Source organism: Oryx dammah, unplaced genomic scaffold (assembly GCF_014754425.2).
Source record: "Oryx dammah isolate SB20612 unplaced genomic scaffold, SCBI_Odam_1.1 HiC_scaffold_20, whole genome shotgun sequence".
Taxonomy (NCBI): Eukaryota; Metazoa; Chordata; class Mammalia; order Artiodactyla; family Bovidae; genus Oryx; species Oryx dammah.
This window is the reverse complement of record NW_024070204.1, coordinates 37,683,547-37,816,364: the sequence shown is the minus strand read 5'-3', so window position 1 is coordinate 37,816,364 and position 132,818 is coordinate 37,683,547. Positions and strand designations below refer to the sequence as shown.

At 39.6% G+C, this 132,818-nt stretch overlaps 4 protein-coding genes and 1 non-coding gene across 18 annotated transcripts; 4 read left to right on the top strand and 1 right to left on the bottom strand.

Annotated features, from left to right (window-relative positions):
* Positions 1-23,476: 23,476 nt before the first annotated feature.
* CARD6 (caspase recruitment domain family member 6) lies at positions 23,477-37,676 on the bottom strand. Of its 2 annotated transcripts, none has more exons than XM_040262417.1 (3): positions 37,053-37,676; positions 34,902-35,450; positions 23,477-26,607 (listed from the first exon to the last, which is right to left on the bottom strand). In XM_040262417.1, the coding sequence occupies exons 1-3, from the start codon at positions 37,333-37,335 to the stop codon at positions 24,332-24,334; spliced, it is 3,108 nt and encodes a 1,035-aa protein (XP_040118351.1). In that variant the 5' UTR covers positions 37,336-37,676; the 3' UTR covers positions 23,477-24,331. The 2 variants fall into 2 exon arrangements, with proteins under 2 accessions (XP_040118351.1, XP_040118352.1); XM_040262418.1 differs by having other exon boundaries at positions 34,902-35,447.
* Positions 37,677-47,699: 10,023 nt separating this feature from the next.
* Positions 47,700-50,411, top strand: RPL37 (ribosomal protein L37). 3 transcript variants are annotated; one of them, XM_040262416.1, is made up of 4 exons: positions 47,700-47,835; positions 48,447-48,582; positions 49,110-49,194; positions 50,293-50,411. In XM_040262416.1, the coding sequence occupies exons 1-4, from the start codon at positions 47,833-47,835 to the stop codon at positions 50,360-50,362; spliced, it is 294 nt and encodes a 97-aa protein (XP_040118350.1). In that variant the 5' UTR covers positions 47,700-47,832; the 3' UTR covers positions 50,363-50,411. The 3 variants fall into 3 exon arrangements, 1 of the variants encoding a protein (XP_040118350.1); XR_005724788.1 differs by having other exon boundaries at positions 47,782-47,941; positions 50,293-50,404; XR_005724789.1 differs by having other exon boundaries at positions 47,811-48,197.
* On the top strand, positions 50,131-50,210 carry LOC120879750. Its single transcript, XR_005724893.1, has one exon. It is a non-coding gene; the product is annotated as a small nucleolar RNA SNORD72 (small nucleolar RNA).
* A 17,649-nt stretch (positions 50,412-68,060) lies between the features above and the next one.
* PRKAA1 (protein kinase AMP-activated catalytic subunit alpha 1) lies at positions 68,061-95,930 on the top strand. Of its 7 annotated transcripts, none has more exons than XM_040262410.1 (10): positions 68,061-68,187; positions 78,355-78,496; positions 80,173-80,266; positions 80,713-80,757; positions 84,103-84,247; positions 86,435-86,522; positions 88,514-88,738; positions 90,679-91,165; positions 91,276-91,402; positions 92,934-95,930. In XM_040262410.1, exons 1-10 carry the CDS (start codon positions 68,061-68,063, stop codon positions 93,176-93,178), a joined length of 1,725 nt encoding a protein of 574 aa, XP_040118344.1. In that variant the 3' UTR covers positions 93,179-95,930. The 7 variants fall into 7 exon arrangements, with proteins under 7 accessions (XP_040118344.1, XP_040118338.1, XP_040118340.1 ...); XM_040262406.1 differs by lacking the exon at positions 80,713-80,757 and adding an exon at positions 69,389-69,520 and having other exon boundaries at positions 68,067-68,187; XM_040262405.1 differs by lacking the exon at positions 80,713-80,757 and adding an exon at positions 69,389-69,512 and having other exon boundaries at positions 68,073-68,187.
* Positions 95,931-100,224: 4,294 nt separating this feature from the next.
* TTC33 (tetratricopeptide repeat domain 33) lies at positions 100,225-129,609 on the top strand. 5 transcript variants are annotated; one of them, XM_040262415.1, is made up of 5 exons: positions 100,225-100,365; positions 103,522-103,752; positions 119,838-119,919; positions 121,571-121,702; positions 124,655-129,606. In XM_040262415.1, the coding sequence occupies exons 2-5, from the start codon at positions 103,532-103,534 to the stop codon at positions 125,006-125,008; spliced, it is 789 nt and encodes a 262-aa protein (XP_040118349.1). In that variant the 5' UTR covers positions 100,225-100,365; positions 103,522-103,531; the 3' UTR covers positions 125,009-129,606. The 5 variants fall into 5 exon arrangements, 4 of the variants coding, with proteins under 4 accessions (XP_040118349.1, XP_040118346.1, XP_040118348.1 ...); XM_040262412.1 differs by lacking the exon at positions 100,225-100,365 and adding an exon at positions 100,378-100,587 and having other exon boundaries at positions 124,655-129,609; XM_040262414.1 differs by lacking the exon at positions 100,225-100,365 and adding an exon at positions 100,390-100,587 and having other exon boundaries at positions 103,531-103,752; positions 124,655-129,609.
* Positions 129,610-132,818: the final 3,209 nt, after the last annotated feature.

The following is a 132,818-nucleotide window of genomic DNA, read 5'->3' as shown; positions in this document are numbered from 1 at the left end:
TGTCTTCAGCTGTCTTGTCTTATTGCGCCAGATCCTCACTTTCCATGGCTTTGCATTGATTCTAGCAGTTCTCCAACATCATTTTCACAGATTTCACGAAAGGCTACACTTTCGCAAGATTTCAGATTTTCTATTGAAGTTGAGCTACAGTTTTATTTGTATGATTTAGCCAAATATTCTGATACTTGCTGTTAGGACATTATGGGGAGGAGAGACAGAAGCATGAAGTGGGAAAGGAAATTTGAATTTAGAGTAATTTTATAATTAAACGTTCCATTAGTGACTATTTTTGTTTTAATATTTTTTTCTTTTTATATCTAAAATGTCTGAATAATAAAGAATGACCCCACACACACTCTCCCTTTATAAATTAATGGTGATCTTCCAGAGACAAAACTTTCCCATCTTTTGTTCAAGCCATTAGTGATTTGTGTGGAAACAAATTTTTGCCACAGAGAACAGGATGCTGATTCCTGAAAGATCTTTTTTAAATTCAGCTCCAAGTGCATGAATTCCAAATGTGGACTCTCCTTAAGCACGCAGTGTGCATTTCCACATTCAGTGGCTGTCTTAGTTTGAGTTTTCCCAGAAGCAGATTCTGAGACAAGAATTCAATTGCAAGGGACTTGGGGATTTTTCTGCTTTGGGGGTTTTGTTGTGTTTTGGGAGGTTGTTTTGCTTTATGAAGTGAAGTGATCCTAGAAAGCACTGCTGAAGGATGAGAAAGTGAGAGTGAGAAGGAAAGAAGTCAATAAAAGGTATTTTAGCATGCAAGATGCACGTGTGTGCCAAGTTGCGTCAGTCATGTCCAACTCTGTGTGACCCTATGAACTATAGCCGCCAAGTTCTTCTGTCCATGGGATGGATTCTCCAGGCAAGTGTACTGGAGTGGGTTGCCATGCAGGGGATCGTCCCACCCCAGGGATTGAATCCACATCTCTTCTGTCCCCCACATTGGCAGGTGGGTTTTTTTTATCACTAGTGCCACCTGGGAAGCCCAGCATGCAAGATCCTGAGACAATTATAGCTCAGTCCCAGTGAGGAAATCTCAAGAGCACGTTTCAGTTATTCCAACGAAGGGGTTAGGCTATATATACCAACACTCTGTTCATCACTGGTTAAGGGTGGCTCCTGGACTCACTGAATCTCTGACACTTCCAGTTTGAACTAAGTGTAGGTTGAACATACATCTATAGCCAGGGGGAAAAAAAGACTTCCAATAGAAAGTTTCAGGTATTTTCAGTATTTTCAGGTATTTGCAGAATATCAACAGCACCTGCCAAAGTAGTTTTTCCATTCATTCGCACACGCATTTATTCATTTATTCTAAATTCAACAAATACTTACAAAGCGTGCATAATATGATAGGCTAGGGGCTTTGACAGATGGAAGCCTTGAGTAACATCCTTCTTTATCTTCATAACGTATCCTCAGTACAGAGGATGAGTCATAAGTACAAATGCAACTGCAATAATTTAGAATTTGCATTGTTCAGCTTCCAGAGACTGTATTGCAGAAATTAAATCTAAAAACTTTACAAAAACTTCCATTCACCAAGGGCTTTGCACTCACCCATTTCCACAGCTTTGCTGTCATATGAACAGTGTTTTTTCTTTCTAGAATTTCAGTGGAGAGCCACTGGAACAAAAGTTTCAAGTATAGGTGGAAGCCACACTGTGGGAAATTTGATTACCAGCAAAAGTTGTGTGGACTTTATTCAAAGGATAATGGGAACTCACCCTTTGCAAGTTTTAAGGAAAGAATCAAAGTGATGTTTTAGGATGATTTAAACACTGGTAGTGTGCAGGCTACATGGAAAGGATATGGAGGGGAAGCAGAAAATGTGATTTGGAATTTATTTCAGTAATCAGACAAGGGGCAATCGAGGCCTCTTTTGAGAAGAGAAAGACAAAGGACCAGAGGTTTCATAGGGTTTAGTGACTGAAAGTAATCTCATGTCTGATTGACTAAAAAAATTGGAAGAATTTAAGAACAAATTAATGAAGGAGGGAAATAGGAAACTGAAGAGAAAAAAAGTGGTTTTAGAAAAGGGACATTTTTTATTTTGGAGAAAATATCCAACACCGAACTGAAAATGTAGACGTCTTTGGGAAAAAAGTATCTTGGCAGAGGGTACATAACTAAAGTCATAGGAAACTCATCACAGCGAAGACTAAAACCACAAGAAATGCCCCTAGTCTGGAGCAGGAAGAAGGAGAAAAGCCAAAAACGGAGGGAGAGAGGTTACAGAAGGAGAAGGAAAACCAAACAATTCATGGTCAAGCCAGCTGAAGGAGATTTCAAGGCCAGGCTAGCCAATGAAGACAAGTGCCATATGGAGGCGAAAGAGAAGGAATATTAAGGGAAGATCACACTGCTCAGCAATTAAAACATAATGTAAACATTGTGGATAAGCTGAAGGCAGAGTTTCCCCACACATTTTCCACTCTAGCGCTACAAAACACATTCAGAAAAAATAATTTTGCCGCTGAATGTAACAAGCTGTGTGTATGATGAGCTTCCCAGGTGGCGCTAGTGGTAAAGAAACCACGTGGCAATGCAGGTTAGATGTAAGAGCCGTGGCTTCCACCCCTGGGTGGGGAAGATCCCCTGGCGTAAGGAACGGCAAGCCGCTCCGGTGTTCTCGCCTGGAGAATTCCATGGGCAGAGGATCCTGGCAGTCTGCAGGCCATAGAGTCCCACAGAGTCAGACACGACAAAGCAACTTGTCACTCACATGTCTATCATAGAGCGTGGCTTCTCAGTCTCTGAATCGCTGACCTTTGGAGCTTGATCATTCTTTGTTGGTGGAGGGAGGTGAGGGATCTGTCTTGTGCATTGGAAGACAGCAGCTCACCTGGTCTCTTCCCACTCAGTGGTCATAACACCCTTCCCCAGTCATGACAATCAAAAATGCCTCCAGACAATGTCAGATGTCCCCAGGAGGCAAAACCACGACCCTCCACTGAGAACCACTGTTAGTGTCTCCCCCTAGCGAATGCTCAGCCCTAGATCCACAAAGCGCCGTGCACGGGGCAATGTCAGTTCAGTGTTCTGAAAGTCTGACACCAAGAAAAACTTTTTCAAACTTTTTCAAACTAGAATTTCCCAAACTCATGTGACCACAGAACATGTATTTCTAACAACGCTCAAAGTTGGTAAATGTGACAGGCTTTGGCAAAAGTGTGTCTGAGCCAACACTGAATTGATTGATAGAAGGGAAAGCAGATTTTTGCCCGTCTGTGGAAGAGCCTGAAAGCCACGCTCGCAGACTTCTCTCCCCTTCTCCCGCTGGACACAAGAGTTAGCTTGTGTTCTGTTCCCCACTAGCCCCCCGTTTCTGAGGTGGCATTTTAAAATCTGTTACTATCCCCAAACCCTCATGAAACTATTAATATTAGACCACTGATGATATCAAGAAGCGGTTCTGCTCCATCACAGAGAGATACTGGAAAACATTTTAACAAGCGTGTTTCATTTACTAGCCATTTTGTTTTGTTCTGAATTGTTCCAACAGATTCCACTTACTCTGGGGAACAAACTCACTGGGGAAGAATAAAGCCTCCTTTTTTCTGTTAAGCCTGATAAGGTCAAAATGGAAACTGCCAGAGGTGGGCATAAAGAAGCAACAGCACCCCCTAGTGGCAAGCATGCTCCAGTCTCTGGAGTTGAACAATAACATTAGGTTCCGGAGTTAAACCATTCACAGGGAATGAGAAACTGAATCTTCTTAGGCTCTAAGTCAGTGGCTTGTGAAGCCTAATAAGTACTCCTAATAGGAGCTTAATAAAATCTAATAAAGCCTAATAAAATCTCTTTCTCCATTACAATTTTACTATGTGAATACTTTGAGAATGGAAAATGATTGCTAGCCAATGCCTTAGCTAGAGGAGGATTTCAGCAAAATATTTACTGTTAAATGCTTTATCATTACATCTAAATACTGTGATTTGTTCATAAAGGTGAGGTCACTAGATAATATCCTCTGTTGGTATCAAGTCCTTCATAAGGATGTTAGGGTTTAAGTAGATTAAGAGTATGAACAGGGCTTCACACCTCCCCTTTGGAAGAGAGGTTCTGACCCTACAACTGGACATATCTTTGCTCTGCTGGCCCCAATGACTGCAGGAGGTGATGAGACATTTTGTCATGATGGCTTTCAGCGCTTGCTGAATTTAGAAGAGGACCTGTATCTCTCTGACTTCTAGTAGTCATCTGGGGTTTTCAGTTCTCCGCAGTACGTGGCAGGAGCCTGTAAGTCTAGAAAACATTACATTCAGTTTCAATTTGAATTAAATCAAACAGTGCTAAGAAAGATGATATGAAATGCAAAGATCTCCGTAAGCAACAGGTAATCAACAGCTGCTAATATCACAAAAGACAAATTAGGCATGAGGTGCCTCCGAAAGAAGGAACATACTACCACCATCCATGTTCCTGCCAGAGGGACCAAACCTGAATCTGATCAAGCCTCTCAATGAGTTTGCAGAAAGCTCTGAGGACAGAGAAGCAGGCAAAACAGCACCACAATATGCAAATAGCAAAACACAGACTAGGAGAAACTACAAGTCAAACACCCAGGACCCAGAGACTGTTAGAGTTTCCTGAGCCATACAGCAACTGTATCAACCTAGAGAGGTGTATCAACCTAGGCTGTATCAGCCTAGAGAAGGGAGATGGAAAGGAGTTTCAATCATGTTGAGGTTTGAAGAAAACAGCAAAATTCTGTAAAGCAATTATCCTTCAATAAAAAATAAATTAATAAAAAAAAAAAAACCACCCAGGACCTTTAGTAGATTGTGAATCGTACAATGCAGGAAGAATGAGACTAAAACATAATGTCCAGGGATGCCCTTTAAGTGATAAAGCTATAGAGAAATGCAGGTGAGATTGTCCTGAAATCAGTTGGAGGTTGCATTGGTGGATGAGGCAGGTATGACTGAGATGGACACATGGAGTGGCTACTGGATGACTGAGTTTTTTTGCCTGGATGGAGGTTGCTGCTGCTGCTGCTGCTGCTGCTAAGTCGCTTCAGTCGTGTCCAACTCTGTGCGACTCCACAGACGGCAGCCCACCAGGCTCCCCCATCCCTGGGATTCTCCAGGCAAGAACACTGCCGTGGGTTGCCATTTAGGGTAACAATTCATAAAATGTATTATGTCATATGTTGATTTTCTGTACATGCATTTCATTTAACAATAAAAGTAATTTCAAAAAAATTTTTTAAAAGAAAAGAAAAAGAGTTCCGTGGCTCTACTGTGTAAAATCCTGCAGAGGAAGGGTGAATATCAAAGGGCAAGGTCATTTTTTGATCTTCACTTTAAACTTGTGGTGCCCAAGTAAAAAAAGTGATTTTTTTGTTTAGACCAAGAGTTCAGCATATTATGCCTTAAAGTGAAAGTCAATCACTTTCAGAAAATGTCAGTTTATCCCATAATTTTAAACAATACGTCTTTAAACTGTCTTTATTTTCTTAATATTTATTCATTTATCTGGATAGAATGAGTCTTAGTTGTGGCCTGCTGGATATGGGATCTAGTTCCCTGACCAGGGATCAAACATTGGAAGCATGGAGTCTTAACCACTGGACCATCAGGCAAGTCCTTTAAACGCTCTTTAGACAGTCTTTAAAAAGATATAATTTTATATCAGAGTCATCATTACATACTCCACAGGTTAAGAAAGAATAAAAGGATGAGTGATGAAAAGGAATAAAATCCTGAATTGTACAAATTTTTCAAATGTTTATAGTAAAATCTTAGAAACCAATGGAAAACAGTTATATAACTAGAGACTCAAAAAGTAGGAATTTTCCTGAAAGCAATAAAAGGTACTAATTTGTGTTTCACTAGTACAAGTATAGGAGAAGGCAATGGCACCCCACTCCAGTACTCTTGCCTGGAAAATCCCATGGACGGAGGAGCCTGGTGGGCTGCAGTCCATGGGGTCGCTAGGAGTCGGACACAACTGAGCGACTTCACTTTTACTTTTCACTTTCACGCATTGGAGAAGGAAATGGCAACCCACTCCAGTGTTCTTGCCTGGAGAATCCCAGGGACGGGGGAGCCTGGTGGGCTGCTGTCTCTGGGGTCGCACAGAGTTGGACACGACTGAGGCAACTTAGCAGTAGCAGCAGTAATACAAGTATGTGCTCTAAAGGCTGACGGTCTATGTTCAAATCTTGAGCAAGTTGTTTAGCCTCCTTGATCCTCTTTCTTCCTTATCCAAAAAAGTGGAAACAATATCATCTAACTCAAAGGGTTGCTATATTAAATGAATCCAAGTAAACCAATCAGCACTGCATCTGGAATATAGTAAACTGAGTCCATATAAATGTAAGCTGGTATACAAAAGATTAGAAACAAGCCAAATATTCATCAGCAGTGGATTTGTTAAATAACTCATAGCATACATAATAAATGAAATATTTTGTAGCTATTGCAGTTTCCTATGCAACTATATGGAAAGATCTACAAAACGCACAAGAAGAAAAAGAAAGGTACAGAATAATAAGTTACTTTGGGGTTAAAAGGAGGAAGGAGAATAAGAATATATTGGGGAGGGCGGGGTCTCTGCACATTCCCAGGGCAATGCTGTTCTCTGGGTGTATGAGGCTCACTGAGTGCCCAGGAGAAGAGCTCTGCACCACTGTGGAAGTTGGCTGTGCTTCAGTTTAGTCTGTGTACCCAGATGATTTCCATCCACCTTGGGTTGTTACCCCCTTCAATCATCAACACTACTGCTTGCGATATATGAAAGTTGTTAAGAAAGTAAATCCTAAGAGTTCTCATCACTAGAGAAAGAATATATTTTCTACTTCTTTACTTTTTATCTATATGAGATGAGGGATGTTCACTAAATTTATTGTGATAATCATTTCATGATGTATGCAAATCAAGCCATGTGCTATATTCCTTAAACCTGTACGGTGTGTGTGTGCTCAGTCGCTCAGTCCTGTCCAACTCTCTGCAACCCCATGGACTGGAGCCCACCAGGCTCCTCTGTCCATGGCATTCTCCAGGCAAGAACACTGGAGTGGATTGCCATTTCCTCCTCCAGAGGATCTTCTCCACCCAGAGATGGTACCTGTGTCTCCTTGCATTGGCAGGCAGATTCTTTATCCCTGAGCATTCTTAACCACCTGGGAAGCCCTAAACTTATGCAGTGCTTTATATCAATTATATCTTAATAAAAGACAGAAGAAAAAAGACATTTTAAACAACTAATTAATTTTAAAAGAATATTTTTTTTAAAAAGGAATATATTTACATACATGTTTGTTTTTGCATGAAGAAACTGAAAGGATATACAAGAAACTAATAAAAATTATGATCTGACCGGGGATGCATAGAAACAGGGACTGAGTTGTCAACTGAAAAAAAAATACAAAACCTAAAATTTGAGAATTATGTTCTATTTAGAGGATTTTCTACGGACTTAAGCCTGGAAGGCAGCCTCTCAGATGGCTCTGGGGAACTGCCCCAAAGAGGTTGGGGAGGATATATAGGAATTCTGCAACATAAACCAGGTAGCTAGATCATAAAAGATTACTATTAAAGAAAACCAGACATCTCATTATTGAATTTAGCACTGTTCTGTGTATGGAAAGATTCAAGAGTCTGGGCTCATTGAAATCATTCCTTTGATATACACCTAGCTATCTAGAGCCAGCATTTTGCTTTTTTCCATCCTGAATCCCTCAGGGTGCACAGCTGGGGGTGACTGCAGGGGCTGCTGGCTTCTAGCTGCAGAATCCTGTTTTACTGATACAGCAGGCAACGTTTTTCATCCACAAAATGAGAAGATGGAAACAGGTTACACTGAAAAAGAGATGGGACTAAGACTTTATACCTTACATTAGTATATATTTTTAATATGTTGATGAATGTATTACCTATTCACAAAAGAAATTTTAAATTATTTAATTTTATTTTGTTAGCTTCTATTACTTTTTCATTCATGGGTTCATGCTAAGTCACTTCAGTTTTGTCCAACTCTTTGCAACCACATAGGTTATAGCTCACCAGTTCCTTTGTCCATGGGATTCTTCAGGCAAGAATACAGAAGTGGGTTGCCATGCCTTCATTCAGGGGATCTTTCTGGCCCAGGGACTGAAGCCGTGTCTCTTAAGTCTCCTGCATTGGTAGGCAAGTTCTTTACCACCAGTGCCACACTTGTTTGTTCATTCATTTGGTTGAAGGAACTGGGGTATGTGGTGGGGATACACACAGCCATGATAGAAACAGGAATCTTACTGAAATGCTTCACCGGCACCGGGGCCAAAAGGATGATCTGGATCCAAGGCAGATCTAGTGATTTCTAGATCTTCACTTTAGTGCACTGCTGGTATATTTCCTTAATATTGATGTGGCCATGTTTCCAGTTTATGCTCTTTAACAGGGAGCACATGCATAAACAACAATGACTGTATGTTAAATTTACATATGGGGACTTTCCTGGTGATCCAATGGCTAAGACTCTGAGCTCGCAATGCAGGGGCTCCAGATTCAATCCTTGCTCTGGGAACTAGAGCCACAACCAAGAATTTGCAGGTCACAACTAAAACCCAACACAGCCAAATAAACAAATACACTTACACACACACACACACATATATAATAAGTTACTCATATTCATAAAGAAATCAGTTACACTCTCTTCCTGCTCTTTTTTCAGCTTCTACTGGTATGGGCCTGCTTCTTGGGGGAAAATGTGGCTCACCAGAAAATCAGTCAAATTTTGTCTCAAATGTAGGCTTTATCTTTGCTATCTGTGTTATTCTGTTAAGCCTCAATTTTCTTACTTAAAGGATAGTGAAAACTTCTTTACAGGGTCGATGAAATTCAGGATGTATAAAATACACACTGCAGCATCTTGAACACACATAGGCAATGGGCAATAAGTGAGTTTTTTTAAATATACGTGGGGCTTCCCTGGTGGCTCAGATAGTAACGAATCCGTCTGCAGTGCAGGAGGCCCGGGTTTGATCCCTGGATAGGGAAGATCCCCTGGAGAAGGAAATGGCAACCTACTCCAGAATTCTTGCCTGGAGAATTCCATGGACAGAGGAGCCTGGTGGACTGCAGTTGATGGGGTCACAAAGAGTTGAACACGACTGCAGGACTAACACTTTCTTTTCTTAAATATATGCATAAGCAAATGTGAGCCAAAGAAATTTAGCAAAACAGTTGATCCAAAGATATTCCTCCAATAATATCAAGTTTGGGTGCCAAACTTCCCGAGAACAATCAGATCAACTCAGTTCAATAGGAATCTGATTAACAATTTCCAGGGAGATTACCAGCTATCTGACATTAGATTCTTATGGGTCTGTGAAAATAGTCATTGGGGAACCTACTGCTACTTTACAGGTCTAAGTTGATATGATTTAAAATAAGAATGTATAAGCTTAACCAAGTATCGAGATCCTTTCCTTTAGATTCAAATTAAAGCAACAAGCATTGTGATAGTGATGGTACAGCTCACCCAATGAGAAAGTCCAGTTGACAGTTGCATTATTATAACTTTGATGAGACAAAAAGTGAAACCAATTATGTTAGTAAGTGCTTTTATTGTCCAAAAGAATTTTCAAAACATGTGGCTCAATGCAGGGTGAAATGAAGAGGGCACCTCATATGTAAAACATCAGGAAGAACTGGGCAGAACATTTAGTACTTAAAGTCAATAAAGGTTAGTGGTTTTCCCATCAAGCCTATAAAGTGTGTGTGTGTGTGTGTGTTAGTTACTCAGTCATGTCCGACTCTTTGAAACCCCATGGACTATAGCCTGCTCCTTTGTACAAGGGATCCTCCAGGTAAGAATGGTGGAGAAGGTAGCAATTCCCTCCTCCAGAGGATCTTACCAACCCATGGAACAAACCCAGGTCTCCTGCATTTCAGGCAGATTCTTTACCATCTGTGCTACCAGGGAAGCCCAAAGACTAACATGGGGAAACCTCAAATTGAGAAGTAGCCTTTCAACACTGTGCCAACACAGAAAGTAACCTCTCAGTTCACTGGGGAAATTGTGTAACACTCTTCAACTGTAAAAAACAGACTCATGAAAATGGGCATACAGTTGATTTTTATCTAAAGTGTGTCCCTTACTTCTCCTTCCCCAGAATAGACCTTGTGTTTTTGGCCAGAGTAGTTTGAGAAACACATATTTTAATGGGTGCCAGAGTAGTTTGAGAAATACATATCAGTGTAATTCAAGGTGATAAGGCACCCCTAAATCATTCTAGACTTTCTCTTCCTTCTCACTCTCTCCCACATCCAATTAGTCAACAAGTTCTATAGAATGTACTTCTGGATTATACATTCCTTCATTCCTTTCTACTGTTAATGTATAGCTAAGCCCTCCATTTCTCTTACTCCATATTCTTGTCTGGTATTCTTACTTGAAAGTGTTAGTCACTTAGTCATGTCTGACTCTGTGTGACCCCGTGGACTGCAGCCCATCAGGCTCCTCTGTACATGGGATTCTCCAGGCAAAAATACTGGAGTGGGTAGCCATTCCCTTCTCCAGGGGATCTTCCCGGACCCAAGGATCAAACTCGAGTCTCCACATTGCAGGCAGATTCTTTACCATCTGAACTACAACTCACCCTTTCAAAGTGTATAATTTAGTGGTTTAAAAATATTCACTTGCGTGTGAAACCATCACCACTGTTTTAGAAGTTCTGTAACCATTAGCATTCACTTCCCATTTTCCACAACCTCTAGCTCCTGGAAACCACTAATATATTTTCTGCCTCCATGGATTTGCTTTTCTGATATTTTATATAAATAGAATCATACAATATGTGGCTTTTTTGTCTCACTTTTTCACTTAGCATAATGTTTTTAATATTCACCCATGTTATGGTATGTATCAGTACTTTATTCCTTTTTATGGATGAATAATATTCTATGGCTCTGATGTATTTTGTTTATCCATTCATCAGTTGATGGACATTTGAGTTGTTTTACTTTCAGGCTATTCTAAATAATGCTGCTGTGAACACTCCTATAGAAGTTTTTATATGGACACATGTCTCTAAGTCTTTTGAGACTACTCCAAAGTATAGAATTACTGGGTCATATGGTAACTCTTTGCTTAACATTTTGAAGAACTACCAAACTGTTTTTAAAAACAGCTGCATCATTTTACATTCCCACCAACAATGTTTGAAAGTTTTCATTTCTCCACATCCTCAAAAGCTTTTTATGCATCTGTTGAGAAGATTGTGGGTTATCCTTTATTCATTTAATATGATCTATTACCTTGATTGATGTTCATATGTTGAACTAACCTTGCATTCCTGAATAAACTCTCAGTTGGCCATGGTATGTAATCCTTTTTATGTTTGGTAGATTCAGTATACTAGTATTTTCTTGAGGAAGCTTGTGTCTATACTGATAAGGGATACAGCTCTGTAGCTTTCTTTTCTTGTTATATCTTTTCTCTGCTTTTCATATCAGAGTAATACTGGCCTCCTAGAGAGAGGAACATGTTCCCTCCTTTTCTATTTTTGGGAAAAGTTTGTGAAGGATTGGAAAGACTCCATCTCTGTCTCCTTACCCTCCTATTAGTAAGCATTTGTATAAGTAAATTCCTATTTGCTTGGGCTGTCCTTTCAATGTTTCTTTTATGCAACTATAAGAAAGACAAATATATGTTCTTATGATTGGACAGAAGGAACAGTTATCCACATGTCTTTCACTGTAAGAATTCTTGGATTCCTACAATCAAAACTACCCTTGCCAATTCTCCTCCACTCCACCGCATCAGTTATCCCTGAAATATATGTCAAAATCACAACCCTTGTTAAACTCCCCCTGCCTGTTTGCCCCTGTACCCTGCGATTGGTCTTACTTTACCTGATGACCATGACCCTCAGGGCTAAGTGGTGGTCACACTGGTTTGCCTAGTCCTAGTCTCCCAATTTCACACTTCTTTTTCTAAACTTTTTTTCACAAACTCAGTGAGTGTCTGGTAATATCTTTCTTCTTTACCTCACTGAGACAATGAAACTTCTACATACCCTCACTGAACCAAAGTACTCTGCTTTCTCCCTGGTTATACTATATTGCTTCTTTATAATCCTAATTCAGTACCTAGAAATTCTACCTCACATTTCTCTACTAGAAGCCCTGAAGAGAAAGAAAATAACTTTGGACCCAGACTGAGTCTTTTTGATCTCCAGAATCCCTGGATGCCTATCACAGAAAATTAGTTCAGAATACTCTCAGGCCAGCATTCTAGACAAGAACAGAGCCTCTGTCTCAACCCTCAGCCCTGAAACTGCGGGCACTGGGATGGATGTAAAGATTGGTGAGATGATGCTAACAAGATTTTAAGTGGCAGAAACAGAGCTCTCTCTTAGCTTCATAGAGCTTAGCAGAATCAACACTGAGCTTAACCAGCGTTTGTCTTGCATGTCAGTCCCCTATGACATTCGTCTCTTGTTCATCTTGTCTTGAATCTTTCTATACTGGTTTCTATCTAATATTGATCTTTGGGATGCTAGAGGTAGATACGAGGTACAGTGGGGAAAACTGATAAGTGTAATTAAGGCTGAAAGAATCCAAGAATTCCTCCACTGAAAGACTTATGGATAACTATTTCATCTTTACTTTCCCCCTCATGCTTTCAACATCTACTGTTTCACATCTGTTTTAATCAATGGCCTCCTTATTTCATTGAAAAAAAATCCATTTAAAAGGACTTCTACACACTCCCACTGTGCATCCACGCACTTACCAGCATCCATGCCCAAATAGCCTCGCTATCCTTTGTTACCACAGGTGAGCTCTGCAAGCTTCTAACCGAGCCACCTCCACCAACTGTCAACCAACTCTAACTTGTTCACTCACAGCTAGAACCTGAGGAGCCAGCCTTCATTAATCTTAAAAACTCTGCTTAGAAAAAATCCTGCACTCCGTGAGAGCGCATCCCCAATAAAGCGCTGCGTAGTGGAGTGATTATGCGGCCCTTGTTCCAGCAGAGGTATTTACATGGGCCCCAAACAAGTAAATTTTCAGGACCCAGCAGCGCTTTGCATTTGAGCCCATGGAAGGTGCTCAGAGCATTTGCAGAATAAATGGCATTCATAGACACAACCCTAGATCCCAGGGTTCAGCTCCAACCAGAGAGTTTCTAACTCTCTCAGGAAAAGTTTTGCCTAGTGTTTGATTCATTATTAATGAATGAACCCAATAAAGTAAAATAAAGTAAATTGGTAAGGCCTATTTCAAGAAGAAAGCTTACTATCCTTTCTAATGCAACAAGTTCCCCACACCTCATGCTGGAGAAACTTTTTTTAACTCTCATAACAACTAACCACTCTGCTGGGTGATGTGCACTTTTGATTAAAAAAAAAAAAATGATGAACTTGACCCTCCATTTACCCTGTTTCTTCAGCAAGAGTATAGAAAATATGATGCTGCTCATAAATAAAATTGAATTTCTAAACCATTTTATATTTCATATGAGAACATCTTTCAAAAATATATGGAAAAAAATGCCACTGATGATGTAAGCTCCCAGGCATTGAAAGGAGCTATTGAGCCTGATTCTTCAAAGATAGATTCAATGCATTAAAGCAGTGTTTTTGTGAATTAGTGGCAACATCAGGTCACTGCCTAGACTTTTCCATGTGCCCCAGCCTCTGTCATTGGCCTTTTTGTTTTTCACTTCTCTTTCAATCAAAAAGAATTCCCCCATGTCAATTTTCAGGCATATTTTCCATATACCCTTAATCCCAATATTCATCTCTCATGACACCTGAAATTATGGCTTTAACAATCTATTCTTTGCTTCAAACCATCCACCCCTAATCTGGGCAATTTAAAAGTCCTACTTGAAAGGAATACTGACTATATGAAAGGCAAGAGAAAAGAAGGGAAAGAAAAAGATATGGAAAAGAAATGAAGCAGCATATTAGCTTTTCAGTTTGTGCCACGATTGAGCCAGTGATACCAACAATCCTGGGTCTCGAAGCTCCCACTATGGCCTTACCTCCTCCTCCATCCCACCATGATGCCATGATTAAACAGGTCATTCACTATCTTCGTATAGTGACAGTTGGACAGATGGGAATTAAACTTGTAGTGGTATTGATTTTGAAATGTATAAAATATCAAATCACGTGCTGTACACTAGGAAGTAACAAAGGTAAATTATACTTCAAGAACAAACGACAAGAGAACTCATAGAAAAAGAGATCAAATTTGTAGTTACCAGAGTTAGGGGGTGGGGGGAGGAAGAATTAGATAAAGGTTGTAAAAAGGTACAAACTTCCAGTTATAAGATAAATAAGTATCAGAGATATGATATACAATATGATTAATATAATTAGCACAGCTGTATATTATATATGAAGGTTGTTAAAAGAGTAAATTTCAAGAGTTTGGTTACAAGAAGAAAATGTTTTTTCTTACTCTTTTATTTTGTATCTGTAGGATATGATGAGTGTTCACTATATATTTTTTGATAATCGTTTCATAATGGGTATAAGTCAAACAATTATGATTTACATCTTAAATTTATACAGTAACTTATATCAGTTATGTCTGAATAATAAAGGTTAAAAATTGGAACTTCCCTGGCAGTCCAGTGGTTAAGACTTCAAGCTTCCACTGCAGGGGGTGTGGGTTCAATCCCTGGTGGGGGAAATAAGATCATGCATGATGTGTGGTGTGGCAAAAAAAAAAAAAGATTAAGACTCCATGCTTCCAATGCAGGGGGCCCGGGTCGAATCCCTAGTCAGGGAACTAGACCTCACATGCTCAAAATAAAGATCCTGCATGCCCTAACAGAGATCTAAGATCCCACATGCCACTAACTAAGACCTGGTGCAGCCAAATAAATGAATAAATATTTTAAAACAAACAAACTGTAACTTTCTTGACTGCAGCATCACCATTGGTCTTCAAGACTGCAGTGTGGTTTAGTCAACTGAACGAAGCTACAACACATGAGCAGACAGATTACTGCCGACTCCTTGTACAAAGGCAGAGGGGATTGTATATTCTATCTTCTCAAAGAACAGAAGATACGTTCCTTCTGCAAGGACAGCATGACAAGTGTCAACAGATATTTCCATGCTTGAGCCCTTCACCTTGCCTAAAGGGTAACTGCAAGCAGGGGTTTTCTTAGCAGGAACACAAGTACACACAGCACCAAAGTGGTCCTTGGTGAAACAGCTGTAGCCACTTGACTCGTCTTCATCCACTCATCAGGTTTTCCCAGAGCACACTGCAGCCCAACTGAGAATATTTGGACTCAATTCCTGATTTGGCCAAGTGCTTAACTTAACTCGCTTAACTTTCTTCACTCTGGATTTCATTAAATAGAGATATTATCTGTATACTGTCTTTCCAGAGTCATGAAGAAAATAAACTGACTTCTCACATGGTAACATTTAGGACACTTAGCACATAGAAAAGACTTGATAAATCCCAGTCATGAGTACTATGCTTAGTCAATATCTTATTATTAACTAATAAAGGTAAGTAAAAAGACATTACCCTGTAAACTTAGTTTCATGGTATGGACTTCACAGAGCACTAAGTTTTCCTTTCTGTTGCTTTAAATTTGGGGGTAGAAACCACAAAATATAACTTATACTCAAATTATCTTTATCTTATTTATTATACCCTAGATTATAAAACTAATATTGAGGACTTTATTGCTTCATGTTCCATTTTCTAAAAGGTGAGTGTATCACTCTTCTAGGGTCAGAAATCCAAATGTAATTTTTGGTTTGGTTTGCTACATAAACATCTGTTAAAAAAACATATGAAAGAGTACTTAATTTGCATTGAATCTTCCAGTTCTAGGCCAAAATATTTTCTACAAACCTCTTATAATATCAGTTATTATAACTGGTATATTTAGAACTACACTATTGTTTATTCTTTAGTTTTTACTTTTTCGCCATACCACTCAGCACATGGGAACTTAGCTCCCTGATCAGGGATCAAACTCACATCCCCTGCATTGGAAACGAGGAGTCTTAATCACTGAACCACCAGGAAAGTCCTGCTACCCCATTATTTTTAAACACTTTCATAGAAGCACATTGCCTAGGTGTAGTAGAATCATTTAAAGACTCTGAGTTATTTTAGTACTTTATAAACAAGATTTTATACATCTGATGTATACATCTTTGCATATATTAATAAGAATATGCGTAGGATGAATTCCCAAAGTAAATTTACCGGTTCAAAAGTTACAGATAGAGGGAGGTGGGAGAGATGTTCAAGTGGGAGGGGATGTGGGTAAACCTATGGCTGATTCATGTTGATGTTTGGTAGAAACCCACACAACACTGTAAAGCAATTGTCCTTCAATTAAAAAATAAATAAAATCAAAGTCAAAGTCAATGAATAAATTTAAGTTATGGAGATTTTTACATACGCAATCAAATTGCCTTCCTGAAAGCCTGATAATTTATACAGTCACCAGCAACGGAATTGCTTTTCTATCCAATACCTCTATTAATGTTAATTTTAAAAACTGTTATTGGAAAACGTTGAAATTAATGCCCAAAGGTGGAGGTTGAGTAACTTGTAAATTTTAACTATGTCCATTTGCCTCCATCCTCTACAAGCAAAAACAACTTACCTTTACTACATCTACTTTTTAGCTTCTATATTCACTGTGTATGAAGTTTTTTAAAAAAGTTTCCAATTAGCCAAAGAAATAATTTTAATTATACAAAGTTTAATACATCAGCCCTAAAATACAAAGAGTTGGGCAGACCTGGTTTTAAGTATCTGTATTGTCGTAGATGTGTTAGCATTCAAAAGATCCAGAAGATGGCAGTATAATGATGTTTTTCTTAAATTCCTGAGAAAAATTTAAGCGGGTAAAATCTGAAACTGCAGATTGTTTGCATTTTTATTTTCTTTTTTCTTAAAATGGTGCAAGATTATGAGATATAACCCTTAGGAAAGAGAAGTCATGGTGGATGTGGGCCAGTATACTCTAAATCTACATTTATCTGTAGGTGGATTTCTTTGGAAGGAATGATGCTAAAGCTGAAACTCCAGCTTTGGCCACCTCATGCGAAGAATTGACTCATTGGAAAAGACACTGATGCTGGGAAGGATTGGGGGCAGGAGGAGAAGGGGACGACAGAGGATGAGATGGCTGGATGGCATCATTGACTCGATGGACATGAATCTGAGTGAACTCTGGGAGTTGGTGATGGACAGGGAGGCCTGGCGTGCTGCGATTCCTGGGGTCGCAAAGAGTCGGACACGACTGACTGAACTGAAATCATGAGTAATGCCCTCCCTGCAAGACTATTATTAAGATTAAATTTAAAAAATGTATAAATGTGTGCAGCCCTGAGAATATCAGGAGCATTCTGGTTTTAGTTTTTAAGATCCTCCTCTGTTAGAGATACCTAGTGAAATATACATGCCTAAAATAATGTGGCATCTTACATTTACTTTTAAATGCTTCATTTAAAACAGAAAAACTGAGGCAGAGAGAGAGACAAAGCAAAATTGACAAGGTATTGCTAATTCTTGGAGCTGCTGTAAGATTAAGGGGATTGGTGATGCTCCTCCATTTGTGCATATGTTTTAAATTGTCGTGTATATGCACACATGCATCACTCTGGATGAAATGCACAGACTGGGTTGCAGGGCAGCAGCAGTAGAAGCAGAGAGGGCAGGCAGAATGATACTGCAGTAGTCCACGGAGCGGTGATGGTGGCTTAGATAGGACTGGTGGGAGTGGAGATCTTAGAAAACCAATGGGCTCAGAATGCTATGGTGATGATTTGGGAGGAGAGGGGTGATTTGGGGTGGAGGGAAGATGGAGTACCACAAGTTCTAGGTTTTGGCATTATTACAATTGGGGAATGGGACTGTGGGGGCTGCAAATTTGGGAAGAGTTCTAAGGTTGAGATTTCTATCAGGAAATGTTGAATAAACGACTGGACGTAGTTCACAATACAGGTTGGGACTAGAAATGTAGATGGGGGTGGGTGTGCAGACAGAGTCGTTAGATATCATCTGCTGTCAGGGAACTAAGTGACATCAACAAAGGAGTGAAGAAACAGAGAGGTAGCCTCAGGATAGATGTATAGAGACTGAACAAAGGAGAAGCCTGCAGAGTGTGATGTCCCCTCTATAGAACAGGACTGGCATAGGGCGGACTAAATATGCTCTGGTATGTAAGCCACTTAGCGACTAAACCACAACAACCCCTTGTGGCACATAGCAGAGCTTCAACAGTCATTATCCCTTTTTGCCCCCTTTGTTTCTCACAGATGGCCACTCCTCTCACTTCCCTGGGGAAAGCATGAAACAAAGGTGGTCAGGAGCCAGCACATTAACAACTTCCTGCTTCCCTCCCAACTCAAACCTACGGCTACCATCCACTCCCTCTTCCTTCCAATCCCAAGAAGACAAACTCCCTTTTCAAAGTTCATTGTTCACCCACAGCCTGCCAATTCTATCTCTCTGCTTCTGGGACATTGCTTTACCAATTATGACATTTTGTCTTGCACTTTCTATTCTTTCCCTTGTGTAAATTCTTCCTCTCAGTCTGTAAGCATGAGTTCATACCAACATTTTTTTAAAAAAAGTCTTCCTTTAGTGATTTTTCTCTATAAAAGTGCTGCTCAGTTCTTATTGTGCATATGAAATACAAATAAATGTATTTATAGAACAGAAATAGATATGCAGGCATAGAAAACAAACTTATGGCTACCAAAGGGGAAAGGGGAGGAAGAGATAAATTAGGTTGGGATTAACACACTGCTATATATAAAACAGATAAGCAACAGGGACCTTCTTATAGTACAGGGAACTATACTCAATATTCTGTAATAACTTATAATGGAAAAGAATATATATATATATATGAATCACTTTGCTGTATACCAGAAACTTGACACAACATTGTAAATCAACTATACTTCAATTTTTAAAAATTAACTATATTTTTTACATTTACCATAAATGTCAAAAAAAATATTGTGCATGTGAAATATAAAGGGATATTGCTAGCATGTAGATCAGCATTCAGTAGGTAGGCTGCAGAGCTGAGGTTCTCCTGAATGCTGAGGCTGATGCCACAAGTTCACAGACCACACCTGTAGCAGTGGTTCTCAACCTTAACTGTGTGTTACCTAGAGAGCTTTAAAGAATGCTAGTATCTAGGTGCCACTCCCAGAAATCTTGGTACCCTTGACACAGAATATGGGCTCAACACTGGGCTTCCCTGGTGGCTCAATCGGTAAAGAATCCCCCGGCAATGCATGGAAAAAGGAGCCTGGCAGGCTGTAGTCCACGGGATCACAAAGAGTCAGACTTGACTGAGCGACTAAGCACACACACGTACATGGGCTCAGCATTAGAATTTGTTAAAACCTTCCCTGGTGATTCTAATGTGCAGACAATATTGAGAACTCTTACTATCCAGGGGGTGGAATTACAAGGGACTTTCTACATCATACATTTCTATAGTGTTTGAACTTTTACATTGCTGCTGTTGTTTAGTAACTAAGTCTTTTGCAACCCCATGGACTGTATGTAGCCTGCCAGACTCCTCTGTTCATGGGATTTCCCAGGCAAGAATACTGGGGTGGGCTGCCACTTCCTTCTCCAGGGGATCTTCCCGACCCAGGGATCAAACCCACATTTCCTACACTGGCAGACAGGTTTATTTTGAGCCATCAGGGAAGCCCAAATATTATATTACCTTGGACTTAAAAAAAAAAAGTGAATTAGAAGAAGAATGAGGAGGAGAAGGAAAAAGAAGGGAGAAGAGAAGAAAGTGGAGAGGGGAGAAAGAATAGAGGGAGAAAACATTTTCTTGACCTAGTAGATATAGCACTTTCCTTTTCAATCAAGTTCTTGAAGTGTCCACTTCCTCGCTTTCCATTCTGACCCTCCCCAGCCTGGCTTCTGTGCCTTTTTCTTCCTAACGCTGTACTGACAATAACCACACGATGCAAGGGGCCGTGTCTCAGTTCTTACCTTACTGATCTTTGACAGATGTTGCAAGAGGTCTTGGGAAACCAAAGCAATTTTCCAGCATGCAACATATCTTTAATTATTTTTTTTTTCTTCTTTCTTGTTGACTACAAAGGAGAATAGTAAATTATGAACCATTCTGTTTTGTCATCAAGCTAGGAAGAGTGTTTATTGACACCTAGCAACAGATAAAACATATATGCATGCAAAGTTCTTGTTTTAAAAAATCTCTCAAAAAAATAAATAAAAATTTTAAAATCCCTCCATATCCAAAATTAATGTCCATTAAAGTCTGTGTCTGCCTGGAATGCAGGAGACCAGGGTTCGATCCTTGGGTCAGGAAGATCCCCTGGAGAAGGAAATGACAACCCACTCCAGTACTCTTGCCTGGAGAATCCCATGAAGGGAGGAGCCTGGTAAGCTACAGTCCATGGGGTCGCAAAGAGTTGGACACAACTGAGCGACTTCACTTTCACTTTCACTTTCAAAGTCCTAAAGGAGATAAAAGAGTCAAAACATTTTTCCCTTTTGAAGCCGACTCTCAAGCACCAACTCTCAAGCACCGTAGAGAAGTTTCCCTGGGTCTGCTCTCTCACAAAAGGAGACAGGGAAGTAGGAGTGTCCAAGAGAGCTTGAACATTGGATAAAAAAAAAAGGAAATATATTTTTACAAATATTTCATAGCTTGTGTCAGTTCAGGTCCAGGAAGCAGATGCTAAGATGAAATTCAAGTCCATGAGAAGTCTGTGACACAGAAAGGGAGAAGGGAGCAGGAGGGGGCAGGGAGAGCCTCACACTGCAAGGAAAGAGAGAAGGAAGGGGGACCGAGGATGAAGAGCATCAGATGAGAGTGCAACTGGGAGAAAGTCTCAGCCAGGCCAATTGCCCCGCAGAGGCTCCCACACGTGGGAAGGACTGGCCCAGCTCTGAGCCCCTACCATGCTGAGTCCCTGGCTCCAAGCAGCCTGTCCAGAGTGGGGTTTCTGGACCACTACAATGGGTCCCCATAGAGGGCTGCTGGCCCTTGACTTTACACATATTAACAAATGGTTCTGAATTTTTGCATTTGACTGAAAATAATCAGACTTGTGCATTATACAATAATACCCTTCAACTATATGTCCTGAATGCAGACTTTCTTAAGACATCTGGTAAACCAGTAATTCATGCTGTTTATATTGCCTGCCCCTAACACTGTGTTTGACTTTGCCACCTCAACCCTGGTGCAGACTCAAAAATGAAATAGAATGCTGCCTGTAAATACACAGACATAGGAAAAGTACATGAAAATATTATTAGTGAGTTAGAGGACTATTCTACTGGTTATTCTGAGTCATGAAGTTACAGGTTACTTTTATGTTCCTTTCTTCTTTGTCTGTTTTTGAAGTTTCAAAATCATGTATAATGAGCTTACCGTTTCACAATAGGGAGGAAACACAGATTTATAGGATTTCACAACTATAGTAGAAGTCTCATTCTGTTTTCATGTCTTCTCAGCTCTGAGTCCAGTGACTCACAGATAATAGATTCTTGATAAATAAATATCAGAGAAGAATGTAAACAAGAGGAAAAAAGGAAGAATGGAACGGGAAAGGTATCTTTTGAGTACCTTCTATTTGCCCCTCTGTATCCACCCTCCACCCTGCTCTGAACCCTAAAAGACTGACCTAAATGAATAGCCTAGGTGAGCTCCTTGTTCTGTTTTCTGGTTAGGCTGGTCAAGGAGGAGAACAGTGGCACATCAGAAGTAGGAATAGATATTCATCACCTCAGATACTTCCCCTAGGGATCTCTGCAACCCCTAGACCCAAGACCCTTCCCACACAGCTCTTCTGCTGTGGAAAGCACACCCTCCCATTCCCCTTCAGACCTTGGAGTAATGACGTGTCATGCTTTTACTAGATCCAGTCCTTTGTGCTGTTTTTACATCTGGCCTACCCCTTTATAAATAGTCCCTTTATTAAACTCTCCTCAGATTGTCCAGTTTGAATGTACCCTATACATATCATTAACCCCAGATAGATACACAGTCTGTTGGTGACAATTACCCAACAAGTTCTATTCTACAGGAACTAATCTTGAAGAAGGACATGGAGAAAAGTTTTTAAAAACAGTACTTTTCTGCTCATTTTAGATGTTTAAACAACAAAAAATTTATTTTCAGTGAGAAACTTCACTTTTACACCAAATATGTTGTAGTTATGAACTAGTTACATTTGTTTGCCTTCCAAAAGACAAAAACTCATATGCACTGTCCACTATTTCTTTCTTCACTTTTGCAGAAATCTTGAGAGAGGTTGAACACACTCTAAATACACCATGTTGATTATTTAATACATGCACAAACAAATGAAGGATACCTACTGCAGTATGAGAATATTCTCAGAGATTATTTCTTTTAAAAGATCATTTCTCATCTGTTTGTTAGTAGGATTTCTTTGTAGGTGTCTTTGAAGACAATTTTGTTTTTTTTTCCCCAGAAAAGACAACAAGAGGCTATTTTAATACTTAATATTAATTTATTAATACTAATATTAATTTTATAAAAGTTACAAATTCAAAAATCAGGGCTCTTAATTCAACTTATAAAACTCATTATTTTATTTCTAAGTTTGAGTAGATTTTAAAATACTCAATTTAAAATTTAAGTAGATTTAAAATTAATCTACTGAATTTTAACCTTTTCCTTTAAAGTGGCCTTTTATTAATATTTAGTGTCACTCATAAACTTAATTAAACTTCACCTAGATTTTATTTTTAATTATATAGTTAATCCACAGTGCTGTGTTAGTTTCAGGCATGCAGCAAAGTGAATCAGTTGCACATATACATTTATTCACTCTTTTTTTAGATTATTTTCCCATATAGGCTATTACAGAGTATTGAGAGTTCCTTGTACTATACAACAGGTTCTTGTTATTTATTTATTTTATACATAGTAATATGTATATGTCAATCCCAATTTCCCAATTTATTCCCCCCTCATCCCCTGATAACTGTAACTTTGTTTTCTACATCTGTGACTCTTACTGTTTTGTAACTAAGTTCACTTGTACTCATTTTTTTAGGTTTCACATATAACAGGAATCATATATTTGTCTTTCTGTGCCCTTACTTCACTCAGTATGACAATCTCTAGGTCAACCCATGGCACTGCAATTAAATATTTTAAATTTAATATCCCTTCTACTTAATGCTTCTAACTAGTAGAACTTAACCTAATGTTTAGACAATGATGAATCTAATAAATTAAAATTGAAAATTCTGCAACTCTTAAGTTCTCTTATACATTTCAGTGCTTTTTACAAACTTTGTAAACCTATCTTAAGCTTTTCAATTTAATAAAATTACAACTCTAAAATTAAAAATTCAGTTTTACATTCTAAGCTGGAGTCATGAGGTTAATATATCAGATCTTCAAATTAGTCAAATTATCTTAACTATGACAAATATTAAATATTTAAAATATGAAACATACACAATCACTCCAAAAGTTTAGGCAAAATAATTAACTTTATTGGTTGTTAGTTCATTATTTCTATATGTAAGGGGCAAATAAGCTTTATCATCCAAGCAATTTGGGGCTATTATTGCAAGCAAGTTGATTTAAAAATTCCAAACAAACAGGGTTATCTGCTTAGTGAGTGATATCAAACATAAGATTTTTGACCAAAACATCCCTAGAGCAGCCGACATCTAGGACAATTTTTCTTGCAACGCTGAGGGTATTTGTGCTCTATTTTATGATCGCCTTGAAATTAAAGACTTCATCCTTACTTTCCTCCAAGTGAAAGAGTTTTATAGCCTCTATCCCCTAGGTTCAAGTTGTGTATGCTTAATCGCTTAGTTATGTCTGACTCTTTACGGTTGCCATGCCATCCTCCAGGGGGTCCTCCCAACCCAGGGATCGAACACAGGTCTCCTGCATTGCATGCAGATTCTTTACCGTCTGAGCCACCAGGGAAGCCCAAGAATACTGGAGTAGCTAGCCTATCCCTTCTCCAGGGGCTCTTCCCGACCCAGAAATTAAGCCAGGGTCTGAATTCTTTACCAGCTAAGCTACCAGGGGTTCAAGTTATATATTGCCAAATATTCAAGGTTGTATTCAATTTATTATTTACTGCTTGATTCTATTTTTTATTCTTTTCATATTTTTCCCTTTTCTTTAAGGACATAATTCTCATAGATATTTTTATAATATCCAGTTATGCTGTGTATATCTTGTTTCCTGTGTCATGCTAATGACAGTACATTTTTACCATCACTGCCACTCTCCTCCAGGTTACCCTATATATGATAGCAAAGGCCTGGGCAAAGAATACATTTCATAGGTCCCTAGAGTAAACATTTTATTGCTTCCCTCCCTTCTTGGGCCCTGCTCTTGGGTGATACGCCTTAGCCTGTGAAGGACCAGTATGAGATGACTTGGGTTGAGTGGGTTTGGGCTGAAAAGGTTTAGATTGGGAGGACTGGGGCTGGCATGGCTTGGGCTGAGTGGGTTTGGATGGAGAACTTTCAGCTCGGGGGGTCTGGTGCTGAGTGGGTTTGGGTTGAGTGGAATTGAGTTGAAAGGGCACAGGTTGGGAGGGTTTGTGCTGGGACTGTTTGACCTGGGGTGACTTGGGCTGATTAGATTTGAATTGCGAGCTGGGCAAATACATGCTGTAGGACATAGGATGGAACCCTGTTTGGAAAGATGGACTTGAAGGCCCACCTTGTGTCTTCAGCTTGGCTCCTCGCTGAGAGGCAGTCCTTCTTGGGCTTTGTGTGGCTCTTGCTGCTTGAAAGGCCTGATGGTGAGGATTTTCAGTATGGGGTTTCGTTCTCATGCATGTTCTAATTGTCTCTGTTGGCCCTGTTCCCCAGGCACTGACTTGCCCGGGCTTCCCAACTGCTCCTCCTGGCCGTGAACCCAGGGAATGGAGGTGACCTCCCTGGGAGTCCTCCTTCCCAGACCTTTCAAGGGTTCCCACTGTCTGTGGTCTCTGAGGCCAGGGCAGTACAGGCTGAGAAATGGGTCTTGGTGGTCTCCTAAAAGTTCTGCCCATGTGATGTCTCCAAGGAGTTCCTGAAAATCTCATAAATGTTTCACCTGAATAAAATCTCTGGGGCTGGAAATATTGAATTCCAAAACGTTTGCCTGGACTATGTGCCCTTGTATTCTGAAAGGGCAAAGGATGGAACCTCTTAGGCCTCTGCTGTAACCAAAAGCGAGAGCCCATAGCCCAAGGGGCTTTCAAAGAAACATGGTTAAAGTTACCTCCAACTCTGGCTGGTAAAGGACAGAAGTTTCTCAGAGGAGGCATGAATCCTGGGGTGAGATGGAAATTCTGACGATTTTGGCTGAACTGACAACTAATCTCAGACATTTTAGTGGGGCTTTCAGATGAGATTTTTGGCTGACTGTGTCTTTGTGACCCCTCTTCTTCAGCTGTTTCAGCCAAGTTTTCACTAGGGGAAACTTGAATCCCCTGAATGTTCTCAAAGTCTTGGTCTACCTGTATCCCCAGCTCTCTGGCCAGGGGGGCCATGTCTTCCACAGACACACATCTGAGTGAAGAGGACATCACTTCTTGGAGGGCAGTTTGAAGACCCTCCATGTTCCTTCCTCTCTGCCCCACTTCCTCCTCCTCCCAAAACAGTAGCTGTGATGGCTTCAACTTCAGGACCCTCTGGAAAACCTGAGCCTCTTCACTCTCCCTGGCCTGGGGACTGAGGACAAAGTAGCATCTTTCAATGGCAGCTTCTCCTAAAAACATTAGCAAGTCCCATTCCTTCTCACCTAGGCAGTCAGTGAATAAAAACACAGCTGAGGAAACCTCCATCAGGAAACCAAACTGTGTCCAAAAACTTTCTAGATTTCCACGAAGGTTGGCCACAGCAACCGGCTTCTGGGGGAAACTGGGGTTTTCACTTAAACCGCGGCTATCAGGAAAACACCATGTTATCTCAACCAGGCCATCAGAGATCTGCCGGGGAAGCACCTGAACAGGCAAGTCCTGATGAAGAAAAATTTTGTGTGATTTCAGATGGGCAGGGCTGAGCAGGGCATTGAGGATTCTGGACTTGGAAAAGCTACAGTAACCTAGACGCACAAAAGAGATGACAGGCATCTTCATGAGAGTCAAAAACTTTTCTGTATCCCCTGTAGGTCCTCCTGAAGACTGTGTTGACTGCTCCTTCACAATGTCCTTCATGGCCCCTAGCATTAAAATGCTTCGGTTGTTTTCTGCATCTGGCAGTAGCAGGGGAAGAGCAAACCGGCAATGATACATGTTTGACATGACTTCACGTTGTAAAGAGCTGTCTGAAGACAGCAAGGAGGCGCAAAGGACATCCAGGGGGTTAATGGTTTTTGTTTCTCTAATTTCCAAGTTCTCTACCCCAGTCAGCAATTCCCCTTTGCTCTCTTCACCCAGAACCTTGGGTCTGAGGACTGAATCTCTGGCTGTCACATCCAGTGCTTGAACTTTCATCAGGAAGTTCCAAGCCAAGTCACTCGGAGTCTCAGGCACCCATGTACATCCTCGATCTAAGGAGAATTGTTTCACGAAGTCTGGCAGAAGCTTTCTGCTTGTGTCCAGGTTTAAACAGGACAGGACATCTTTAAACACATTTTTTCTTTCTGTAGGAAAAAAAGATATAGTCAGTGAATGTCATGCTCAGCATCTAAGCTTCCTTCACTGACTTTTAAAATTAAGTAATTGATATATTCTTTGGAAAAAAGATGATCCACCATCTGTCTGTTCTTCTTGTGGTTGAGTAATATTCCATTGTATATATGTTCCACAACTTCTTTACTCATTAGTCTGTGGATGGAGGAGGGATGGAAGGGTGTAGGAGATGGGAGGGTGGTTCAGAAGGGAGGGGACATATGTACGTGTGGCTCATTCCTGTAGATGTATGGTAGAAACCAGCACAATATGGTAAAGCAATATGCTCCAACTTAAAATAAATTTTTCAAAAGATGAAACAAGTAAAGTGAAAGTACTGTCTCATCACCCTGCCAAGTCTACTTTCCTTCTAAGAGATATGTCAACATGGTATATGGCACGTTTCCTTCTCTTCCTTTTTCAGTACCTATGTAGAAGTACATATGTAGAAGTAGATATGTATATGTGCTTGCATATGCAGAAGTACATAGTTTGGTATAATGGATGCTATTTTATTCTATAAATGATATTATACCAAATGATTTTCCAACTTCTTTTCACTCAGTGGTATTCGTTACAAATTCTTCCAAGTAAGTATATACAGAGAACTACTTAATTCATTTTATGAATCCATTGTACTTAATGGTTTGGAAGAACCACTATTTACTTAACCATTGTCTACTGATGGTCATTCAGGTTTTTGAATTTTTTGGCTATGTTCATATGCAGTAATGAAAAAGCCTGTTAATGCTTCTTTATATGTATGTATAAGGAACTCTCTAGGCAGATACTGATTTATTTATTAAATGTTAACTCTTGCTAAAGTTTGGAGAAATGAAAGATGTTGTCTTCTCAGAATTTACATGTTGTATATAATTTCTCCTGATGTCATTTTCTAATTTATCTTCTAGCCACTGATTGAGAAGACAGAGATAGTGCTAGGTAGAGAAAGAAAATCAGAGAGCATCTTCTGCTCCCGATGGATACTAACATAGCATAAGCTTCTTGGATCCCTTGTAAAAATAGCCTAGAAGAAACAGTAGACATGAGAGAAAGTGTAGGTTTCAAGAATTAACAAAAGGAACTCTAAGAAATCCTTCCAAAGTCTGAAAGTTGCTTGAACTGGTGTATCTGATGGGTAAGAAGGTGAGGGAGGAGTTGAGGCCAGCATGAAGGATCCCCAAAGGAGGAAGAGAGAAGTGAGGAAGTGAGAAGAGGGATTGCAGAAAACATATAAGTTCTGCTCCGGCCTCTCCCCTGCCTATCCCTTGCTTTTTCTTAGGACAACCATCCTCTGTTTCTTCAGCACAGAAATTGGTACCCACATAGCCCAAGCCAGATGCCAAATGTTGACAAAGTAATATTAGGTTACAGTGAAATAGTACAGTGATATGTCTAACAAGCACAGAGATGAATGAAAAATTAAGAAGCAATAATTTCTAGAACCCAGTACCATTTTGTAAATTAAAAATTCATGAAAATAGCCCAGGTAAGGCAGAAAGAAATGATTGGGGATTTTAGCTGCCACCCACTGAAACAAGACAGAGTTTTTCATTTGAATCCCACAGTTGATCAATGGAGACCCACTCCAAGATGACCCAGATTTTGGACATAGAAAATAAGAATTTTAAAGTAGCTATCTTAACTATTTTCAAGAATGTACAATAATATAAACTCATAATGAATAATTTAATAGATATTATCAGGAAAAAAGAAGAAAGCGTTTAAAAATGTAAATTCTTGAACTGAAAAGCATAATATCTGAATTTTTTCAAAAATTAGTAGATGGAATTTAAAAAGGACTGGAAATGACAGAAGAAAAATTCAGTGTACTTAGAGATATAGTAATTGAAGTGATCCAATTTAAAGAATAAGAATAAAAAATACTTAAAAAGAAAATGTACAGAGCCTCAGGGACCTTGGGGAAAACGTCAGAAACTCTAACGTACATGTACTTGGAGTCTCAAAAAGAGAAAGGGGAGCAAGTGGGACAAAAAACATTGGGATAAATAACAGCTGAAAATTTTCCAAATTTGGCAGGGGGGAGGAGATTCCAAATTTAGAGATTCATAAACCCTACATAAGATGAAAACAAGAGAATCATACCTAGATACACCAGAGTTAATCACAGAAAACATTTTAAGGAAAACATCTTGAAATCAACCAGAAGAAAAATAGCACAACATAAGAGGGGAACAATGATAAAATGACAAGAATTGCACTCATCTCACACGCTAGTAAAGTAATGCTCAAAATTCTCCAAGCCAGGCTTCAGCAATATGAATCGTGAACTTCTAGATGTTCAAGCTGGTTTTAGAAAAGGCAGAGGAACCAGAGATCAAATTCCCAATATCCGCTGGATCATCGAAAAGGCAAGAGAGTTCCAGAAAAACATCTATTTCTGCTTTATTGACTATGCCAAAGCCTTTGACTGTGTGGATCACAAGAAACTGTGGAAAATTCTGAAAGAGAGGGGAATACCAGACCACCTGACCTGCCTCTTGAGAAACCTGTATGCAGGTCATGAGGTAGACCTGGACATGGAACAACAGACTGGTTCCAAATAGGAAAAGGAGTATGTCAAGGCTGGATATTGTCACCCTGCTTATTTAACTTATATGCAGAGTACATCATGAGGAACGCTGGGCTGGAAGAAGCACAAGCTGGAATCAAGATTGCCAGGAGAAATATGAATAACCTCAGATATGCAGATGACACCACCTTTATGGCAGAAAGTGAAGAAGAACTAAAGAGTCTCTTGATGAAAATGAAAGAGGAGAGTGAAAATGTTGGCTTAAAGCTCAACATTCAGAAAACTAAGATCATGGCATCTGGTCCCATCACTTCATGGGAAACAGATGGGGAAACAATGGAAACAGTGTCAGACTTTATTTTTCTGGGCTCCAAAATCACTGTGGATGGTGATTGCAGCCATGAAATTAAAAGACATTTGATCCGTGGAAGGAAAGTTATGACCAACCTAGACAGCATATTAAAAAGCAGAGCCATTACTCTGCCAACAAAGGTCCGTCTAGTCAAGGCTATGGTTTTCCCAGTAGTCATGTATGGATGTGACAGTTGGACTATAAAGAAAGCTAAGCACAGAAGAATTGATGTTTTTGAACTGTAGTGTTAGAGAAGACTCTTCAGAGTCCCTTGGACTGCAAGGAGATCCAACCAGTCCATCCTGAAGGAAATCAGTCCTGGGTGTTCACTGGAGGGACTGATTTTGAAGCTGAAACTCCAATACTTTGGCCACCTAATGTGGAGAGCTGACTCATTTGAAAAGACCCTAATGCTGGGAAAGACTGAGGGCAGGAGGAGAAGGGGACGGCAGAGGATGAGATGGTTGGGTGGCATCACCGACACAATGGACATGGGTTTGGGTGGACTCCGGGAGTTGGTGATGGACAGGAAGGCCTGCAATGCTGCAGTTCTTGGGTCGCAGGGAGTTGGACACAACTGAGCGACTGAACTGAACTGAGCATCAGAAAGAATGGAAGTCGAATAACAGAAACAATATCCATCATTTCTGAAGGCAAAAAGGCACCAGTCTAAAATTCCTTACAGGAAAAATATTCTTCTGGATTGAAGACAAAATGAAGACATGTTTCAATAAACAAAAAATAAGTAAAATTCTTCAGGCTAACAGGGAATAACATCAAACAAAAACTTGAATCTTCGGGAAGAAGAAAGAGCAGAGAAAATGATAAATTTATGGGTTCCTGAACTTCCCGTGGTGGCGCTAGTGGTAAAGCACCCACCTGCCAATGCAGGAGACATAAGAGACCTGGGTTTGATTATTGACTGATCCCAAATAGTATGAACTAGAAGGGAGAGTGAAAGTGCAGTCACTCAGTTGTGTCCGACTCTTTGCAACCCCATGGACTGTAGCCTACCAGGAAGAGAGTTGATCACATAACCTATATCCAAATTGACTCTATACACTGCAGAGCAGACAGGCAATGCCTTAAGTCTTCCTGAGACTTCAATATGAGATGCAATGATGGGGTGGGGAGAGGCGGGAAGAGAGTAACCTAAAATTTAACATTACAAAAAGCATTAAGATCCTTCTCCTTTGAATCAGATGTATTTGATTTTTTCCCCCAGTTCTCAGCTGCATAGACAAATATTACAGAGGAAAGAGACACAGCATAGCCATAAATTTTTATTAAAAATTTTTTTTTATCCTCCAGTCAACTAGAGTGGATTGGAAACCATTAGAATTATATACAGTCATAACTGCATTATTATTGAAACTTTTCTTCTGGTTTCCTAAGGCTGTGTCAAATACAAATTGGCACTTGCCAAGGGCATTTTTCCATCTGCCTCTTTGGAGATTGAGTCCTGTGCTGCTGCAGGTATTGACCTTCAACATGCCCTGATGGGGGTTCAGGGTGGAGAATGAGGCAGTTTGTTGCTGCAGGAAAACTGGTGGAACAGGCCTTTGGATGGTTAGATATTTTCAGGAACTGATTTCATGATCCCAATCCTTATACTTTCTCATATCCAGAAAAGCACTCAGTCCCTTCATGGTGACATCAGCTCCTGGTGGCTAGCAGAAAACTTTTTGTAAAATAAGTGCTTGATTGTGTGAACTCCTCCTTCACCAAAAATCACATATATTGACCTTCCACCACTACTCCTTTGGAGCAGTTTCTTTTTAACTCAAATAAAACTTAACTTGCAACTCTCATGTTGTGCATCTTTTCTTAGTCAACAAGTGTTAGATTGGTTGCAAAACTAACCCCAAGTAATGGCTTTCCTGGGTTTCCCTGGTGGCTCAAATGGTAAAGAATCTGCCTGCAAAGCAGGAAAACCAAGTTTGATCCCTGGGTTGGGAATACCCCCTGGAGGAGGGCATGGTAATCCAGTCCAGTATTCTTGCCTGGAGAATTCTATGGATGGAGGAGCCTGGCAGGCTACAGTCCATGGGGTTGCAAAGAGTCGGACACAACTGAGCGACTAACACACAATGGCTTTCTGGTATCCACACTTTTGTAATATTACTTTGCAAGAGATGCAGCCTATTCTTCCCCAACCCTTAAAGCTTTGTGACTTGCTTTTGCCAACAGAATGTGGCAGAAGTCAAACAGTGTTATGAATTGAATTGTATCCCCTACAAAAAGATGCTAATTCGCCCAGTACTTCAGAATGTGGCCTTATTTGTGAACAGGGTCATTACAGAGGTCATCAACTTAAAATTAGGTTATTAGGGTGGGCCCTAATGCAATTTGATCAGTGTCCTAATTAAAAGGAGAAATTTGAAAACAGACACATGCACCAAAGGAAATGACTTGAATACACAAGAAAGATGGTCTTCAAGGCAAAGAATTCCAGAGGCTCCTGGAAGCTGGGAGAGAGAACTGGAACAGGTCCTTCCCTAATGTCTTCAGAAAGAGTATAACCCTGCTAACACCTTGGTTTCAGTCTCCACCTCCATACCTGTAAAACAGTATATTTCCCATTGTTCTAAGCCACCTTTTTGTAGTATCTTACCATGGTGGCCCTAGGAAACCTATCATACAGATCGCATGATAGTTCTGAGTCTAAGCCTCAAAATGCCTTCAGGACTCTCTCTCTGTCTCTCTGACTCCTCTGCTCTCACTGTAAGAATATGCCTGACACAGTCTGAGAGTTAGCCAAACTAGCTTGTTAGAGGGCATGGCAATCCACTCCAATATTCTTGCCTGGAGAATCCCATGGGTAGAGAAGCTGGTGGTCTACAGTCCACGGGGTTGCAGAGAGTCAGCTGAATCAACTGACCATGCATGCACAGCTTGCTAGAAGATAAGAAATGAGCCAATAGCTAGCTGACCACTGATACAGAAGTAAACCCAGAGAAGACCAGAAGAATGCCCACCAACTATAGACATATAAACAATTATACACTCTTATTGTTTTAAGTGACCCTAATTTTGAGGTGCCTATTAATTTATTATGGCAAATAAATAATACAGAAAAAAACATGCAAAACAAAAAACAAAACAATATCATGCAAGAAACACATAATATTAGAGTGTTATCTATGGAAGAAGGTGATTAAGGAATGGAGAAAAAAGTCAAATAGAGTAAACAAAAGGAGGGGGTTGCAGAACAATGCTGATGGTATGCAATGAAAAAGTAATTCAACCCTATGTAACTACTGTAATATATTTAAAAAATTAAGAATGAGGTCTAAAGGCAACTATGAATTGGGAAGGTATAGGGAGTAGGGCAAGAGTTGTGTTATAGGTTGAATTATGTACCCCTCAAATTCATAGGTTGAAATTCTAAGACCCAGTATCTCAGAATGTAATGGTATTTGAATGGAGTTATTGTGGATGTATAATTAGTTAAGATGAGGTCATTACAGTGAGCCCTGGTCCTATGACTGTTATCGTTATAAAATAAGAAAATTTGGGAATTCCTTGGTGTTCCAGTGGTTGGGATTCTGAGCTTCTTCTGCAGGGGGCTTGGGTTCCATCCCTCGTCAGTTCAGTTCAGTTCAGTCGTTCAGTCATGTCCAACTCTTTGTGACCCCGTGGACTGCAGCACAGGGAACTATTAATAAGACTCTGCAAACTGCATGGTGTGGCCAAAAAACAAAAGAAAAAGAGGAAATGTGAATATAGAGACATGAACCCAGGAAGACAACCATATGAAGATAAAGGCAGATTGTAGGGGATGGGGGTCAGAGTGCTTCCACAAGCCAAAGAATTCTAAAGATTTCCAGCAAACTACCAGAAGCTAGGAACAGATTCTTTCTACAACCTTTGGAAGGAACCAACCCTATATACACCTTCAGACTTCCTGCCTGCAAACTGTGAGACAACACATTTCTATTGTTTTTTGTCTTGCAGCCATGAAATTAAAAGATGCTTGCTCCTTGAAAGAAAAGTTATGACCAATCTAGACAGTATATTAAAAAGCAAAGACATTACTTTGCTGACAAATGTCCATTTAGTCAAAGCTATGGTTTTTCCAGTAGTCATGTATGGATGTGAGAGTTGGACCATAAAGAAAGATGATAGCTGAAGAACTGATGCTTTTGAACTGTGGTGTTGGAGAAGACTCTTGAGAGTTCCTTGGACTGCAAGGAGATCAAACCAGTCAATCCAAAAGGAAATCAGTCCTGAATATTCATTGGAAGGACTGATGCTGAAGCTGAAGCTCCAATACTTTGGCCACCTGATGTGAAGAACTCACCCAATGGAAAAGACCATGATGCTGGGAAAGATTAAATGCAAGAGGAGAAAGGGACAACAGAGGATAAGATGGATGGATGGCATCACTGACTCAATGGACATGAGTTTGAGCAAGCTCTAGGAGTTGGTGATGGGCAGGGAAGCCTGATGGGAAGCAGTCCATGGGGTTGCAAAGGGTCAGACACGACTGAACGAAACTGAACTGATTGTTTAAGCTACCAAGTTTGCGGTACCACTGTTACAGCATCTTAGTAACCAGGTCAAGGTGTGCAGAGGAGGAAATTACTCTTTTCTGACCCATAATTGGATTATGGATTTGGGCTGAATGTGAGTTGGTAGTTACCTTCCCTTTCTATATTCGGAACTTAGTGGTGTTTATTTTCCCAGACAATATCTCTCCAAATTAAGCATTTCTCATATTTTGAATTTTCATTAAGAAATATTCAAATTCAAGGTACTGGTATAATCTTCCTCATTGAAATGGCAATATTTGGATAGCTCAAGCCAAGCATTATTTTGGAACCTTATCCATTTACGACAAGTTCCTCTCCTGTTTCTGCTTCAGTAGTTAGGTCTATAATCTCCATATTCTATTGGTCACAAAGGTTCTAAAATGATTTAACAGACTTAATCTGAGGTATAGAAGGCAACAGCTAAAATTAGTGGCTAGCAACTTGTTATATGTGTGATGGAGGTGACTGCAGAAGCCTAATACTTACTTTATCTTATACTGTCCACTTGGAGAAGGGCATGGCAACCCACTCCAGTATTCTTACCTGGAGAATCCCCATGGACAGAGGAGCCTGGCGGGCTACAGTTCATAGGGTCACAAAGAGCTGGACACGACTGAACGAACTTCGCACACATGCACATACTGTCCACCATTTCTAGGTCCAGGGTTTTCCTCCCTGTCAACACCCACCTCTGAGGAAACTCCAAGTTAGAGAAGTTCAAGGAATTTCTGAGGCGCGGCTTTTCTGCTTCTATGTGGTGCCCTTCCTCAGTCCCCTCCCTGTTATGATACTGCAATCAAGATTTAAGTTTTTGCCTAAGTAACTCTACACACATGATTCTCATACCTTCCATACTTTTCTCCTCTTCCTCCTCCAATGACATGCCAGTTTCTGGATCCTCATAATTCTGTTCTTCATCAGAGAACTCCGTGGTTTCAAGGTACCTAGAATCCTCTCTGCCATTGTAGAGGCCTCCTGGGTCACTGTAAGCCTCCTCTTCCAAGGTGATGTCTGCATCTTCAGAGTACCCCATAGATTCTAGGTAGTCCTCTTGTCCTAAGTATAAAGAATCATCTGGCTCCTCATATCTCTGTCCATCCTGTAAATACTCAATAGTTGCTGGAAATTCATATTCAATGGTCTCAACTGACTGTGGCGATGTGAATTTTGAGGTGTTATCTTCCTTCTCATTTTCCTTTGAGGACCAAGCAGTTTCCTGATAACTAGTTTTCTTGTCTGTGAAAGACTCAGAGGTTTCTAAATCCAAGCATTCTTTCTCTTTGAAGGATGTGGTGATCTCAGGGTTCTCAGGCTGTTTCTCTCCAGGAAGGAAAACAGCTTCCTTGCTTGCACCTATCAGTAGAGATGGCTCCATATACTCATGTTTCAAAACTTCTGGAAAGAATAAGAAAGTTTGACAGATTTTAATTTTCTCTCTCGAAATTAACAGATGTTATATTAGGGAGTTTCCATGACCTCAAAACATCATCTCTCTATTTCACTAGATGATAGGAATACCTACATAAATGGCAATAAGTCAGCCCAGAACTTTCTTTCTCCCACTGAAAAATATCAGATCACACTCCTGCCCAGCTCAAAAGTTTGAGTGTTTCACAGCAAACTCAAAGGGTAAGTGGATGAAATAGAAAACTTGAATACTTTGTTTACTTGTGGATTTACTGTAACCCAAAATCAGGCTTCCCTGGTAGCTCAAATGGTAAAGAATCTGCCTGCAATGCAGGAGATTTGAGCTCGAGCCCCGAGTTGGGAGGTTCCTTTAGAGAAGGAAACAGCAATCCACTCCAGTATTCTTGCCTGGAAAGTCCCATGGACAGAGGAGCCTGGTGTGCTGCAGTCCATGGGGTTGCAAAGAGTCGGAAACGACTGGGTGACTAACACTTTCAACACCAGCTCAGACTTCCTAGGGTCATTACTAATGAAATTTGACCCTAATAATTTCTAATGAAGAAGTGAAAAGCTCTTATTTAGAATAAATCCTGGAGATACTAAGACCTATATCTCTAAGCCTATGGGTCCTGTACTGCATTAGAAACCATTAGCATTAATATTTTTATCTTAGTCTCTGCTTCTCTGTGCTGTGCTTAGTTGTTCAGTTGTGTCTGACTTTTTGCAACTCCATGGACCACCAGGTGCCCACCAGCCTCCTCTGTCCATGGAGGTTCTCCAGGCAAGAATACTGGAGTGGGTTGCCATGCCGTCCTCCAGGGGATCTTTTCAACCCAGGGATAGAACACAGGTCTCATGCTTTACAGGCAGATTCTTTACCATCTGAGTCACCAGGGAAACCCAAGAATACTGGAGTGGGTAGCCTATCCATTCTCCAGGGGATCTTCCCAACCCAGGAATCAACCAGGGTCTCCTGCATTGCAGGCGGATTCTTTACCAGCTGAGCTACCAGGGAAGCCCTAAATGCTCCCTGTTTGCCACTAATTATCATTGAACATTGAAAAATTAGCATTTGACTTGCTCCAGAAAATGAGGATTCTGCTGGCATTCTACTTACAGAGAAAATGAAATTGCTAATACATCACATATGTGTGTCTAAAGTTATTTTCCCTCTATTTTCAAAATGGCCATACTAGGTGAAAGATGCATCTTTTGGTCTTAAGGTTGTTAATACCTATGAATTCACTTACTTGATGAAGAAATCCCAGTGTATCACTAACAGTAGTCTCTGTCCACTGTATTTCGGGATGTCACTGTCAGAACAGTAAGACATTTACACCAGCAAGAAAACTGCTGGTTTTGGATTGTGTTTGAATAAAAAAGTTATAAATCCTCCAGAACAATAACATACATCATTCCCTACTTTTTAAATCTTGGAAACTTTTCCCTTTTATCATATTTCACTGAAAATTATCTCCAGGAGAATGACAAATGAAAATAAAAAGTAGTCATTTTCTTTTTTCTTTTTTTTTTTTTTCAGGAAAACTGCCTCCTGCCTCTTGGCCCAAAAAGTGTAGAAATTCAACCTACCGTGATTTAAGTTGCAAATGGTAGCTGACTGGGAAAAAGTATTAAACAAACAGTTGAGAAAAAGCTGACAGCTCACTTCTCCCTTTTTCTGTACCAAAATCAACAGCTTCCGACTTTTCTTCAGGGGATCTGTAATATTCTCCAGAATCTCATACTCTTCCTCAGAAATCAGCTTCCGAGAGGTTAACGTATCTAAGATACAATCAGGATCCTGTTGTAGGATTTCTAGTAACTTTTTTCTTTCTTTTTCTATGATCTGGGATGGAACACTGCCGGTAGCCATTGTTCCTGTTTTCTGCAGACCAGGAAATGAACTATGAAACTGTTTCGATGCAGAAACACAAGTTAGGTTTTGCTTTTTTTTTTTTAAAGGCAGAGTAATGCTTTTTGGCAAAGATTAACCATGTCAGTGACCTTTAGTGTTGGAGAGAGCAGATAGAAACAAGCCAAACAGTTTGGGGGAATCCAGCCATGAGCCCCCACAGATCCTGGATCCCTATAGATTATTTACCTGTTGGTTTTTTTTTTTTTTTTTTTTGATGACTTGTCTCAGTTTCATATGGTTTAGCCTCCAAGAACTCTCTCTGAGAAGCACCTCTTGAACTTCATATTCCTTGCTCTGCAATAACAAGATTATGAATTGATTAACCCTTTTGGAGAGAAATCTGTCAATATGCAGCAATAAATAAATAAATGTGACAGATAAAAATAAAAATTAAACCATTCAATGCAGCAATTCCACTTCTAGGAAATTATCTTTAAAAATAATGAGACAAATGACCAAAGATGGATGTGCAAGAATCTGCACTTTCACATTTTTATAATAGTATAAAAATGAAAGTAACTCAAATTTCCACAAATTGGGATTTATGGAACAGATGTTGATACATCAACAATGGTGTTACCAAGTAAGGTCTGGCTGCTCATCGCTCAAAAACCAGTAAGTGAAAGTCGCTCAGTTGTGTCCGACTCTTTGCGACTCCATGGGCTATACAGTCCATGGAATTTTCCAGGCCAGAACACTGGAGTGGGTAGCCGTTCCCTTCTCCAGGGTATCTTAACCCAGGGATTGAACCCCGGTCTCCAGCATTGAAGGAGGATTCTTTACCAGCTGAGCCACCAAGGGAGCACTGGAGAGACAAATATTGATAGAAAGGAAAGTTGTTTTAATCAGAATGCCAGCAGTCTGGGGAGATGGTGGACTCAGTGTCCTCCAAAAACTGCTCAGAGGATTCTGGTTGGCCACAAAATTTTTATAAGAAAGAGGGGAAGTAATCTCAGTTAACCATTGAAATAGGGGTTCAGAGTTGTTGCCACCTCCCTCTGTGTGCAGACTTGTAGGCAGACCAGTCAACCTCTTAGATTTTTCTTTAGAGGCTATCTTGTTCATACAGTGTATTTGCAAGATTATACTAAAGAGGAAGCTAGCCAAGAGATCTGGTCATCTGTTAACTACTTATTCTTCATTTCAACATCTTTGATGTATGGAAAGGACCAATAGATTAGGCAAGGTATGGAGTGATCAAGATTTGAAAGGCACGCTAGGGCCAGAGACATGTAGAGTGTGGAGTGCCAGGTTTAAGGCTAGTGACAAGGCAAAAGGGGTCTCCTGCAGAGAGCTCTTTCCTAAAAAGAGCCCTTTCCTGCCAAAAGGTGCTTACAAATCTCCACTTGTCAGAACATCATTCTGAAACTGTTTGGTACCATTTTGGAGGGCTCCGATGAGCTCCAGTACCGGAGTCCTTTGTGTCCCAGCAGAGAAAGAATTCAGAGAGAACCAAAGTGATAGGTTGCCGGGGTCCAGCCCTGGTGGATCCAGGGAATTCAAAGCAGGGACGGTGTTGGCGAGGGAAAAACTTATTTATTTATTAACATAAGATTAGATTAGGAAGAAATAGTATAGTAGGAAAATTAAGTGGAGAAAAGAGGCTGATTAACTTGGTTTACGTGGAAAACCAATAAAGTTCCAGACAAGGAACTTGCACCATCTACGTTAGGCTGCTGGCGCCCGTTTGAATATCAGAGAGTGCCCCACCTTGGGCTCTCTCTCTTACGGATCTTAGAAGCCGGGACAAGTAAGTAGACATGGTGAGCCTCCACACCCCAGATGGGAATTCAGCCTGAAATTAGAGTAAAGAGGAAACATGGGGGAAACCAGTCCTTCCAATGACTGGCACCCCCTCTATTGTCCTTCAAGGCCTTTTATACTTTTGATTATACATAGAGATCAATGGGTAATACAAAATTATGTAGCGTTAGCAGCCCAGACTCTTTCTGTATATCTTTTTGTATACAAAAGGTCTCAGGTGATTTACATTATCTTCTGGCCAAGAGGCTTGCTAACACTTTTTGGCTCTCTTCCTTAATGAATGTTAATTTCGTTTCCCCTGAAGTGTTTTTCTTTAATCTGCATCTCCTTAAAGCACTAAAGTTGCATCTCTATAGAACAAAGACGCAGTGGGTTATAACAAAGAAGGTACTTTACTCAAAGATCTAATGTTGCTAATACCAGGTCTACTACTTGTTTTTCTATATACCAACTATATCTAAAAATAAAGGATATGAAAATTTGGCAGCAAGTATTGGCTCAACAATGAAACGCTTAATCAGTTTTATTCTAATGATCTTGACACCTCGGAAGCCCCTGCATTCCTAGGATGTTTTAAGCTTCCCGTGCCTCTCGAGGTTGGGAGACTGTAAACAATCACATGCGCAGCTGTACGAGTCCTGCAGGCAAGCTAGAAAGCCATCAGAGGGGTTTTTGGATTGAAACACTCATATTATGCCCACAAGATTTATTATCTAAAAGCTCTAAATTAATTTTTTTTCCAGAAAAAGGTGGTGGGGGGACAGCCCCCTGTTAATGACAAAAGAGTTGGTGGAAAGCATAACACAGTAAAGCAGGCAGACTCTGGTCTTGGGGGGTGGATGCTCAGGAAATTCCAGGGGGAAACCCTGAAGTCTGATCACATCCTTGCGTTTTGTCAGGGTTCCATCCGCATGACCTTGTCATGGGTGGGATTCCTCACGCTGGCCCCCGGCAATAGGTAACAAGTGATTTATTAGGTAAGGATGCCTATGAGGCTAACAAGTGGAAAGGAAATTGTGGCATGCTCTGAGAACTTAGTGGGCTATAGTTTTATTTATTTATTTTTGGGTCTCTGTTGCTGCATTCGGGTTTTCTCTAGTTGTGGGAATGGGGGACAACTCCCTAGTTGTTGTCCATGGGCTTCTCATTGTGGTGGCTTCTCTTGTTGCAGAGCACAGGCTCTAAGCACACAGGTTTAGCAGTGGCGGCTCACAGGCTCTAGAGTGGGGACTCAGTAGCTGTGGCATATGGGCTTCATTGCTCCAAGGCATGTGGAATCTTTCCAGACAAGGGATTGAACCCATGTCCCCTGCATTGGTAGGTGGATTCTTATCCACTATACCACCAGGGAAGTCCTATAGTTTTATAATCAAAGGAAAAGTGGGGAGGGGGAAAGACCAATTTCCTCCTCATTTTTGAGTAGACATTATGCTTGTATCATCAACTCCTCCAGGTTGGGCAGTTTTCTTGTCCCTACATGGTCAAACCAGAACTGTCATGACACTATGGAAATGGTCTCAGTACAATGAGGGTCTTTACTTTGAAATGTCACCTTTTCATAAATTATTGTTCTTCATGTATGTAGAGAGCATGCCATCACTGGGCAGAACAGCATCGTTTTATTGTTTTAGGGCATGACCCATGCTTCTGCATGATTTTGTTGCTAAGCAATCCACTTGGGTTTGTGGTTAAGCTGACCTGTTTTCTTCAGTGATCATTAACTTATGGGGGTCTCCCATACTTTTTGCTTTACATGCAGTCCTCTAGTGGGATTAACTCTGACCCTATCAATTCTGTTTCTATGGGATTATGGGCCAAAGGCTGTCTTTTGTAACTTCTTCATACTGACTGAGGGTGCTGTATTTTTAGAGTGGAAGATGTCAGATGGGTTTGTAGCATCTCTTTGCCTACAGTTTTAGTTGCCCACTTAACATATACAGACAAAACAAGCTACAACTATTTTTCTTTTAAATATAATGTATATCTACATATACATATTATATACATGCACTATTGCCTTTCTTTGGGATTGGAATGAAAAGTGACCTTTTCCAGTCCTGTGGCCACCGCTGAGTTTTCCAAATTTGCTGGCATATTGAGTGTAGCACTTTCACAGCATCATCTTTCAGGATTTGAAACAGCTCAACTAGAATTCCATCACCTCCACTAGCTTTGTTCGTAGTGATGCTTTCTAAGGCCCACCTGACTTCACTTTCCAAGATGTCTGGCTCTAGATTAGTGATCACATCATCATGATTATCTGGGTCGTGAAGATCTTTTTTGTACAGTTCTTCCGTGTATTCTTGCCACCTCTTCTTAATATCTTCTGCTTTTGTTAGGTCCAGACCATTTCTGTCCTTTATCGAGCCCATCTTTGCATGAAATGTTCCCTTGGTATCTCTAATTTTCTTGAAGAGATCTCTAGTCTTTCCCATTCTGTTGTTTTCCTCTATTTCTTTGCACTGATCGCTGAAGAAGGCTTTCTTATCTCTTCTTGCTATTCTTTGGAACTCTGCATTCAGATGCTTATATCTTTCCTTTTCTCCTTCGCTTTTCGCCTCTCTTCTTTTCACGGCTATTTGTAAGGCCTCCCCAGACAGCCATTTTGCTTTTTTGCATTTCTTTTCCATGGCCTTATATGACATTAAAAATTAACTTTAGGTTAAGAGTTTTACAATGTGTCACAAAGGTATGGGTTTCAAGAGATGTACCCTACTTAATATTAACAATCTGATTGTCCATTTTAGTAAATTTGCCACCTTTTTTTTAAAATTCAAGTTGGTTGGTAAGGTATTCTAATAACCAGCTTCTCAAACTAGATCTCCTCTCCACACATCCCCCAATACCATCCTCTCCCACAATAACCTGCTCCAGTTCTCAAAATGATGGGAAAAAAGGTGTTTCTTTGAAGCTGGATAATTTACAGTAAAATTTAAATTTAAGGAAGGCAGTTCAAATTCAGTTCCTTGGTAACAGGAAATGTGCATTGCACAAGCTTAGAATGCAAATAGAAGTGAGTTGAGGGAAGGGTATGTATTTGATGTATTTGAAAATACATCCATCAAATTAAATACAATGAAACAGGAGTAAAATTTTGTTTGTAGCTAGAAGTTTAAGTTATGTGATTTTTTGAAGATGAAGTTAGTTAGTTGCTCAGTTGTGTCTGCCTCTTTGCAACCCCATGGACTGTAGCCCACCTGGCTCCTCTGTCCATGGAATTCTCCAGGCAAGAATACTAGAGTGGGTTGCAATTTCCTTTTCCAGGGGATCTTCCCGACCCAGGCATTGAACCTAGGTCTCCTGCTTTGTAGGCAGATTCTTTACCTTCTGAGCCATCAAGGAACTCTTAAAGATAAAAGTCAAAAGTAATTTCACCTATTGTAGGGGGAAAAGGCAGGTCAAATTAAGAGAATTGAATTGTATCAGAACAACAGATGCAAGATTTCAGATGTCTCTATCACTCTCTACTAAAAGGCAAAATGCCATAGGGCAAATACCCAGGTTGGAGAAGGCAATGGCACCCCACTCCAGTACTCTTGCCTGGAAAATCCCATGGATGGAGGACCCTGGTAGGCTGCAGTCCATGGGGTCCCTGAGGGTTGGACACGACTGAGCAACTTCACTTTCACTTTTCACTTTCATGCATTGGAGAAGGAAATGGCAACCCACTCCAGTGTTGTTGCCTGGAGAATCCCAGGGACGGGGGAGCCTGGTGGGATGCCATCTATGGGATCACTCAGAGTCAGACACGACTGAAGTGACTTAGCATAGCAAATACCCAGGTAAGAGCAGAGGTCATCTGTTTCAGAAGTCAGTCTACTCCTGACCTAAACTTGGCATCTGGATAAAAATCTGGGGGTACTAAACTGGCCTGATAGACCTCTATAGAGCCAAGGGCCTACATGACTAGGGTTAGAATGGTGTGATTTCAAGCATATCAAAAAGGGAGAGGAGAAACTTTTCACCCTGACAATTTGGGGAATGTCTGGGGTAAAAGAGACTGTCACCTAGTACCTGTTGTGCAGTTTGACTCCTCCCTGGTTGCTACCTGTCCTATTCTTTCTGAAACTGAGTAGGACCCTGCAGTGACCCCCGGGTACAAAAGCCTATCCACGTCCCTCTTGTTTTTAAGAAAAAGGTTTTACCTTCAAGATCTTTCTTGTGTTCCAAAGGGCAGACAATTTAAACAGTTAACTGTTCAGTTATTTGTTAAGGAAGTGAGGGAATGCATAAACAAAAGAAAGGCAGTAAAGGGACTTCCCTGGTGGCTCAGTGGTAAAGAATCTGCCTGCCAGTGCAGAAGACACAGATCTCCCCTGGTCCTGGAAGATCCCACATGCCAAGGAGCAACTAAGCCCATGCTCCACAACTACTGAGCCTGTTCTCTAGAGCCCAAGGGCCGCAACTACTGAAGTCTGTGTGCCGTGCTCTGCAACAAGAGAAGCCGCTGCAATAAGAAGCCTGCACACATGGTGGGAGGGATTGGGGGCAGGAGGAGAAGGGGACAACAGAGGATGAGATGGCTGGGTGGCATCACTGACTCGATGGACGTGAGTTTGAGTGAACTCCAGAAGTTGGTGATGGACAGGGAGGCCTGGCGTGCTGTGATTCATGAGGTCGCAAAGAGTTGGACACGACTGAGCGACTGAACTGAACTGAACTGAACACAGCAACCAGTGAGTAGTCTCTGCGAGCCAAAACTGGAGAAAAGCCCACACAGCTACGAAGACCCAGCATAGCCAAAAAAATTATTTTGAAAGAAAAGCAGTTAAGAAACAACAGTACAGCAATAAAGGAGAGTCCCAGTTCCTCCCTAATGGGTATACATAATAATCTGATACAGATCTTTGAGTTCAGCTATTGAAAAAGCAAGAGAGTTCCAGAAAAATGTCTATTTCTGCTTTATTGACTATGCCAAAGCCTTTGACTGTGTGGATCACAATAAACTGTGGAAGATTCTGAAAGAGATGGGAATATCAGACCACCTGACCTGCCTCTTGAGAAACCTATATGCAGGTCAGGAAGCAACAGGTGAAAATGGACATGGAACAACAGACTGGTTCCAAATAGGAAAAGGAGTACGTCAAGGCTGTATATTGTCCCCCTGCTTATTTAAATTATATGCAGAGTACATCATGAGAAACGCTGGACTGGAAGAAACACAAGCTAGAATCAAGATTGTCGGGAGAAATATCAATAACCTCAGATATGCAGATGACACCACCCTTATGGCAGAAAGTGAAGAGGAACTCAAAAGCCTCTTGATGAAAGTGAAAGAGCAGAGTGAAAAAGTTAGCTTAAAGCTCAACATTCAGAAAATGAAGATCATGGCATCTGGTCCCATCACTTCATGGGAAATAGATGGGGAAACAGTGGAAACAGTGTCAGACTTTATTTTGGGGGGCTCCAAAATCACTGCAGATGGTGACTGCAGCCATGAAATTAAGAGACGCTTACTCTTTGGAAGGAAAGTTATGACCAACCTATATAGCATATTGAAAAGCAGAGACATTACTTTGCCAACAAAGGTCCGTCTAGTCAAGGCTATGGTTTTTCCAGTGGTCATGTATGGATATGAGAGTTGGACTATAAAGAAAGCTGAGGGCTGAAGAATTGATGCTTTTGAACTGTGGTGTTAGAGAAGACTCTTGAGAGTCCCCTGGACTGCAAGGAGATCCAACCAGTCCATTCTAAAGGAGATCAGTCCTGGGTGTTCATTGGAAGGACTGATGCTGAGGCTGAAACTCCAATACTTTGGTCACTTCATGAGAAGAGTTGACGCATTGGAAAAGACCCTGATGCTGGCAGGGATTGGGGGCAGGAGGAGAAGGGGACGACAACAGAGGATGAGATGGCTGGATGGCATCACTGACTCAATGCACATGAGATTGGGTGAACTCTGGGAGTCAGTGATAGACGGGGGGCCTGGCGTGCTGTGATTCATGGGGTCACAGAATTGGACACGACTGAGCAACTGAACTGAACTGAACTGATAGGAACTAAGCTCCCTCCTTGCCACCCCCAACCCCTACCTCCACTCAGGTGGAGGATGGCTGAGCATAAGTTTCTTGGAACATCACCCTCTTACAACTAGAAGGAAGTCACATGCCCCCGCAGCCCTTACTTGGTCTTTAAAGACTTCCCTAAGGGAATTCCTTGAGGGTCCAGTGTCTGGGACCCTGTCCTTGCACTGCTGAAGGCCCAGGTTCAAATCAATCCCTGGTCCAAAAACTAAGATCCTGCAAGCCCCACGGAACAGCCAAAAAATTAATTAAAAACGAAAACATAACAAATCCTCTCCCCTGAAAACCATCGGACAGTTCAGTTTTCTGAGCAGGAGCTATGCTGACCTCCTTGGTTGGTGTTTGCAAAACCTTTGTCTGCTCTAAACTCCAGTTTCAGCTTCTTTGGTCTCACTATGCCTCAGGCACACTAACTTGGGCTCAATAGTGTGTCTTCACTGATCTCATTTAATACCTGTGCTAAGCAAAATAATGCTCTCCCTGAAAGATGACTATGTTTTAATCTCCACAACCTGTGAAAATACTAGTTTACACCAAAGGACAACTAAGGTTGCAAATCAGCTGACCTTGAGATAAGAATGATCTGGGTAGAGCCAAAGCACTCACAAGGGATTATTAAAAGATAAACAGGCATTCAAAACTTAAGTTTAAGCAAAAATCTACCCAAAAAGGGCAGCACCCAACTGGAAGTGGTTAGTAGCATTCTAGGAGCCAGGGGACTTTATAAAGTGTGGAAGCAAAGAAAGATATTACTTGATTGGCTGTAGGTTAAAGACTAATTTGTGGTTTGATTGTTGTCCTTAAGTATACAATACAGTATTTTCAACTGTAGATATGATATTGTACTGATCTCTTGCATGTTGCATAAGTGAAACTTTATACTAGCTGGTTAAGTGTTTTGTCTTAAACCATTAAGTTTGTGCTAAATTGTTAGAATGGCAACAGGGAACTAATACAGTACCTAATCCGGTTAAGTCTAACCTGAACTGCAGTTTGTTTCAAAAACTCAAATGTTGGTCTTCTCACTCTCTCCCTGCTGGAGGGATCTCCCCCTGAACGCCCCATTCCCCACCTACCATTTCCATAAGAACAGTGGCTCTGTCCTCTTCCCAGTTCCTAGAAGAGCTTAGTGCTTACTTCGAACTTATCAACTGTTATCCTGTCAAAAATATAACCTCCTAACTAACTCCTAGACCTCATCTTGTTCTTTTAACTGTGTGAAAGACGCTCAGTCTTGTCCCACTCTTTGCGACTCCATAGACTGTAGCCGGCCAGGCTTCTTCCGTCCGTGGGAATTCTCCAGGCAGGAATACTGGAGTCCCTTCTCCAGCGGATCTTTCCAACCCAGGGAAAGAACCCAGGTCTCCCGCAATGGGGGGCAGATTCTTTGCCCTCGGAGCCACCAGGGAAGCCCAAGAATACTTGAATGGATAGCCTATCCCTTCTCCAGCGGATCTTCCCAACCCAGGAATCCAACCAGGGTCTCCTCCATTGCAGGAGGATTGTTTACCAGTTGGGCTATCAGGAAAGCCTAGAAGTTAATCACTTTTGCCAGTATTTCACAAGTGTTAGGTCACTAATTGCTTCCTTTAGACAGCAGGCGTTTAGGATTGTTTTTCCCTACTAACTCTTAAATGTTTGTGTATTTTACCCTTTTGCAAGGGTGGGGGCTTTCCTCGGAAGAAGGTTAAAATTGAATTAAGTGTTTGTATCAACAAGGTCTGGGAACCGCCAATATTAACACGTTAAAGTGTTTTGGACTACACATGTCCAGGCCTACCCAAAGCTGTCAAAGCATATTTCCTCACGTTAGAGTTTAGGAAATTTCTTAACAAATTCCACGTCTGATTCCTTGGCATAGTAAAATGCGAGATCAAACCATATGCCTGTCATTACAGTTAAAAAAGCGTTTTCTGCCTTTCTCTTCAAATTCTGAGCCCAGCTACGTCCTCCGAGCAAGTGAGGATTGTGGTCAGTAGCTTAGTCTCAGCCGACTCTTTGCGATCCAATGGACTAGCCCACCAGCCTCCTCTGTCCTTCGGATCTTCTGGGAGCGGGTTGTCACTTCATTCTCCAGGAGAGCTTCACCACCCAGGGACGGAACTCGCGTCTCCTGCACTGGTAGGCAGATTCTTTACCGCGGAGCCTGTGAGGATCAGTCAGTCAAAAGCTTCAGGCCGGAGTACAGAGGAACCTGGAGAAGTACTCCAGCCCAACCCCCAGCCCTGCACAGACGCCGGGAGGGCTGAGCTAGCGCCTGCACCCCAAGCAGGGGAGCCTCTCTACCCACATTGCCCATCTCCTAGGAAACCAGAATCCGCAAGATGTCCTTAGCGCGGACAGAACATTCATAAAGACCGGAGGGAAACAACAGGAGGGTAGGTAGTCGAGTTCCGGTCTAAAAGTTTGCTGCAGGGAAAGGCGGGTCCGGAGGGTATACGCCCAATCCCTTCCCCAGAAAGTTGTGAGTTCCGCTCCGCTGAACTCTCTATTGGCCCTAACAAGCTCCGCGATCCTTCTCTCCAACCTACCCACACTGAGGTGACGGACGCTTGAGAGCGGTGCACTGCGCCCCGCCGGAAGTGCTTCCCTGGGTGGACGCTTCAGAGCGCAATATAGCGGAAGTGCTTTCTCTTCCGGCCTCTTTGGTCTCGGCGGCAGAAGCAAGATGGTGAGTGGTTTCCAGGGGCTCTCGTCATCGGCTTTCATCCTCACCCTCTGAACTGCGCCCCATGCAATCCGTGGGGGCCCTGGAAGCTTTCGGATAAGAGGAGCCGGTGGGTAGGGAAGGCAGCTTTCGAGAGGCACGAGAATGGCTCATAACTTGATATGGGGATGCTGAGCCTGCCGTCGTGGAGCTGCAGCTGCTCCAGGCCCCTTTCTTCTGTCTGACTTTTGGGAAGCCCGCACAGCCCTCCCCGCCAGTGGGAATTGATGGAAGGAGCATGGATTGGGGGTATTTGGCTCTGTAAACAAAAGAATAGCTGGCGACAGTCCCTGGGCAGGAGCTCTTAGATTTTGGAGTAAGAGTAGGTAGGAAAACCACGTTACATCCTCTTTTGCCTTATACGTTTTTCATTTTCCTTTTTAATAATGTATCAGGTTTCAAAACATGGCAGCTCTTGGAGGGGCTTTAGATGACGTGAAATTCTAATAGTGGTCACTGATTTAGCACAGTGTCAGCCCTTGTGATTGTCATTAATTTATATCAGTAGTTACTTTAACTGAAAATGTTGAGCATGTGTATAGAAATGACTAGACTTAAACCCCCTTAACTTGCAGACGAAGGGAACGTCATCGTTTGGAAAGCGTCGGAATAAGACGCACACGCTGTGCCGCCGCTGTGGCTCTAAGGCCTACCACCTTCAGAAGTCGACCTGTGGCAAGTGTGGCTACCCTGCCAAGCGAAAGAGAAAGTGTAAGTTAATATTTATAAATGTACTTTGAGAATAGTCTCGTTTCATAGGTAACCTCAGTGAGGCATGACTTTGAATGTTGTTTCCTAGCAAAACTGTACATCTGTATACCATTATGTTGATAGTTGCTAAGTTGTGTCCAACTCTTGCAACCCCATAATCTTTAGCTTAGTAGGCGTCTCTGTCCAATGACTGTCCCAGGCAAGAATACTCTAGTGGGCTGCCATTTCCTCTTCCATGTATGGTCTTCCATTCTGGCTCAGCTGGTATGCTGAGCTTGCAATGCAGACCTGGGTTCGATCCTTGGGTTGGGAATATTCCCTGGAGAAGAGAAAGGCTACCCATTCCAGTCTTCTGGCCTGGAGAATTCCATGGACTGTATAAGTATACCGATAAAGTGAGTTTAAAGCCAAGGTAGGCATTTTAATTAAATTGACAGTGTGTACTGGGTGTGTGAAAGTGAAGTTGCTCAGGGACAACAATTTGGATCTTAACCTGAATATATATATATATATATATTTTTTTTTAGATAATTGGAGTGCTAAAGCTAAAAGACGAAATACCACCGGGACTGGTCGAATGAGGCACCTAAAAATTGTATACCGCAGATTCAGGTACGGTTTTTATGTTTCAGTTATAGATGGGCGTATGAGCCTATATAACAGTTGTCCCAACTACCCTGGTTCGTGGGGTGAGGTGTTGCTATGATCCTTTTCCTTCTGCCACCATAACCTTAAGATCAGTCTCGAACTTAGGAATCAGTGAACAATAGTACTCACTGAATAGGCTGGAGTGTAGTTTGAGGTAGACGCCAGAAAATAATGGCATTTATTTGCATACCTACATTTCACTTCGCTGCCAAAGTTTGTCAAGATGATAGTATGTAATTGAGGCCTTCAGTTTTGTGGCTTTGGGCAAGTCTGCTTGCTGTAGAACACTGTTGTACTTAAAGAGAGGCCTTAGAGTTTTAATTTCAGCCCCAACATAGTCTTACAGAGAACCTGCATTTTTAATGATAGCAGTTGAGGGGTGTAAGGCCTCAACTGAGGTGGTTTCTTTATTGGGGACTGGGGTTGTCCTGTGTATTGTAGGATATTTGGCAGAATTTGTGACCTCTTACTCAGTTAAAGATCTTCAAGACCACGAGGCAGTTTGGGGGGTATAAGCACAACACACCTAGATGTATTTGTGTGTGGAGTGACCTTTGTACTTAAGGCCAATACATAGTAGTATGGGGTAGGGTTCAGTGGTCTGCTGGTTTGAGTTAAGAACATGAATTGAAGCCAGTTTTAACCTGTGTGTTCCTCAGAAGACATTTCAAGTAGATGTTAAGTGAGTTAAGACATAAACCATAGTTAAGCAGTTGAGAAAATGTCTATCATTAATCACGTTTTTCCTTAGCTAAAGGAAGGTAGGGTCTCTGACCCATAATTTAAGAATCCGTTTTCCCAAAACCTTAGGAATCATAAGTGGTGGGGAAATACTGATCACTGCAACCAAATATGTTGCCTTGGCTATTTTGAAGTAGAGGGAAATAAATAAAATACCATAGCTTATCAGTGATGTTCTAAAAATAAATGTCTGAACTTATGAATTCAATATTGATTTCATCATTTAACTGAGATAAGCTCATAAAAATATATTTTAACAAAGATTGAAATGTATACATTGACATTGCTGAAGTAACCATTCTTGTTTTTAACACAATGCAGGCATGGATTCCGTGAAGGAACAACACCTAAACCCAAGCGAGCGGCTGTTGCAGCATCCAGTTCATCTTAAGGATTTCCAACAATTAGTCGCACAATAAATATTCTGGCTTTTAAAATTATCTGGTGTGCTAAGGTATTTTTAATAGGCTTGTATCAGTGATTTACATAGGTTTGCAAATGTGACAACTAAAATTCAGGTTTATTTGTTAAGTGGCTATTTTGGAACACTAACTTTTAAACTGGGTTGTGATACTGCTTAATAGGATCGGGCCTTTACAAGCAGAATTCTAAGATTCCTTCAAGCAGACGACATTAAGAAGTAACATCTGTGCTACTATAAGAACTATGTTACCTCTATGGTCTTTGTGGACTGGTTGTCGTCCTATATGATAGGCTTCGGATTTCTGGTGAGAACACAAAGGACAGGAGTTGAATGAGTTCCATTTTGGAAAGGTGGTTTTGTTGGTTTTTTTTTTTTGTATTATATTTGATTTACAATGTTGCGTTAGTCTTTTACAGCAAAGTGATTCAGCTATACATTTTTCTTTTTCAGATTCTCAGGTGATATTAACTCTTGGTGCCCAGCTCATAGGCTGTGTTTGCTTTTTAAGGTGGTCAGCTAAGTGCACAACTAGGTATGAGTCAACAAGAAGGTTTGTAGGGCCATGTGCAAATGCAGTGGATTGAGTAGAATGTAAAGGAAGGCCAAGTATAAACTCACTTGTAGGCTAGTAGAATTTTTTTAATCCTCACCTAGGTGATCATTGACTTTTCAGGGCTCTGAATTTTTCTGCCTTGCTTTCTGGTGTTTCTGCTAGTTTTTTGAAGTGAAGACAATACCAACTTTGTTGGACTGATGAGAGAATCGAACATTAATTAAACATCACAAGTGTTGGAGTAACTATCATAAAATAGCAGTGTGGCCAAGCTGTGCTGTCCCAACTTGGAGCTTCCCATTTTTTTAAGAATTTAACAACTTTAATCTGACCTTGAAGGAGTTTTCATGTTCATCACTGCCTCTGCAACCTTACCTTTAAAAGGTGCCTTAGAATGCATTCCAAGATTAGTTAATTGCTCCCTTGCTTTTTTTCCTTAGCTCCTAACTCTTTCAGGTCTCAGCTTGCTTCTACAGGAACCCCAGCTGATGTGAATCTGTATTGCGTTTCCTCCCAATAATGTGTGATGTAATATAATGACTGTTCTACTTTTGCTGCTGTTGTTGAGTTGCTAAGTGTGTCTGACTCTGCAACGCCATGGACTGTATCCCACCAGGCTCCTCAGTCCATGGGATTTCCCAGGCAAGAATACTGGAGTGGGTTGCCATTTCCGGTGTCTGTTTTGGCAGGCAGATTCTTTACCACTGGACCACCTGGGGCCCCTGTTCTACTTCGTCGTTGTTTAATCTGCTAAGTCTAGTCCTACTCTGACCCCAAGGACTGCAGCACCCTAGGCTTCTCTGTCCTTCACTATCTCAATGGAATCTGCACTCTTAGGTTAATTGAGTGGGTGATGCTACCCAGAGATACTCCAGGGATGCATAATAAAGTTCCTGTATCCAGTTGACATTTGATCATGTGATTTTTACTGTGTACCTGTGCTTATTTAAGCTGGAAGTCTAACTGTGGGCTTTAAGCTTAAATAAGTGAAGGTGCTTCTACAGTGGCTGTAGCCTAGTTACTGTAGTGGGTTCAAGTATTTGAAATTGCTTTGACCTATAAAAATAGTAATTTTATTTTGGCTTGAGTACTGAATAATCTGATGTGGTATTAAGATCTTTGTGAAATCTTGCAGTGTTACTAAAGGTTGATTCCTGGGTGTTGGAGAGGCCCATTAAGATAGGTAATACCTGGGGTGGAATAAATATTAGGCCTTGAGGTAAGCAGGTGCTGACCTGAAGACAAAAAATTTCTAAATCCTGGGTCAGGAAACAACTGGCACAATGGGGGTTGCATGAGAGGTAGACAGTGATGCCTTAAAAAGGCCTGTGTGTTTATTGAGCGTAAGGTGACTTAGTCCTTGTTTGCCAGTGCCTGTGGCCTTGACTGAGTTTCAGTGGGAAATTTCTCTGATAAAATGGAAGTCGTAAGACCCAGGGAGAAGCAGTGGGCTAGAGATGGAGCTGGTTAGCATGTTAAGTGCAGACAGGTGGGTTCAGTTCATTCAATACTAGTTTGCAGACAGTTCATACCTGATGTATCTCATGATGTCCTGAGGATCAAAGCTGGACAGTGGATCTCCCTCCATCTAACAGAAGATGCCTGAGGCCACAACTAAGGGAGTTATGTTTCTTGGGCAGGGGGAACTCAGGAGCAGGTGAGTGTCACCGTTGGGTATCTGAGGTAACACCCAGGAATGTATCATGTTTTGTGTATGTATTTGATCTTTCAGTCACAGCTACTGTGGTTTTGTCAGTTGGAGAAAATACCAGAGGTAGGGGTCTTGGATTTTCTGGACAAGGAGTTGGTGCATTCACTGAGGAATATAAGATGGAAGGAACAGGAAGGAATTGTTAGGTGATGTTGATGCCTGTGGGATACTAGAAGTATCTTGGAAGAACTCAGTAAAGCTGGTGGCAGCTGAAGTAGAAAGCCGAAAGCCCAGGCTGGAGATTTGCTTTTGGAAATAATGAACATAAGAGTTGAGAATGGGAACTGATTCAGGGATTAGAATGGTAAAGATAATTTAAATGGAGGTATAAGTATAAGGTGATTTAAAAGTGATGGGAGATGGAAGGAAAGGATGGTTTATTTTTCTCTTTAAAAATTCAGATTCTTGACACAGTAATGGTTGAAACCATTTGAAAAAGAGGAGTGTAGTGAGGCTCAAGGAAAGGTTTGGGGAGATGTCCTTAGGAGACAAGAGGAATGAGAGTGGTTCATTAATTTGTTCAGCATACATGTGACGAGTGGGAACAAAAACCAACATGGTTGAAGTTGACTCCAGTCATTGGAGAAATGAGTGCCCACAAACTAAGTGTCCTGTGGGACTAAGGCCAGGGAGGAAAAGATTTTTAAATTAAATTTAATGATTTCTGGGTTTGGAAAATTTAGGTTAGTGTTTATTTTCCACCAACTGTTTCTGTAGAGCATCAGGAATAAAGCCAGAGGTTCAGGGGTGATTGGGCAATAAAGAGTTTAGTTTAAAAAGCACTTTTGGAAGATTACCTAGTTATTCTGCAGTTCCTTCATTTCTATTGATGATACAGTGCCCCTTATGAACCAAATCTATCTAGTGACCTCTGTGTGCCAGAAGCAGTTCTGGGCCCAGGAGATACAAGTGGAGAATAAGAACAGACTCCTTTGGCAGAGATGTCATTAGAGCATGTGACAGCCAGCACTTGTGTGTGTGTGTAGTGTGTTGGGGTTGACATACCTAGAACAGATAAGTAACTTCAGGTAGTGTTAAGACCTATGAAGACAAAAATACAGAAAGTGTGACAGGATGGGAGTAGAGGACCCCTTAGAAAGGTGGTTAAAATAAATACGGAAATTCCCTGGTGGTCCAGTGGTTAGGACTGTGAAGGGCGCCAGTTCAGTTGCTGGTCAGGGGACTAAGATCCCAGACCTAATCTTTGTCAAGTTAAATGTTTTTCTCAAAGCGAAAGGTAGTTCATAATCTAAGAGAAGCGTAGTTTATCAAACTGAGAAACTAAGAATGAAATCTGGAGCAAAAACTTCTGTCTATGGTAAGGTAAAGGGATGTCTTGTCAACCAGTGAAAAAATGGTTCTCATGTATGTTAGTGGCCTGTAGATTACCACAGGCATGGTATGTGGCTTGAGTTTTTTTGTTTGCTCGTCTCTATGCAATGGAGATATGCCCCAGGATGAAGACTTTGCTTTTTTAAGATTACTCAAAGATGAAAAAATGTCCTCCAGACATGATTACTTGTAAAAATGGCTTTTATTTCTCAAGAAATTTTTGGTTCTATGTTATAGTCAGAATTCAAAGTTGACTTAATCTTATCTCTCAGCTTGGGCCTCTTTTGGGCTGAAGCCATTGGAGAAAGGGGCATGCTCCCTCTGATCTCAGCTTTCTCCTTGAGATCAAGGGCTTGTAAGCTGCAGTTTCAACTCAGTGGGGTTTAAAGGGTAGACAAGAGCGGGGGGTGGTGTTTCCTCTTTCTCCTGAGGCTTCCTCTACTTCTGAGGGCCCTACAGACAGGATCCCTTGCTTTCCCTCACTCCTGAGTGGCTCACATCTGGTCCACAGGAAAAATTCCCACATTCCTGGCCTCAACAACCTGAAGTTTCCTAGGTTTACAACTGCTGCTACTGCTGCTAAGTCACTTCAGTCGTGTCCAACTCTGTGCGACCCCACAGATGGCAGCCCCTCCAGGCTCCCCTGTCCCTGGGATTCACCAGGCAAGAACACTGGAATGGGTTGCCATTTCCTTCTCCAATGCGTGAAAGTGAAGTCGCTCAGTTGTGACCAACTCTTAGCAACCCCATGGACTGCAGCCCACCAGGCTCCTCCGTCCATGGGATTTTCCAGGCAGGAGTACTGGAGAGGGGGTGCCATTGCCTTCTCCGAGGTTTAGAACTAGAAAGTAGTAAAACTATTCTAAGAAGGTTGTATTGAATACTTACAACTCAAATTTTTTTTACAAAATTTTTCCCTTAGACTCCTTTATATCTTTGATTTGGCTGAGGATTCTAAAAGCTGTGACCAGATGTGAGCCACTCAGGAGAGAGGGAGAATGGATAAACAATAAGATCCTACTGTATAGGATGGGGACCTGTATTCAATATCCTCTAGTAAACTGTAATGGAAAAGAATATAAAAGGTACATATGTATAATTGAATCACTTTGCTGTACAGCAGAAATTAACATTGTAGGACAGCTAAAGTGTTGTTGCTCAGTCATGTTGGACTGTGAGATCTCAAGGACTGTAGCCCACCAGGCTCGTCTGTCCATGGATATTCCAGGCAAGAATACCAGAGTGGACTGCCATTTCCTCCTCCAACTACAATTTTAAAAAGCTGTGACCTGCTTCTTGGATACATACTGTGTGTGTGTTTGCCTCCATGCTTAGTTACTCCATTGTGTCTGACTCTTTGCAACACATTGGACTGTAACCCTCCAGGTTCCTCTGTCCATGGGATTCTCCAGGCTAGAATACTGAAGTGGGTTTCCTACTCTAGGGCATCTTCCCAACCCAGGGATCGAACCTAGGTTACCTGTGACTCCTGCATTGTAGGTGGATTCTTTACCCACTGAGTGTCTGTTGTTGAGTCACTAAGTCCTGTACAACTTTGCCCCATGGATTGCAGCACACCAGGCTTCCCTGTCCCTAACCATCTCCCAGAGTTTGCTCAAATTCATGCCCATTGAGTGGATGATGCCATCCAATCATGTCATCCTCTTCTGCCCTCAATCTTGCCCATCATCAGGGTCTTTTCCAGTGAGTTGGCTGTTAGCATCAGGTGGCCAAAGTATTTTGAGCTTCAGCATTAGCCCTGCCAATGAATATATAGGGTTGATTTCCTTTAGGATTGACTGGTTTGATCTTGCAGTCCAAAGTCCAGGAGTCTTTTCCAGCACCACAATTCAAAAGCATCAGTTCTTCAGCGCCCAGCCTTCTTTATGGTCTAGCTCACATCTGTCCATGGTGGTGGTGCAGTTGCTAAGTCACGTCCGACTTACAACCCTGTAGACTACAACCTGTGAGGCTCCTCTGGTCCATGGGATTCTCCAGGCAAGAATACTAGAGTGGGTTGCCAGTTCCTTCTCCAGGGGATCTTCCCAACCAAGGGTTTGGACCTGAATCTCCTGCATTGCAGGCAGATTCTCTACTGACTAAGCTATGAGGGAAGAGGCATCCATATGATACTACTGGAAGAAACATAGCTTTTGACTGTGCAGACCTTTGTTAGCAAACTGATGTGTTTGCTTTTTAATGTGCTGTCTAGGTTTGTTGTAGCTTTCCTCCCAAGGAGCAAGCATTTTCTCTGATTTGATACTTTCCAGCCCACTGAGAGCCCTAACCATTGGACTGCCAGGGTATTCACAGCCCTAATCTTAAATGTTAAATTTGTATAGTTCTGGAAAAGATATCTATCTAGCACATGTAGAAGGTGTGTGATTTGCTCTCAGAAAATGTTTAAAATGATCTGAACTCTATTATATATAGTTACTATGTGGAGATAATTAAGTCCTTTAGGGGAAAGATCTTTTAAAAAAAAAACCTGAGGACTCTCCTGGTGATTCAGTGAATAGGCATTCCCTTGCCGATGCAGAGGACATGGGTTTGATCCCTAGTTTGGGGAGATTACACATGTTGCAGTCAATGAAAGCCCGCGAGCCCTAGAGCCTCTGCTCTACGAGAGAAGCTATTGCAACAAGCCTGTGCACCGCAACAAAGACACCAAGCGTGACCAAAAAAAAAAATTTTTTAACCGATAAGGTGTTGGAGAAAGGTCTAGCTCCTTTAAGTTAGAGCAGGTGGAAGAGGTGACCAAGGAGGAAGCAGATGGATACCAGGTGACAAATGGTACTATTTCAGAAACATCACCATCTTGGGCAAATGGGAGGAGGGAAGGCTTGTCAGTAAATGGTTCATCCAGCTCAGAGTGGAAAGGGCAGAGAGCAGAAACTGTTCATGGTCCTTCTGTTGCAGGGGAGCAGCCCTCAGAGAAGTAGCTCCCCAGGGCAGGAGAGACAGGAAGCAGGAAGCCTCAGAAGGAAGTACTGTCCAATTAGGAATGACTGGAGAGAAGCCTCTGGGAACATAGGCCTCTGAGGGAGCACAGCATGGTGCTCTGCGTTTAGAGTTGCAAGAGGCTTGAGATGGTGTAATTAAATTTCCTTATTTTAGAGAGGAACAAACTAAGGCACAGAGATTTATTGTAGATATATATATATTTCTTTGCTAATAAGGATTCTGACAACAGCGAGTGTTGGAATGCGCTACAATGTAAGGTTCCTTTTGTGAAAATTTGTCTTTATTAAATAGAGCCCTAATTCATCTATAGCCTAGATGTGGAAACAGTGCTAATCATACCTCATATAGTATAGAGATCTAAGATAGCATTCACATACATGACTAGCACTGGATTCTCTTTAAAGATAATAGCAAGCCATTTTCTGGTCATCTTAGAGCAAATCTGCCCTTTTCTGATTCCTCCTCTCCTCCCAAGGAAGTCCTATGAGAATATACTATGGAGTAAAATCCTCAATAGTTTAAAATTTTGAACAGTTTTAAATTTTGAGTAAATTTCATATTCTTCAGAGACAGCTCTTCAAACCTGCATAGGTGAACTCTGGGCAGATTTTACACTGTGCCTTCTGGTATTTTTCAATTACTTGGCATTTAGATCAATTATAAAATTTAGTTGTAGATGCAAGCATAGACAGGAATTTAGTATTTGCAAAATAAAAACCACCAACTGCTCAAAACATGATAATTATGTATAAATACCAGAAATAACCCGCAGAGAATTAAATACAAGCATCCAATTAAAATAGCTGGTATATCAGTGATGGCTCAAAGAGGAGACAGAAGTCACATAGTAGACTTGAACAGGAAAAGATTAAGGGATTAAGGTAAAAGGGACTGGTAAGGAAAAACTAAAGTGAACTCTATAGGAAGAGCAGAAAGAAACAGCAGTCACTTCCCCTAGAGCTGAGATAAAGCACCCAAGGAAGAGGCTGCCTCAACCCCCAGAGTTGAGAGCCAGATGTTGGAGAAGGTGCAGCATAGTTCACTGGATATTGAAATGTCTTGTTTCTGGGACTTGATGGGAAGCCACCAGAGGCATGACTCTGGGGAAGTCATTCCTGAGGATGTGCCTTGCCTAATAATGTTTTGAAGCTGCCTGAAGGGAAAGCTTCTGGAAAGCCTTTTGTAAAAGTCAACTATAATGTACATCATCCAATAAGTCACTTAGAGCATTCTCCATATTAAAACTTCAGAGTCAAGTAATCTAGAAGCATTTCAATAAAAACAAAATATACTAGAGTTAGGGCTTCTCTGATGGCTCAGACGGTAAAGAATCTGCAATGCAGGAGACCTGGGTTCGATCCCTGGTTCAGGAAGATTCCCTGGAGAAGGGAATGGCTACCCACTCCAGTATTCTTGTCTGGAGAACTGCATGGACAGCGGAGCCTGGCAGACTACAGTCCATGGGGTTACAGAGTTAGAACAAATTCCTAATATAAAAAACTCCCAATCCCAAATAAAATCAACTTAATTTTTTTAAATTAAACACTATACATTTCATGATATACTTGAATTTAATTGTATTTCATTTTATATAAGAAATAATAGATATAAATAATGAGAATTAGTAATTTTACATAATAATCATGTAAGAAATAATATTCCTTAACTAAAAAATAGGTCTTTAACTCTTATGTAATTCATTAGTTATTAAAGAATCCACCAAAGCATATAACAGCTCAGTTCTTTACATCCTCAATACATTTAGTGTAACTTAGTAAATCTCTACCATATTAAGATTCTTTTAGAAAGTATAAAATATCTCAAAATATTTGGGGACCTCCCTGGTGGTCCAGTGGTTAAGAATCTGCCTTCCAGTGCAGGGGACGAAGGACTGTTTCCTGGTCTGGGAACTAAGATCCCACATGCCTTGGAGCAACTAAGCCCCCGGGACACAACTAGAGAGAAATCCAAGGGCTGCAAAGAAAGATCATGTGTGTCACAACTAAGACCTTGATGCAGCCAAATTAAGTATTTTAAAAGTATCTCAAAATATTTGAAGAAAAATATTTTAAGATGGAGACCAATATAATATACTTTACATTTTAAAAATAGTTTATATTTTCCTGTTTCAAAAGCATTTAAGGGTGACAAAAAAGATACAGATGAACTTTAGTGGAAATTGCTAAGGGAAACAGCCAGTTTGAAAATACTACATGCTATATGAGTCCAATTATATGATATTCTGAAACAGACGAAATTATAGAGACAGGAAAAAGGATGGTTGAATATGTGAAGCAACAGGACAATTTTTAGGGTACTGAAACTATCTGTATGATATGGTAATAGTGGACACACACACAAAAGTGGATACATGACACTGTTAAAACCCACAAAAATTTATAGCACAGAGTGAACCTTTTTTAAAAAAAATTTTATGGACTACACTGGTCTTCCTTGCTCACGACTTTCTCCAGCTGCAGAAAGCAGGGCTACTCTTCACTGAGATGCACAGGCTTCTCATTCTGGCACTTCTCTCATTGCAGAGCTTGGGCTCTAGGGGGCACAGGCTTAGTTGTCCTGCTGCATGTGGGATCTTCCCAGAGCAGGGATCAAACCCGTGTCCCCTGCATTGGCAGGCAGACTCTTCTACTTTTTCGGCTGTGCAGAGTCTTCGCTGCTGCACAGGCTTTCTCTAGTTGCGGAGAGCGGGGGCCACTCTGCAGTGCGTGAGCTGCTGCTTGTGGCGGCTCCTGTTGCGGAACACAGGCTGTAGGGCACCCGGGGGTCAGTGGCTGCAGGTCCCGGGCTCTGGAGCACGGGCTCAACAGTTGTGGCCCATGGGCTTAGTTGCCCTGCAGCGTGTGAGATCTCCCCAGTTCAAGGATGGAACCTGTGCCTCCTGCCTCCTGCAAGCAGATTTTCTTAACCATTGGACCACCCGGAAAGTCCCAGAGTGATATCTTAATGTATCCAGATTTATTTGGGAAGTTGTAGTATATGGCCTAATATTAAGGCTCAATGTTATGTGTTGCCTTAATAGTCATGTTTATTACCTGGTAAAACTGGGAGGGCCTAGAATGGCTTAACTGTATGTCCTTCTCCTCAGTGTTCCCATAAATTAGTTCCTCTAGCTAAATCTCTAGCTTTCCTTAAGGAAGGGACCAGGCACAGTCAGTGCTAGTCCCTGAGAAGTGGGTTTCAGGTCCCTGCCAACTTGTGGAACTATTCAACCAAATTCTATTAATATTCAAATCAAGTAATCATATTCTTCACAGGAACCGGGGGCACCATGCCCTCTTGGTACTACAAATCTGCCTTCCATAGCCTCTGGTTGTTTCTTCTCTTCTTGAGTGTGACTTCCCTGTGGCCCTGAGTGGTACTGTGGTGTCCATGGCTACAAGTATATGTGATCACAGACTGATGATATCATCTGTCCCGTGTCAGGAGCCGCTAGCCTACTCCTATAGCCCTAGGGAGGGAACTCCTCTCTCACCAACAGGGTGAATAGGAGGCAATTAATAGGGGGACCTGAGGATGGACTGCAGATTGTGACAACATAATTTATGTGTATTATACACATATGAAATCACCTCACTGAAGAGGGTGGAGAAATAGGTGATTATCTAAGGAAATGGTAAAGTTCAAAATTACCATCTGGAAGGGACTTCCCTGGTGCTCCAGGGGCTAAGACTTGAAAATGAGTAAAGCCTATAAAACTAAAGACAAAAGGAACTGCATACAAGCACTGGATTCAAATTGATAAAATTGTTATCCACAGGGGTAAGGTTAATAATTCTGATACTTCCATAAATGTAAACTCAAACTGAGCAATCAGGTAAATGGATATCAGAAAATGAAAGCTAAGTTTCTTAGTGTTGGAGCAGGAGTTTACAGATAAGCAAAGGGAAAGGCTAGAATAATCTATGCAGCAACAAATTAAGAGTTGTTTGTATGGATCAGTATGAAGTCATGTTTAGCTTAATATAGATAGGGATGATTCTACACAGAGAAAGAGAGATATCGGTATATTTATTAGTTAAAATACACACATTTCTTTGCTCTGTCAGCTGAGAGAGTCTCAGTTCAGTTCAGTCGCTCAGTCGTGTCCGACTCTGCTACCCCATGGACTGTAGCGCGCCAGGCCTCCCTGTCCATCACCTACTCCCGCAATTTACCCAAACTCTAGAAGCAATTATACTCCAAACAGCAAATTTTGGTTTCTAATATCACTCTCCAATAAAAGTAACAAGGACACCTTTGAGAAATGACTGATCCTAGGACCAGGACAGGACAAGTTGAGCAGCTTGTAGTGTCAGAAAGTGACAAAAAATAAAATAAAAACTACATTGATGGAGGCATATCAAAGGGATACAGGAGCCAACTGAAAGGGCACCCAATGACCAAAGCTGGAACAATCTGAACAATGAAATGAAGATTATAACTTGGTGTATAAAAAATAAATATTCATGAGTCCATACTGCTGTAAGCAAATGACACATCCTCCCCACCCCACTAAATGCATGCTTAGCTGGCCTGTGAGCTGCTGCCTAAAAAGTTAGGGTCTGGTAACCACAGGGTCCTTGTTTCCTGGATATCACTCCAGCTGTCTTCTTTCTCTGCCTTTCCACTTAAATTCTGAATCAGTTTTTCAAGAATACTGTTTTGAAGGAGACCAAATTACTAGTATAAATAGCCCAATTATTAGCCTATTCAAGGCATCCACATGATATCAACCCCTTTTATACCAAACTTAGTAAAAACAAATCTTAACAGTGACCAGAAATAGTCCATGATTTCTCTCTCTGAAAGTCTCAGCTGATGCAAGGGCACAGTTTAGATGATCAGCCTACTCTTCGTGCAATGATCCAAGGCCATTATTTCCCTTAACTGATAAGAACAGGGCAGCAAAGAGTTTGGAGTTATATTGTTTTGCTGAATGACTATTCTTTGTGCTACTGATCATGGACAGATCCCCATGCCTGATACTCAGTAAATCAACTGAGCGGTGGGCAGGGTTGACATCTTCTTATTAAAAGTAAGGAACCCATCCAGGACTAAGCAAGCACAGTTACCTAGAGATAGACCGACGGGGTCCTTGTGAAGATTTTCTCTAGAAAACAGCTCTGGGCCTATTTCAACACGGGTGATTGAAGGTTAAAATTCATCATCATCAGGGGGTTGCAAACATTTTAACCTAAAAATATTTCAAACCAGGAATTGGGAATTATCTACTCTAGATAAACAGGGGGACAGTTATCCACAAACAAATTTTAATCACTGTAATTTCCTGGAGAATGTCTAACTTTATGACTATTTTTTCCCTATTTCTTTCATAGGCTCATATTGCTTCTGGATCTTCTTAAGTATTCATGTTTTCTAAGTAAATGTCCTGTCCTTGGGTCCCTTAACTCCACAACTTTGGAGAAATCGCACCCAAATTCCCTGCCCTACTATGCCATTTGTTTTATGAGGACACCCAATCTGTATCTCTAGACTGACCTTTCTTTGGGCTAGTGGACCTGTATTACCAGTATATTTCTGGATACCTTTTGTGACTGTCTCTCAGATGCCTTGATGTTATAGACAGAATTTATTATTTCTGTTGAACCTCCATTCCCCACCCTCCTGCAAACCTCTCCAGAAACCTGGGAGGTTAGTGTGGGCTCTCTGTATCTTGCTAATTTCATATCTAAATAGGTCTTGAGTTTTTCCTTTACATATGTGGTGCCTGTGTCATCATTTCTTCACTAGATGATTGCAAGTCTCTTGTTTTACCACACTTCCGTCTCGCTCTTCTGCAATCTATCCTCCATACTAATGTCAGAGTCAAAAACGTTTTTTTTCTAACAGTTGATTTTTTTTCTGACTCTAATACATGCTTGAGGTTTAAAGCCAAAACATTATACAAGAGTACATAGGGCAAAGTTTACACTTTGCACCTGACTCTAAGTCACCCAGTTTGCCTTCCCAAAGGCACCCAAAGCTATCAATTCCTTTGGTAAAGAATGTATTTATTTCTCAAATGCATCTACATTGAGACTTCCTGGTGGTCCAGTGGTTGGGACTCTGCACTTCCACTGTAGGCGGCAGGAGAACTAAGATCCTGAATGGCACGCTGTGCAGCCAAAAATAAATAAAATGCATCTACGTCACATCTTTCCTTGGCTCACCACTGTCTGTAAGAAAATGGTGACATTGAGAAGCACAATCCCTCAGGATTTTGTCCTATTTCTCATTCCTTTTAGCCATTCCCTCTATCAATCCAGATTTTCTCCCCTGTAAACATTTTTCTCTCTAAAAAGTCTAAGGTTTCCTTCCCTCTGTGATTTTGCATATCCTTTCTCCCACCAGGGTTGCCTTCTCCAAGTTCCTTCATCCCCATGCCATCCTTTTTTTTTTGAGTACAGAGTACCACCTCTTAATACTTCTCTAAATATATTCAAGTTCAAAAGACTGAACCTCCACAGATAAAGGTTATACTGTCCTCTCACGAAGCCCTTTTAGGACCATATATATGTGTGTGTATAGGGGCTTCCCTGGTGGCTCAGAGGTTAAAGCGTCTGCCTACAATGCGGGAGACCTGGGTTCAATCCCTGGGTCAGGAAGATCCCCTGGAGAAGGAAATGGCAACCCACTCCATACACACATATATAATTATAGCACCTATCACACTGCTTGGCCATGTTAAAAGCAGTACTGTAGGTTCCTTTGTTTTCTGAGTCCTCAGAGTCAATTTGCCTAATACCTAGTTGTTAACGAATAATGAATATTAGTTACAATGTAACTGCAACTAAGGAAATATTAGGCTGCATTACTAGCACAGTACTTAAAATTTTTAGTTCTGGCCACCATGTATACAGATAGACACTAAGGAAGAGTACTCTCTCTCTGACAGTATACTGTAAAATGTATTAAGAAGAGGTGGAAATAATACACAGAAGAACTATCCAAAAAAGATCTTCATGACCCAGATAACGATGATGGTGTGATCACTCACCTAGAGCCAGACATTCTGGAATGAGAAGTCAAGTGGGCCTTAGGAAGCATCACTACAGACAAAGCTAGTGGAGGTGATGAATTCCAGTTGAGCTATTTCAAATCCTAAAAGATGATGCTGTGAAAGTGCTGCACTCAGTATGCCAGCAAATTTGGAAAACTCAGCAGTGGCCACAGGACTGGAAAAGGTCAGTTTTCATTCCAATCCCAAAGAAAGGCAATGCCAAGGAATGTTCAAACTACCGCACAATTGCACTCATCTCACATGCTAGCAAAGTAATGCTCAAAATTCTCCAAGTCAGGCTTCAACAGTACGTGAACCATGAACTTCCAGATGTTCAAGCTGGATTTAGAAAAGGCAAAAGAACCAGAGATCAAATTGCCAACATCCGCTGGATCATCGAAAAAGCAAGAGTTCCAGAAAATCATCTACTTTTGCATTACTGACTATGCCAAAGCTTTTTCATGGATCACAACAAATTGTGGAAAATTCTTAGAGATGGGAATATCAGACCATCTTACCTGCCTCCTGAGTAATCTGTATGTAGGTCAAGAAGCAACAGTTAGAACTGGACATGGAACAACAGACTGGTTCCAAATCAGGAAAGGAGTACATCAAGGCTGTATATTGTCACCCTGCTTATTTAACTTATATGCAGAGTACATCATGCTAAATGCCAGGCTGAATGAGGCACAAGCTGGAATCAAGATTGCCGGGAGAAATATCAATAACCTCAGATATGCAGATGACACCACCCTTATGGCAGAAAGCAAAGAAGTAAAGAGCCTCTTGATGAAAGTGAAAAAGGAGAATGAAAAAGTTGACTTAAAACTCAACATTCAGAAAACTAAGATCATAGCATTTGGTCCCATCACTTCATGGCAAATAGATGGGTAAATAATGGAAACAGTGACAGACTTTATCTTGGGGGGCTCCAAAATCACTGCAGATGGTGATGTAGTCATGAAATTAAAAGATGCTTGCTCCTTGGAAGAAAAGCTATGACAAACCTAGATAGCATATTAAAAAGCAGAGACATCAATTTGCCAACAAAGGTCTGTCTAGTGAAAGCTATGGTTTTTCCAGTGGTCATGTATGGATGTGAGTTGGACTATAAAGAAAGCTGAGCACTGAAGAATTGATGCTTTTGAACTGTGGTGTTGGAGAAGACTCTTGAGAGTCCCCTGGACTGCAAGGAGATCCAGCCAGTCCATCCTAAAGGAAATGAGTCCTGAATATTCATTGGAAGGACTAATGCTGAAGCTGAAACTCCAATATTTTGGCCACCTTATGTTAAGAACCAACTCATTAAAGACCCTGATGCTGGTAAAGATTGAAGGTGGGAAGAGAAGGGGACGACAGAGGATGAGATGGTTGGATGGTATCACCAACGTGATGGACATGAGTTTGAGTAGGCTCCAGGACTTGGTGATGGACAGGGAAGCCTGGCATGCTGCAGTCATTGGGGTGGCAAAGAGTCAGATACAACTGAATGACTGAACTGAATTGAACACTGTAATGGCCTTAAGAAGAAAAGACTAGGAGGATACACAGCTCCCTTAGAATCTGAAGGACTAAAGAGGAAACATCTGACAACTAGTGAGTTTTCCCATGAGACCCAAGATTCTCCACCACAGTTCTTCACCACAGTTTGTCTTCATCATTGCTGAAATCTACTGTAACTTATTTGCATTAATAGAAGTGGATGAACTGAAGTCTGAAAACAATTTACTTCCCCCCTCCTCTTAAACTAGGCTGGATTCTAGGTTACTTCTACAAAGTCACTCCTGCCCACTTATATTAAAATATACTTTGTTGAGATAGGGGTACAATTGATGGGTCTGGAAGCTGGGCATAAGTCCCAGTTTACCTTATCTTCACTTCCACCCTGGAAGAAAGATGAGCTTGTGAATATTATTTATTATGAGGTTGGGAGGATACAGAGAATCCAGAGTAGGGACCATGACTTTTCATTTTGTGTCTACCCAGTGTCTAGGTGGAAGGAAATGTGACAAAAACTTTTAAAAAGGACTGAAGGAAACAGAAAAACCAAGGGAATAAAGGAAGTTTATTATTTGCTTTCTTAGAAACTGCTGACTTAATTTGGTTTTTAACTCAGATAAGGGGGGAAAAAACCATCAAGAAAAGCTGCTTAAAAAGACTGTGGGAGAGTGGATGAGTTCTAAGTTCCTATTCAATTCTTTGATCTATAAGTTTTATTTACCTAACAATACCTTTAAGTGATTAATGGCATTTAATGAATGTGTATTAAATAGAATCATAATCTAAAATAACAGTTCATGTAGCAGAAATGAACTGTTTCTGCCAAAAATTGAACTGATAGTTTTATGAAGACACTGGTAACAGGTTTGCAAAATGCAGCTTCAGACTGCTCCCTTGCTGGATGATGCTCTGTGGCTTAACTGGCCTGGTACAGGGCTGAGGTACCTTGCAATTTTTTTTCCTTTCAGATTAAAAGAAATCACAGAACCTTGCTGGGCTAACTTCTAGACAAGACTCAAATTTAAAGTAATTTATTGGGGGTGGGTTAAAGGGGCTTTTTTTTTTAGTTTTTTTCTAAGAGAATCCAGAGTGCTATTTCTGTTTTGTAGAGACCACAAAAGCCAGAGCTGCAGAAACTCAAATTTCAAACAGATAAAGGTGAAGAAAGGAGAGAGGAAACATTACAACAATAACCTATGCTTCCCTCCCAGTATGTCAGTAATGAAAGATTTCTTAACTTTTTGGTTCTTCAAACTATACTGCAGTCAATACTACAGTAGGAACTGACTTATCCAAGATTAGTTGTTAATGTCTTCTGATTATGTGATGTAATTCTAAGCTCAAAGGCTTTTTTGCCTCCTCTGCAGTACCTTGCTTGGAACAAAGCTTTGCTTAATGCACATTACCTTGATTTCATCAAGTATATAAAAACCAGAACAGTTGAATAACTTTTACTGGGAAGGAAAAATAACATTTTTATTATTTTTTTTTACATGATTTTCATGAAGAGGCCAACTCTTTGCCCATTGATATCTGTCCAAATGCTATGACACTGCAAAACTGAGATCACATAAATTGGTTTGCCCAGTTAATTTTGCCCATGATGCAGGAATATAATTGGGTAACACCCTTAAAATCCTACTGCAAATAAGCATACTTTCTTTACTCCACCTGTGATATGCCATGAACCCATTTGTATAGACTTTTACTCACTGAAAGTAAAATAAATATTTGTCGATTGATTTGGTTGATGCAACTGTAAGCCTTGTTTTCAGTTCAAAGTCTACATTTTACTGATGATCTAAAAATACTAACTCCTGTACATCCAATGTCTGGATAATGTCCTGCTTCCCGAACACACACCCATTCACCCTTTACCCCAACCCGCTCCTCGCAACGGAGCTCGTTGTGGGGACGACGTTTCAGGAGGGTATTCAGCAGGAGGAAAGACCGACAGCGCTACAGGAGCTGTCGAGGTGCTCTATAGCAGCTTTCTGGCTCAGAAAAGAGCAGCGCGTGGGGGGGGGGGGGTGTGGAGCAAAAGGAAACTTCGTCAAAGATACAAGTGACAACTCCCAATGGCGTCTAGCTAGATTCCGATCCGAAGCGGAAAAATGAAAAGGTTAGAAAATACTGGCAAGGTGGTGTCTCTAGCCATATTTAAATTCACGCTGTACTAGTAACAAGCCACATTATCTGCCTTACCCAAGCAAGCCCATCTTCCCTCTTGGAGTCGGGAGAGCGGTCCCCACGAGTCCGGAGTAATAACTAGGGGAGCCTACTGTGTACGTAGACTTCTTCAGAGGAAAGGAGCCGAGGGGCTCCGGCCCTCCTCGGCAATCCAGGAAACCCCCTCCCGCGCGCAGGTGGGCGGGCGCCCCGGCCACGCGGAGGCAGAACGAGGAGAGGGGTACCGGTGGCCCTCCCAGCGACCCCCGCCAGTCCCGCCAGGGGGAGCGTCTGCGCCCGACGGCCCGCGGCTGGGACCCGGCGGGCGGTGCCGGGCGGCGGCTCGGCGGCGCGGCTCCCCTCCCGCGTCCCCACCCCCTCCCCGCCCGCCCCCGGCGCGGCCCTGCCCGCCCCCTCCGCCCCCTCCCGCGGCGCCATGCGCAGACTCAGTTCCTGGAGAAAGATGGCGACAGCCGAGAAGCAGAAACACGACGGGCGGGTGAAGATCGGTCACTACATCCTGGGGGATACGCTGGGGGTCGGGACCTTCGGCAAAGTGAAGGGTGAGGACCCCCGGGGCAAGGCTCGGCCCCCCGCCCAGGATCCAGGAGATTTCCGCCTTTCGCACCTCTTCATCCTCCCCCGCCCCTTGCGTTCCTGGTCTCCCGGGCTCCGCAGCCCCTGTCCTGCTCTGGCGCGAGCAGAACCCGAGGCCGCCGCGGGACTGCGGCGCAGCCCCCCGCCCCCTGCCCACGGCGGGTGGGGCTGAGGTGGGGACTGGTCGCCATGGCGACGGTGCGGCGGCTGGAGGGGCTTGTACGTGAGAGGGGCGGGGATGCGGAGATGCGAACTTTCCCAGGCCCGACCGTCGCGGGCAGCGCTGAGTGCTCCCTTTGCTGGGTGCGGGCGGTGGGGTCTCGGCCGGGAACCCGGGAGAGGCGGCCTCCTATTCGACCCGGCTGTGGTTCCTCGGATCAGGGCCAGCCCATCGCTTCCCTGGCCGTCCTCGGCACTGTCCGTATTTCCGTCCTCTTTAGGAGACTGTTGGCTGCCCTAGCTGGCTGACAGGTGTGAAATGTGTACCCCCCGAAGTAACGTTGCTTTGGAGGTAGTTTACAGAATTTATTTAAAAAAAAAAAAAAGGCCGTCTCGTCGGAAAGGATCACTGATTTTTTTTTCGGAGCGGTTAATGATTATAAATTGGTCCTACATGTATTTGCGATCTATGGTTTATGGTCTGAATGCACACCCGGTGTCCTCAGTGTTTCTTAATTACCAAACCCGGTAGGCAGATTTTTCCTCCGGATAGTGTTTATTCATTGATGCAATTCGCTTCCGTTTATTTTCACAAGATATTTATATTTTAATGAATAGTTTAATGTTCATCATTTGAATTTTTTTTTCTTTTTTGAAGAAAAGTGGAATCGCTTTTTCTTGTGTTTCAGTACAGTATTCTGGAAATAACAAACTTGCCCTTCAAGTCACCAATTCTGGCACAAAGAGTTTAACTGCAAATTTTGTGAGGCATAAATATTTTTTCTTTGAAATAGTTGATTCTGCTATTAGGAATGTACAGGAAGGAAGTATGGAACTGATAAAAATTATTATGCATTGGCTTTGAATAAAGAATAGCCTGTGACTTGATATAATAAGCTCTTGGTAAATATTTGAAAGAGAACATAGTTTGTGAAAGTCTGTACAGTGAATTAACTAACCGAGCCTTGCTCTATCAGAGCTAAATAAACATTTTCTGATTTTATCTAGGGATGGAAGAGGAGAGCCCTTCCTTCTCTTGCTCTTTCTGAGTCATAGAACTGGAAAATTGCTGTATAGCCCACAGGGAAGCAACTGCCTAAACCTTCTTAAGAAAATCAGCAAGGCCAACAATGTAAGAAAGTAAGAAGCAAATGCCAGAATAGGGTAATTACAGCTATTAGGGTGGGTTTGTTTTGGGGGCCAGTAAGATGTTTCTGTGCTTTTGAAATTACTTATTTTTGACGATGTTGTTTCTTTACTTGTTAGCCATTACAGACTGCTTTCAGTTTATAAATACTGAAATATTCACTATTGCCCCCCAAATAGTAATGACAGCTTTGTTGCCTTCACTCCACCCAGAGTTCTGCTTGTTCTCCTTGTTCTCCTAATTCAGACCTGAGTAGAGTCAGGTCTCACGTTCTTATGTGCTAGGTGGCTTTTGGCAAGGTAGATGGTAGATAGGAAAGCCAGAGGATATTCCTCATTTCCTGGGTTTGATATGTGATGTGGCAGTGACATGAATCCCTCCAGTGACTGCTGTTCCTTAACCTTCACTCCTCCACACCTGCCTCTCTTGAAATAACACACGCTGTCAGAGTCAACCATCTCTCCAAATATAGAAAGGCCAGTGTTAGTCAGAGGATCATAGGTTTCATGGATCGGGTTCCTTTGTTCATAAATACATTAACTGATGGTGGTCAAAGTCTTCAATCACAGCCTTTTTAAAGCTGTTAAACAGTTGAAATGCTTTCTGCCCCCAAATAACAGAAAATTCAACACAGCCCAGCCAAGAACGTCTTTTCTGTGGTTCCGTGTCCAGGGCAAGGAAGCCCCAGCAGCACCCGCAAGAGTCTTACTGGCTCAGTCCGTCCGTCTGGCCAGGTTTATTATGTGCTAATTGGCTTAGGCTTGTGTTCCTATAGGGCAGATGGCATTACCCTTGAAGGAAGAGCGCCCCCTCTCGGATGTATGGGTGGGAGGGCATCTTCTGAAGTCCTTGAATAGTATGGGGAGATAGGGTAGACACCTGCACAGAAACGGGGTTTTTTGGAAGAGAGAAAGGGGGACCTAGATGCTTGGTGAGCATGCAGAAATAGCCACTATAGTGGTGACATGTTAACTTACGGAAGCCAAGAATTTGACCGGAATTCTTACAAATTATATGATTAGCCACATATTTCAAAGGAGGCAGTTTGGAGGAGATAGAGCTTTTTAGTCATACACACTGGTAAATTTAACATAGAAAGAAAGTCTAATAGAAGATGTGATATTCCCAATATGATATTTCTATCTTATAGGAAACTTATTGAGGGGGTGGGGAGGATTGCAGATTCATAGGCATTATTTTGTTTCTTGTTAAGGTTTAAAAAATCCTTTGGTAATTTAATGGGAACATTTTGAGGGGAAACTTTAGACAACTAGGGTTAGTTTGGAATTATGCTTGAATTATTGTTTCCAAGATACCTTTTTTCCACGCCCTTGATTGTCAAGAGGTTGGTTTCCACTCCCTTGTGGGTCTACTCCCCTCTCCTCCCAGCAAGAACATTTATAAAAGCATGGATGAATAGAGTTATTATTGCAGTAAATATAAATGGAAGTTTTTGCTCATTTTCTAAGAGAAGATACTTCTTCAGTAGGGTGGGTAATCTTTGCCAAATGAGTTTTTATACATATAATCTGTTTATTAAGTTGATGAGTATTTTATACATGAAACTGAAAGTTTAGGTAAATAGGTGACTTCTCTTTGACTGAATTACATAAGTTATTTAAAAACTTTTAAGTAAAAAAGTCTAGATATGAATTAGAGCTATATATACCAGCATGGGTGAATCTCAAGTATATAAGTTTAGGCCACAAAAACAGAAGAAGTTGTTATTCATATAAAATTTAAAAACATGAAAAAAGACTCATACTTTGCTGACTGGAGTACAAATTGGTACCACCTCTATATGACAGTATTTATAAAACTAAACTGGCAATTCAGCTTCTAGGAATTTACCCTAGAGGTATATGGAATAATGAGTTATTCATTGCCTTATTGTTTGTCAATACAAAAGATTGGAAGTAGTAACCTTGCTAGTAGGACAATAGTTAAATTATGGTTTACCCATACAGTGGTATATACCTTGCAAACATTGAGGAAAAAAAAAAAAAAGCAAGACTTTATATAATATAGGGAACAATTTCCAAGGTATTTTTTTAAGAGAGGAAAAAAATAATCAACAAAGTATATAGCATACCTACCATTTGTGTATAAAGAGCAGGGGCAGATTAAAGTATCTAAGTGTAACTGTGTGCATCTGTATACAGTGTTTCTTTAAAGATACACATGAAACTGTGTTACAGTAGAAACTGAACATTACACATGTTCAGAGGAGGGGAACTAGGTTGTAGGAGGACATATCACTGTATATCTTTTTATATTTTTGAATCTGCATGAATTCATTATGAATTCAAAAGAATATATAAAATTAAGTTTGTGAAAATAAACATATGGAAAAATTGTTACTATATCATTTATGGATTCAACATATATGTGGGAAAGACAAACCACATTCAAGATAGTGGTAACCTCTAGGGAGAAGGAAAGGAGGAAGGAATCTGGGAGGAGTCAGACTGGGCTTCAGTTGCATCTGTAGGGTTTTATTGCTTAAGTGGCTATTGGGTGGAACATGGGTATTTGCTTTGCCTTTTGGGATGCCTGAAATGTTTTGTTAAGAAAAGGTACCTTTCTCAAATTTCCACCTATAGCTTTTAAAATTCATCCTTCTCCAACCAGAATTCAGTTATTTCCCTGATACTTTTAGCAGTGAGGTTTTTTTTTTTTTTTTGGTTTGTTTTTGTTTTGTTTTTTCAATTTTAGAGTGAAAATGAAATGGTTGGGTGATTCGAATATCTTTAGTAAACATTTCTATCTTTGTGGCAACTCTTTATCAGTGTTTAAAATTCTCTCTTTCAAAGTATGATCTTACTTTACTTCAGGATTACATATCTGATTAGAAGAGCATGCGTTACAGAGTTCTAGCAGTAACACGTTGTTAGCTAATGTTTAGTTGACTCATCTGTTGCTGTTGTTGTGAGGGAGATATTGTGAATTGTGGTAACCTTTGCTTGAGTGACTCAGGTCTTCCATGGCAGAAATACCTGTCTTCCATTTCACCCAAAAGCCACAGCTTGGTATTACGGTAAAACAGTGACGTCTGAAGAGTAAAGTTTTGAGCTTTGGACCAAAGGAGAAATATTTCAGAAGTGCATATCCTTGACAAAGTCCATGTACTGCACTGATTGACTTATGGAGCAGCAGTTAATTTGGCTGCAACTAAGTTTAGTCATTGGAGAATCTTTAGCGTAGTTTTGAGGAAACAGTTCAGATTTTGATATTGTTGTCAAGGCTTCTTTCCCTTCACAGTGCACACTGATGGTGGTGTACAGTGGATAGGTCCCAGACTTGGAATTCTTCTAACTAGAAGACCTGTTCTGCCTTGATCGCTTAATAAATTTACTTCAGTGAGTTAATCTCTCAGAGCCTCATATTACCTGCATCATAGGTTTATTGTGAGGCTCAAATGTGATCTTGTGTTTCCTAAGCTATAAAAAATAACTATATTTTCAAAAGTATTATGCTATTGAAATTCTAATACTGAACTATGTTGGCAGTGGGGTCAAGGCAAATATTGTTGTTCCTATAAGTAAGAAAAACATAACATATTAATCATGTGACGGCTGGAAAATTAGCGAGATTTTGCTGGGAAGAAAAAGGGGGATAAAAAATAGGAGATACTGCCTTCTCTTAAAAAGAAAATATTTGGAGTCCTCAATGTTCAGTTCAGTTCAGTTCAGTTGCCTAGTCGTGTCCGACTCTTTGTGACCCCATGGACTGCAGCATGCCAGGCCTCCCTATCCATCACCAACTCCCAGAGTTTACCCAAACTCATGTCCATTGAGTCGGTGATGCCATCCAACCATCGTATCCTCTGTTGTCCCCTTCTCCTCCTGCCCTCAATCTTTTTCAGCATCAGGGTCTTTTCCAATGTGTGAGCTCTTCACATCAGATGGCCAAAGTATTGGAGTTTCAGCTTCAGCATCAGTCCTTCCAATGAACACCCAGGACTGATCTCCTTTAGAATGGACTGGTTGGATCTCCTTGCAGTCCAAGGGACTCTCAAGAGTCTTCTCCAACACCACAGTTCCAAAGCATCAGTTCTTCGGTGCTCAGCTTTCTTTACAGTCCAACTCTCACATCCATACATGACTACTGGAAAAACCATAGCCTTGACTAGATGGACCTTTGTTGACAAAGTAATGTCTCTGCTTTTTAATATGCTGTCTAGGTTGGTCATAACTTTCCTTCTAGGGAGTAAGCATCTTTTAATTTCATGGCTGCAATCACCATCTGCAGTGATTTTGGAGCCTAGAAAAATAAAGTCAGCCTCTGTTTCCACTATTTCCCCATTTATTTGCCATGTAGTGATGGGACCAGATGCATGATCTTAGTTTTCTGGATGTTGAACTTTAAGCCAACTTTTTCACTCTTCTCTTTCTCAGTGTTGGGACATTGTTTTCAAACCTTGGAGGAAAAAAACTGTATCCAGTTAAGACTGGGAAATACCAGATGAAACACTTGATGGGTTTCTTTCCAGTTGGGCTCTATCGGTGTTACTGTGTTAATATGCATAATAAGTTTCTAAAAAGGAGAGGAGACATCCTTTCCGAGACCACTTGATTGTGAAATCTTTTCCCATGAAGTGTCTCCAGTCCTAGTGTTTTGTAAAGCATACTTTAGAAAATGTATTCTAATAATTTTAGTTTCATGATTTTTCTAGCCCATTGAAAATTAGAATTCCTGAAATTAGAACATTGGAGAAGAGGCTGTGAATTGACTGCTGATAGACCGTGAAGGATGAAACACAACTTCAAAAAGCAGGAAACCCTAGGATCTGGCACGTAATAGCCTGGGAGCAAGAAGTGCTATCTAGAGAAGTAACTCCACGATGTCCCTGTGGCTCCCTGACATCATGTGTTCCATTTAAGAACACTTGGACACATGTAGTGCAGTTCAGAAAAATCTGTTTTCAAAAAAGATTACTTTTGTTAACTTGTTGATTTTGATGTGACTATCATAAACCTAGGGCTTCCCATGTAGCTCAGTGGTAGAGAATCTGCCTGAAATGCAGGAGACTGAGGGAATGCAGGTTTGATCCCTGGGTTGAGAAGATCCCTTAGAGGAGGAAATGGCAACCCACTCCAGTGTTCTTGCCTAGAGAATCCCCATGGACAGAGGAGCCTGGTGAGCTACAGTCCCTGGGGTTGCAAAGAGTCGGGCACGACTGAGCGACTAAACACAGCAGAGCACACGTCATAAACCTGTCAGTTTCTTAGGGCTGCGGTAACAGTACCACAAAGCTGGGTGACTTAAAACAACAAGTCATTTTGGAGTTCTGGAGGCCAGAAGTCCCGAAAGCAAGAAGGCTTTAGGGGAGAATCTGTTTCTTCCTCTTCCAGCCCCTGGGGACTCTTGGTGTTCCTTGGCTTGTAGAAGCAAAACTCCAGTCTCTGCCTGTCTTCACATGGTCACCTCTGTGTGTTCGTGCCTGTGTTCTCTCCTTTTCTTGTAAGGACACCAGTCATTAGATATAGAGCCCACCCTAAATCTAGGATGATTTTATCCTGAGATCCTTAACTAACTATACCTCCCAAAATCCTGGTTTCAAATAAAATCCCATTCTGTGGTGATGGTAGACGTGAATTTGTGGGGAAGAAGGGACACTCTTCAACCCAGTACACTTGCATTATGTTTTATGTGCTTTTATTTATTTATTTGGCTGCAGTGCATTGCTTGCAGGATCTTAATTCCCCGACAAGGGATCAAACCCCGGGCCCAGCAGTGAAAGCCCTGAGTCCTAACAACTGGATCGCTGGGGAATTCCCTATGTGCTTAGTTTTATGCTCTTCATTTCTGTTTTATGATGCAGTCACCCCTCAGAATACTTGAGGGGTTGTTTCTAGGAGCCCCAGAGGATACCAAAAGGCCCAGATGCTCAAGTCCCTTTTATTAAGTGACATAGTACAGTGGGCCCTCCATACCCTCGGGTTCTACATCTGGGGATAAGGAGGTTAAATGTTTATCTGCTGAAAAAAATTCTAGTATTAGTGGACTCTTGCGGTTCAAACCCGAGTTGTTCAAGGATCAGTTATAGAGTTTTGAGCAACTTTTAAACAGATTTAATAGAATGAATAAAATGTCGTTCTTGGTATCTTGTTAGAAAACATTGAAATTGGTAAGAAGCAGGTTTTACTGCATGTGCATGTACTCTCAGTTGCTCAGTGGTGCCCAGTTCTTTGTGACCCCACGGACTGTACCCTGTCAGGCTCCTCTGTCCAAGCAATTTTCCAGGCAAGAATACTGGAGTGGGTTGCTGGTTTTCTACTTCAGGGGATCTTCCCGACCCAGGTATTGAACTTGCGTCTCCTGCATTAACAGATTTTTTTTTTTTTTTTTAACCTCTGGCCACCTGGGAAGCCTATTAGAGTGGATTTATTTTCTCATACAGGAGAAAGGTCATAGTAGCAAGTGCCTGGCACATAGTGGGTGCAGGTACTCAATAACTATTTCTTAAATAAATGAATAAAGTTTTAGAGTAAGTCTTATTAGTTTGGAGAATTCAATCTGTTATTCTTTTCAAAATTATAAGACTGTGAATCAAGGGTTCTTCTTACATGTTCAACTTCTATTTATCTTTTATTAAAAGGAAATTTATTTAGTATTATTATATATAAGTACTAAACAGTAGCTTCCCTGGTGGCTATTCTTTTGAAGATTTATCTTTTAAAAAAATAATCACATTTCATTTACTATTTTTGGAAAAAGGACAAGTTTTTGAGACAGACATGGATTCTTATTTTTGTTTTGTCAGTCACTAGCTATGTAACTTTGGGGAAGTTATTTCATCTTGGTTAAGTTATTTCATCTTCCTGTACCTCAGTTACTTGTAAACTGTTGCTAGTATTGTTAGTCTTCCAGGCTTGGGAGAGTTAGAGGCAGTATATTTGGGTATAAAGTGGGTGTGTCATGAATATTAACTAGTGAGTTGTATACCTTAATTATGTTATGTATTATAAATCAATTAGATTTATATGTTTTAAAAATAGTAATCATTAAAAAAATCTGATTTCAAATTAAGTCAGATAAACCTGTTTTTACCTCTGTGCTCTTCTGTGACTGAATAAGTGTTTCTATAGTTTTTGGGTAGTAAGTGAAATCTTACTATGTGTATATACATCTAGCAATATCATGTTGAAAATTAACCAAAGTCAGGAAATGGGTTGAACTTTGGAAGCTAGGAATCTCTGGTGTTGATGGGAAGGGGGGATGGAGCAGGTTAGTGAGATTGAAGCTTATGGGGATAGAAGCCAGTTGCATAGAAATTAACAGCTATTTGAAAAATAAATGAAAGTGTTAGTTGCTCAGTTGTGTCTGACTCTGTGACCCCATGGACTGTAGCCTGCCAGGTTCCTCTGTCCATGGAATTCTCCAGGCAAGAATACTAGAGTGGGTAGCGATTCCCTTCTCCAGGGGGTCTTCCTGATCCCACTCAGGGATTGAACCCCGGTCTCCTGCATTGCAGGCAGATGTCTGAGCCTCCAGGGAAGCTACTGTTTAGTACTTATTGTGGACCTGGACAAAGGCATTGTACTGAATCTAACTATAAAAGGGACAGATGAAAAAGCTGAGATAAAATTGGCTATACAGGGTTAATCAGAAACTTTAGGACTGATTAGCTAGGAATGGGGGAGACATTTGGGAGCAATGGAAAATAAATAACCTTAAATAGTAATAGTCATCATTTCTTCATAAAGAAATTACTGTGCTGGGCATGATGGAAAGTGCTTCACAAGCCTTACTTCATGTCACCCTATGGAGTATGTAGTATTGTTATTTTGAATACAACGTTGAAATAATTTAACTTGTTCAAGTCAAAGTTTAGTAACTAGAGAGCTTTCCACAAAGCTGTTGCTTCGGACTTTGCTTCATTAACTTACTGGGAGTCATCTTCTTTTTCTCGTATATTGGACCCCTTCTTTACTGAATACCATCTTGGCTTACTTCTTGATTTTGTTGGAATATAAATTCTCCATTAGACCCTTAGAAAAGACTGCCACTATTAAAAAATGTCTAAATTCTGTTATAACCATTGATTATGTGGGTATAACATTCAAAATGGAAATTTTTTTCTTATTTTTAAAAATAGAAACTACATGCTCATGAACCAAAATTTAAAAGGTTCAAGGGCTTATAGAGAAAGTGTGTCTAACATGAGGGAGGTTTTTGGAATGAGGAAACTGTTCTGTATCTGATTATAACAGTGATGATACCAATTTCCACGTGTTAAAATCCATAGAACTGCATACCGAGAGAGAAAAAGCTCAATTTGTATGTATGACAGATTAAAAAGTGAAAAGTAAATTAGGAGAGTTTAAAAGTATAAAAAGGTAGAGAACAGTAAAGAAGTTGCTTTCTCTCTCTGTCCTAGCCGTCCAACTTTCCTTTCTGGAAAAAACGACAGCCAGTAGTTTCTCATGTGTCTTCCCACATGAAAGTGAAAGTGTTAGTCACTCAGTCATGTCTGACTCTTTGCAGTCCCATGGACTCTAATCTGCCAAGCTCCTCTGTCCATGGGATTCTCCAGGCAAGAATACTGGAGTGGGTAGCCATTCCCTTCTCCAGGGGATCGTCCCAACCCAGGGATTGAGCCTGAGTCTCCTACATTGTGGGCAGGTTCGTTACTATCTGAGCCACAGGGGAAGCCCATACTTAATCACTCTTAAACACTGAGGGGTAAATCAGGCAGAACTGGAAGGAACTTGGACTTGCTTAAGTATTTTTGGAGAAGGCTAGGATTTCTACTCTTAGAATAGTTCTAAATATGTTATTAACCAAACCTGGCACTAATTTATTAAAATTATTTCTCCTGCAGTTGGCAAACATGAATTGACTGGGCATAAAGTTGCTGTGAAGATACTGAATCGGCAGAAGATTCGAAGCCTTGATGTAGTAGGAAAAATCCGCAGAGAAATTCAGAACCTCAAGCTTTTCAGGCATCCTCATATAATTAAACTGTAAGATCTGATTATATTAAATATAGCCATATCATTTTTCATCATTTTTGTTAACCACTTAATCCAACAAGTGAGAAAGCTGAGTGACATTTCTTCAGTTTATTCCTGAGAGTTTTAGAAGTTCTTCCTGTTCATGTATTTATCTAACCCCATTCATGGTCACTTAAGTCTGAGTCCACATTTTGCCCTTGTGTTTATCAGCTGTTATATTTCTTATTTTCTGAGCTGATGCCCTTTTGATAGATGACTTTCAGTGCCCCCCTAATGCTATAGAACCAACAATGATTCACAAAACAAAAACTCCTGACCTCCAAATTTCCACATGATATCACTTAGCCTCACTAGAGACAGCGCAGTAGAAAGTGTCCCTCACTCCCCTACACTGGTTCTATCTGATAAAACAAATAATAAATAGAATTTTAGAAATCCAGATTTCAAAAGGCTGTAGTACCATTGTTGTTTTACAGTTGCCGGTTGTAGGGTCTACAGAGAACTTATTTACTGCGTGGCTTTATTATGCAGACTATAAATTAAAACCATTTAGGCTTTTGTATTGAACTGGCTGACTCAGAATCTGTTTCACTCTCACCTCTTCTAATTTGTTGAAGTGCCATGGTTTTAAATACCATCTTTGTGCCGACAGCCCTTAAGTATACATCTCCTGCTTTGAAACCCGTTTCCTGGATTTCAGACTCCTATGCCCGCTACCTATTTTACTTCTCCATTTGGGTGTCCACGAGGCACGTGAAACTCGGTATGGGTAAACCTGAACTCTTTATCACCCTCCCACACCTGGTCTTCCACAGTTTTTACCATCTCAGGTGATAATCTGGTTCCTCAGGGCAGAAACTTAGGAACTATCCTTAACTTTACTGTTTCTCTCACTTCCCAACCTCCACTCCATCTCTTCCTGCAAAAGTATATCTAGGATATGATTCCAGTTCCTTCATTGTCCTCACCCCGGTGTGGGCCCCCTTCATTTCTGTCATGGACTACTGCAGTAGCCACCTGCTTCTACCCTAGTGTGCAGTCAGTTCTTCACATTGCTGCCATCAGTCAAAGTTATTACCCTTCTAATCGGCCAGGCCACATGACTGCTTTGCTTAAAACCTTCATTAGCTATCTCTCTGCCAAAGAATGAAAGCCACAGCCTCATCATGGCTTTGTAAGGTTCTGTGCCCTCTGGTACCAGTTGCCTCTTTGACCCCACATCCTGTTTTCTCTCTCCCAGCTTACTCAGCTGTAGCCTTCCTACTGTTGCTCAGAGATGCCAGGCAGGCTTCCCCCTGTGGGCTTTTGCACTTGCTCTTCCCTCTGCCTGGTTCACCTTCTTGGTAATGGCATAGTTTGTTCCCTGATTTGCATTAGGCTCTGTTTCATGTTACTTTATCAGAGAGGCCTTCCTTGAACACCCTGTATGAAAGATTTCCTTCCCTTAGTTTGCTTTATTTCTCTTCATAGCATGTTCCACCACCTGAGATATTGCTTTTTTATTTAGTGTCTGTTTCCTGGCTCCTGGAAAATAAACTCTGTGAGAGCAGAGAATCTGTTTTGTTCACTACAGTTTTCCCAGCTTCTAGCACAGTGCCTGGTGTATTATAGGCGCTTAGTAGATATTTATTGAATGAATGAATATACATGTTTTAATACTGGTAGATAATGTTTTCTCTCACCAGGTACCAGGTCATCAGTACACCATCTGATATTTTCATGGTGATGGAATATGTCTCAGGAGGAGAGCTATTTGATTATATCTGTAAAAATGGAAGGGTAAGCAGTTCTGATTTAATCCTGTATATATTTTGTAACTCCCCTTATCCTTTATAAGCATCAGAATATTAGAAAGCAATTCTGTTAAGAGTTCTATTTAATAACCAGTCCCCTTAGTCACATATTTGCCTAGAATCATAGACTTATTAGAGCTAGGAAGGATCTTAAAGACTATATCCGTAGGCTACTTACACAGATATGGAAACTGAGACTTAAGAGATTTTTTTTTTTTGCTCAAGGTCACTTGATTTATCAGTGATAGGATTAGATTGAGACCCTGGAACTCAGGATCTTCAGACTTAGCTTCTGGGGCATATGAATACTTGTAATATATATCTTAAAGTATGTATTTAATCCTTAAAAAATATATTATTTAATACTTAGAAATCTGGGCCTTGCTACTCAACCCTAGCCACATTTAAATTGCATTCATTTTTTGGTTTCAGAAATCTGATGTACCTGGAATAGTAAGAACAGGCTCCATGAAGGAGGTAGGAATTAGACTTAAAGAATTAAGAGTTGGAAGGAACATTAAAAGACATTTTGAACAGTATCTTAAGTTACAGATACAAAAACAGAACATTGCCCCTGCCATACTTTTTCTCATACCCAGAGTATGTGGTATGCAAAAACCTCTTCTGGAGGAGCCTCATCGAGCACTGAGAAGCCAGCTGGTTTCCCTCCCAATCTAAAGTTTCTTTACATCATTCATTCATTTGTTCTGCGTAGCATATTTGTTCACTTTCATCAAAATCAAAATCATTAACCAAGTTAATTTTGATTTTACCATTTCTTAACATGATTCATTTCAATCTTGGGTATTCCACTTGTCTTTTCACCCCCTGCTTCCTCCACTGACCCCCCTGCCCCCATCCCTGGCACCAATATTCTGCCTAAAAAATGGGAGAAGACACAAGTTGAATTGGTGTCATGCTTCTTATCTTTTCCATTTTTCATGTCCTGATTATTTTGCTTTACATTATGGGAATTGTGCTCAATTTTACCCATTGCATATTAAAATTCCAGCGGTCATTTTTTATTTCTTTCTTATTTTCTGAAGTCGTCTTTCTTTAGATAGCCTATTTTTTTGTTCCACAGAGATAATAAACATCTGTTTGAGGATGCCAATTTCTTAAAAAAATTTTTTTTCTGTCCTTCATTGCTTCTGTACCTTCTGTGCTCCCTGCTTTTTTCTGTTCATTTTATTGGTCTTTGTCTTTTGTGCATGACCCTTGCTTAGATAGATATCTGGTGCTTGTAGGTTGTCCACTCATATTTGAGAGTGAAATTCTAAATGCCAAGGTCAGGAGGGTGGAATTTATTAATTGATGGACCTTCCCATCGGTTGAATGAGTAGGGACCTGTCTGTTTTACTAGGGAACACCAAATGTCAATAATAAACAATATTTTTTCCTTGCTGAGATAGTTGCTCCAGAAGAAACCTTCCAGTATCCTTGAGGGTGTGAGCTTAGCTGCCAGTGCTCTGTGAGCTAAATGGGAAAAGGTCCAGAAGGCTCACTGATTACTATGCTGACTTTCATTTAAGCCCCATGTTCTCCATGTGGTGCCTCATTCCTCCTCTAGTGTCCTTGGGGAACAGGGCTGTGTTTAGCCTTCAGTTCAGTTCAGTTCAGTCGCTCAGTCGTGTCCGACTCTTTGCGACCCCATGAATCGCAGCATGCCACGCCTCCCTGTCCATCACCAACTCCCGAAGTTCACTCAAACTCATGTCCATCGAGGCGGTGATGCCATCCCGCCATCTCATCCTCTGTCGTCCCCTTCTCCTCCTGCCCCCAATCCCTCCCAGCATCAGAGTCTTTTCCAAGGAGTCAACTCTTCGCATGAGGTAGCCAAAGTATTGGAGTTTCAGCTTTAGCATCATTTCTTCCAGAGAATACCCAGGACTGATCTCCTTTAGAATGGACTGGTTGGATCTCCTTGCAGTCCAAGGGACTCTCAAGAGTCTTCTCCAATACCATAGTTCAAAAGCATCAATTCTTCAGCACTCAGCTTTCCTTACTAAAGAGTAAATCATGGCTCTTATTCCCCAGTAAGGGTGGTGAGCTTAAAACTTCTTTCTTCAATCAGCTGTCCTGTTTGCAGTCCATTTCTTACTTCTACCATCAGAAATTCCCAACACTTCCAATATCTAAGCCCTTTAAGAAGTCTGTGTGCAGATGAGTTTATCATTGTGTTCCACCCCTAAAGGCTTAGCTTTCAGCTTTCTGTGGTTAGCCAAGTCTTTATCACTGTTCATCTGCCCTCTCGCTTAGTGACTCCCCTCAGTTACTGCCATCTCTTCTCTTGCTCTTTTGTCTTTATGTGCTGTCATCTTAGTGATGTTCCATCTTCCATGTTTAAATGGAAATATGCTTTGACTTTTCTAGTCTTTCTTTATAGGCTTCGCCTCCTTGTCTAGTATTGAATATAATTTTCATTTTTGTAGCCTAACTAGTTATTTTACCTCTTGTATTTTGTTTACTCAGTTAGTTTTCTTCTCTTTCACATTTAGAACACATTGTTCTTTTCATTTAGTATATTTATATATGAAGTTGTATTACAAAATGAACCTATATTTCTTCTAGAAGTAAATTAGATTGCTAATCATTATTACCTGCTCTTGAGCAAGGGTATCTTTTATCTCTTTGATAGTTTTGGTTTTGCTTTCAGAAGAATTTACTGGTTCATCTTCCAGATTATCTATTACCATTTAAGGTATAGGAACCTGGTTTTAGAATGCTAGTTTGTGACCTGTGTTAAAGAACTGCATGTTAGCGTCCTTTGCCTGGGGTATTAATAGCTTATTTATTAAATATGACTTTTTGGGAGCAGGCATATCCAAGTAATGGTTTTCACTTATGGAAAAAAATCATAAAATAAGAAAATGTGGATAAATGGAAAGAGAAGTTTTAAAAAAAATTTTTTTTAAATGTAGTACAAAATAAGATAATTTTTTCAGTAAGCGGAGTTATATTTTATAAAGGCTTCCCTGGTGGCTCAGCTGGTAAAGAATCTGCCTGCAATGCAGGAGACCTGGGTTTGATCCCTGGGTTGGGAGGATGTCCTGGAGAGGGAACAGCTACCCGCTCCACTATTCTGGCCTGGAGAATTCCAGGGACTGTACATAGTCCATGGGGTTGCAAAGAGTCAGACACTGAGCAACCTTCACTTTCACTCTATTTTATAAAACAAATGAATTAGGTTTTTCTTTCTTTTTTTTATTAAAACACCTTTTAGAAGCTAGGATAACATGGTTGCTTGCTAATTCATTAACAATGCTTAAATGTTGCTTTCTCATATGGTTCAAGCCAGTATTCCCCACCCCAAAATAATTCTCTGTGCCCTTGTCTTGCTTTGTTTTTCTTCAGAACACTCTTATTGTTTTTATTTGTCTATTAACTAGATTAGGGCCTCTTTTTATCATTGCTATATCATGAGTGTCTAAAACAGTGCATGGCACATTGAAGGTATTCAATAAATATTTGTTAAGGAATCAAAAAGTATTTGTAATTTATAGGAGAAAACACACCTAGTTTCAAGTAAAAATCAAAATTATTCCAAATAGCACATGATATTTAGATGAGAACAAGCTATTAGAGTATAGTCATGAGAGTGATAATATGAGAAAACTGAGTTACTGATTTTGAGTTCTAAGATCCTCCTAGCATTTCTGTTTTGTGCAGCCTATACCACCTCCCCATTTGAAAAGCATCTCATGAGTGAGGTTCATTTGGAAGGTTCTTGCATTTTCACAGTTTTATAGGCTAGAGAATTACAGATAGACTACTTTTCTTTTGAAAGATACACCTTTAAGTTGCCTCTCTGCTTTTTCTTAGCTGGATGAAAAAGAAAGTCGACGACTGTTCCAACAAATCCTTTCTGGTGTGGATTACTGTCACAGGCATATGGTGGTCCACAGAGATTTGAAACCTGAAAATGTCCTGCTTGATGCACACATGAATGCAAAGATAGCTGATTTTGGTAAGGAGATTTTTATAGTTTCATATATTCATTATGTTTAACAAACATCAGTAGGTTTCTTCAGGTAACTTGCATATAATCAACTGAATATCCCAAAGTAGTATATCCTCACTATTAGTCTAGGAGCATACGAAAAGGAGTAAAAATAAGGAATTCTCTTTTCATAGCTTTATGTCTTTAAAACTGACTTTTATTACATTAGGCAGACAATTTAAATTGGCAGCATTAGCAACATCATCTGAAAGAGACCATTATTTGTGAAGAAGTTAGCAACCTATTTCCATGTGTTCTTTTGATCAACTATGGAGCAAGAGGAAAGAGACTGGGATGAAGTTACTCAGACTTTGAAAGTCAGAAGGCAAACCATGTGAACAAAATTATTTTTAAAAAATGAAAGTAAAGTATTTAAATGATAGAAAAGCATAATTTTGGCTTGAGGAAAATGTAATGAGTTTGTTTTCTTATATAAATTGCCATTGACATTATTAAACCTAAGATAGAAATGAATCTCTGTAACTCTCTCTTGCTTAGTTTCAGTTCAGATCAGAGGAGATGCTTATAAATTTTATTTTCTTCAGTTTTGTATATATGATCTATTTTAGAGATTCACTAAATAGTTCCCAACAGCTCTGAGCTACTGAGATTTTTTTTAATAACCAACTAAATTATTTGACTTCCTTATTCTTTAGTTGTCATTATTTTTATTCATTGTATTTTTGAGGAAGCAGAGTTTTATTTTTTTGGCTGCACCTGTGATTTCCAAAATCACTGCAGATGGTAACTACAGCCATGAAATTAAAAGACACTTACTCCTTGGAAGGAAAGTTATGACCAACGTAGACAGCATATTAAAAAGCAGAGACATTACTTTGTCAACAAAGGTCCGTCTAGTCAAGGCTATGGTTTTTCCAGTGGTCATGTATGGATGTGAGAGTTGGACTGTAGAGAAAGCTGAGCGCCGAAGAGTTGATGCTTTGGAACTGTGGTGTTGGAGAAGACTCTTGAGAGTCCCTTGGACTGCAAGGAGATCCAACCAGTCCATCCTAAAGGAAATAAGTCCTGGGTATTCATTGGAAGGACTGATGTTGAAGCTGAAACTCCAATATTTTGGCCACCTGATGTGAAGAGCTGACTCATTTGAAAAGACCCTGATGTTGCGAAAGATTGAAGGGAGGAGGAGAAGGGGATGATAGAGGATGAGATGGTTAGATGGCATCACCGACTCAATCGACATGAGTTTGGGTAAACTCTGGGAATTGGTGATGGACAGAGAGGCCTGGTGTGCTGTGGTTCATGGGGTTGCAAATAGTCGGACATGACTGAGCAACTGAACTGAATTGAACTGTGATTTGTGGGATCTTAGTTCCCAGACCAGGAATTGAACCTGAGCCATAGCAGTGAAAGCACTAAGTCCTAACCACTGGACTGCTAGGGAATTCCTGAGTTTTTTATTTTTGTAGTAGAACTATGAAGGAACTTGGATATTAAAAATTACTATATATATATATTTGTTGAAGAATCAGATCAGGGGTTAATAGAAACTTTGAATTTTAATTCCAGTCTACATTTTTTCCCTAGTAATTTCTTTATTAATAAAAACATACCCATTTTTTAAAAAGTTTTTTATTTTATATTAGAGTATAGCCAATTGACAATGTTGTGATAGTTTCAAGTGGACAGCAGAGGGACTCAGCCATACATATATATGTATCCATTCTACCCCAAACTCCCTTCTCATCCAGCTACCACATGACACTGAGCAGAGTTCCCTGTGCTACAGCAGGATCTGTCGGCTATCCACTGTAAATAAACCAAGAGCATGCATGTCGATCTCAAACTCCCTATCTCTAACCCCTCTTCTTCCCCATCTGGCAGCCATAAGTTTGTTCTCTAAGTCTGTGAATCTTAAACTTGCCCAGTTTATTCTAATAAGCAAAATAACTAATAGCTTAATATGTATTCACTGAACTCCTGACCTTGCACTAACTTTAACTGTTGAAACAGATTACAAGTTTTATGGCATAAAGGCAAAATATTTGGAAACAATAAAGGATGTAGGATTCTGTTGAAAGAATGAACAAAATGATGATTTATCACTTTAATGCAAACTCAGTTTTATTGTTTAATGGAATTGTTTTTATTTTTGTCCTTGGGAAATCTTGAGCAGTGAATTTTGTGCATTTTCAGGTCTTTCAAACATGATGTCAGATGGTGAATTTTTAAGAACAAGTTGTGGCTCACCCAACTATGCTGCACCAGAAGTAATTTCAGGAAGGTAGTGTTTGACACCTCCTCCCGGCCCAGTATATTTGTAATCATAGTTTTCTCCTAGACTTCGTTAGTCTATGGTATAATACTCAATTCTAGTGAAAGAAATTTAAAGCTTATTCTTTTCTCATCCAAAAAGTGTTCTGTTCTAAGATAAAATGTTATAAGTGAATCAGGATTAAGAACTCCATTTATAGAGGAGGATATTGGTTTGAAGTTAATATAATATTAGTTACATGAGAGTACTTTCATTTTTTCCCCTGGTGGAAGAAATTGAAGGCTTAAAAACTAGCAAGTTTAAAAGTGAGACATTAAAAACTTGACTAATGCAGAAATATCTAGTAGTAAGAAATGGTTTACTCTTCGCTTAGATGAAGAATTAAAAGTGTAATGTGTAGCTTTAATTTTTCAAATTAGCTTTAGCTTTTATGATAAGGTACTTTGGGGAATTGGACTAAAGTATTGATAAAATCTTCAGATTTCATTTATTTTTAATTTTCATTCTTTAAATCTTCTAGAGACTGAAATAAGAATTCTAGTCTCTCAGTTTATTTATACTAACTACCAGCATTGAGAACATGGAGATCTTAGTATAAGGCAGCTTTTTGAATAGTTTAGATGACAGTAAAATTTACTTTTTTGAAGAGGAATTGTTCTTCGTTATACTACTGAAATAGAAAACAGAGAAGCTAAAGTTTGTTTACTAGTTTTTATAATTAACTTTTAATAACTTTTCATTCAAACCTTATTTCTTTGCTTGAATGACTTACATCCTGATTTAGAATGCAGAAATGTAGTAGTATTTTCTTTCTGTTTTCATAAGCTAGCTAGCCTAGCCTACTCAGAGAAATTATGTTTGTGTTAAGGCATGGATATGAGTAAGGCAAAAATATCTAATTTTAGATTTATCAAGGTTCATCATTATCTTTTTATATTAGCAGGTAAATGTTAAAATTATTTCATGTGGGCTGTGTAGATTATTTGGGGAAGAAGACAGTTTAGGACCTGGATACTGGGGGCATTGTTAATTAACTAAACAAAAAGATTTGTAATTGTGCATATATATAATGAGCCGTTACTGAAGTCTGTTTTCCCAGTTTGGATAAGGTCTTTCTGTGTGGTCTAGATGTATGGAAACCTTTACTTTCAAAACAGTATTTATTAGTCAGTTCAGTAATTTATTTGACCAATTTAAAGAAACCCTTTCCCTGAAGCCAGACTTTGAATGGGTTATCTAATTAGTCTGCAGCCACTTATCTCAGTAGGGCCTCTCTAGTGGCTCATCGGTAAAGAATCCACCTGCTATGCAGGAGACCTGAGTTCGATCTTTGGGTCAGGAAGATCCCTTGGAGTAGGAAATGGTAACCCAGTCCAGTATTCTTGCCTGGGGAATTCCATGGACAGAGGAGCCTGACGGGCTACAGTCCATTGGGTCGCAAAAGAGTTGGACACGACTTAGCAACTAAATAACAACAACAGTTAAGTCAGCAGGTTACAGTACAATGCAAATAAGAGTTTAAAGTCCTCTGCAAATCAGTTAGCTGGGCTTCGTTCCACAGCTTCAGGTCCCTTTTACCTTGGTATAAGGTCTTGGGTAATTGGGGAGAGTGGGTTTATAGTCCATCACTACAGAACATTCCCAGTTGAGGAAAGATTGCTTAATCTGTAACCAAAAAACAGTGGTTTTAAATACAGTAATGATATGTTTGTTCAAAGTTTGGCCCTATTAGTTGGATATCATGAGGACAATTGTGAGGTACTAAGGAGAGAATTTTAGCTATAGTCTGTAACTTTAAAAAAATTCTTAATTTTTGTTTCCTAAGATAATACTGATAGATTAGTGTAGAATCTCTATGTGTAGTACATAGCAGTGACTTATAGAAACCATATTCTGACTAATAATTCTTTATAAAATATCTGTATTTAAAATGTATGATTAATTAATTGACTCTTAAGTTACTAATGATTGTTTAACCCAGTTGGTATTTCCTGTTGCAGATTGTATGCTGGCCCAGAGGTAGATATATGGAGCAGTGGGGTTATTCTCTACGCTTTATTATGTGGAACCCTTCCATTTGATGATGATCACGTGCCAACTCTTTTTAAGAAGATATGTGATGGGATCTTTTATACCCCTCAATATTTAAATCCTTCTGTGATTAGCCTTTTGAAACATATGCTGCAGGTGGATCCCATGAAGAGAGCCACAATCAAAGATATCAGGTGATAAAGCAATCTGATTGTCAGATCTAACAGTATCAGTGATATAAGTCAAGTGAAAGAGAAATTTGCAGAATAGTTTGTACAATGTAATCCCATTTTTATATTAAAACTAATGTATAGACTCAAACTTATTTTATCTTGATATTTAAAAAGACTAAACTGGCTACCTTAGGAAGTAAGATTAGGAGGAGGAAAGGCTTTCACTTTTTGCTTATGCTTCTTTATTTGTTTTGAAATTGTAACTGTGAACATTACTTTTTAAATTTAAAAAAAAGATGTAATGAAAAATAAAAAAGACCCTAGTCAGGTATTAGATTTGGTAGTGATTCTTTAAGATTTTCTGTAATATGCTTCATGTTTGACTTTTACACATTCTCATACTTTTTCACAGTAAATTTGTATATTGCTTTTTGAGTTCTCATCTTACAAGTTACTGAATTTTTCCCTTTTGTTCATCTCAAGGAATGAGAACATTTTAATTCAGTCAATGACATGTTGATTTTGTAGTAGTATACATTGAATTACATATGAAATTACTGTTTTGTAAGTAAAAAAGTCCACCAGTATTGCCAGTTTCATGTGGTTCAACCTAATAGTTTAAATAAGGCAAAAGTGATGATGACAAATCTCAAATTTGAGCAGGTCATTTCTGATGAAGATAATACGGCAAACTTTGTTTCTTCTACCATTGTTTTTCTTTCCTTTTTTCGTTAATGGAAATTTCTCTTTTGGTCTTCTAATGGCTATATAGAACATTTCTCTGAAATGGAGGGAGAAGATGAAAGAAATCAGATGTGTATCTGGGACCAGTAAAGACGAAAGTATTAGGGCAATGAAGAAGAAATAGCATATGTAGAACTTAAAGTTCGATTCCTAAAATAAATAAATAATAAGGACCTACTTTATAAGCACAGGGGACCCTATTCAATACTATGTAATGACTTGTATGGGGAAAGAGTCTAAGAAAGAGTGGATATATGTGTAACTGATTCACTGTGTTGTACAGCAGAAAGTAACACAACATTGTAAACCAACTATACTCCAGTAAAAAAAAAAAAAGCTTAATTCCTTTCCATTTACTCCATATTCTGCAGACTAAAAAAGAGAAGGAATGGTAGGTCATGACTTTACTACTAGAAGAGAAGGACTGATCCATCTCTAAAATTTATATTTCAGAATATCTTAGAGGTGGTTTTTCTTGTGTTTTACATATTTTTTTTCCAATTTAAATGAAATATGTGACAATTGGAAAAGACTTAGAAAACACCAAAAACATTAGAGAATTTAAATGATCTTTAATTCCATTATCCAGAAGATAATCTTTGTTCTTTGGGATGTTCCCTCTCAGTATTTTTAATTTTAGCATAATTTTATATAATTCAAGTCCAAAAATATCCCTTTATATATAAAATTAGGAAATCTCAGTTCCTTCATTAAAATAAGGGGATATTACTATTATCTTATTGGAGTTGCTTGCAAATGAGGTGAGATAACAGATATGAAGTGTTCAGCTTAAAATCTACCACATAGTAAGCATTCGATGAGTGAAAGCTGTCTATTTTTGTTTATATATTTTTTTCACTTAACATTATATCCCAAGAGGAAGCCACAGACTAATTTTGTTCTTTTCTGAGCTGGAAATAAGATGGTCTTTACCATTAGCATGCCATTGCCATTTGTTCCAAAAATTTAAAGTGTAGACACTTCTTCCTGGTTGCTCCAGCAGTGTTGTCTCCCTCTTACTATCAGAGGGAGGCTGGAGCATTTCTGTTATACAATGAAATGTGAGCCAAGAGAGAAAAATCTGTTTTAAAAAAATGATAACACAGTATGAATATAAACATAAATGATAATACTGTACGAGTATAAGTTCCTCCAAACAGTTACTTTTAGTGTCCTCTCTCCTCCAAACCCTTCTGACACCTACCATTTTCTCTCAGGGAACATGAATGGTTTAAACAGGACCTTCCAAAATATCTCTTTCCTGAGGATCCATCATATAGCTCAACCATGATTGATGATGAAGCCTTAAAAGAAGTATGTGAAAAATTTGAATGCTCAGAGGAGGAGGTTCTCAGCTGCCTTTATAACAGAAATCACCAGGACCCTTTGGCAGTTGCCTACCACCTCATAATAGATAACAGGAGGATAATGAACGAGGCCAAAGATTTTTACTTGGCAACAAGCCCACCAGATTCGTTTCTCGACGATCACCACTTGACCCGGCCCCATCCTGAAAGAGTACCATTCTTAGTTGCTGAAACTCCCAGGGCACGCCATACCCTTGATGAATTAAATCCACAGAAATCCAAACACCAAGGTGTAAGGAAAGCAAAATGGCATTTGGGAATTAGAAGTCAAAGTCGGCCAAATGATATCATGGCAGAAGTTTGTAGAGCAATTAAACAACTGGATTATGAATGGAAGGTAAGAAAGAAAGAGCATTTTGAATATTAGCACATTTGACAAACCTGTAGTCTATCATGTTTTATAGAAGAATTCTTTTTCACTTTGTTTTTGTCTATACCATGCGCTAGGTTGTAAACCCATATTATTTGCGTGTTCGGAGGAAGAATCCTGTGACAAGTACATACTCCAAAATGAGTCTGCAGTTATACCAAGTGGATAGTAGAACATATTTATTGGATTTCCGAAGTATTGATGGTATGTACATCACACAGAACAATGTAGACGACATATTAGACCTTGTTACTTAGTTTGGCATTTTAGTAAATCTTTGAGTCTTTTGAAGCTTCTTGAATTGTACCTCATAATTCAATAGCAAAATAACATAAAAGCACCTTTTATATTTGAATATTTGAGAATCTAGGAAATAGTTTATTGTCCTTTTAAGACTATCTTCTAAAATCCTTAAAGCTTTATACAGCTTTATCCTAAACTGATAGTTTGTTTCATTTTTGTTTCTTGTAGTTCATTTTGGTAAGATGAAATGGTTTATTTAGAATAAATGTTGACTTTGCTGTTAAAGTCAATAGCATTAAACTTAAAAAATATCTGATATTTAATAAAATTAAGTAGAGTACAGCGCTTCCCTGGTGGCTCAGAGGTAAAGAATCCACCTGCCAATGCAGGGTTATTTCCCTGGGTCAGGAAGATCCCCTGGAGAAGGAAATGGCAACCCACTCCAGCATTCTTGCCTGGGAAATCCCATGGACAGAGAAGCCTGCCGGGGTGCAGTCCATGGGGTCGCAAAGAGTTGGATATGACTAAGCATGCATGCATGCACACAGCTGTGTATATATAAATGTTCTCTCACAAACAGAATCTTTAACTAAGTAGACGTGTTTATGGCTATTCTTCATTGGCCAAGTCAATTAAGATATGTTGCCACTTTTGTTCACTTATGAGATTTACCCATGGTTTTGTCTTCTTTATAAACTCAAAGATAGTACCTACATAGTATCAAAAGACACAGCTTTAAGCTATGATATGTTGGCCAAACCTGTTTGTCTGTTTATGTCCAGATGGTATTAACAATGCAGTTTGAGATACAGAATGGGTTTAACTTTTTTTCCATTGTATTTGGATTAAATTTGTAACCTAGTACCTCGGTTTACCAACTGAATGACCATTTACTATTTTTATGTTGTGTTCTTTATTTTAGTTTTTCCTTGATTTTGTTCATTGGAATTGTTGCTCTTTATAAGATCTTAAATATGAAAACAAAGTAAGAGCACTGAGATGAGCGTTAGACTTAGTTTCGAGATTTACCTCTCTGTTCACTTGTTACCTTAAGTCACTTGTTAAGCAAGTCACTTAACTGTTAGGGGTTTATGTTTTCTTATCAATAAAGCAAGGAGTTAGATGAGATGATTTCCAAGATTCAAATTTTCAATGCATTTATTTTATTATTATAATATAGAAAGGTTGACTTCTGTTGCTAGTGAATGATGTTTATTAAGCCTCATTATTAGTTCTTTGAGCTCTTAGTCCTGGATTGCAAGACTGATGAGTAGCCAAATATGTATGCAATCTTAATAAGTCATCAGAGGACTGACTACATTACTGTGTGTAAAAGAGACAAGTGGCATAATTCATTGCCTCTGTTATAGGGAATATTCAAAATAAACATGCTCTTGATAGCTGGTCTCACTGAAAGAAGCAAATTAAATACTGTTAAAATTTTGGGAAGGGAGTCATGGATTAGAATAAATTGAATTTTTTTTTTACCCAGATGAAATTACTGAAGCCAAATCAGGGACTGCTACGCCACAGAGATCGGGCTCAGTTAGCAACTACCGAGCTTGCCAAAGGAATGACTCAGATGCTGAGGCTCAAGGAAAATCCTCAGAAGCTTCTCTTACCTCATCTGTAACCTCACTTGACTCTTCTCCTGTTGAATTAACTCCAAGACCTGGAAGTCACACAATAGAATTTTTTGAGATGTGCGCGAATCTAATTAAAATCCTTGCACAGTAGACCTAAAACTTTGCTTATTTCTTTGATAGCAATAAGCATGCATAATAAATCATAGCCAAATGCTTCCATGTGTAATCAAGTTATATGTAATTATAACTGAGGGTTGGCCTTTTGGAATGCAGTTTGCACAGAGGTTGAAACATGATTAATAGTTAAAAGCATAATGTGCAAAAATGAATTAAGACAATTTTGTTCATTGTTCAGTAGGCATATAGAATAATATACTATGCGCAATGAATTATAGGTCTCTCAGGCTCACTTGATTTTTTGGCTATTTTATATTTAGTGTATACAGGGCTTTGTAGAATATTAATTTACCATAAAGGCCTTCATATGTTAATTACATGTTGATGTGTTATATATTTGCTTCAAAGATTTATTCAATAAATATTTGCCTAGAGACTTCCCTAGCAGTCCAGTGGTTAAGACTCTGTGCTTCCAATGTAGGGGGGTGCAGGTTTGATCCCTGGTGGGGGAACTCAGATCCCTCATGCCGCGTGGTGCGGCCAAAAAAGGAATAAAGAAATAAATATTTGACTAGAATCCCCAGAGACTTTTAGAGGTGATTTTGTTTTCTAGGCTCCTTAATTTAGCAAGTATTTTCAACATTAGGGACAGCCTGGATGATTCTACCGTATCCTCTCCTTAATAGTCTATAGTATATGGTAAGTCACATTAAAGATACCTGACACAAGTTAAATTTTTTTCTTTTAGTTTGGTAAGTGCAAAAACATACAGAACTTATATATTCAGATATTCCAGGCACTAATTTTAGTTCTACAATTTGCCCCACTATATTTCTGTATATAAATTGCTCTTTTTGTCACAAGAGCTGCATTGCATATACTGTAAATAAATCATTGGTTGGTTTGACATTTGCCAATATCACAGAGTCCTCTCTCCTAATCATGTCAGTCAGTATTAACTGTATGCAGGAATGTCTGGTCATTCAGTCATGTACCTTTTAAATTGATTCAGTGCATAGGACATGTCTTACAAACTGTTAACTGCTTAAATAGGACTTTTTCTCCTAAATTTCATTATGGCCATGTTTTAGAAGAAAAACTGAAAGGCTGTAAGGTGATCACATGTGTTATCTACCACTTAGATTCAATACTTGTTAACATTTTGCCATATTTATCTATATATCTGTATGTAGATACAGTTATATATATATATGTGTATATGTTTGTGTGTATATATGCTTTTTTCCCCTGAACAATTTGGACATTGCAGATAGACTTATCACTCTTCAAAACTTAAAGCATCTCCTAAAAAATAATGACATTCTCCTAAAAAACCAATACCATTCTCTAATGCCATCTAATCATGCATATTTAGATTTCCCTCATTATCATACAAATTTATTTCAAACCAGGCTCCAACTAAAGTTTACACATTGCATTTGGTTATCTCTTAGCTATTACCTTATTGTTTTGATAAAATATGGAACAAATCAGTTCTTCTAACTAGTCACATTTGCTTTGGATTTTCATTACTTAAAGTAGCATTATGGGAACTGCCCAAAGTTGCTTAATCCTCCTAAGAACTCAGATTTATAATTTCTTTTTCTTGCTCTTAGTGTAATGCATTACATACTAGGTGTAAGAAAAAATTTAGCCCCTTCAGATAAAATTTGTGTCATGTGTATGCTAATAATAAAATACTGTGTCATTCATAATTGCCTTATATTTTAACTTCGAGAAAGCTTTTTTGGTCTTCTCTTTCCATTGCAACAGAACTCTTGCCCCCACCCCGCCTTTTTAAGACTCTTGGTATTGTAGTATTGTTTTTGGCACCTATGTAACCGGGTGATAATGCTCTCCAGTGTCACGATAGCTTGTATAGTTGTAGATGTAGCTCCAGCATCCCTAGCAACATGCACTGAATTCAAGAGAAAACCTTGCTTCCTCTGTCCAGGGCTTATTCTATTCAACTTAGAATCGGAAAGCTGTATAAAATTATAGGAGTTCCATTTAAATATAAGTTCAAACTGTACTTATAATTTGTATGTGGCCCTCTGTTTTGGAGATACTGACTTCATGTAGGCTCTCTAAGTGCAGCATTACGTTCCTGGTGTTAAGAACAGAAGACTGTATTTTTAAAGCTACAGATTTGTATATAGAGCTAAGACGTTGTTGTAATGTCTCTGACCTGTTGTGGGGAGTGGGGAACAAGAAGAGGAACCAATTAAATAGGACCTTCTAAAAACTGTTAATTTTGTAAACGGCCTCTTTTTAAGTTATTGTGATTCCTTTAAGTTACTGAGTTTTATTTTGGATACTTAAATATTGCACTTGTACAAATAATATGATAAATACACAGACTATTGCAAGTAGGTTCTTTTTAAGCTGGGATATCTGAAATGACAACTTTTGGTTGAGAATGTCAAGGTTTCATCACAGTTTCCACAAATTTACTGTTGTTTGCAAATTCTTACTAATTGAAGATGTAAGGGAGTCAATGCAAATGATTTGTAATCTTTTTTATTATCTTTTCAGCAATTTATATTTTTTGTGATTTTATGCAACCATATTTTTACTTTGTCTTGACAATTGAAAGATGTATAAGGCTTTTGCCAGAAATGTACTGTATACAGTTTTAAATAACAGATTTTACTGATATGTAAAATTTTTGCCATTAAAATAAATGATTTCTCACTGAGAGGAACTTTTCTATCAGGTTGGGGGACTGGGGAGCTTAATATATCTAATTTAAGGTAATTTCACTGAAATAAACTCCATTGCTTTTACTTTGATTATATTTTTTCTTTGGATGGCTTTGTAGTTTTTCAGAGTTTTAAATCATTTTATACAGAAAATCCTGACCTCTCACCCTGCCACCGCCCCCCAACCCCTTTTGGTCTTTCAGTGATACATACCATTCACACTGAATGATTGGTGGACTATGGGTGGATGTAGAACTCCATGCACCTTTGGAACGAAAGAAAAAAAATGTGCTTTAAATCTTTTCCCCTTAACTCCTTCCGAGTCCCCCATCCATAACAGAAATCCTATTTTTATTGTGAGTTTTCTTCACTAGATGATTCAAAGCCTACATACAACATAACTATAAATTGGTAGTATGGTAGAAATCAATCTTTGTGGTACAAGATTTTTGAGTCTTGTTCACGTTTGTCTTGACCAGGGTATACTTAAGGATACAATTTCAAATACTTTGACTTGGAAAATGGATAATAAAAAATATGATTTTTCATTAGTTTACAATGTAGTTAACTTCTGAGAAAACTGTGGAAAAAAAAGTTACTTGTTATGGCCAACCATCTGTATACCTTTTAAACAGTGTGCCTAAATATAAAGTATAGTGCTTGAGCAGATTCGTTATGATTTTTGTTTCATCTAAATTAGTGAGCTTTTGTTTCATCTAAAAATTAAACACCTGAACAAAATATTAAGTTTTATAACAGAAGAGCAGTTACCTTTGGCTGCTAACATTGGATTTGGTTAGAATTCACTACTGTTAGAATTCAATCAGTAAAAAATCTTATATCCCATATGGCATTGTTGGCTTGTGTTAGATTGTCGCTATTCCGAATCTTTAAAATAACTTGATAATTGAACAACAGAAAACAGTACTAAAGAGTGTTATGAACAACACATGGGTTGTTCTTTTAGGGAACTTATAAATTACTCTAGATGTTTACCCTGACTGAACAAAATTGTACAAGAAATTCTCTTGCCTGAAAAATCAATATTTATTGAACTGTTCTATTGTAAAAAGATTGTTCTATTTATTGTGAATGACAATAAATGTTAACTTTGACAACTTTAGAGGATTTCTAACAACTTGGAAGATGATCATGTTGTCTATATAGGCAGCATGGGAAATTATTAAATATATCAATAGGTGCACTATCATAAAGCAAAGTAAGTAGGGAAATGGTGGGGGTAGCCGTTACCAGGGTAGAGTGGATCAAGGTAGTTATTTGAGAAGTTTGGTACAGACTCCTAGAAAGGTGTACCGCTTCAAGCACCATTGACTTATTCACTCTGCAAACTATATCTTCTTGTATAGCTACTATGAACCAAGCACTATGAATGTGACCATAAGGCATAAATCCTGCTCTGAGTCCCTAGGTACATACATTTTAAAGATTTTAATAGACGTCTAACATATGCAGAAAAGTGCTCAAATCAAGTCTCTCCCTTGATGAATTTTCAGTGTTTTAGGTTTGCAATGAACATGGCCATGTAAACCTCTACCCAGATGAAGAAACACTGCCACCACCATAGTAGTATCTTTTGATTAATACCAGAAGTGATAGTATAAGTGATATACTATCACTTCTGCTATATCCTTGAGGCAACAGAGAACAATCCTGGTATGATGTGGGAAGTAACTACACAAGAGTATGAATGCAAGGGGAGGGCTCAGGTGGCTATCTTGGAGGCTGGCTACCACAACTGCATACTGATTATTTTGAAAAACTGGTTCACTTCCACAGTTCTATAAATGTTGGAAATATCTAATCCAACAATAAAAAAAAAATCACATTTGATACCACCACTGATCTCATCAGAAAAGTCTGGGGACATCCCTAACAGTCTAGTGGAAAAGACTGCTTCCACTGCACGGATTGTGGGTGCATTCCTTGGTTGGGAACTAAGATCCCCCATGCCCTGCAGTGTGGCCAAAAAAAAAAAAAAAAAGTCTGGAAGTACCAGGAAGCTGGCAAGATAATTATGGCAAATACAAGTATTCCAAAATGGTTTGTTGTTTAGTCGCTAAGTTGTGTCCGACTCTGTGATTCCATGGATATGATAAAATTTTGCAATAACGAGCTCATGGGCTGAGCCACAGTCTGCTCCAGGTCTTTTTGCCAACTGTATAGAGCTTCTCCATTGTCCACTGCAAATAATATAATTAATCTGATTTCAGTATTGACCATTTGGTGTTGTCCACACATAGAGTCATCTCTTGTGCTGTTGGAAAAGGGTGTGTGCTATGACCAGTATGCTCTCTTGAAAAAACGGTTAGCCTTTGCCCTGCTTCATTTTGTACTCCAAGGCCAAACTTGGCTGTTACTCCAGCTATCTCTTGCTTAAATTCTTGAATTTTGTTTTTGGCAACACTGTCAATTGTTTTCCTTGATGTAGCAGGCGACTTTCCTTCATTTTCAAAATGTTTGTCAGACCCAAGCCTGAATAATTAGCAGGTGTCAGTTCTTCTAAGTAAAAGTTGTATTCCACAAAAAAAGTATTTGTTTATAATGTAATCTCACAAGTGTTTTTATAATGTAATCTCACAAGTGCTTTTATCTTGAGACATCATACTTCAATATAAAGTAAAAGCACTCTGTACCTCCCATTTTTGTCACACAGAATATTAAAAAGAAATGTGTATACTCAGGGTTAATAAATTGATTTTTACTGCTTCTTTAAGGACACTCAGTGACTGGAATCTTCTTTTTCTTACAATGAATGTGTACTAAGGAGAGAATACAGTGACTGTTAGTACAGCCTGGTATCACCACCTTGATTTGTACTGAGGTCCCAGTGGTTTTAACCACCATTGCATTTCCATTCTTACTGCAAATGTCAATATTATGAAAAAGGTAGATGATGTCATGACAGTATGAAAATATAGCTTTGTTTTTAAATTTACTTATTTGGCTGCATGGGTCTCTGTTGCAGCAGGGAAGATCTTCATTTCCTCATGCGCTGTTATTGTCACGCTCGCACTCGAGAGAAGGAAGGCTTCAGTGGCTGCAGTGCACAGACTCTGTGGTGTGCGGGTTTAGTTGCTCTGTGCCATGACGGATTTTTAGTTTCCCAATCAGGTATGGAATCTGTGTCCCCTGCACTTCAAGGCGTATTCTAACCCATAGAGAAGTCCCCCAAATACTTCTGACTCTGAAAGGATCTTGAGGACCCTCAGGGGTCTGAGGCTCATCTTTGGAGAATCATTGTTTTCCATCAGTGGTTCTCAATGAGGCAGCGGCGGTGGGAGGGGGACCCATCTTTCTTCCAGGGACTTTGGGCAACTTCTGGAGACATTTCTGGTTGTCACCACTGGTGGGGTGGTAGTGGATGCTAATGGCATCTGCTGCTGCTGCTGCTAAAGTCGCTTCAGTCGTGTCCGACTCTGTGCGACCCCATAGAAGGCAGCTCACCAGGCTCCGCCGTCCCTGGGATTCTCCAGGCAAGAACACTGCCGTGGGTTGCCATTTCCTTCAATGCATAAAGTGAAAAGTGAAAAAAGTCGCTCAGTCGTGTCCGACTCTTAGCGACCCCATGGATTGCAGCCTCCCAGGCTCCTCCGTCCATGGGATTTTCCAGGCAAGAGTACTGAAGTGGGGTGCCATTGCCTTCTCCGAATGGCATCTAGTGCCCAGGGATACTGCTGAACACCCTGCTGCGCCCAGGAGAGTCACCCCCCACCCCCACGCTCCCGCCGCCTCAAAGAAGGATCCAGTTGGAAACGTTACACCCTTTAGGTTGAGAAAACTTGGTCTACAAAAATGAAACCACAACACTGAGAACACTCTCAATTTTTCAATGTCCTACACACTTCCCTGTGTTACACGTTTCCACTTTATTTTTCAAAACAGCTACTTTCGGGTCATAGTTCTTTCTTCTTTAGAGACGCTGCATCCAACTTTTTGGCCCCCTCGGTCGCCCTCCCCCGCCGACCCCTCCCCCCAAGTTGAGCTCCGGCCCTCCCTGGTCCTCTCCCCACCTTCATATACTTTTATAGTTGGGTTTGCCTCTGTCCTCAGCACCTGGCTGATCTCAACTAGGTTGTAAATTCCTGCAGGGAGGGCCGCGGGTCAATGCTCTCGATCTCCCCCAAAGTCGTTTTCCGCCCTCTACCTGCTGACTGGATTGGCCTCGGGATACCACCAGCGAAGTCCTCTCCACGCGCACTCGGCCTGCGCAAACGTAGTTTCCCTCGCTCCCGAGCTGTGGGCACCAGCGCGCCGATGCTCTCGTCTGCCGCTAGAAGGCGCGCCCGGTCCGAGCGGCCCGGACTACCGGCCTCGGAGGGTAATAATAGGGTGGGGGCGGCCGCCGTGACTTCTGGGACTTGTAGTCCCAGGGAAAGGATTGCGGATGAAAGGCACTGAGTCGCCTCTTCCCAGCTCGCTGCTCCGGAAGGTTCGGACGCCCTAGGTCGACCAACCCCCTATCTTGGAAGATCCGGCATCTACGGCAAGCGGGAAGGAGGTGGGGCACGATAGTTTCCGTTTCCGGTGGGTAAAGGGCAAGCGGAATGTAAACAGGGGACCCGGGGAGGGGTCTTCGGGTAACACAGGCTACGGGTCAGTGGTGGAAGTCGGCGGAAGTCGGGGGAAAACGAGGCTGGTGGGTCTTGGGGTGACGGGAGTAAAGAGCTTCAGAAGTCGGAGTTGAGGCCCACTGCGGGTGTGGCAGAGCCGGGACGCTAAGGTTGGTCTCTAGGGACCAGCAGTTTTGGGGTTCAGGCCCTTCCTAGTGTTCGCGCCCCGGGCGGGAGGAGCGGAAGGTAGCTGACTTTGCACCCCGGGGATGGGGCCCGTGTCTGGGGCGGGACTCTGAACTCGCGGGTGACGTCCTGGGCAGCCCTTGTGAACTTCGGAGTTTTTGTGTGTGTGTGTTTGTGTGTTCAAAATGAGGGGAAGTCGCTAGTACTGGTTTCTCTCTTGCGGTAACGTGTTTCGGGTAAATCGTTTCTTGCGGAATCCCTCACCTCCGAATACATCCATATACGCAGAAGGATGCTGTTTTGCTTCCTTGTTTGTGTTCTTCGGTTTCCTCGCCTTCGTTGCTTCACTTTCCGGCGCAGTGAAGAGAAGCATTCTCTAGCTTGTGGCAGGGTAAAATGTCTGTTATTCTGGTTCCCACACTACGTTGGTTTCTCTGGTGGCTCAGTGGTAAAGAATCCACCTGCAATGCAGGAGGCCAGGGTTCGATCCCAGGGTCGGGAAGATCCCCTGGAGAAGGGAATGGCAACCCACTCCAGTATTTTGCCTAGAGAATCCCCATGGACAGAGGAGCCTGGCGGGCTGCAGTCTATGGGGTCGCAAAGAGTCGGACACGACTGAATGGCTAACGCACTGTTTCCTCTCTCACATTGCCGATTTGGAAACTTGAAGCCAGAAAACTTAATCATCCTCATTCTTGTCACTTTTAGGGACAGTGGTAAATGCAGGGCTTCTTAACATGACTTATTCTAATATCTTGTGAGAGCTTTCTAACGATCCATTCTTATGTTCTCTTTCTGTACTTCTGGACTTAGGTTCCATAGTAAACACACTTACATTTTCAGGCTTTTTGTTGTTGTTCTTTCCCTATGTAATCTTGCAGTGATCTTCAAACATAGGAAACTCATTCTCCCCTGTTATCATGGGTCTGGGAAGAGGATTTGGCTTTGTCCTCATTCCCTAGTATAGTTTATAATCCATTACTCCTGCAGGCTTTTCTAAAAATCTCTGCTCCTGTGGAAAGCATGTGGTTTACCCCTGTCAGCCTGTCCATTCTTTTTTGGTTTGCTTTGGGGTTGTGTTTTTTTTGGCCTCCCTTCTCAGCAGGTGAGATCCTAGTTCCCCAACTAGGGATGGATCCCATGCCCCCTACAGTAGAAGCATGCAGTCCCAACCACTGGACCCCCAGGGAAGTCCCACCCAACACATTTCTTGATTGCTGTAGTTTATTGACACTTCATTAAGAACTTAGGCACATGACCCACAATTTTCGTACCCCTCCAAAATCTGCCATTGCCTTGGGCCTTTCCATGTTAGTGACCTCATAGCCACCCACACTTTCTTTTGGTCTCTTTTCATTATAGCGGTTACTTATACTTTATTTCAGTGTGCATTGGTGATGAAGAGCTTGGTATCTGCTGGAACTTACTATTTCATTACTTTCCCTCAGGTACTCCCACAATGCCCATTCTTTGATAGTTTTGTGTAGACCTCTGGTCCATTGCTTTTCCTTATCCCAATAGTTGATTAGTCAATTGATACTCTCTTTGGGGTTGTAGGCTCCTTTAAGAGTGGAATGAAAGCATAGAGACTCTTGTGCAGGGTACAAACATATAAAAATTCATTTACAATTCCAAAGGTTTCTCAGTATCTATAAACCTATCCATGTAACTAGCAAGAGTTCTTGATCCCTCAGTAAATCCCTTCTCGAAATAAATACTTGTTGAATTCTTCCAGGGTTTTCTTTAACTTTGTTCCATCAATTATGCTTGCTCACTCAGCCCTTATATTTTGTATTATTATTGCAGATTTACAAAGCAGTTTAACATTTGTTATCATTCTGATTAACCGTATAGTTCTGTGAATTAAATCATTTACCAATTTTGAATCTTTCAAGAACTTTTTATGGTGGAAAATTTCAAACATATATACGAAGAGAGAAGAAAGTACAAAAACTCCATGTACTCGTCACCTAACTTGATCACTTATCAACTCATAGCAGTCTTTTAATGTGTGTATCTTATATCGCACTCATCATTCCTGCTGATTACTTTGAAACAATTCCTAGATACTGTGTAACTTCATGTAAAATATTTTAATATGTATTCCCAAAAGATGAGCATACTGTCAACATAATACTGTTATACCTGAAAAAGCTGGAATTTCTTAATATCATCAAATATGAAGGCATTGTTCTGATCCCCTCTATTATTTCATAAATTTTTCCTCCCCATTGGCTTGTTTGATTCTGTAACTAAACAAGATCCACACGTTGTGTTTGGTTTGTTTCTTAAGTCTCTCTTAATCTAGGGGATACCTCTCAACTTTTCCTTTTTTCTTGAGGAAACCAGTTTTATTTTTCCTTAGTTTCTGTTTCTTGCTGTCTTGTCTCAGACATGTTGTTTAGCATACTCCTCTGTATCCCTTACTTCTTATAAACTGGTAGAGATATGAGGTGATGTAGTGTTAATTTTGGCAGGAATACTTCATGGCTGCTGTGTCACTTCCATCAGGAGATACATATTGTGAACTTGTCTTTCTTTACCGTGTTGGGCTTCCCTGGTGGCTCAGGCAGTAAAGCATGCAATGCAGGAGACCTGGGTTCAATCCCTGAGTTAGGAAGATCCCCTGGAGAGGGAAATGGCTATCCACCCCAGTATTCTTGCCTGGAGAATCCCATGGACAGAGGAAATTGGCAGGCTGTAGTCCATGGGGTCACAGAGTCAGACGTGATGAGTGATGAACACTTTCACTTTCACTTTAGGATGTTAGCAACCATAGATGATTATTGCCTAGATCCACTATTTTGACTAGGGGCCAAAAAATGGTGACAGCCTTATCCTTTTATCCTTTCTTTACCTGTTTGTTGGAATACTTCTACGAAGGGCCAAGTATGAAATTTAAAGCTCTCTCTTTGTAGTTTTTCCAGAATGGCTTCCTTTGGATGGAAAAGGAAGATCGGTGAGAAGGTCTCAAAGGTCACATCCCAGCAGTTTGAAGCTGAAGCTGCTGATGAGAAAGATGCAGCCGGGAAAGATGAAGGCAGCTGGCTCCATGCTGTGAAACGGAGGAAAGAGAGTCTCCTTGAAGGCTGTGCCGAGAAAAGCAAACAGCTGAAGGATGAAGGAGCCACTCTGGCTGAAAATAAAAGGTATGTTTTTAGAGTTTTCTTTTAGAGGATGGCTTTGGTCTTTGGTAGGATGGAACACTCTTCAGATCATCCAGAGATCTACAGTCAGGCCTGTGTGGCATTGACTGGTATATCCTTTGTGGTGCTGAAGCATTTGAGACATTAGAAGTAGTAGTGCTAACAAGAAGCACTTTTAAAAAATTCTTTTCTTTGTTCTTTTTCTTCTTTTTTTCCCACTATTGGTAAGGATGATTATAAAAGATTGCTTGTTTATCATTTTTGTCTTAATTGAGTCAAAGTTGAGGAACCAGCCTTTTTGTTTCTAGGAATGTTATTTTGATTCTGGGAGTAATCTTATTGAATTTTAATGTAAAACATGAAGTAATGCTTAAACTATAAAATATTAGCACCTCAAATTGGAAGCGAAGGGAAGACAGTCAGTCAATGACAACTAACAGCTTCGTGTCCTAATGTTAGATTGTGAATTTTCATTTGTAGTGTTTAGGCACAAAGATTTTTCTCTTGTAGAACTTCACAAGATTGGCTGTTCTATCTTAGAAGAAAATCAACTATAAATTTTCCACATTTATGAAATCATTTTGAAAACATCCATAAAATATCTTTAGAAATTCCTGTAAATGTCTGTTAAAAGTTCATTAATTTTGTTGTTTTTAAATCTAGACCACACTAGTGTGTAGAAGGGAAGAGCTATTCAGTTACTGCCATGGGATCCCCTCCGAATTTCCTGTGGTAGATGAGAGATATCAACTTTGTGGATAAACAAATAGCTTTTTTTTCTTTCAAAACATTGAGTCATTTCACTGAAATCAGCTGGATAGGATGCTTTATTTTGAATGGAGAACACTGTGAGATAATTAAGTATTTTAGCTCTTTAGCATTTGTTTTTGGATTACTGTATACACAGCTTTGAAGGATCACTAAACAGAATTAAAGATATCTGTAGTTCTGTGAGTCATCTGGCTACTCTAAGCCAAAAATAAATAGAAATAATGGTTTAAAAATATCTAAGAGAATATTCAACATGATTGAAAGTAATATAAGAAGTAGTAAGTAATATAAGGAAAAATAGTAAAGTTAAATTAAAAGAATAGAACTCAATCCTTGTTTTCCATGAACTTCTTAAACCACTATCATTTTTGGTACATTTTAAGCCACAGTGTCCTTCCCTTGTGTTTTTGAAGACAGTTCTTGAGGCAGCTTTGTCTAATGACTTATCTGAAAACCTGTTAGTTCCTGTGTTCTGATGTTTATCGTCTGGTCCTTCAGATCTCTGCTCATAAGTCCTCTTCTCAGCAAACCACTCCCTGACTACACAGCACCCTGTACTTCCTTGTTTTCCATCACATCAGCTTTTTTTTTTTAAAAGAATTTTAAATGTCTATTTTGTGATTAGGTGAAAGAATGCTAATCAAATAAACCTTACAAAAGATTGAAAAACTTCTTTACTCATGACTTATATTTCTAAATCTGTGTTTCAGAGAAAATCATTAAATTGATCTCTACAATGGTGAGAGATCACAAAGTGAATTAGTTGTTAGGGTGGCAGTTATTTCAAGTGCTGTAAGACTTATTGATGTACCAAGGTGTAGGAACAGTGTTAGACATTTATCGATGTACCAATTTCTTTCAAATGTGTTAAGTTTTAAGAAATGTGTAACGTCATCATTAAAATCTAACATCAAATAGCCATTCATCCATTCATCCTTCTTTTAAAAAAACATTCAAAGAGAGGTAAGATATATTAATAAACTTTAAGGAGCTCAGCTTTTGATAAGATGCTGCTGCTGCTGCTGCTGCTAAGTTGCTTGAGTCGTGTCCGACTCTGTGCGACCCCATAGGGGACAACCCACCAGGCTCCCCTGTCCCTGGGATTCTCCAGGCAAGAACACTGGAGTGGGTTGCCATTTCCTTCTCCGATGCATGAAAGTGAAAAGTGAAAGTGAAGTTGCTCAGTCGTGTCCGACTCTTAGCGACCCCATGGATTGCAGCCCACCAGGCTCCTCCACCCATGGGATTTTCCAGGCAAGAGTACTGGAGTGGGGTGCCATTGCCTTCTGCACAAGAATACAAATAATTAGAGTAGTGTGTGCAGTAAGACAGGTCCATAGAAAATATTCTAGAATCACAGGAAATCAGAGCCAGTTCTACCTGTGTATATCAAGGAAGCTCTGACAGATAAATTCAATCTTCAGTTGGGTTTCAGAGAAGGAGTAGTATTTGCCAAACCAATAGTGGTGGGAAGTATTTCAAGAAAGTGGGAACAGAACATGGAAGTAGAAAGAGTCATGAAATTGTTTTACCTGTTTAGGAAAATTCTACCAAGTTGGTATTTCTGGAGCAAAGAAATACAAAAAAGCTTGCAGTAAACACTCCTGAAGAGAAAAAACTAGGTTGTGATCTCTTTGTATGCAACAATAAGACCCTTTTCATTGTATTTTGTTAACAATGGTGAGAAGTAATTTTATGACTTAAAGTAAGAAAAACCACAATCACATCAACTTTTTAAATTTTCTTTTAGTATTTCTCCCTTTTTGAAGTTACATTTTTCACTTATTTAGAGTTTTATATTTCTTTGCCTTCTATAGAAATGTAAGCTCCAGGAATGTAGGGGCTTTGTCTAAACAGACTTTTGCACTCTAACTCTTGGAACAATTTGTGTCATTTACAAGGCTAGTCAGTAGATATTTACTGAGTATTTGTAAGGCTGCTGTGTTATGTTATATTGTGGCTAAATAGGTTTTTGTGGATTAACTACCATATGTTACATTGTACCTATCAATTCAGTTCAGTCAAACTCCAGATTGGAACACCATTCTGAGAACATATTTTATTTCATATTCCAACCACAAAGGACCTTTGGGAATAGAATTTTCCTGTCTTCCTCCTGCCTGAGAATATGACACTTGAGAATTACTGTTCTTTTCTGAGTCCAATTCCTTTCCCCAAAAGCTATGATGGTAAGGATTGAGTAACAAAATATGGAACAGCTTTGAACTTGGAATGATGAGTGTAGAGAAGTAGGGGTGCCTCTGGAGGCATTGCTAGAGAAGGAGGGAGGGAAGGTTGATGAAAAGGAGGGAGCTCCTTCAGTTTCCTGGGATACATTGTTTTGCCTCCTTGAGATTTTTTTTACCCTGCAGGTTTTCTCATTTAGTTTTATTTAGCACTTAGAGAATTGTCTGAGTACATTGAATATGTATGATCCAAGTGTCTTAATATCTTTCTTCCTCCAAAGGAGGCACAGTTCTTGAGCATCACAGACTACCCTGTCTAGTTTACTTCATTAGTAACAAACTGTTAGCTACTCTTAGGAAAATGTGGTTTGCAACAGCATAGCTTTTAAATGTTGAAGCTACCTTGTAGTCTTCCAGATTCCTTCTGATAGAAAACTGGTTTACTTTTCTACTGAAGCCTTAAATAATGTTAGTGCCTTATGCTTGCGTGTGCTCAGTCCCTCAGTTGGGTCTCTCTATGGAGTTTTCCAGACAAGAATACTGGAGTGGGTTGCCATTTCCTACTCCAGGGGATCTTTCCAACTCAGGAATTGAACCTGCGTCTCTTGCGTCTCCTGCACTGGCAGGCAGATTCTTTACCACTGTGCCACCTGGGAAGCCCCCGGTGCCTTACAGAGACAGTTCAGTAAGTCTAGTGGTTATGAGCGTGGATTTTGAAGTCATTTTAATTCCATTCAGATTCTATCTTTATCATTTTTACTGTAAAAATTTTGGGCAGATTCTTAATCTTTTAAGTGTCAATTTATAGTTTCCTTATATGTAAAATGAAGGTGACATTTATCTCATAAACTATTGGGGGATTAAAGAGCAAGTCCATGTATAAGCACTTAGCATGCCACATAGCACCTACTACTCACTAGTGAATATACTTTAGATAGTGTAAGATTTTATAGGTGATTGATACATTTCATGAAGTATTAAATTTTTTTTAACAATTATTTTGTTCAAGCATCTTTTTCTTGAATTAATATTAACCAGGACATACTGTAGACATCCAGGGTGGTTCAGCAGTGAAGAATCTGCCTGCAATGCAGGAGATGTGGATTCAATCCTTGGGTCAGGAAGATCCCCTGGAGGAGGGCACGGCAACCCACTCCAGTATTCTTGTCTGGAAAATTCCATGGACAGAGGAGCCTGGTGGGCTATAAAAGTCGGAAATGACTTAGCACGCACACACTTGCACAGGACACACGCGTGCACGGGATATGCATACCTTTTTAAGAATCACAGTATGGGTTCAAACTTTTATATGCTGGCTTTTAAGGTTTCAACCACTAGATGGTGATATTTAATTGTGTAGCTAAGTGGTCTCATTTTTCCTTGTATTAGTGTGTATGTTTGGAAAGCTGGAATATTTTATAATTTGCCATGAATTTTGTCCCTTGTCTAGAAAAGCGTACTAACAAAGTGAACTTGAGGGTGACCTGGCTGTGTGAAACGCATTCTGTTGAGTGCCAGTCTGGCTGTATTTAATGACAGTGATCTTGCCTCTTATTCTGTGGAAGAAAATAGATGCAGTCAGTGTAGAATGCCTTTTATTTTCTCACCCCACTTCTTCCAGTCTGAGTGTGTCTACATCCAAGCCACTTACTTTTACTGTGTTGTAATGAAGTGCTCCTGCTTTTATCAAAGGCCTATCTAATCCCTTTTTGCCTTATCAGGAATCTTGTTCCTAAAACCACCCTCATTTTTTAAAAAGGTTATATTATTTTTTTTAATCTACTTAATGAATTTTTGGCTTCGCCAGGTCTTAGTTATGGCATATGGAATCTTAGTTCCCTGACTAGAGTTTGAACCCAGGCGTCCTGCATTGGGAGCATGGAGTCTTAGCCACTAGACTGCTAGGGTAGTCTCCCCTCCTTTTGTTTTGATATCATCTGTTCTTCTCTCTCTCTTTTTTACCCTTTAAAAAATTGAACTATAGTTGAAGTATAATACTATATAAGTTATAGGTGTACAATATAGTGATTCACAATTTTTGACAGTAAAGAACTCACTTGCAATGTAGGAGATGTGGGTTCGATCCCTGGGTGGGGAAGGTCCTGTGGAGAAGGAAATGAAAACCCATGTCAGTATTCTTGGCCTGAAAAATTCTATGGACAGAGGAGCCTGATGGGCTATCATCCATGGGGTCACAGAGTTGGACATGACTTAGCAACTACAACAAACTGGAAGCGTGAAGTTGTCTCTGCTGGTTGATGTGCCGTTCTGGAACAAATCAGCCCCGCTCACCCTCAGATCCCTGCCCTTGAGAAAGCTCACGATATTCTTTTTTTTGATAGTTTTTTTTTAATTGATGTGTAGTTGATTTACAGTTTTGTGTCAGTTTTAGGTGTGCAGCAAAGTGATTCAGTTATATATATATATATATTTCAGATTCTTTTTCTAATAGGTTATTATAACTCTTCTTATTACCATAAGATCCCGGCAGATGCTGCTGTCAGCACAGACTAGAGAGCCCCCATGTGTGGTGCTGATAATGAAAAGACCATCACACCTTGATGGTGGCTAAGTTGGGCTTTACGGGTGCTTTAGAGGGACAGGGTCACATACCCAGAAGTGTGAAAGGGTTAAAGCCTTGTGGGACTGACTTTGATCAATGGGAGGCAGGATATGGAAGGGAGACTGCAAATAAATTCTTTTTCCTCCATTCCCCACTGGACTGTTTCCAGTACAAAGTGGTTTCACACTGTGTCTGAAGAAGTTCTCCAAAGTTAACAATCGTCTGTGTTTGTTTTTGAAGCTGTTGTCAGCTTAACATATGCCTTGTGTTTATTCTCCCAAACTGCCTCACTTTTCTCTTTTTTCCTCACTCTTTCCTTGGATCCTATCTGCCACAAAGAGTTAGCCTGTAAGCTTAGGCTTCATATCATCAGGCTGACATATCATCCTGGATCCCTTTCTTTTTTTTCACTCCTCTTAGCCAGTCCACATTGAGATGATTTCACTTTTTAACGTATCTGGATCACTTTTCTCCCCCCTTCTGTCTTCATTGCTGTCATCCTAGTCTAATCTATTGTCATCTTACCTAGATTATTCTGGTAGTCTCCTAACAGGGCTCATTCTTGCCCCCTTCTAGTTCATTTTCCTCCACTGGGCCCAACTGATGTTTTCAAAATGCAAAGCAATTCATGACTGTATTGCTTGGAAACTGTGTGGATTCCCCATCACTCATACAAGAAAATCTACACTCATAGCTGGCCTACTAGTTTCATAATCATGGCTTCAGAGAACCTCTCTTACCTGTCAGTTCCCTTTCTTCCTCCTCCTCCTATAGCCATGCTGGTTTTCTTTTCTTGCCTCAAAAAAAAAAAAAAAAAAGGGTGTTTAGCGCCTCGCTTGGCCTTTTCCTTTGTCTGGAATGAATTCCTCCAGATTTTCCATTGGCTGGCCGCTTTCTGTCACTCAGCTCTCAGCTCAGATGCCTTCCAGGAGAGACTTTTCCTCACCCCTGTCATAGCCCTCCATGTGTCTGTCATCATGGTACTTAGCCATGTTTTAATTTATATTTGTTGTCTTTTTGTGCCGTCTTCCCACACACATACATTCTAGAATGTAAATGTGAGAAGAATGGTCTTTTTATATTTTGTTGAATGCTGCACCCTCAGTACCTAGAATACTACCTGGCCCAGTAGTTTTCTGCTCTGGTGCTCGATAAATGCTTATTAAATGAATAAGCTGGTAACTATATAGCTCATTAAACTTGATGCTGTAGCAAATTACAAATCTAATTGGGAGCAAAGTAGCTAACCCCTGTGCCGTTTCTATCTGGTAATAAGCGTGCTGATTTACTTGGCTTGGTCACCAGCTGTTCTTATACCGCAGTGTCAGGTATTATCTTACCCAGCCCTTGGGCAGTCCCTGGAACTATTCACTCTGCTTCCTTCTTTGTGCTAGTTCAGTGGCATAGTGTTAAGGTTGTCTTTAAACTGGCTGAATCAGACTTTGGACACTTATTAACCATAGTGACTTTAAACCAAGTTTTTATCTTTTAATGCCTCCTATCCAGCAGCTGCAGTAGGGCCATGTCTGTTCAATCTGTTCCAAACCAAAGTTGAATTAAGAGATATGCTGTAGAGCTTATGAGTGACCATTGATTTATTAGGTGCCAAGTTTCCTGTGATCCAAAAATGGAGAAGCTTGATGGTACCACCTTTTATTCATAGGCCAGGAGAAGAGGAAGGGGAGAAATGAGAAAAAGCAAAGGGAGAAATGAGAAATGAGGGAGGGGAGGGAATTTGACAAGCTGATGGTAGTGAAGTAAATGCCCACCGGTTCCTGGCTCTCTTTAGCCAGTGGAAAGCGGCTCAGTTGTTCCTTTAAACCTATGTGTGCCGTTAGCAACAGTGCTCATTTCATTTGGCAGTGCCTCTGCTAACAGTAGTGAAGTGAAGAAGTGAAGTCACTCAGTCATGTCCGACTCTTTGCGACCCCATGGACTGTAGCCTACCATGCTCCTCCGTCCGTGGGATTCTCCAGGCAAGAATACTGGAGTGGGTTGCCATTTCCTTCTCTAGGAGATCTTCCCAACCCAGGGATCGAACCCAGTCTCCTGCATTACAGGCAGACGCTTTACCATCTGAGCCACCAGGGAAGCTAACAGTAGTGGCTGTTTTCCAAATCAAAGCAATGCAGCTGGGGAAGAGGACATTTGCCTTTCTGCCTCAAATCTGTGTGCCTGTGTTTGCATGTGTGTGTTTTTGTATGCGTGGGCATGTTTGCGTACCTGCCTTAATGAAAGGAGAAAACAGAACTAGTGATGATCAGTGTCATCTTAAACTTCTTGGTTTATTTTGTACTTTGGGACGACTTAAACTTCAGTGCATAAGCATCTTTGTGGGGGTGGATGGGAAGAGCCATCCTGACTTTTTAGGAATAATGCTGTTGGCATTTTGGGCAGGACAGTCTCTTGTGCATGATTGCCCTTTGCTTTGCAGGCTGCTAATCCTCGATCTTCTTGCCACTAGTGTCTCCAAGTCTTAGTGACAACCAAAAAGTACTCCATAAATGCCCTCCATGGGGTGATAACTGCCCTTGCTTGAGTTAGGAAGAAAATAGGACTGAAAGTAAAAAGGACATGTGACAAAGTTTAACAGTGGTTGGATCAAGTTGGGGCTTTCCAGGTGGCGCTTGTGGTAAAGACCCACCTGCCAGTGCAGGAGACATAAGAGACACGGGTTTTTCCCCTGGGTTGGGAAGATCCCCTGGAGGGAAGACATGGCAACCCTCTCCAGTATTCTTGCTGAGAGAATCCAATGGACAGAGGAGCCTGTCAGGCTGCAGTCCATAGGGTTGCAAAGAGTTGGACATGACTGAAGTGACTTGGCACGCACGGGCCAACTAGGGTAGGGGTTGGCACACCAAATCTGCTTTTATAAATAAAGTTTTATTGGGACACAAGCAGGTACTTTTTTGTGTGTATTGCCTGTGACTGATTTTGTGCTACAGCAGCCTGAGTAGTTGTCAGAGACTGGCTCACAGAGCCTGGAATATTCACTGTATGGACTGTTACTACGCTGACCTTGGCCTCCAGACCCTTCCCCAAAGCTACAGCGGCTCTTGAAACCTCAGATATCCCAGAGTCTTAAGATGCCCTACTTCTAATCTCTTGATTATTTCTACCCATATTTCCATTCACCTGGTCTTGGGAATTTCTTGTAATTTCTGTACCTGGAATGGTGAGATGAAACAAGAATTAAGGTGTTTGCTACTTTTGTCTTAGGATAGAATTTTTTTTTTTTACTTCTTTCCTTTTTTTTTTTTTTTTAATGTTTTGGAAACATGCTAGCTCCTGTCCCTTCTTGCTATCTTCCATGCTTCTCTCTGCTGCTTTCCAAGACTTCTCTTGGAGAAGGAAAGGACAAATTAGTTAGGCAGAATCAGTGATACTAGCACCTTTTCTGTGCCCAGCCATGTTCTGGGTGTTGTAGAGAATATAAGCAAATGCACCCTTTGGTCCTTGAATTCATTAGTAAAGAGAAGATAAAAATACGTGGAAGAATTAGAGGAAAATGAAAGCAACATTGGGGTCATTGGAGAAAGCATTGGTCATGTAGTTCTAAGAGCTCACCTCAAGTCCTGCTTTCTCGTGTGTCTTTGGACTACTTCTGTGACTACTCTCTGGTCAGTGGCCTCAGTAAAATGAGAACAAATAATGCCAGTCTTATAGGACTTGGTGAGCACTAAGTGAATTAACTTTCTATGAAAATAATTATGTGTTAATGAATTGTATGGAAAGTGTTTGGTAAAACATAAAGTACTTAGAAGTGTGACTTTGTGGTCAATTAAATGGTACTCATGGTCTTCATGAGAAAAGAGGATTTTTACTTGGTCTCTGAGGACAGAGAGCCTTTGACTAGGTGAGGAGGGGGAGGAACGTGAACCTCACCGTGCACATTTGTACACTTAAGGGTAGATGGGTGGGTAGAGATGAGGCAGAGATGCAGCTGAGGGACTTCTCTGGTGGTCCAGTGGTTAAGACTTTGCACTTCCACTGCAGGGGGTGTGGGTTTGATCCCTGGTCTGGGAAGATGCCACATGGCATGGCCAAAAAGTTAAAAAAAAAAAAAGACAGCTGAGGGAAGCAGAGGTGTGGTGGCCAGTAGGAGAAAAAGATTGGACGGATAGACTAAGACTGGGAGAGATCAACTTGCTACTGTTAAATCCTATGGAATTTACTACTATACTATAAATTAGAAAATTATGAGTATAAGAATTATTAAGAAGGAATAATTTAACTTTGAAGAGAAAAATGATAGAACATGACCTACTTCCAAAGTTTTTCATATTGTGTCTATAATATTTGGAAATGTTAGAGAAAAGCTTATAATCACTTATAATATGCCACTTTTTTGGGGTGATGTAGTTAATGCTTTTAGAGATAATGTCAATATGATTAATATTTAGTTTATAATAGCACCAAGGAGGAGAAAGAAATGGCAACCCACTCCAGTATTCTTGCCTAGAGAATCCCGTGAACAGAGGAGCCTGGTGGGCTGCCGTCTTTGGGGTCGCACAGAATCGGACACAACTGAAGTGACTTAGCAGCAGCAGCAGCAGCACCGAGGAACTAAATTTCTTCAATGATGTATATATTTTTTGTTAAAAATCGTATAGATAATAGCTATAAATAATAAAAAATGGATGTTAAATTATAGTAAGCATTGTTGAGTGTCATGTAAGCTTTTCCTCCATCATCTCATGAAACCTTTTGCAGTGGTTTTCTGAGGTGTATCCTACATGGTCATGTGGATTTTATACATTACTAAGTTGCTGGATTTAATTGCTAATCCTTTATTTAGGCTTTTTACATTTATCTTATGAACTGAAAATTCTTCACTGATCACTGGGATTAATTTTTCAAATAATGTATTTTCCTTAGCCCAGAAGTTTGGTTTATTTTCATTGCTAGGTTCTCCAAATACAGGCTTCCCTGGTGGCTTAGATGATAAAGAATCTGCCTGCAATACAGGAGACCCAGATTCAGTCCTTGGATCAGGAATATCCATCCCCTGGAGAAGGGAATGTCTACCCACTCCAGTATTCTTGCCTGAAGAATTCCATGGAAAGAGGAGCCTGGCAGGCCACAGTCCACGAGGTTGCAAAGAGTCAGACATGGCACTGAAATTCATTAGGACTCTTTTTTTGTTTTTGGTCATTAGGATTCTTAAGAGTATGTTTCTAATTATGCCATTTACAGTTTTGAATTAGGCAGTGGCTGATATTTTCTGGTCAGGCCCCTTCCATAGAGTTCCAGTTCATCCTATGTTAGCTGCTACAGCTGCATATACTTTGGTGAGCAAAATACCTGTAAAGCTTTTAGTTTAAATAAACACGGAAATGTAAAGTTTCAAATAGGTTTTTAAAAAGTTATTTGTTTATTCATTTTTGACTGGATGAGCTTTTCTCTAGTTGCATCAAGCAGAGGCTACTCTAGTTGTTGTGCATGGACTTCTCATTGAAGTGGCTTCTGTTATTGCGGATCACAGGCAGGTTCTAGAGAACAGCCTTGATAGTTGTGGCACACAGACTTAAATGCTCCAAGGCATGTGAGATCCTCCGAATCAGGGATTGAATTCTTGTCTCCTGCTTTGGTAGGCGGATTCTTTACTAATGAGGCATCAGGGAAGCACCCCTCAAATAGTTTTACAAAGACACCGTGAGCCAGTATTCAGCATAAGGCTTCTCTAAGAAAGCAAGAAGACAAATGATTGAGTTCATCCAGGTGAAGAGTTACTGTTTATTGTTTTGCCTTTATTATGATTCTATCATATTTATCATTTAAGTATGCTGCTGCTGCTAAGTCGCTTCAGTCATGACCAACTCTATGCGACCCCAGAAACCGCAGCTCACCAGACTCCCCCGTCCTTGGGATTCTCCAGGCAAGAACACTGGAGTGGGTTGCCATTTCCTTCTCCAATGCATGAAAGTGAAAAGTGAAAGTGAAGTCGCTCAGTCCTGTCCGACTCTTAGCAACCCCATAGACTGCAGCCTACCAGGCTCCTCCGCCCATGGAATTTTCCAGGCAAGAGTACTGGAGTGGGTTGTCATTGCCTTCTCCATCATTTAAGTATAGAAACTTGCTGTAGTCCAGCCTGTTTATTTGTGAATGTTTTTGTTGGATCCAAATTGTACTGGAGTTAATTGCCAGTGAATCTTATTTTGTGACATGTATGTGTAAGCTCAATGAATGGAATAATAGAGATAGTAAAATATTTTAAGTGATTTTTGTATCTGAAGTAAAAAATTGATATTAAAGAAAGAGTCTTATATTAAAATTATGACTTTTTAGAAGTTTTTCAGAAAATTATCGTTGTCTAATGTCACAAGGGGTAGAATAGAGCAACTGTGTTCAATACAATAACTAAGAAATGTCCTAAACTAATTAGAAGTTATATGCTTTTGAAAATGATCTTTATTCAGTGTGTTTGCACCTCCAAGTAATTTTAGAGCTCTTTCCTGTTTCCAGAGTGAATTGATCCTTTATAAATTGTTAGTTCTTGTCTATAATAAATTAGAAACTTTTAAAGACCTGTTTCTTCTTTTGTGTAAGTAGATAGTTTAAATTATTACTGAAAGTAGACTTTATGACTTAATGCTTGTCCACATAGGTTCAGTAAAGAATGGTGACTAAAATTCAGAGCAGTTTAGTATTGGATTGGCCAACCCATTTGGGTTTTCCCATGAGATTTTATGGGAAAAAAGGAAGGAACTTTTTGGCCAACCCAGCATTTCTAATATTTTTTTAATGTTTGAAATTTGGTTTTAACTTAATTTAATTTTACTTTATTTATTTTTGACCGCGCTAGGTCTTTGTTGCTGCAAGCGGGCTTTCTCTAGTGGCAGTGAGTAGGGGCGATTCTTGAGTTGTGGTGTGCCTTGCATTACGGGGGCTTCTCTGCCTGCAGAGCATAGACTCCAGGGTGCGTGGGCTCAGGAGCTGCAGCTCGCTTCAGACCATGAGGCCTTAAAGCACGGGCCCAGAAGCTGTGGTGCGTGGGCTTAGTTCTCTGAGGCTGTGGATCTTCCTGGACGAGGGATCAAATCTGTGTCGCCTGCATTGGCAGGTGGATTCTTAACCACTGGACCACCAGGAAAGTCCCTCAATATTTCTTTTTAAAGTATATTTATATTGTATCTCTATACAGTATAAATATACAGTAATCTGAGCATCATCTCAGTACTTCTTCCTGTTCCAAATCCCCTCTCCTTCATCATGACTGTCTTGAGAGAATATGCAGTTAGGAAGTATACTTTTTCTCTTCCATTGTTCTTACTCCTTTTTTTTCTTTCTCTCTGAGCCTTCCTGAGGTTTCAGGAAGTTAGGTTCCCTTACTATGAGTGCTCATTATATGGAACTATACATTATTTTTTCCTTGGTTTCTTCAGAATGTTATTCTAAATTCTAGACAGAAAAACTCAAAATAATTTATAGATTTTTTTTGTTTTGGTTTAGTGTATTGAGCATTATCTACAACTTGAAACCTGATCTACCTGCATTGGAAATCACACAAGTTTCAGTCAAATCTGTCTAAAACTACTTTTAACATCTTTATAATTTCTTTGTAAAAGCTCTCCCCAAATCAAGGAAGCAAACTCTAATTTCAAAAATTATATACTTAGCAGTGGTTGGTAAGCCACTTCTGATAAAATAAGCTAGAAAAGTTACTTCTATCATTAAGCATTTGGGGAAAACAATGATTATAAATATTAGGGACACAATATAAAATAAGGTGAAAACTTTAATGTTCTTGATAATATAGTTTTTATAAGGAAATAAAGTGATGAATCCTGCATTAGCTACTGATTTACTAAAATGTGTCTGTATAGGAGGGACTTCCCAGGTGGCGCTAGTGGTAAAGAATCCGCCTGCCAATGCCAGAGTCACAAGAGATGCGGGTTTGATCCCTGGTTGGGAAGATCCCCTGGAGAAGGAAATGGCACCCCACTCCAGTATTCTTGCCTGGAAAATTCTGTGGGCAGAGGAGCTTGGAGGGCTGTAGTTCATGGGGCTGCAAAGAGTCAGACATGACTAAACACACGAAGCACAGAGCTGTATAGGAATAGCTTTTATATTTGTTTTGGTATTTCCACATGAGCACATAAAATTGTATGATAGAAATCTACCATAATTTTAGTGAAAAGTAATTACCATTTGTTTTTAGTGACATTTTATTTGACATTGACAAAATGCTGTAACATTGCTTCTTAAATACAGTCTTCATTCATAGATTCTGTATTTGTGAGCTCGCTTTATCATTTTAAATGTATTTGTAAGCCCGAAATCAGTTTCCAGGTACTTTCCCAGCTGAGTTCTCAGGTGAGTCAAAAGACTCCTTCTGCCTTTGTGTTTCAGCTCTCACAGTGAAAATAAGCATCCTCTCTGTGGTCTCTTTCGTGTTATGTTTTCCACATTTTTTGCTTTTTCTTGGTGATTTTGCTGTTTTAAAAGGCCCCCAAGTGTAGTGCAGAGGTGCTTTGTAGTGTTTGTTGTTAAGTCCAAGAAGGCTGTGACGTGCCTTACAGAGAAAATAGGCAGGCGGAGGCAGGGAGACAGAGCATTGTGGAGGCACATCATAAGAATGAGGTGAATGGTGGCCTGTCCTCAGATCATTAGTAGTTCCTAAAATCGAGTGGTCTTTCTCCCAGGGTTAAACACAGTCTTCAAACAGATAGCTTCTCAGAGCTCAGCAGGGGACCCTATAAGTATAGTAGATATTAATAGTAGTTCTGATCATCATTTCTGCATATTCAGATGTGGTTTGCCTGGAAACAAAGACTGCCAGCCATTGTGGGGTGAATCTTCAGCTTATCCTTGTATGTAGACTGCTGCTACAAAGTAGTAGTGGCCATTGCTAACAGCCCATATGGCAGTTAAGGCAGACTTTCTAAAGTTCCCTGCCACCTTGTCTACCCTCACCCCTGCTGCTGAGCATGGAGTTGGCTATGTGGCAGATGTAGTCTAGGATTTTCCACACTGGCATGAGACCTTGGAAATGGTATTGCCATTTGTATTATTTACTAGTAAAGGGATGCTATAACATGGTGAAAACAGACAGAGAATGTACTTTTTAAATGTTATTTAACTTTGTATTTTCTACCTAATTCTGCCTTTAGTTTTCTTCTCCCTTCTTAAGTCAGCCCACATTTTTGGTTGTTACGGTTGGCGGATCTTCACGTAGTAGGTAGGAAATTATGTGCAAGCATACGTAGAGGAAATGAAGGGTAGCTGGGAGTGATTCAGGAGAAGACAGCACGTGATAGGGCTTAACGTACCAAGAGAGAGACTACCAGTGGTTCACAACCCTGGTTTTTATTAGTATAACCTAGGGAACTTTTTAAAAATAGAGATGCTTGGGCCCTACTCCAGAAACTTCTCATTGATCTGAGGCAGGGACGTGTGTGTGTGTGTGTGTGTGTGTGTGTGTGTGCATTTTTTTCTCCTTCAAAACCTCCCTAGATCACCCACCATCCACCATCAAAACTGGTGGATTATATATTTTCTGTTTAGTTCTAGAGGAAAGGATGAGTAGCATTGATGGAAAGGTACAGAAAGTTTCAGCTTGTTATAATGAAGAATATTCTGGTAATTTGAACTTTGTCCTCCTAGAAATATTAAAGTATACATGAGTTTAACTGCTTGGGAACAATGATGTGAGGATGACTGCTTTGGATAATGTGTAGGACTTAATCTTTCCTTAATTTTATTTAAAAAAGAAAGTGCTGCTGTATTTCTGCAGATTTATAAAATTGGAAGATAATTGTTTTACAGTATTGTATTGGTTTCTGCTGTACAACAGTGTAAATCAGCCATAAGGATATATGTAAATACATACGCTTCTGCAGATTTAGTATGGAGTATGCTAAGATCAGTTTGGGGCATATTGAGTCTGAGGTATCTGTAGGGAATCTAGGTGGAGATGTTGACTCAGAAGAGAGTCATGACTGGGAGAACATCAGTGAAAAGACGATGGTGGAAATCACTGTCTCCATACTGGTTTTCATTCATATGACCCATATCTTATAAACTTACTGTATATTGATAGTGACAAATAAAACATGATCCCTGGACTCATGGAGCTTATAGACAGAGAAACTAAATACTGAAGAATGTTTACAAAATGACCTGGCAGCATCTTAAATTGTCATCTCTGTCAGCTAGATTGCTGCAGTAGGCTCAGGGGTTGCAACTGGATTATAAATTACTGGGAGAAGTCCTTTGTAATCCATTTGAAATGAGTGACAACATATGCAGACACTGAGATTGGAGTAAAAAAGAAGTTCTGTGGTGCTTTCTTAGCCCAGAAAATAAATTTTCAGGGAAAATTTCCAGTCTTTTTTAATTTATATTTTGCTTTTGCTGTTCTTTTTTTAAAAAAATATTTTGTCATTTGCTGTCCTTTCCCTTCATCTCTTAAATTTTTCTGCTTTTGTAACATCATCATTATCAGTTATTGAACAGAGATATTTCTTGGTAAACAGTTATTTCTTGTTTTCTGACTTTTAAATTTGGTCTTATATTCTCAAAGACTTACTAAAAATAGAATACTAATGTAACTTTGACAACTATAGATACCGAGAGGCCATTCAGAAGTGGGATGAAGCACTACAGTTAACCCCAAATGATGCTACCTTGTATGAGATGAAATCACAGGTAATGGTTATGAAGAATTTGCCTTTCATTGTGAAATTGCACTGTTTGTGATGTGAGCAGTGATGAGCCAAAAGAATATTTCCTCCCATTTTGTTTTGTTAAATACAATTTGTTTATTTGGGGAAAACATATGTCACCTTATTATTTATGGCTCTTTCCTCATGCATCAAAGTAGAAATTTGTTTACCTTAATAGTGAAACTAATTTTTATTTCAACATAACTATACTTAAGATATGAGTGATGGGTATCTTTTAAAAAGTTACTGGTGATCTCTTAAATAGATGAAATATGTTAGCTTTCCTTGGAAATTAATTGTAGTGGACTTGACAGTAACTCAGTCTCTTCAGAATGAGGATGAACTGGATTCTAGATGAAGTTATTTCTCTTAGAACAGCTTGGTCCATAGCAAAAGGTCAGAAGAGACTCAGTTTATTAATAGTGTAAAAATAACATTTGTACTTATAAATACGTTTTTAATGTTTTGTGGGAAAGTTCATAAAGAAAACCTCTGGAGTACTTCTATTAGATTATTCAGGAGACTTTTAAAATCTCAGACAGAGCACTAACATACTTCTGGCATGGAATAGTTGCAATTCAGCCTGATCTGCCCACCTGGCATATCTTTCAGATGATGATCCAAAACATAGGGCACATCCTTTTTCAGATCTGATTTTAATTTATCCAGGAAAAACCCAAATAAATTATTTTCTACTGACTTTCATTTGGATAAGCCTTTAATTTTTAATCTTAAATATGTATATATTAAAGGTAGTGGCAAGCTGTATGAAATGAATCATTTTATTTGGAACCTGATAATGGTAGTGTCGTAAATGTTGTGAAATGCAAATGGTCAAAATTTTATAGATAGAAGCGAGCACTTCCCCATAAATTGAAGTAGAGGTTCTGGAACGCCTTGATTTTTCTGGTGTGTATGATTAGAGAACCTAATTATGGGCGGGCTGGTGGCGTGTTTAAATGATTTTTATAGCAGGAAGATGTACATGTGGGACAAGATGGGTGGTTGAACCAAAATTTATATTTACCTAGTTTGACAGAAGGACCTGGGGTTCCCTAAAAAACACATTATAATTTGAGTAAATAGATGGGGAGTTGGAGTTGAAATAGCTGTGAGCCATCATGGCCAGAATATGGCTCTCTGGTTTAGTTGGGGCTTTCCAGGTGGCGCTATTGTTAAAGAACATGCCTGCAAATGCAGGAGACATAAGAGACATGGGTTTGATCCCTGGGTTGGAAAGAACCCCTCAAGGAGGAAGTGGCAACCCTCTCCAGTATTCTTGCCTGGAGAATTTCATGGACAGAGAAGCCTGGTGGGCTGTAGTCCATAGGGTTGCAAAGAGTTGGACATAACTGAAGCAGCTTAGCATGTATGCATGCAGTAGGGTTCAACAGTTGCAAAGAGAATATATTTTTCATAATTATTTCAGGAATAGGAAGAATATAACTTTTAACCCTGAGTAGCAGAGGAGGGGGTTAAAACCACTTAAATGTTATATTTTCCAGACTAAAAATGTATTTTCAAAAATGGAGAGTTGTTTACATATGATTGTTTACTTTTTTTCTTTTTTTGGCTAGTTTTTAGTTTGCTAATTTATGAATGTTACTGATGGGTTTCTTCTATTTTGGCCATAGGTCCTAATGTCTCTTCATGAAATGTTCCCAGCAGTTCATGCTGCAGAAATGGCTGTCCAGAGAAATCCACATTCATGGGAATCTTGGCAGACTTTGGGGCGTGCTCAACTTGGATTAGGAGAGATAGTCTTGGTAAGGAAGTCAGATTATTACAGTGATGACGTTTTATTTTGACATGTTTTTGATCAGTTGAACCAAAAAGTAAATAGTCATTTATCAGATCTACACAAAAGGTAAATAGCAAATAACCTTTTAAAAAACCCATAAACACTGCTCACTTATTACTGAACATCTTTTTTCCATTACAAACATCAATTACAATATATAGGATCAGAATATTTTTCAGGTATTTGGCATCATGGGAATTAAAAAATAATAATAAATGTTGGCATTTGGTAAACCTTATTTAAATATAAAATAACTTTTAGATTAGTTCATTGCATCACTCAGTTTACTCCCATTATAAAGTGATATCAGTAGCACTTTGGAGACAAAACCACTAAGAGATTGTGTTGAAGAAGGAAGAAAGTAGAATACAGAAGAATAATGGTGATAAATACTTCACACTGAAAAGTTGCTAAGCTTGGTGAGCAGAGAAATGGAAAAGAGTTGAAATTGAAGTATTCATTGTGTAAAGTTTACTATAAACTGGTGCTTAATGAATTTCTCACCTTATCTGGACTATACCTTGTATGTAGCAAAGGCTCAGTAGGTCAGAGTTGGCTGTGAGCATTGTCTTCTTTTCATTTTTGTTTTGACTGAACTATATATACCTAATGGCTAATTCCCTAACAGGTGTTTGCAAATCTAATATAGTGGTGCCAGATTTCCTCTGTGTCATCAAGTAAATTAAAATTTTTCATACTTTTTTTAGCCTTTTATAGTTGAAAACAAAACAAGCAAAAAATCCCAGAGAAGTTACTTCTAAAATTCTTGGTAAATTTTGAGTTTAACATTACTAGTAATGGTTTTAGTAAGTTGTGGATAAGTTAAATTTTTCCGGTACTCTTGTAAATATATGATTATTTCTAATTACCAAATAGGGTATTTATCAAATTCTCAAAGATCATATAGACTCTTGATGAGAAAAGGATTGAAATAATTTCAGAATTATAGTCTGAAGGAAGATTCATAGCGATGGAAACAAGTTTAACCAGAGATTGTTTTTTTTCCTTGCCATTTGACTTAGTCATCTTTTCTCTCTTTTGTCTGAAGACTTAAATCATATCACAGTTGGAAAAAGAAATTCAAGGAATTTAGTTTTCTAACAGGTTAATTGCAAAACAAACAGAAGTCTAGCTTATAATACTTTTTACTCATTTCTCTTTTAATAAAATCTTAGAAATCATTATCTGTTTTACATATAAGTGTTTACAGTAGTGGAGAAAATCTCTAGGACGTATAGCAAAGATTGTCCTATAAAGAAAGAAAATAAAGTGCAAATGAAACAACAGAGCCATTTTGAATCAGCTAATGAAAGTAAAATTATTCAGTATTTTAAGTTTTCAAAATAAGAGTACCAGTGGTTTAACTGTTACTTTTTTCCCCTTGGTGAATTTCTTTCTTATTTATATTGTGAAATTATTGGAGGAATCAAAACTGTTTTTTTCCCCCCCATTTAGTATGATTTTGAGTCTCTATTTGGAAAAAAATCTAAATTTTTGATTTTTAGGTAAACTTAAGCTGTTATATTAAAACACTGGAATAGAAAAAATAACTTTATTCATTGTCATAATGAAGGGAATACTGTAAAAAATATATTGAAAACAAGCTAAAAATTTTAACATCTAACAGTTCTTAATATATCCATATGGACAAAAACGTAAGAAAACACGTAGGTAAATTAGACAGTAAGTTAAAAGTCAATAGTTGGATATATATCTATGAGTAATATTTAGATTTTTATGTGGAGCTGAGTGTGTATGTTAGAAAATGGTCACAGGCTTACTTTGTTTTTCATTTTCTAATTCTTTGAGGTGTAAAGTTAGGCTTTTGCTTGAGATCTTTTCTGTTTTAAGCATAACATTTATCACTATAAACTTAAAGTTAGTTTTGCTTTTGCAGATATACCATCCTATAGTGTCAGGATGTTATAGTTTCATTTTCATTTCAAGATACATTTTAATTTCTCTTTTGAGTTCTTCTTTGACTCACTGGTTGTTGAAGAGTGTGCTGCTTAATTTCCATGTATTTGTGAGTTTTTCCAGTTCTGTTGATTTCTAGCTTTATTTCAATCTCTTGTAGTTCAGAAAAGACACTTGGTATGTCTTCTTAAATTTAAGACTTGTTTTGTGACCTGAGATGTGATCTCCCTGGAAAACGTTCTGTGTGTTCTTGAGAATAACGTGTATTCTGCTGCTGTTGGATGAGTCTTTTTATATTTGCCTGTTAGGTCCCTTTGGTCTGTAGTGTTGTTCAGGTCTTCTGTTTCCTTGTTGATCTTATGTTGGAATGTTCTATCCATTATTGAAAGTAGGACATTGAAGTCTCCTGCTAATACTTTATTGCTCTATGTTTCTCCCTTCCGTTCTGTCAGTGTTTACTTTATATACTTAAATGTTCTGATGTTGGGTATGTATATATTTATAATTATATTTTTCTGGTGAATTGATTCTTTTATCATTATATATAATGTTCTTTACCCTCTTGTGACGCTTAAGACATGTTATTATTATGATCTAAACTTTTGGCTTCAAAGACAGGCATTCCTAATGCCTTTCTGATCATGAGCTGGCCTAAGAAATCCCCAGATTTACATGTTTGCTGATTTCCAGAAGCTGAACAATGCATTTGACTTGTTTTAACCCATCATATCAATACCTGTATTTTAGTGGACTTTTTGGTCCTTATCAACAGTTTTGTCAGCTACTTTCTTTTATACTTTCTGACTTTTTTTAACCATAACCATCATTCCAGTACATTTACTTTTTTTTAAAACCATAACCGTGATATCCAGCACAGCTCTAACTTCCATCTTTACATTGTAATACAGTGAGAAAAAGAGAGAGAGGCATATTGTGGATTATATTAAATACATTCCTTGTTAAAACTAAGCAAAGAAGTCTGACCTTTTCTCCCCTGTAGGCAATTCGAAGTTTTCAAGTAGCCCTTCACATCTATCCAATGAACCCTGAGATATGGAAAGAAGACCTTTCTTGGGCAAGAACACTCCAGGAACAGCAGAAAGTAGCAGAGAGGATTAAAAAGAGTGAAGTACCAGCAGAAGTAACACATTTCTCACCGAAGTCAATTCCTGACTATGACTTTGAAAGTGATGAGATTGTTGCTGTTTGTGCAGCTATTGCTGAAAAACAGAAGACAGTTGCAGCAAATAAAACAATGGTTATTGTGTCAGCTTCTGGGACTGTAGAGACTGTGACCGAGAAGGAAGATGGTGCTGCACCACCGGATGGCTCTGTTTTTATCAAAGCCCGATGAAGCTTAGCAAGAGTCATTTGAATCCATCTTTGATTACCACTTAACTTTTAGGTGTGGGGGCATTTAGTCTGGAGAAACAGGGTAAAACTCCTGCTTGTTAAATGAATAGTTTTTCAGATGAGGCATATAAAACTTAAGTGAAAGAATTATTGTTTAGTTTTTGGACTGTGCTTTGATGCGTGCTTTCAGCTCAAGATTAAAATTCTGAGTACATGGTTTTTTGATTAAGAAGCTTAATTTAATCCAAATATATAAGTGAATGCATTTTCAAGATACAACTTGAAAAGTAAGTTCTCAAATAGTGAATAACTTGATGGCCAATGTTATTAAAATATTGACTTGTTGATTTTTGTTTCATAATAAAGGAAGTAGGCTTCTTTCCCTGCTAGAAATATACTGCTGTTCCTATTCACTCTTCTTTTTCTCTTGTTTCATTAGAGTAAGTCTGTCACGAAGCTTGAATCTTTTTGATCCTCATTTTGATTCAGAGTTGTCATTTGGTCCTATGTAGGATCTTGAAAGTTTGAAAATGCATGCAAATGTGTACGCTGAACATTTTCTGAAGTTTCTCTTAATTTTGATTTGTGCTTTTAACTTTATAATTAATATAACAATGATAGTTGCCACTTTCAGTATTTTTTAGATGTGTGAGATACTGACAAATGTCAGAATCATGGTTTATTTTTTAAATTATTAAGGCAGATAGAGTAGTCCTTAGGACCAGATGAGTCATTTTAAAAATGTGCATTTTAAAAAAATCAGTGGCTCTTATAGATACATCATACCAAATTGCACTACTGTTTTCCCCGTCAAAAGTAGTATTTTCTTTTCCTTATTTTTAAAAGATTAAAAACAACTTATTTCTTGCTGTAATTTCCTAGCTGATGGTTTAGAATTCCTTTTCTAGTTAACTTTTATGGAACTGCTCAGTGAAATGAGAAACAATCACAATTTTAAATGACTCAATTATACTTTTCTAAAAATTGAGGAGGAAAAATAGATATGTTATTGAAGTAAAGGAGTGAATAAAGTTTGGCATAACATACACAGAAACTGAAGTGTGATTTACAGTTTAATCCCTTGAGTAGAAAAGATATATTGAAGGATATATTTCATTGAAAGATCACCATCACATCCACGAATCAATACTGATATTGCTAATGTTAATTATTATTTTAGTACAGTTATATAGAACTGCTGGGTACTGTTACTTCTGAAACTCAGGAAGCTAGTATTGGTATTTTATCCTTGTTAGAGAGGAAGTAAGTTACTTTTTATTTTAAGGAGTTTTGCCCACTGGGAGCATGTACATGTAACGGTCTGAGATGACTGAAAAACTTTTTTTTTAGTGGAATGCTTGCTTCTTTTTTTCAGAGTTGGAGAAGCCAGCATTTGCCTTGAAAAGTATTATTTTTCACCCTCAGAGTTATATCAGATAGTTAGCTCTGGTTAGAGAAGTTTGTTTTAGAAAGATCAAAAAAAAATCAGTTATATTTTATTTTGTTTAATAATGCATATTCTTCAAGGGCAGGTAGATGGGTGTGTAGAGAAATGTGCAATTACTGTTTCATATGTTGTTTTGAGTAATGGATGTTGATTGTATAGTTTGTGAATAAATAGGTTTTTTTGCTTTTATAGGTTTGCCTATTACTTTGTGTTGTTAGCTTTTGAAAAAATTAGATTGATTAATTTATTTCTTATGTGAAAATAAAATATATAAGGCACCTTGTATGGTGTCTTGTGTATGAAGTACTCAGTAAATGCTAGCTGTTTCTATGAAGCACTTTAATTGGTTTTATTTAACCTCACTTTCTTCTGATTTTAAGAAAAGAGGAAAACTTCTTTGTAATTTTTTCGTACTTGGAAGTGAGAAGTCACTCCTTCTGATACTACAGACAGCTGGCTTTCAGTTGGGGAATGTTCTTGGTATAGGTTTATACCTCAACCCAAAAGAAACAAGATCCAGGATGGGAGTGCATGTAGCTACTAGATTCTGTTTATGAACCTGCTGTTGCTTCTGTACTGACATCAGTAGGCCAGAGATAAGACATAAGATGGTTTAGATGCAAGGTGGAGGAGATAAACGAAATAGTGGATTATGGAGGAGAAAGGGATCTCATTTCTTCAGGCCCCCAAAAATGCTTAGTTAGCACTCTTTTGTGTGTGAAGGGAAAAATGCATACATTATTTTATAAGGATAATGAATACTGATAGATTTATACTAAGCTTGGTAATTGTAATAGCAAATTCTTTCAATCTAAGGGAAATAATTGATATTCATGATAATGATATAATTAAAGATATTTAATATACTTTCTGAAACAACATTAAACACTAATACTATATTGAACATAATTTGTAGTATTCTTATCTGAAAATGTGTGTGGCATAGATACTCATTAGTCAGAACAGTATACAATCCAGACCATGTCTGAATTTGAGAATCATTATTCTCTAGACAACAGGTTCTTAGATTATAAAGTATTTATCTTAAATGTGCTAACAAATACTACATAAACACATGCAAGGTTTAGACCATAAAACCTGAATCTATTTTATTTTTTTGTAATTCTTTTTTTCTTAAAAAAAATTTTTTTTTACATTTTTTAAATTGGATAATAATTGCTTCAAATATTGTGATGGTTTCTGCCATACATCAACATGAATCAGCCACAGGTATACACGTTTCCTCTCTCTTGAACCAAGATCTACTTTAATTGGAGCCTATGTTTTATGGTACACTTCAGTATGAAATTAGCTTTTAATTGATGTTCTATGTCAAAACTATAAAGAAGAGTTTAAATTAAAAAAGCTTTGGCTCAGAAAGCTATTGTTTTCATGATTATAACTGACCAATATAGCCTTTACAGTTTGAAAATTGTGCTTTGTGTAATGACGTCAAAAGCTCGTTTCCCTGCCTTTCTCAGCAGCTTCTCAGCAGCAGGAAATTGTTAATAATGTCTTTAATTTCAGACTTCATGAGTCAGAAGCCTTTTAAAATTGATTTGGACTTTGATTTCATGACATATATCCTAATGAGTTGCACGTTGACGCGAGAACCATAGCTCTATAATTATCTTCAAATCAATAGGTATATTAAGTGTGTTTTTCCTTAGAGATTATTATGAAACTGATGTTGTGTTTTGTAATTGATGACATTTTAGGATTGAGAAAATAATGTGTTTTTTAAGCCAATAATAAAAATACACAAGTTTGTAAATGATTCACTCATTACTAAAGTAAAATGTAATATGTCACTTTACCTACGTGTAATTAAATATGCCTACCTGAGTGGAAGAGGGGATGGCCCTGTAGCCAGTGTACCATGAACTGTGCCTTAATGAGTGTTATGTGTGAACCTTACTTGCTGTGTGTGCCAGAGTGGAAGAAAGGGTGAGAAATGATAGTCTATACTTGATTGAGAAGGCGGAAGGATGGGGAAGGGGAATGGCTTTTTTTCCACAGTGCTTTGACATCCATTAACCAAGGAATTCCGGTCTCTCCCTTTGTTCCTCCCTGCCATCTCCCCAGTAAAGGGAGTTTAAGATAGAAAACTGGGCATGCAAGCCTCTTCTGCCTTTGTTTTTTGGAATGTGTCATGCCTGCAGACAGCCTATGTTGTGGTCTCTTGCTGGAAATGTATGTTTTGCAGCAAAGACTGTCCTGCGAGAGGAAACCTGTAGTTATTCAGGACTGCACATGCCTTGGAGCAGGTCTGTCTAATTCTGGGTTTGATACTAGGTGGCCATTTTTGGCACAAACCTAAATCATATCCTTTAACCTATACTTCTTCAGCAATAAATCTGACTTTTAAATCTCTGCATGACATTTTGTCTCTCAAGTGTCAGGAAGGGAAAATGGGTGTTACTTTATGAGTCCTTCATAACAAAGATTGCTGTAGATTATTTCAACGTAAGCATGAGACAAAAACCAAATTTCTTTCTAATTTTAGATTTTTTTTAGATCATGGAAATTCTATTGAAAATGGGCAATGTTTAATTACAAGGCAATATGCAAACATTTGTTTGGCATATTTAAAAGGTCTAGTGGCTTAGCATTGTGCTAGACCACAATATTGATTCTATATTTAATTTGAAGGAGAGGATATGAAACAGTATCTCTGCCCATCCTGTCAACTTTCTTGAGTGTAATTTTGCATATGATAAAATGCACTTATGGTAAGTTTAAGTTTGAAGAGTTTTGACATTACCATCAAGATGGAGAGTATTTCTATCACCCAGAAAGAAAGTTCTCTAAAGTTTATTTATAATCAGTTCCCTTCCATGCCAAAAACACTATTCAACTAGTGATTTGCTTTCTGTGACTACACACTGACTTGACTTTTCTAGAATTTCAGATAAATAGATCATACAATATATACTCTTTCTGATCTTCTTCACTTAGCATAATACTTTTGAAATCCATCCATGTTGAGATTCATCCATGCTGTTGTGTAGTGTATTGCTTTTTGTGGCTGAGCACTACTCTGTTGTATGGATATATCACAATTTGCTCTTCATATCTGTTGACAGACATCTAGGTTGTGGATGAACATCTAAGTTTTGATCTGCTGTGAATAAAGTTGCTGTATGCATATGTCACAAGTCTGTGTATGAATATATATTTACCTGGGGATTGAATTGCTGTGTTTTATGGTAAGTATATGTGTAGCTTTAGAGGAAACTGAATCTTCTAAAGTATTTGTACTGTTTTGCATTCTGACCGGCAGTGTATTAATTTTCTGTTGTACCATATCCGTGTCAATGCTTGGCATTGCTGTTGGTTTTCATTTTAGTGACTTCAGGGCTTCTCTGGGAGCTGAGCTGGTAAAGATTCCACCTGCAATACAGGAGACCCCATTTGATTCTTGGGTCAGCCAGATCTGCTGGAGAAGGGATATGCTACCCACCCCAATTTCTTGGCCTGAAGAATTCCATGGACTGTATAGTCCATGGAGTCACAAAGAGTCGGATGTGACTGAGCAACTTCCACTTTCATGACTTTAGTGGGTGTGTGATGATATCTCACTGTGGTTTTAATATGTATTTTCTTGATGTTGAGCATCTTTTATATGCGTATTTGACATTTGTATATCTTTTGGGAAATACCTTTCAAAATATTTTGTCCGTGTTTTATTTGGGTTATCTTATTTTTGAGTAATGAAAGTTTTTCTATATTCTGGATAAAAATCTTGAGATATATGTATTGTGAATACTTTGTTCCCATGGTGTGGCTTCCTTTTTTGCTTTTCATTTTTTAAAAAATTATCTATCTATCTAAACTGCATTGAGTTTTAGTTGCAGCATGCAGGCTCTCTGTTGCAGTGCCAGGACTTTCTCTAGTTGTGGCATGTGGGCTACAGAGAGCATGTGCTGGGTAGCTGTGGTGCATAGGCTTAGTTGCCCCTCCACACATGGGATCTTAGTTCCCTGAACAGGGATCGAACCTGTGTGTCCTACATTGGAAGGTAGATTCTTAACCACTGGACCACTAAGGAAATCTCTGCTTTTTTGTCTTCTCAGTGACATCTTTTGAAGAGTGGAAGTTTCTAATTTTGATGAAGTCCATTATATTTCCCTTACGGTTGTATTTTTTCTATACTTACAAGATCAGAAAGAATTTCTCTTTTCTCTTAGAAGTTTTACAGTTTTAGCTTTTATACTTAGGTCTGATTCAAGTTAATTTTTATGAAAGGTATGTGGTAAAGGGCTAGGTTCCTTTTTTCATTTTCAGTTATTCAGGTACTATTCATTAAAAAAAGAAAACTGCCTTTTCCAATTAAAATACCTTCACCATGTATATGAGGGTCTGAGTTCTGTATTCTGTTACACCGATCTATATTACTATTTTTTTTTTTTTTTGGCTGTGTCTTGTAGCTTGTATTATCTTACGCTGTTCTACATATACTATCAAATTGTGAATGAAGACAGTTTTCCTTCTTTTCAAACTGAATGCTCTTTATTTCCATTTCTCACCTTATTACACTGGCTAGAACCTCTAGTACAAAAGTTCCCCAATCAAGGATTGATCCTGGGCCCTCAATAGTGAAAAAGTTACAAGTCCTAATCACTGGACTGCCAGGAAATTTCCCTGTTCTTAAAAATCAACATGATTTTTCCAACTATTCTTTATTTCCCAAAGAATTCTTGAGCTGTTGTGATTTCTTCCATATACATTTTAGAATCATTTGTCTTCATCTACATGTAAGTCTGCTGGAATTTTGATTGGAATTGTATTGAGTCTGTAAATCAATTTGGGAAGAACTGCCATACCACCCACTCCAGTGTTCTTGCCTGGAGAATCCCAGGGACGGGGGAGCCTGGTGGGCTGCCGTCTGTGGGGTTGCACAGAGTTGGATACGACTGAAGCTACTTAGCAGCAGCAGCAGCAGCCATCTTAACCATGTCACATCTTTGAATCCATGGTCACGGCATAATTGTCACTGTTTTAGAACTTTAATTTCTTTGTATGTTTTTTAGTTTTCTGTGAATGAGTCTTGCCTATATTTTTGTTGTTTATCCCTAGGTATTTCATATTTTTCTAATGCTGTAAGTATGTTTAAAATTTCATTTTCCAGTTTGATACTATTACATAGAAATGTGTATTTCTGTATACTGACCTCATAGCCTACAACCTTGATAACTCATTTATTAGTTGCATTAGCTTTTTTATAGATTCTTTAGGCTGTTCATAGATCTTATCAAGTTGTGAATGAAGTCAGTTTTCCTTCTTTTCAAACTAAATGCTTTTTATTTCCATTTCTCACCTTAGGTACTGGCTAGAACCTCTAATACAGTGTTAAATAGAAGCTGTGAGAATGGAAAATAAGGCATTCTTGCCTTATTTGTAATCTTTTGGTCTTTCACTGTTAAGTATGGTGGTATCTGTAGTTTTTATATACATCCTTTATTAAATTGAGGAAGTTCTTTCCCTAGTCTACTAACTATTTGATAAATGTATTTCCTGCATCTATCTGAAGATCATACGATTTTTATTTTTTATTCTCTTAATATGATGAATTACATGTATTTTTCAAATGTCAAATCATTGCATTTTGGGGATAAACCCTATTTGGTTATGATGGAATATCCTTTTTTGATCTTTTTTTATTCAATTTGGAATAAGGATTTTTATGACTGTGCTCATGAAAAATATTGGTCTGTAGTTTTCTTGTAATATATATATATTTTTAGTTCTTGAGTCAGAGTAATGCTGACCTCTTTAAAAATAGAGGTTGAAAAGTATTTCCACCTATTCTTTTCTCAAAGAATTCTTATAGATTTGGTATCTTGTTCAATAGTGTTTATTAGAACTAACAAATGTTACTTAGACCTAACAGTATCTTTTTTGGAAAGGTTTAAAATGACTTTTGTCCATTGTGTCACATTGAGTGATAGTATCATTTGATTAAATTAGAATCCCCCAAAAAAGTCCATTCGTTGCATTGTTGATATGTCTTAGACTTTTATAATCTATAGGTTCCCTTTCACTTTTTTCTTTGCAATTTATTTATTTTTTAACTGAGTTGCCTGTCCTTTAGAATTTTCTACTTTTTGTGTTCTGTCTCTTGCATCCCACCTAATGTCATTAATGTTCCTCTTGACCTACAGTTCAGTTCAGTTCAGTTCAGTCGCTCAGTCGTGTCCGACTTTTTGCGACCCCATGAATCACAGCACGCCAGGCCTCCCTGTCCATCACCAACTCTTGGAGTTCACTCAAACTCATGTCCATCGAGTTGGTGATGCCATCCAGCCATTTCATCCTCTGTCGTCCCCTTCTCCTCCTGTCCCCAATCCCTCCCAGCATCAGG

Coding starts and splice junctions, on each gene's coding strand:
- RPL37 (XM_040262416.1), top strand. Junction 48,583..49,109: donor TGCCAAGCGAAAGAGAAAGT/GTAAGTTAATAT, acceptor ATTTTTTTTTAG/ATAATTGGAGTGCTAAAGCT. Junction 49,195..50,292: donor ATTGTATACCGCAGATTCAG/GTACGGTTTTTA, acceptor AACACAATGCAG/GCATGGATTCCGTGAAGGAA.
- CARD6 (XM_040262417.1), bottom strand. CDS start 37,335: ATGGCTACCGGCAGTGTTCCATCCCAGATCATAGAAAAAGAAAGAAAA. Junction 35,451..37,052: donor CATTTGCAACTTAAATCACG/GTAGGTTGAATT, acceptor TATTCTTTCCAG/AAGTTTTGAAACATGAGTAT. Junction 26,608..34,901: donor AGAGGAGAAAAGTATGGAAG/GTATGAGAATCA, acceptor TTTTTCCTACAG/AAAGAAAAAATGTGTTTAAA.
- PRKAA1 (XM_040262410.1), top strand. CDS start 68,061: ATGCGCAGACTCAGTTCCTGGAGAAAGATGGCGACAGCCGAGAAGCAG. Junction 68,188..78,354: donor GACCTTCGGCAAAGTGAAGG/GTGAGGACCCCC, acceptor TTTCTCCTGCAG/TTGGCAAACATGAATTGACT. Junction 80,758..84,102: donor GAACAGGCTCCATGAAGGAG/GTAGGAATTAGA, acceptor GCTTTTTCTTAG/CTGGATGAAAAAGAAAGTCG.
- TTC33 (XM_040262412.1), top strand. CDS start 103,532: ATGGCTTCCTTTGGATGGAAAAGGAAGATCGGTGAGAAGGTCTCAAAG. Junction 103,753..119,837: donor ACTCTGGCTGAAAATAAAAG/GTATGTTTTTAG, acceptor TGACAACTATAG/ATACCGAGAGGCCATTCAGA. Junction 119,920..121,570: donor TGTATGAGATGAAATCACAG/GTAATGGTTATG, acceptor TTTTGGCCATAG/GTCCTAATGTCTCTTCATGA.